Source organism: Arachis stenosperma, chromosome 3 (assembly GCF_014773155.1).
Source record: "Arachis stenosperma cultivar V10309 chromosome 3, arast.V10309.gnm1.PFL2, whole genome shotgun sequence".
Lineage (NCBI taxonomy): Eukaryota > Viridiplantae > Streptophyta > Magnoliopsida > Fabales > Fabaceae > Arachis > Arachis stenosperma.
In genome coordinates this window covers 107,843,384-107,987,562 of record NC_080379.1, presented here as the reverse complement: position 1 = coordinate 107,987,562, position 144,179 = coordinate 107,843,384, and the positions used below count along the sequence as shown (strand labels likewise).

General features: G+C 38.7%; 1 non-coding gene across 1 annotated transcript; it reads right to left on the bottom strand.

The window, feature by feature from the left end:
• Positions 1-58,234: 58,234 nt before the first annotated feature.
• LOC130971205 (small nucleolar RNA R71) lies at positions 58,235-58,341 on the bottom strand. The gene has a single exon (XR_009082437.1). It is a non-coding gene; the product is annotated as a small nucleolar RNA R71 (small nucleolar RNA).
• Between the last annotated feature and the right edge of the window lie 85,838 nt (positions 58,342-144,179).

The following is a 144,179-nucleotide window of genomic DNA, read 5'->3' as shown; positions in this document are numbered from 1 at the left end:
GCGAAAAAAAAAATAGAAAGAAAAAGAAAAAAAGCAAGCAGAAAAAGCCAATAGCCCTTAAAGCCAAAAGGCAAGGGTACAACGGATCCAAGGCTTTGAGCATCAATGGATAGGAGGGCCCAAGGAAATAAAATCCAGGCCTAAGCGGCTAAATCAAGCTGTCCCTAACCATGTGCTTGTGTCATGAAGGTCGAAGTAAAAAGCTTGAGACTGAGTGGTTAATGTCGTGATCCAAAGCAAAAAGAGTGTGCTTAAGAACTTTGGACACCTCTAACTGGGGACTTTAGCAAAGCTGAGTCACAATCTGAAAAGGTTCACCCAGTTATGTGTCTGTGGCATTTATGTATCCGGTGGTAATACTGGAAAACAAAGTGCTTAGGGCCACAGCCAAGACTCATAAGGAGCTGTGTTCAAGAATCAACATGCTTAACTAGGAAAGTCAATAACACCATCCGAAATTCTAAGTTCCTAGAGAAGCCAATCATTCTAAACTTCAAAGGAAAAAGTGAGATGCCAAAACTGTTCAGAAGCAAAAAGCTACAAGTCCCGCTCATCTAATTATAATTAATATTCATTGATATTTTGGAATTTATAGTATATTCTCTTCTTTTTATCCTATCTGATTTTCAGTTGCTTGGGGACAAGCAACAATTTAAGTTTGGTGTTGTGATGAGCGGATAATTTATACGCTTTTTGGCATTGTTTTTAGGTAGTTTTTAGTAAGTTCAAGCTACTTTTAGGGATGTTTTCATTAGTTTTTATGTTAAATTCACATTTCTGGACTTTACTATGAGTTTGTGTGTTTTTCTATAATTTCAGGTAATTTCTGGCTGAAATTGAGGGACTTGAGCAAAACTCTGAAAAAGGTTGACAAAAGGACTGCTGATGCTGTTGGAATCTGACCTCCCTGCACTCGAAATGGATTTTCTGGAGCTACAGAACTCCAAATAGCGCGCTCTTAACGGCGTTGGAAAGTAGACATCCAGAGCTTTCCAGCAATATATAACAGTCCATACTTTATTCGGAAATTGACGATGTAACGTGGCGTTGAACGCCAAGTACATGCTGCTGTCTGGAGTTAAACGCCAGAAAAACGTCATGATCCGGAGTTGAACGCCCAAAACACGTCATAACTCGGAGTTCAACTCCAAGAGAAGCCTCAGCTCGTGGATTGATCAAGCTCAGCCCAAGCATACACCAAGTGGGCCCTGGAAGAGGATTTATGCATCAATTACTTACTCATGTAAACCCTAGGAGCTAGTTTATTATAAATAGAACTTTTAGCTACTGTATTAGACATCTTTTGACAGTTTAATCTCTTGACTGTTTACCCTTTGATTATTCGGTCTCTTGATCACTCAAGGGGGCTGGCCATTCGGCCATGCCTGAACCTTTTACTTATGTATTTTCAACGGTGGAGTTTCTGCACACCATAGATTAAGGGTGTGGAGCTCTGCTGTACCTCAAGCTTCAATACAATTACTATTACTTTTTATTCAATTCTATCTTATTCTTATTCCAAGATATTCATTCGCACCCAAGAACATGATGAATGTGATGATTATGTGATGCTCATCATCATTCTCACCTATGAACGCGCGTGATTGACAACCACCTTCGTTCTATATGCAACCGAGCTTGAATGTGTATCTCTTAGATTCCCCAATAGAATCTTCGTGGTATAAGCTAGATAGATGACGGCATTCATGAGGATCCGGAAAGTCTCACCTTGTCTGTGGTATTCCGAGTAGGATCCTGGGAATCCGGAAAGTCTAACCTTGTCCGTGGTATTCCGAGTAGGATTCCAGTAATGAATGACTGTGACGTGCTTCAGACTTGCAAGTGCTGGGCGTTAGTGACAGACGCAAAAGAATCAAGGGATTCTATTCCAGTAGGAGCGGGAACCAACCAGTGATTGGCCGTGCTGTGATAGAGCGCGTGAGCGTAGTTTTCACTGCGAGGATGGGATGTAGCCTTCGGCCAGTGTGATGCCTCCAGACGATTAGCCATGCGAGTGACAGCGCAGAGGACCATTTTCCCGAGAGGATTCAAAGTAGCCATCGTCGAACGGTGAACCCCTATACACAGCTTGCCATGGAAAGGGAGTAAGAAGGATTGAGTTAAAGCAGTAGGAAAGTAGGCGTTCTTGAGCCATACAGTATCTCCATTCGCTTATCTGAAATTCCCACCAATGAATCTGCATAAGTATTCTATCCCTTTTTATTTTCTATTTTATTATTAATTTTCGAAACCATTAACCAATTTAATCTGCCTAACTGAGATTTACAAGGTGACCATAGCTTGCTTCATACCAACAATCTCTGTGGGATCGACCCTTACTCACGTAAGGTTTATTACTTGGACGACCCAGTACACTTGCTGGTTAGCTGAACGGAGTTGTGTTCACTCGTGCCAATTTCAAATTCCATAAAAGTACAAGGAGTACAACTTAAAGAATATAGATCACAATTTCGTCCACCAATATATAAATGCCATAGACACATAACTGGGTGAACCATTTCAGATTGTGACTCAGCTTTGCTAAAGTCCCCAGTTAGATGTGTCTAGAGCTCTTAAGCACACTCTTTTTGCTTTGTATCACGACTTTAACCACTCAGTCTCAAGCTTTTCACTTGGACCTGCATGCCACAAGCATATGGTTAGGGACAACTTAATTTAGCCGCTTAGGCCTGGATTTTATTTCCTTGGGCCCTCCTATCCATTGATGCTCAAAGCCTTCGATCCTTTCTACCCTTGCCTTTTGGTTTTAAGGGCGATTGGCTTTTTCTGCTTGCTTTTTCTTTTTCTTTCTATTTTTTTGCCACTTTTTTTTTCGCAAGCTTTGTTCTTCACTACTTTTTCTTGCCTCAAAAATCAATTTTATGATTTTTTAGATCATCAATAACATTTCTCTTGTTCATCATTCTTTCAAGAGCCAACAATTTTAACATTCATAAACAACAAGATAAAAAATATGCACTATTCAAGCATTCATTCAGAAAACAAAAAGTATTGTCACCACATCAATATAATTAAACTAATTTCAAGGATAAATTCGAAACTCATGTACTTCTTGTTCTTTTGTATTAGAAACATTTTTTATTTAAGAGAGGTGAAGGATTTATGAAATTATTCATAGCCTTAAGACATAGTTACTAATACTAATGATCATGTAGGAAAGACACAAACATAGATAAACATTAAGCATAAAAATCGAAAATCAGAGAAATAAGAACAAGGAATGAGTCCACCTTAGTGATGGTGGCGTCTTCTTCTTGAAGGACCAATGATGTCCTTGAGCTCTTCTTTGTCTCTTCCTTGCCTTTGTTGCTCCTCCCTCATTGCTCTTTGATCTTCTCTAATCTCATGGAGAATGATGGAGTGCTCTTAGTGTTCCACCCTTAGTTGGTCTATGTTATAACTCAAGTCTTCTAGGGAAGTGTTGAGTTGTTCTCAATAGTTATTGGGAGAAAAGTGCATCCCTTGAGGCATCTCCGGGATTCTTTGGTGATAAGCTTCCTCATGCGTCTCTTGGGATCCATGAGTGGGCTCTCTTGTTTGCTCCATCCTCTTCTTAGTGATGGGCTTGTCCATTTCAATGAGGATGTCTCTTTCTATGATAACTCCAGCTGAGTAGCATAGATGGCAAATGAGATGAGGAAAAGCTAGCTTTGCCAAGGTAGAGGGCTTTTCGGCTATTTTGTAGAATTCAAGAGAGATGACCTTATGAACTTCTACTTCCTCTCCAATCATGATGCTATGGATCATGATGGCTCGATCCACAGTAACTTCAGATCGGTTGCTAGTGGGGATGACAGAGCGTTGGATAAACTTTAAGCATCATCTAGCCACAAGCTTTAAGTCCAGTCTTCTTAATTAAACCGGCTTGCCTTTTGAGTCTCTTTTCCATTGAGCTCTTTCCACACATATGTCCATAAGGACTTGGTCCAACCTTTGATCAAAGTTGACCCTTCTAGTGTAAGGGCGTGCATCTTCTTGCATTATAGGCAAGTTGAATGCCAACTTCACATTTTCCGGACTGAAATCTAAGTATTTCCCCCGAACCATTGTAAGATAATTCTTTGGATTTGGGTTCACACTTTGATCATAGTTCCTAGTGATCCATGCATTGACATAGAACTCTTGAACCATTAATATTCTGACTTGTTGAATGGGGTTGGTAAGAACTTCCCAACCTCTTCTTTGAATCTCATGTCGGATTTCTGGATACTCATTTTTCTTGAGTTTGAAAGGGACCTCGGGGATCACCTTCTTCTTGGCCACAACTTCATAGAAGTGGTCTTGATGGGTTTTGGAGATGAATATCTCCATCTCCCATGACTCGGAGGTGGAAGCTTTTGTCTTCCCTTTCCCTTTTCTAGAGGTTTCTCCGGCCTTAGGTGCCATAGGTGGTTATCGAAAAGCAAAAAAGCTATGCTTTTGCCACACCAAACTTAGAATATTGCTCGCCCTCGAGCAAGAGAAGAAAGAAGAAGAAGGAGAAGAAGAAAATATGGAGGAAAGGGATAAGTGTTTGGTTTCGGCCAAGGTGAAAAAGAGAGGGTTGTGGTGTGTGAAAATGAAGAGGGATAGAGGTGTTTATATAGTGAATGGAGACAGAGTAGTTTCATCCATTTAGGGTGGGTTTGGGTGGGAAAGAGTGGATGGATGTGAGTGGTGAAGAGGTGATGGGGAAGAGAGATTGAGGTGATTGGTGAAGGGTTTTGGGAAGAGTGTTTATTGGATTGTGTGAAAGAGGGTGAGTTAAGGTAGGTAGGGATCCTGTGGGGTCCACAGATCCTGAGATGATCCTGTGGGGTCCACAGATCCTGAGGTGTCAAGGATTATCATCCCTGCACCAATGAGGCGTGTAAAATGCCCTCTGCATGCAATCCTGGCATTCAACGCTAGATTGATGCTTGTTTCTGGCATTGAACGCCAGCTTCATGATTGTTTTGGGCGTTCAACGCCCTTCTGCAGCATGTTTCTGGCGTTCAACGCCAGCTTTCCTCAGTGTGCAATTCTGGCATTTAAACGCCAGATTGCTACATGTTTCTGGTGTTCAACGCCAGATCCATGCTCTGTTCTGGCGTTGAACGCCAGCCAGATGCTCCTTACTGGTTTTTAAACGCCAGTAAGCCCTTCCTCCAGGGTGTGCTGTTTCTTTTGCTGTTTTTGATTCTGTTTTTAATTTTATTTATTTTGTGACTCCACGTGATCATGACCCTAATAAAACATAAAGGAACAATAAAATAAAAATAAAATTAGATAAATAAAAATTGGGTTACCTCCTAATAAGCGCTTCTTTAATGTCAATAGCTTGATAGTGGGCTCTCATGGAGTCTCACAGGTGATCAGGTCAATATTGTAGACTCCTAACACCAAACTTAGAGTTTGGATGTGGGGATTCAACACCAAACTTGGAGTTTGGTTGTGGCCTCCCAACACTAAACTTAGAGTTTGATTGTGGGGGCTTTGTTTGACTCTGTACTGAGAGAAGCTTTTCATGCTTCCTCTCCATGGTTGCAAAGAATTATCCTTGAGCTTTAAACACAAGGTAGTCCCCATTCAATTGAAGGACTAATTCTCCTCTATTAACATCTATCACAGCTCCTGCTGTGGCTAGGAAAGGTCTTCCAAGGATAATGCATTCATCCTCCTCCTTCCCAGTGTCTAAGATTATGAAATCAGCAGGGATGTAAAGGCATTTAACCTTCACTAACATGTCCTCTACTAATCTATAAGCTTGTCTTTGTGATCCATATGCCATCTGTAATGAGAATATGGCAGGTTGTACCTTAATGATCCCCAACTTCTCCATTACAGAGAGTGGCATAAGATTTATCTCTGACCCTAGGTCACACAGAGCCTTCTCAAAGGTCATGGTGCCTATGGTACAGGGTATTAAGAATTTGTCAAGATCTTATCTCTTTTGAGGTAAAGTTTGCTGAACCCATGTATCTAGTTCACTAATGAGCAAGGGAGGTTCACCTTCCCAAGTCTCATTACCAAACAACTTGGCATTCAACTTCATGATGGCTCCTAGATATTGAGCAACTTGCTCTCCAGTTACATCTTCATCCTTTTCAGAGGAAGAATAGTCTTCAGAGCTCATGAATGGCAGAAGGAGTTATAATGGGATCTCTATGGTTTCTATATGACCTTCAGATTCCTTTGGGTCCTCTATAGGGAACTCCTTCTTGATTGAGAGACGTCCCATGAGGTCTTCCTCATTGGGATTCACGTCCTCTCCTTCCTCTCTAAGTTCGGCCTTATTGATTATGTCAATGGCCTTGCACTCTCTTTTTGGATTCTCTTCAGTATTGCTTGGGAGAGTACTAGGAGGAGTTTCAGTGACTTTCTTACTCAGCTGGCCCACTTGTGCCTCCAAATTTCTGATGGAGGACCTTGTTTCACTCATGAAACTTAAAATGGCCTTAGACAGATTAGAGACTATGTTTGCTAAATTAGAGGTGCTCTGCTCAGAATTCTCTGTCTATTGCTGAGAAGATGATGGAAAAGGCTTGCTATTGCTGAGCCTATTTCTTCCACTTTTATTAAAGCTTTTTTGAGGCTTTTGTTGATCCTTCTATGAGAAATTTGGATGATTTCTCCATGAAGAATTATAGGTGTTTCCATAAGGTTCACCCATGTAATTTACCTCTGCTATTGCAGGGTTCTCAGGATCATAAGCTTCTTCTTTAGAAGATGCCTCTTTAGTACTGTTGGATGCATTTTGCCATCCATTCAGACTTTGAGAAATTATGTTGACTTGCTGAGTCAACATTTTGTTCTGAGCCAATATGGCATTCAGAGCATCAATCTTAAGAACTCCCTTCCTCTGAGGCGTCCCATTACTCACAGAATTTCTCTCAAAAGTGTACATGAACTGGTTATTTGCAACCATGTCAATGAGTTCTTGAGCTTCTCTAGGCGTTTTCTTCAGGTGAATGGATCCACCTGCAGAATGGTCCAGTGACATCTTGGAGAACTCAGATAGACCAGAATAGAATATATCCAGAATGGTCCACTCTAAAAGCATGTCAGAAAGACACCTTTTGGTCATCTGTTTGTATCTTTCCCAAGTTTCATAGAGGGATTCACCATCTTTTTGTTTGAAGGTCTGAACATCCACTCTAAGCTTGCTCAACTTTTGAGGAGGAAAGAACTTAGCCAAGAAGGCTGTGACCAGCTTATCCCGTGAGTCCAGGCTATCTTTATGTTGTGAATCCAACCATGTTCTAGCTTTGTCTCTTACAGCAAAAGGGAAAAGCATGAGCCTGTAGACTTCAGGATCTACTCCGTTAGTCTTAACAGTCTCACAGATCTACAAGAATTCAGTTAAAAACTGGTAGGGATCTTCTGATGGAAGTCCATGAAACTTGCAGTTCTGCTGCATTAGAGCGACTAGTTGAGGTTTCAGCTCAAAATTGTTTGCTCCAATGGCAGGGATTGAGATGCTTCTTCCATCAAACTTGGAAGTAGGTGTAGTATAGTTACCAAGCATCCTCCTTGCATTATTATTTTCGGCTGCCATCTCCTCTTCTTTTTCGAAAATTTATGTAAGGTTGTCTCTGGATTGTTGTAATTTAGATTCTCTTAGTTTCTTCTTCAGAGTCCTTTCAGGTTCATAATCTGCTTCAACAAGAATCTTCTTGTCCTTGCTCCTGCTCATATGAAAAAGAAGGGAACAGAAAATAATAATAGGGATCCTCTTTACCACAGTAGAGAGATTCCTTTATGTTAGTAGAAGAAGAAAAGAATAGAAGAAGGAAAAGGTAAGAATCCAAACAAAAAGGGGAAGATAGTGGGTTTGAATTCTTGAGTGGAAGAGAAGTGTTAGTAGATAAATAATGCGTGGAAACTTGTCTCTCAACAAATTTCCCTTCGGCAAGTATACCGAATTGTCGTCAAGTAAAACTCACAGTAAAGTGAGGTCGAATCCCACAGGGATTGATTGGTCAAGCAATTTTAGTTAGAAGAAAGTGGTAGTTGAGCTGAGCAGAAATTGGATTTGGAATTTGCAGAAAATTAAATGACTGGAAAGTAAATAGCAGGAATTAAAGTACAGAATCTTAAATGGGGAGTTGGGGTAATAAGCATGAAATTAAATGGCAGAAAGTAAAGAGAATGGGTAAGATAAGATATGGGGAAATCATTGGGTTCAGGAGATGTTGCATTCTCCGGATCAAGTTCATTCTCATCTCTTCCTCAATCAATGCATTCATTGATCTCCTTGGCAATCTTAAGTGATTGGATCCCAATTCCTTGGCAATCCAATTTCTCTAAGCTTGAACAATTGTCAAATTCCTTGATTTAATTGCTCATGGGAAGAGATGAGGAGTGGTCACTGATTAACCACATGTATTCCCAAATCAAAGTATTGGTAGGATTACATGCCACAATATCCATCCAAACCCCAATTTGGTCTAACATGAGAAAGCATTTCTAGCATGATCTCCTCATCCCTTTTCCAAGGCTTAAAGGAGATCCAATTATGGAGAGTTTCTTTTCCAAGACAACTAACCAATTGAATTAAGATTGAAAGCTTTCTAGTAAGATCAAGGGAAAAGAAAGAAGAAGAAGAATGAAAACTATAATTGATCCATCAAATTACAACAGAGCTCCCTAACCCAATGAAAGGGGTTTAGTTGTTCATAGCTCTAGAAATGAAAAATAGCAGAAAAGAAGAATCCATCCTAAAGTGCAGAAAAAGTAAATCTATAGAGAGTAGTGCCCAGAAGTGCCAAGCTTCTCTCTAGTTCAAAACTACTCCTATATATACTACTCCTCATGATCTTCTAGTGAGTTCTTCAAGTCTTGGATATGGGCTCTAGACCTTGAGTTGAAGCAGTTCCCATCTTTTAGTGGGCTCAGCTTGCAGAGAAATATGAGTTAGGCTTGGGCATTTAGTGAGATTAACATTGAGTCACATTTTTGGGTGCGAGAACGTTAGTGGCATTCACTTTTTCCACTAACGTTCCACCCTTATATACCCACGTTTACTCCAACGTTAGTAGTCTTAACGTGACTACTAACGTCTCCTATTCAATCCTTGGCTAACGTTAATGGGACTCACTTTTCCCATTAACGTTGGCTTGTGCCCCTTTTTGCAAACGTTAATGGGACTCACTTTTCCCATTAACGTTGGCTTGCCTCTTGCCCCTATGTTAAGTCTCACGTTAGCTTAGCTAACGTAGCTCTTAACGTAGGTGTTCTTCACCTTCGAGAGTGTTAGTGACACTCACCTTTGTCACTAACGCTCCAATTGCCTAAAGTTCCTACGTTAGGACTCACATTAACTAAGTTAACGTGGCTCTTAACGTAGTAAATGAAGCCATCTGTCACTAACGTTGGTTCTTTGAATTCAACTCCACGTTAACTTTCACATTAACAATCTTAACGTGAGAATTAACGTACGCAATGCTAATGATCCAACGTTAGTGACAAAAGTGAGTATCACTAACGTTGGCGTTGTTGCTCCTCTTCCATGTTAGAGTTCACGTTAACTAAGTTAACGTGACTATTAACGTGGGGCATTGCCTAGTTTCCCAACGTTAGTGGTGTTCACTTTTCTCGTTAACGTGGAGTTCCCCTTTTTCTTCTACGTTAACTACCACGTTAACTTAGTTAACGTGGCTATTAACGTGAGCTATGGATGGCTTCGCAGGCGTTATTGGTGATCACTTTTCTCATTAACGTTGCAAGCTCCTTGCCATTCCATGTTAGTGTTCTCGTTAACTAAGTTAACGTGAATGCTAACGTGGTTCTTCCATGCTTCATTTGTCCTAAAATCAAGCAATTAAAGTGCATCAAAGCTCTAGCCAAAGTCATGAGATTATGCATCATCAAGTTATCATGCAATTCTAGCAAAAATCTCATGAAATCATGCAAAATTCACAATAGTTGCTTGAATCAATATGTAAGTGTATTTTCACCCAAAACTTGCCTTATTCACTAAGAAAATGCATGAAACTACCCTAAAATAGTGAAGAAAAGGTCAGTAAAACTGGCCTAGATGCCTTGGCATGACAACCCCAAACTTAAAGCTTGCTTGTCCCTAAGCAAGTACTGAAGCATAAGAAAAATGAAATGAAAGAACAAGAAGATAAAATAGAAGTGGCATTCCTGGTTCATGGAGTTTCATGCATAGCAACTTAGGTTCTTTCCCTTTAGGTTTCAAGCCTTTATCAAATCCCTAGTCACTCTCTTGATTGCGTCCATGGAGGCTTCCTTCTTAGTGATCCTTCCTTCCTTTTCAAAGTTTATTTTTATTTTTGCTAAGTGCTTTGTAAGAAGGCGACTTTTTATGATAAGCTTTCAGCCAACACTCCCAAACCAGTTGGTTTTAGGGTGCTAGGTGTTAAGACTCCCCTAAGGACTTACTCCCTCAAGTCTCTTTCCCTCATACATACACACCACAGACACATGGTTTGTTATTCTTTCTTTCTTGAGACCTTGGTGTCCAGCACCTCTTTGGGTTACTAAGTGCTCTGTAGCAAAGGTTACTCTTGATAGTGGACTTTCAGCTGATAATCCCGGATTAGTTAACCCAAGTTACCATGTGATAAGGCACCTCTAAGAGCTTATTCATCCAAGTATATCCCTTGTACATAAACACCACAGACACATGCCTCAATTTTGAAACCCTTGGTGCCTAGCATTGTTTCTTATTGTGTTCCTTTTCTTATTTTCAATTGTATTGCTCTTTTTCTTTTCTTGTTGGGATCTTATTGTTTAGCTAGCCTCAAAGAATGTGTCTCAAACATAGGACTTAGGATGGATAGTTGCTTTCTTTCCTTTCTTGGTGAACCAACTTAGCTTACTAATTAACCTACCACAAACATTCAGAATGCACTTTACAAAATGACTCCACTCTTGTTCTTCCCATAACATTTTCTTTTAGATAAACTTAGAGAGAAAAGCATACAAGTAAGGAAGATGAAAGTGAGCATTCAAGACATTAGGCTCAATAACATAGACCTAAGCAATGAAACTTAAATGCATAATTGAAAATTCTAAACTACCATGGAAGCATGTTCTATTTCAGACATGATTTTCCTTATTTAAAGCTTTGAAAAAGAAAGTAAACTAAGGAGGAACTTCACCACCTTTCACTTGTTGGTATGCTCATTCTCTTATGCTCCCTTGGGATTCTCCTTGATTACTTGAGTCTCCATTTCCCTTGCGCTTCCCCATCAACTTTTTCCAGAAACTAGCATCCTCCATCTTCTTCTTTAATGTTCCTTTTGCTGTTTCACCTTCCCCTCTTCTTGTTCAGTTAAGTTCTTGCGCACTGCCTCATAACTTGGGATGTCAAGGTGCAGGTGATGCATATGCTCAGTCACATAGTTTAACCTTGCCTGAGTGTTGATGCTGAATTCTTCTCGATGCAGTTGCCTTCCTTCGTTGAGCATGCTGAATTCATTGAATGCTTTCATTTGATTTATCTGGCATTGATTGAGTTCCTGGAGGTGTTTATCTTGGCTTTCCTGCCTTTCAGACACCTGACTGATGGCTTGAGTGAGCTGAGAGTAGTGCTCTTGTTGCTGCTCCATTAGTTGTTGCTGCCATTCCCTTTGTTAGTTCATCCAGTTTGTTAGCGTTTCTTCTTGACGATCCATTCTCTGAGATTAAAGTTGCAATTGTTGTTCTTGCCCTTCCATGTATATTCTTGATAAATCGTCAATGGCTCCTCGGATGTGACCCAAATTGATGTTGGTTGGGTCATAATACCCTTCTTGATGCTGTTCTGTTTGTTGGGTTTCTTCATGGATAGGTTCTTCCTCTTGTGCTTCTTCTAATGTTCTCTTCCTTAAGTGGGGTCTTTTCTGCTGTTGAGCTGGAGTCACATGGGTTATGTGTTGGAGTGTGAGTGATCTCCCAAGACCTATCCAAGTTGGATTGCTGTATTCAAAGACTACCTTGGCCTTCATACATAATCTAAGGATGGTGCTAGGGTACCAAAGTCTAGCACCTGAATCCTTCTTCTCGGCTGATTCTTGGATTCCTTCAGCTATAATTTTGTGCACATTTATGCTTCCACCTCTTATTAAGCAATGTACCATGGTAGCTCAAGAAATGTTAACTTCAGAATTGTTTGCAGCTGGAAGGATAGATCGTCTCACAAGCTCAAACCATCCCTTGGCTTCTGGGATGAGGTCTCCTCTCCTGATGAAATGGGGTCTCTTATCCGAATACCTTTCCCAGTTAGACCCCACAATGCATATATCACCTACAATTTCCTCCAGTTCATCATTGTCGGGGCCATTGTTCATTCTTTCTTGGTACCCGAGCTCAACAAATTATGGTGATTTCAGATGAAGAACTCTAGTTATAGCACTTGGGCTGAAATCTACGTCCTTCCCTCTTACATAGCTTGTGAAGGTGGGGGTCATGGTCTTGTCTTCTCTAACCACATTTGCATAAAATTCCCTAATGAGATTTGCATTTACCCTTGCTTCCGGGTCAGTGAGCTTTTGCCAACCCCTTTTTTCGATCTTCTCCCGAATTTGTGGGCACTCATCTTCACCGAACTGGAAGGTTGATTCAGGCAGTATCTTCTTGTTCTTTATTCGCTCGAACTCGAGCTCATGGAAGGCTGTTTTGAACCTCCCAACATCGAAGGAAGGTTGCTCCATTGGTTCCTTTCTCTTTTGCCTTTTGGAGCTTGATGATGCCATGAGTGAGGATCAGTTTGCGAAGATGGTGAAAGCTATGAAGTTGAAGATGGAATTCGGTTGATGTGAGGCAGAATGTGTCTTAGAGGAATGTGTTTTGAGAGAAGGAAGAACGGTGAGGATATAAGGTGTACGTGAAGTACGTATAGCCGAGAGAAAGAAGTAAAAAAGATGGGGATATAGGGTGTCTACGGAAAGGTTGTGTGAAGGGGTTTATATAGAGAGATGGCAATTGTTGAAGGGTGTGGATTGATGGTGTTGTTTGATAGTGGACGGTTGGGGTTTTGAGATTGAATAATCACAAGGATCACCTCTTTTATGAGGGTCTTGGGTCAGTCTCCAAAGCCATCCACTCCCAATGTTGCATGGCAACACTTCCAAGGACATTCCCCATGAGTACAAGTGTGAAATTCCCTTGGTGTAGTGGCCGAATCCCTCTTCCTCATTTGTCCTATCAAGTACCATCAATGTCCTTTTTGATTCCCTATACACGAAAAAGAGAGAATGTGAAAATTAATTGAAAAATTGGTGGGAAAATTCAAGGGGTGAAATAACTAAACAAAAATCTCTTTTTTTTTGTGTGACTAATTTCTTTCCATGAATTCATGAATACACATCAATCAATCATTAAGCTGCCTATGCATGCAACGTTGGTACACCAAACTTGTTTGTGGTCATATGGTGCAACAAGTTTGGAGAATGAATTGCTTTTTTCAAAAAGTGTGTTCAAACCCACTTGGTGTGCTTTGAACACCAAACTTATCATGTACTATACTTTGCATGTAAAGGAGTCTTATATTGGTTGTCAAAATTGATCTGAAAATCCATGAACTTTGCATTATTACTATTATTAGAGATTTAAGAGAGAGAGTTATAGAACATGGGTTGCCTCCCATGAAGCGCTTCTTTAGCGTCACTAGCTTGACGTTTGGTTCTTGTCAAGGTGGCTTATAGTGCTTGAAGTCCTCCCCTCTTGTAGTGAACCTATGTCCATTAGCTTTGTTGATAAGCTCCATATGCTCTAAGGACATAATTTTGTTGATGGTATACACTGGGGGCAGCTGAGATGGAATAGTGGGAAGATGAGGTGGTATGGTTGGGAAATATGTAGAGATCACTTCATCACCCAGAGAGAAATCTTCCGTAGGAATTTTCTTGTTTCTCCATCTTCTGGTACTTTCTTCCTTGTTTCTCTTAGTGCTATCTTGCTTTCTATAGATTCTTCCTCTAAGGGATTTTTATTGCTAGCTTTGCATGGCTCTGGTGGTTCTTGTTTCTCTTAGATCCCCTTTTGATGTGGTTCTTCCTGAGCACATGGCTTTCCAACCAATGGGGCTTCTATTTGTATTGTTTCTGCTTCACTGCTTGTTTCTTGCATCAATGCTTCCTTGGTTGGCTCCTCCATCAACTCTCTGTTATCATGATCTGATTCTTGTGAGGGTTTAAAGACATTGAAGGTGAGCTGCTCATCATGTATCCTCAGTACCAGCTCTCCTCGCTCTACATCTATGAGTGCTCTGGCTGTGGCTAGGAATGGTCTTCCCAGAATGATGGGGTAGATAGGATTCTCATCCATTTCCTGAACAACAAAATCTGTGGGAAGGTAGTAGCTCCCAACCTTTATCAGCACATTTTCAACCACTCCTATTGCTTGTCTTTGAGTTTTGTCAGCCAATCTGATAATTACATCAGTGGGAGTTAGTTTATTGATTTGGAGCCTCTTCATGAGGGAGACAGGCATTACATTGATGCTTGCTCCCAAGTCACAAAGCCCTTTGTCAATCATTGTTTCTCCTATGGCACAAGGAATGTGGAAACTCCCTGGATCTTCCTTCTTTGTAGGTGCCCCTGGTTGAATGAGGGCACTGCAGTCCTTGTTCATCTTTATGGTTTGTCCACCTTTCAATGGACTATTTCTGGCTAGTAGCTCCTTTATATACTTGATGTAGAAAGGCATTTGCTGGAGGGCTCTAATGAATGGTATATTTCCATCAAGAGATGCAAACATATCAAGGAACCTTGAGTACATTCTCCCTGCTACACCACCTTTAAGCCTGTGGGGAAAAGGTGCATATGGGTTCAACACATCCTTCTTCCTTAGCTCTTCCTTGGATGTAGGTTGAGTTGTATAACTTCCTTCCTCCTGGCTTTCTTTGTGATTGTTTTGAAGGTGTTCTACTCCATTCATACTCTCTCCATCACTTGTGGTTATCATTTTACATTATTCCCATCTTACTTTCCTTGTTTCTCCTCTTGGATTCTTCTCTGTGTCACTGGGGAATTCATCAGTGGACTTGGGATGTTGTTGAGATAGGTACCCTACTTGGGACTCCAACCTCTTGATGTTCTCTCCTTGGTTTTTGATGTTGGCTCGTACCTCTTTCTTAAACACCTTGTTGTCTTGAACTTCTCTGCATAAACTTTCAAGTAGAGCTTTAATCTTTGAGAGTCTATCATCTGTCAATGATGGTAGGTTGAGATTAGGGGGTTGTGAAGATTGGTTGGATGGGTGTTGGTAATGTCTCTGTGGGGTGTTTTGATGAGTTGCATGGTTGTTGGAGTTAAGGTTGTGGCGTCTCTGATCTTGCCCTTGGTCTTGTTGATTTCCCTATCCAAAGTTGGGGTGATTTCTCCATCCAGAGTTGTAAGTTTTGGAGTATGGATCAAGGCTTTGTCTAGGTGAGTTTCCAACATAGTTGGCTTGCTCCCAGTCACCTTCTTCTCCTATATTTGCTCCTTCTTGAGCTGGTGATGAAGTGATGGCTGTTGCAATTTGGTTCTCCTCCACCTTCTTGGTAAGATCTGCTAGCTGCTTGGTGATCATCTTGTTTTGAGCTAGCAAGGCATCCATGTGGTTCAGCTCCATGACTCCTCTGGTGTTACTTCTTTTGGATGCATAGAAGTAGTCATTTTCAGCAACTGTTTCAATGACATCTATGGCTTCTTTAATGGTTTTCTTCTTGTTTAGAGAGCCTCCTGATGAATGATCCACAGCCTTCTTTGACTCATATGAAAGACCTTCATAGAAGATGTGAAGTTGGACCCACTCATTAAACATCTCTGGTGGGCATCTCCTTGTTAGATCCTTGAACCTTTCCCAAGCTTCATAAAGTGTCTCCCCATCTTGTTGTCTGAACGTCTGCACTTCAGTTCTCAGCCTATTGATCCTTTGAGGTGGGTAAAACCTTGCCAAAAACTTGTTCACTACCTCTTCCCAATTAGTCAAGCTCTCATTTGGAAAGGATTCAAGCCACTTGGATGCCTTGTCCCTGAGTGAAAAGGGGAACAAGAGCAACCTATAGACATCGGGGTGGACTCCATTGGACTTCACCGTGTCACAAATCCTCAAGAAGGTGGTCAAGTGTTGGTTAGGGTCTTCTTGAGCACCTCCTCCAAATGAGCAATTATTTTGCACCAAAGTGATGAACTGGGGTTTTAGCTCAAAATTGTTGGCATGTATGGTGGGTTTCTGAATACTGCTCCCACAGTTTCCAGGATTAGGATTGATATAGGATCCTAGGACCCTCCTTTCTTGCCCAGCACGGTTGGCATGGCCTTGATTATGAATCTCCTTTTCATGGTTGTTCTCCAAATTCTCTTCCATGTTGGGTTCAAAATACTCTTCCTCTGCTTCCTTAGCACCAGTAATCCTTTTTCCTCTTGTTTCCCTTCGTCGTCTCCAAAGGGTTCTTTCAGGTTCTGAATCAAAGGATGTTGAAGCTCCTTCTCTTCTCCCTGTCATACAACGGATTGCACAGCAGGAGATGAAATGTTGAAACTAGTTTTGTTAGAGTAATTGTTAGTGTGAGTGATGCAAATTATCAAATAGTTAGTGGGTTAGTGAGCAGAATTATAATAAACAAAGAAATGAAGAACGAAACAAAACTAAGGGGGTGCAAGGGGCAGGAAGAAATCAAAACAACTAACAGAAATTGACTGAATAAACTAAACAAAAAGGAAAAATGCTTAATCTAGTGATCTTCAAACTTAATCATTGTTGATTCAAAATCAATCCCCGGCAATGGCGTCATAAACTTGATGCGTGGAAACTTGTCTCTCAACAAATTTCTCTTTGGCAAGTATACCAAATTGTCGTCAAGTAAAACTCACAGTAGAGTGAGGTCGAATCCCACAGGGATTGATTGGTCAAGCAATTTTAGTTAGAAGAAAGTGCTAGTTGAGCTGAGCAGAAATTGGATTTGGAATTTGCAGAAAATTAAATGACTGGAAAGTAAATAGCAGGAATTAAAGTGCAGAATCTTAAATGGGGAGTCGGGGTAATAAGCATGAAATTAAATGGCAGAAAGTAAAGAGAATGGGTAAGATAAGATATGGGGAAATCATTGGGTTCAGGAGACGTTGCATTCTCCGAATCAAGTTCATTCTCATCTCTTCCTCAATCAATGCATTCATTGATCTCCTTGGAAATCTTAAGTGATTGGATCCCAATTCCTTGGCAATCCAATCTCTCTAAGCTTTAACAATTGCCCAATTCCTTGATTTAATTGCTCATAGGAAGAGATGAAGTGTGGTCACTGATTATACCACATGTATTCCCAAATCAAAGTATTGGTAGGATTACATGTCACAATATCCATCCAAATCCCAATTTGGTCCAACATGAGAAAGCATTTCTAGCATGATCTCCTCATCCCTTTTCCAAGGCTTAAAGGAGATCCAATTATGGAGAGTTTCTTTTCCAAGACAACTAACCAATTGAATTAAGATTGAAAGCTTTCTAGTAAGATCAAGGGAAAAGAAAGAAGAAGAAGAATGAAAACTATAATTGATCCATCAAATTACAACAGAGCCCCCTAACCCAATGAAAGGGGTTTAGTTGTTCATAGCTCTAGAAATGAAAAATAGCAGAAAAGAAGAATCCATCCTAAAGTGCAGAAAAAGTAAATCTATAGAGAGTAGTGCCCAGAAGTGCCAAGCTTCTCTCTAGTTCAAAACTACTCCTATATATACTACTCCTCATGATCTTCTAGTGAGTTCTTCAAGTCTTGGATGTGGGCTCTGGACCTTGAGTTGAAGCAGTTCTCATCTTTTAGTGGGCCCAGCTTGCAGAGAAATATGAGTTAGGCTTGGGCATTTAGTGAGATTAACATTGAGTCACATTTTTGGGTGCGAGAACGTTAGTGGCATTCACTTTTTCCCACCCTTATATACCCACGTTAACTCCAACGTTAGTAGTCTTAACGTGACTACTAACGTCTCCTATTCAATCCTTGGCTAACGTTAATGGGACTCGCTTTTCCCATTAACATTGGCTTGTGCCCCTTTTCACAAACGTTAATGGGACTCACTTTTCCCATTAACGTTGGCTTGCCTCTTGCCCCTATGTTAAGTCTCACGTTAGCTTAGCTAACGTGGCTCTTAACGTGGGTGTTCTTCACCTTCGAGAGCGTTAGTGACACTCACCTTTGTCACTAACGCTCCAATTATCTAAAGTTCCTACGTTAGGACTCACGTTAACTAAGTTAACGTGTCTCTTAACATAGTAAATGAAGCCATCTCCCAACGTTAGTGACAAAAGTGAGTGTCACTAATGTTGGTTCTTTGAATTCAACTCCACATTAATTTTCACGTTAAAAATCTTAACGTGAGAATTAACGTAGGCAATGCTAATGATCCAACGTTAGTGACATAAGTGAGTGTCACTAACGTTGGTGTTGTTGCTCTTCTTCCATGTTAGAGTTCACGTTAACTAAGTTAACGTGACTCTTAACGTGGGGCATTGCCTAGTTTCCCAGCGTTAGTGGTGTTCACTTTTCTCGTTAACGTGGAGTTTGCCTTTTTCTTCTACGTTAACTACCACGTTAACTTAGTTAACGTGGCTATTAACGTGAACTATGGATGGCTTCGCAGGCGTTATTGGTGATCACTTTTCTCATTAACGTTGCAAGCTCCTTGCCATTCCACGTTAGTGTTCTCATTGACTAAGTTAACGTGAATGCTAACGTGGTTCTTCCATGCTTCATTTGTCCTAAAATCAAGCAATTAAAGTGCATCAAAGCTCTAGACAAAGTCATGAGATTATGCATCATCAAGTTATAATGCAATTCTAGCAAAAATCTCATGAAATCATGCAAAATTCACAATAGTTGCTTGAATCAATGTGTAAGTGTATTTTCACCCAAAACTTGCCTTATTCACTAAGAAAATGCATGAAACTACCCTAAATCAGTGAAGAAAAGGTCAGTAAAACTGGCCTAGATGCCCTGGCATCGCAAAATAAATAAATAGAAGAAGATGAGAGGGAGAGAATTTCGAAAATTAATTTTGAAAAAGGGTTAGTGATTTTCGAAAATTAAGAGAAGAATTAAAATTAAAATTAAAATTTAAAACAATTAGTTAATTAAAAAGAATTTTGAAAAAGTGGGAAGTGATTTTTGAAAATTACAGAGAAGAAAGTAGTTAGGTGGTTTTGAAAAAGATAAGAAACAAACAAAAAGTCAATTAGATAGTTGAAAAAGATTTAAAAATCAATTTTAAAAAGATAAGAAGTTAGAAAAGATATCGAAATTAATTTTTGAAAAAGATATGTTTTAAAAAGATATGATTGAAAAGATATTTTGAAAAAGATTTGATTTTTAAAATTAAAATTTATTACTTGACTAATAAGAAACTAAAAGATATGATTCTAGAATTTAAAGATTGAACCTTTCTTAACAAGAAAGTAACAATCTTCAAATTTTTGAATCAATCACATTAATTATTAGTAAAGCCTTTGAAAATCATGAATTAAAGATAAGAAAAAGATTTTAAAATTTAAATTAAAAATTTTCGAAAAATAGTAAGAAAAATGAAAAAAATTTGATTTTTGAAAAGATAAGATTTTTAAAATTGAAAATTTGACTTGACTTATAAGAAATAGCTAAGTTTTTTTGACTAAGTCAACTCAAATTTTTGAAATTTTGAGAAAAATAAGGAAAAGATATATATATATATATATATATATATATATATATATATATATATATATATTATTTTTGAATTTTTAATGATGAGAGAGAAAAACATAAAAATGACCCAAAACATGAAAATTTTTGGATCAAAACCAATGATGCATGCAAGAACACTATGAATGTCAAGATGAACACCAAGAACACTTTGAAAATCAAGATGAACATCAAGATTTATTTTTGAAAAATTTTCAAGAAAAGAAAACATGCAAGACACCAAACTTAGAAATTTTTAATGCCTAGACACTATGAATGCAAAAATGCATATGAAAAACAACAAAAGACACAAAACAAGAAAACATACAAGAAGACTTACCAAGAACAACTTGAAGATCATGAAGAACACATGCATGAATTTTTGAAAAAATGCAAAATTTTTTAAAACATGGAATTGACACAAAACTTAAAAATTGACTCAAGACTCAAACAAGAAACACAAAATATTTTTGATTTTATGATTTTCTAATTTTTTTGGATTTTATTTTATATTTTTTGAAAACATATTTTGGAAAAAGGAAGTAATGAATCCAAAGTCCTCAATCAGAATTTCAGGAATCATGTGATGCTAGTCTAAAGCTCCGGTCCAGGAATTAGACATGGCTTTACAGCCAACCAGGCTTCAAAATGTTACATGAAACTTTAGGATTCATTCTTAAAAACTCTGAAAATTTTCGAAAACAGGTGATAAATTTTTGAAAGATTTTTTTTAAAAAAATTTTCGAAAATAAAACAAAAAGAAAATTACCTAATTTGAGCAACAAGATGAACCGTCAGTTGTCCAAACTCGAACAATCCCCAGCAACGGCGCCAAAAACTTGGTGCACGAAATTGTGATCTCTAACAATGGCATTCAACTTGGTATGTGCATCTGCTAACTCAGCACTTTCTTCACAACTCCGCACAACTAACCAGCAAGTGCACTGGGTCGTCCAAGTAATAAACCTTACGTGAGTAAGGGTCGATCCCACGGAGATTGTTGGTATGAATCAAGCTATGGTCATCTTGTAGATCTCAGTTAGGCTGATTCAAATGGTTATGGAGTTTTCAAATAGTAATAATAAATAAAACATAAAATAAAGATAGAAATACTTATGTAAATCATTGGTGAGAATTTCAAACAAGCGTATGGAGATGCTTTGTCCCTGTTGAATCTCTGCAACATACTGCTTTCTTACTTTCAATCCTTCATACTCCTTTCCATGGCAAGCTATATGTAGGGCATCACCATTGTCAATGGCTACATCCCATCCTCTCAATAAAAAAGGTCCAAATGCTATTGTCACAGCACAGCTAATCATATGTCGATTCTTGATCATGTCGGAATAGAATCCATTGATTCTTTTGCGTTTGTCATCACGCCCAACAATCGCAAGTTTGAAGCTCGTCACAGTCATTCAATCCCTGAATCCTACTCGGAATACCACATAAAAGGTTTAGACTTTCCGGATTCTCATGAATGCCGCCATCAATTCTAGCTTATACCACGAAGATCCTGATCCTGATTAGGGAATCCAAGAGATATGTGTTCGGTCTAAGGTAGAACGGAAGTGGTTGTCAGTCACGCATTCATAGGTGAGAATGATGATGAGTGTCACAGATCATCACATTCGTCATGGTGAAGTGCAACGAATATCTTAGAACAAGAATAAGATGAATTGAATAGAAAATAGTAGTAATTGCATTAAAACTCGAGGTACAGCAGAGCTCCACACCCTTAATCTATAGTGTTGAAAATATATAAGTGATGGTGGTCCAGGCATGGCTGAATGGCCAGCCCCCAAAATATGATATGAAATTCGGAATTAGGGAGAAGGACCAAAGATGCGGTCAAAGAGAGACATCTAAAACAATAATAAAAAGTTCTATTTATACTAAACTAGCTACTAGGGTTTACAGAAATAAGTAATTGATGCAGAAATCCACTTTCGGGGCCCACTTGGTGTGTGCTTGGGCTGAGCTTGAGCTTTACACGTGCAGAGGCTTCTTTTGGAGTTAAACGCCAAGTTGTAACGTATTTTTGGCGTTTAACTCTGGTTCGTGACGTGTTTCTGGCGTTTGACTCCATAATGTAGCATGGAACTAGCGTTGAGCACCAGTTTGCGTCGTCTAATCTCGAATAAAGTATGGACTATTATATATTGCTGGAAATCTCTGGATGTCTACTTTCCAATGCCATTAAGAGTGCGCCATTTGGAGTTTTGTAGGTCCGAAAAATCTATTTCGAGTGCAGGGACGTCAGAATCTAACAGCATCAGCAGTCCTTTGTCAGCCTTCTACCAGACTTTTGCTCAGGTCCCTCAATTTCAGCCATAAAATACCTGAAATCATAGAAAAACACACAAACTCATAGTAAAGTCCAGAAATATGAATTTTACATAAAAACTAATAAAAACATCCCTAAAAGTAGCTAGATCCTACTAAAAACTATCTAAAAATAATGTCAAAAAGCGTATAAATTATCCACTCATCAGTGGGCTTTAAGCTCTCAAAGGGGTGTGCTTTGACTGGTGTTCAACGCCAGCTCTATCAGCTTATTGGGCATTGAACGCCTTTGTTGTCCACCCTGACTGGCGTTAAACGCCAGTCCCTCTAGCATTATGGTGTTGAATGCCCAGCAGGGATGTCCTTGCTGGCGTTCAACGCTAGCATCTCTGGGTGAGTGGGTGTTGAACGCCCAGTAAGGGCTTTCACACTGGTGTTTAGCGCTAGAATGGCTGGGTGTTTGGGCATTGAACGCCCAGTGAGGGGTTCCTCACTAGCGTTAAGTGCCAGAAAGCCTTCTATTTGGGCATTGAACGCCTAGCTAGTGCTCTCTGGCTGGCGTTCAACGCTAGCTTTTCTATCAGGATGGGCCTTAAACACCCAGTGAGGGCTTCCTCACTGGCATTTAATGCCAGGCTTGCTGCCATTATGGGCGTTGAACGCCTAGTGAAGGCTTCTTCCCTGGCGTTCAATGCCTTCCCATTCTCCTCTAATTTGGCCTCTACCTCTATGGTTATGACCTTGCACTCTTCTATGGGGTTCACCTCAGTGTTACTGGGAAGAGTGTCTGGAGTAGTCTCAAGGATCCTCTTGCTCAGTTGACCAACCTGTACCTCCAAATTTCTAATGGAGGACATTGTTTCATTAATGAAACTATGGGTGGTTCTAGTGAGGCTGGAAACCATAATGACTAAGTAAGAAAGGTTCTGATTAGAGGTTTCCATGTTCCCTTGCTGCCTAGTCAGATGTTGAGAGATCATGTTGATCTGTTGGGTCAATATCTTATTCTAAGCTAATATGGCATTCAGAGTCTCAACTTTATGAACTCTTTTCTTTTGAGAGACTCCATGGCTTACAGAATTTCTTTCAAAAGTGTACTTAAACTGGTTGTTAGCAACCATTTCAATGAGTTCTCTTGCTTTTGCAGGTGTTTTCTTCAAGTGGAGGGATCCTCCTACAGAGCTATGCAATGAAATTTTGGACATCTCAGACAAGCCATCATAGAACACGCCTATAATAGACCATTCTGAGAGCATGTCAGCAGGACATCTCCTGATCAGTTACTTGTATCTTTTCCAATTTTCATAGAGGGATTCACCTTCTTTTTGTCTGAAAGTTTGAATATCCACTCTAATCTTGCTCATCCTCTGAGGGGGAAAGAACTTAGCCAGAAAAGCATTAACCAGCTTTTCCCAAGAGTCAAGACTCTCTCTAGGTTGGGCTTCCAACCATATCTTAGCTCTGTCTTTTACTGCAAGGGGAAAGAGCATCAGCTTGTAGACTTCAGGATTAACTCCATTAGTCTTTACAGTATCACAGATTAGAAAAAACTTAGCTAAAAACTGATGTGGATCTTCGATTGGAAGTCCATGGAACTTGCAATTCTGCTGTAGAATAGAGACTAACTGAGGCTTAAGTTCAAAATTGTTAGCTTCAATGGTAGGTACAGCAAAATCTGAATTTTTATTGTTAATTTTCGAAAATTATGGTTAAGATAAGATAGAAACGATATTTTTTATTTTTTAATTTTATGATGAAAGAGAAAAACACAAAAAAAAGACACAAACCTTAAAATTTTTAGATCTAGTGCACCCAAATTTTAAAAAATTTGGAGGAAAAACCAAGGGACACCAAACTTAAAAATTTTAAGATCAAGACACATACAAGACTTAAGAACTCTTTGAAGACTCACAAGAACACGAAGAACAAAATTTAAAGACTCAAACAACTCAAGAACATAAAAAGAACACCAAACTTAAAATTTTCAGAAAACCAAAAGTAAATTTTCAAAAATTAAAGAAAAATAACAAGAAAATACCAAACTTAAAAAGTTGAAACAAAATTTAACCAATGAAAAATTATTTTTAAAAATTTTTAGAAAGAATGACTCAAAGGAACAACAATTACCAAGAACATAAGCCAAGACTATAACTAATTGAGCAAAGAAAATAAAAATATATATTTTTTTGAAAAGCTTTTTTATTTTTCGGAAATTTGAAGAAGAAGAAAATAAAATTAAAAGACTCAAAGACTCAAACCAAGAACACAAAAATTAAACAATGAAAAGAAAAATATTTTTGAAAAAGGTTTTGAAATTTTCGAAAAATAGTGAAGAAGAAAATAAAAATCAAAGACTCAATAGGAACACAAACAAAGAGACTCAAATAAAAATAAAGATCAAACAAAGAAAAGAAAAATATTTTTGAAAAAGGTTTTTGATTTTTCAAAAATTAAAGAAAAAAAAAATAAAAATAAAAGACTCAAATCAAAGTTACACTCTTGCAAAAATCAAAGACTCAACAAGAACATAAATTGAACAAAGAAAAGAAAAATATTTTTGAGAAGGTTTAAATTTTTTTTTCAAAAATTTTGAAGAAGAAAACAAAAATTAAGAGACTCAAATAAAATAAAATAAAATAAATTACCTAATCTAGGGAGCAAGACAATCCGTCAGTTTGTTCAAACTCAACAATCTCCGGCAACGACGCCAAAAACTTGGTAGCACAAAACCCCACACCTTTGTATTGTTGCACCAGCAAGTGCACCGGGTCGTCCAAGTAATACCTGAGCGAGTCAAGGTTGATCCCACGAGGATTGTGGTTTGAAGCAAGCTATGGTTATCTTGCAGCTCTTAGTCAGGCAGATCAAAAGGTTGTTGATTATGAAAGGAATACCGAATTGTAATAAAGTTAAAGAATACGAATAGGAATAGGGTTAAGGATTGGAGTTGCTTTGGCTTTCTGAATTAACTCCGATATTACTATCTTCTTTGTTTGTGAATGATCTTCTTCTATGGTAGGCTGTATGTGATCAAAGCCATTGCCCGTGATCATTGATCTCCTCTGCTACAGATCAAATTCCATTGCCCGTGGTCATTCAATCTGACGAAGGGTGAAGCTCGAGCAGTTCATTCTCTTGGCGATCCTACTTAATACGCTACAGACAAGGTCGAATCTTCCGAATCAGAGAATGCTGCTTCTATGGATTCTAGCCTATACTATGGAGACCCTAATCTCCCCAGAAATTGGCTGAACTGGTATCTTGAGAAGTCCCCAACCAAGTCGTGTATTAACCATCTGAGAGATGTATAAACATAGCTGTTGGCTCGTGCTTTCCTTTCAAGTATTCACACGAACCCAAGTAGATGCGGGTGTTTGTCAGGCACGTTCGTCTTAATGTGATGAACAGAGCTAATTTGTCAGATCATCTTATTCACCTTGATGAAGATCGGATATACATCTTACAAGTAAATCAAACACGGATCGAGGAAGAAACAATAATACTTTTATTAATTCATAGGACTCAGCAGGGCTCCTCCCTTCAACCTAAGAAGTTTAGAAACTCATACTGAAGTAAAATACAAAGATGAAACGAAAATAGGGCTGAATAGTGTGCGCAGATGTATAATGATTATGTAAAATACACTTTAAATACTAAACAGATGACTAGTAAGGGTAAAATAGTCTGTATAGTGCTAAAATCCAATTCTGAGGCCCACCTGGTGAGTGTTTCGGCTGAGCTTTCATGAGATCCATGTGCTATGAGGTCTCTTGGGCGTGGAACGCTAGCAAGGGGGTCCTCTTTGGGCATTTGTACATTGGTCTCTGCTTTTTGGGCGCTGGACGCATGGAAGGGGGGCAGGAAGCTGGCGTTGGATGCCAGTTTTGGGCCTTCTAATCCAAAGCAAAGTATGAACTATTATATATTGATGGAAAGCTCTAGAGGTCAGATTTCCATAGCTGTTAAAGGTGCTCCATTTGGACTTGTATAGCTCTAGAAAAGACTTTTTGAGTGGAGGCAGGTCAGATCCGGACAGCATCTGCAGTGCTTTCTCCATCTGTAAATCAGACTTCTACTCCAGCTCCTCAATTTCAGCTAGAAAATACCTGAAATTGTACAAAAACACAAAAAATCATAGTAGAATCCAAAAATGTGAATTTACCACTAAAACCTATAAAAACTTAATAAAACTAAATAAAAACTACTAAAAATTATATGAAAATGATGTCAAAAAGTGTATAAAATATCCGCTCATCATAATGTCACCCTATATATGTTGTTCTCACTTTTGCTTACATTATGCAATGCCAGAATATTCAATCTCAATGATACTAAAAATAATGAGCATGAGAAATGATGGAGGACCAAACGTGGTTTCAGAATTTCACAAAATAGGTTTTCGTTGTAAGTATAGCTGTGAACCAACAATTGATCCTAATCAAAATTTAATCCAAGATATTGTCACAATTCAAATCAAATTAACCGAGAGTATTTTGACTCCTAGGTCTTTCTCCCTAGGAACTAGTGCCAACAAGTGCATACAATTTTTGTTGTGAGAAGCAAGGGGTGTTTTCAACAATAAGGAAGCAAGCAATAAAGAGATAAAAGAATAAGACAAAATTGCAATTAATAAAGTAATAAAGGAATAAAAGAACTATGTATGTAATATAAATAAATAAGACTCAAAATTGGTGGAAAAGTGGTTTAAAACATAAATGAAACCTTGGCTTGGGATGAGTTATGGAATCCCTTCATTGCCATAACCACAACTATGATAATTATGATGGATTAATCTCACTAAGTCAATCCTTAACATCGAAGGATAAGTCAAGTGAGCATAATTGTTATTAATCCACAAATCCAAGTAAATTTACCAAATTAATTAGTAAAAAGCTAGCGTCAGTGGAAACAATAACAACTAACAACCCAAGAATTATATCTAAATATTGGATATTATAGCTCTAGTAATCCATAAACTCATTTTTCCCAAGCCAAGGGGTAGAAATTACCCCATAATCAAAATTGGCATTTCATTAAACACATAGTGGGCATAAACATAAAACATGACAAAATTGGAAAGATGGTAAAAATTGTGAACAACCAAATAATCTAAAGCAGCTCAAACAAATATGTAATAATCATCAAACATCAAATTAACAACTAGAAATCCAAAATTCCAAAACTAAAATTATAAAACTATATAAATTGGCAAGGGAAATGAAAATATGAGAAAATGTAGAACAATTGTAGTAATTAAAAAAGAAATTAAAGAAATACTTACAAAGAGATAGCAAAATCTAAGACAAAATTGAAATATAAAATGCTACAACTGGTGCACGAATTTGTGATCCGCACAACTAACCAGCAAGTGCACTGGGTCGTCCAAGTAATACCTTACGTGAGTAAGGGTCGATCCCACGGAGATTATTTGTTTGAATCAAGCTATGTCTATCTTATTATTCTTAGTCAGGATATTAATTAAAATTATCAGTTGGAATTATTAGATTGGAAAAATAAAAGAGAATAAAAGCGTTACTTGTTGTGCAGTAATGAGAAATATGTTGGAGTTTTGGAGATGCTTTGTCCTCTGAACTTCAACTCTTCCTTGAAATCCTTTTCCACATGCAAAGTCCCTTTCATGGCAAGCTCTATGTAGGGTGTCACCGTTGTCAATGGCTACTTTCCATCCTCTCAGTGAAAACGTTCCTATGCTCTGTCACTGTGATGACAAGTCATCATATACCCATTTTTCAAGCTAATTTTACTTGTTTTGTTAGTCTTTATGCACTTTCTTGCATCCTAAGTAATTGATTTGGAGTGAAAATGCATAACTTCTTTAAATCAAACAACCACCGTGAAATTAATGTTAACTCATGAGGTTTAAGCTAAATTTAATTGATTTTTAATTGATTTATAAGCCTTGTGAATTTAGTGATACTTGGAGTGGTTGTTTTGGTTTATTGTAGGTGAAGAAAAGAAGAAAAGAGGAAGCGTGGCTTAAGAAAGCATGGCCCAAGAGAGAAGAAGTGTGGCGCATAAAAGGAGGAATGCAAGCATTGCCCTCCACAAGGGCACACTGCCCTCTAGGAGGGCAACATAAGGGAACAAAGCTTGCTAGGCAACTCTGCCCTGCCCACGACAAGGGCAGAGCACAAAATGGTGCCTTGGATTAAAGGAAGGAAAAAACCTTGCCCTGCCCTCCACAAGGGCAGTATCGGGCCTTCATGGAAAATAAATCAAAGGAAAAAGTTCACCCATGCATGCCACAAGAGTCGAACACGGGACAATGAAGAAGCAAGGAACTAGGCTTGATTATGGTACCAAGAAAGCCAAGGAAAATAAGTAGCGTGTGTTTCAGCCATGTCTCGAACGCGGGACTTCGGTTTGGAAACACTGCCCTGCCCTCCACGAGGGCAGGGCAGCATTTTGTTGTGGCACGGGCAGCGCACCAGCAGCGCACCAAGGCACCAATCTGGCGCACCAAATTTTTCTGCCCTGCCCTCCGCGAGGGCAGGGCAGCATCCTGCGCACCAAGCTCACATGCCACGCCTGCACCATGGCCGCATGCATCAAATCCTGCCCTGCCCTCCGCAAGGGCAGGGCAGCCTCCTGGAAGCAATTGATCTTAGGCCAAAAATTGAATTAAAAATCCAATTTAATTCATTTCTTCACCAAATCAAAAGCCCATCCAAATCCTAAGATCCAAGAATAAAAAGTGTGTAAATAGGAGTTAGTTTGATGTAATTAGGACTTTTGACATTTAACTTTTACTTGACTTTTGAATTTTGCACTTTCTTTGGAGCTTTGAATTTTTCAACTTCTCTTGGTGACTTCACTGAGATTTCAGAGAATTGGGGAGGAGAATTGATCTCTCTTCTTCCTCGTTCTTGCTTAGGCACTTTTACTTTTCTTGTTTTGAGTTTTGGGTGTGAAGAATTGAGGAAGTTCTGTCTCAATCTCCATTCAAAATCTCTTTAATTCCTTTCTGCACAATTGAGTTCAATTTCAATCTCCTTTACTACTTCTTCTTCTATTTCTTGTCAATTGCTTTGTGAACTTGGATCTGGGAAGACAATTGAGATCTAGACTTTGCTTTCTAGTCTCTTGAGACCTGAGATCCCATTTTCCTGGTTGGTTCTTCTCTGAACCTCTGCAATTTAAATTCATTTTCTTTTTGAAATTTAGTTTATCCCAATTCATCTTCTACTTTATTAATTGTTACAATTTACTTTCTCTCCCTGGAATTTTAAATTCCCAATCCTTAATTCCCCTTTTATATTCAAGCACTTTACATTTCTTGCACTTTAAGTTACTGCAATTTACATTTCTTGCACTTTAAGTTTCAGTCATTTAATTTCTTGTTCTTTAAGATTCAGCACTTTTACTTTCCTGCTCTTTAATTTACTGCAATTTTCCCTCCCCATTTACATTCCAAGCAATTTAGCTTCTGTTAAATACAAACCACTCAACCAAAACTTAATTCGCTTGACTAAATCAACCACTAAACTAAAATTGCTCAATCCTTCAATCCCTGTGGGATCGACCTCACTCATATGAGTTATTATTACTTGATGCGACCCGGTACACTTGCCGGTGAGTTTTGTGTCGGATCATTTTCCGCACATCAAGTTTTTGGCGCCGTTGCCGGGGATTGAAATAGATTGACAATGATTAAGTGAAGTGGAGGTCTAGATTAAGCACTTTTTCTTTTCTGTTTCTCTAACACACTAACTGTTTGAATTTTTGCTTAAACTAACTGAAATTTCATTCTAGCAATAGATTGAAGTTTTATTGATTTTCTGGATCTGTGTGTTCATTGTTGTGTGTTTGTATGTCAGGTACAGGAAGATCTTCCCCTATTCTCTCTGAAATTGACCAAAGAACTCTTCGAAGAATAAGAAGAGCTGAAAGAGGGAAAAACGTTATTGGAGAGGAAGAATCTGAGGAGGAATTCCAAGAGATGGAAGGAGATCCATCAAATCCCAATCAACCAGAAGGAGGAGCCAATAATAACCAACAACAAAGAAGAGTACTGGCTTCCTACACATTTGCAAATGCTAGACACTGTGGGAGTAGCATTCTCCCCCCCCCCCCAATGTCAATGCAAACAACTTTGAACTAAAGCCATAACTCATCACTTTGGTTCAAAACAACTGTTCTTTTGGAGGAGGCCCATTGGAGGATCCGAATCAACATCTATCTACCTTCTTGAAGATTTCTGATACTGTCAAAACCAATGGTGTGCCTCCTGACAGTTACAAGTTGTTGCTCTTTCCATTCTCTCTCAGGGACAAAGCCACTCAATGGCTAGAAACGTTCCCAAAGGAAAGCATCAACACTTGGGATGACTTGGTGAGCAAGTTCCTTGCCAAATTTTACACCCCTCAAAGAATCATAAGATTGAAGACTGAGGTGCAGACATTCACTCAAATGGAGGCTGAGAATTTATATGAAGCATGGGAAAGATATAAAGCTCTATTGAGAAAATGTCCACCCGAGATGTTTACTGAATAGGATAAGTTGCAGAACTTCTATGAAGGACTTACTCTGAAGGCTCAAGAAGCACTTGATCACTCAGCTGGAGGCTCATTACAACTCATGAAAACTCCAGAGGAAGCTCAAAACCTCATTGATATGGTGGCCAACAACCAATATTTCTTTGCTCATCAAAGACAACGCCAACCATCACAGAGAAGAGGAGTAATGGAGTTAGAAGGAGTGGATTCAATTCTAGCTCAGAACAAGATGATGCAGCAGCAGATTCAACAACAGTTTGAGCAAATGGCCAAAAGAATTGATGGCCTGCAAGTAGCAGCAGTGAGCACCACAAGCCAACCATCAACCACATGGGTGCAAAGTGAAGAAACCCAAGAGGAGCAACAGCAAGAGCAAGTCCAATACATGCACAACCAAAATCCTGGAACAAATGAAGTTTATGGTGATACTTACAATCCATCTTGGAAGAATCATCCCAACCTCAGATGGGGAGACAACCACAATCAAAGCCAACAACCATGGCAAAGAAACTCAAGTCAGAACAATTGGAAAAACACAAACCACAACCCCCAACCAAGCACTAACCAAAACACATACAGAAAACCACAAAATAACTACCCCAATTCTAACCATCACCTACCCAATAACCACCCAACTAACCAAAGCACTTACCATCATTCATCAATACCCCAAAACCAACCAATCTCATAAGACTCTCAGAGGATAACTAATCTAGAGCTGCTCATGGAGAAAATGATGAAGAACCAAGAATTGACAACAAAGAACCAAGAAGCTTCCATGAAGAACCTAGAAAGGCAGATTAGGCAAATCTCCAAACAAATTTCTGTTGAAAAACCATCAAGCTCACTACCAAGTGACACCATTCCTAACCCAAAGGAAGAATGCAAGGTTGTGCAACTAAGAAGTGGAAAGATGTTAATGGATGGTAACCAAGGAGCAACCAAGAAACTTATGGAGAATGACAATGAGCCAACAAAGAATGCTGAAGCCATCAACAAGGATATGACAACCAAGAATGTCTCAGAAAAACTCACAGAGGAAAATAACCAACCACAGAATCTGAAGAAGGGAAAGCAGATCATGGAAGAACCGATTCCAATACAACTTCAAGGGGAGAAAAGCTTGACACCCCTAATACCTTATCCACAGAGATTCCACAAAGAGACAAAGGATCAGCATTTCCACAAGTTTCTGGAGACTTTCAAGAAGTTGGAAATCAACATACCTTTGACTGAGGCATTAGAGCAAATGCCTCTGTATGCCAAGTTCTTAAAGGAGCTCATCAACAAGAAGAGAAGTTGGAATGAGAAGGAGACTGTAATGCTTAGTGAAGAATGCAGTGCACTCATCAAAAAGGGACTCCCTCCCAAGCTTGAAGATCCTGGAGGTTTCTTCTTACCCTGCACTATTGGAAACTTATTCATCAACAAGGGGATGTGTGACTTAGGAGCAAGCATAAATCTAATCCCATCTTCTTTAGTAAAGAAGCTTGGCATAAAGGAGGTGAAACCAATACAGATGTCCTTGGAGTTGGTGGACCAATCAGTAGTATACCCTAAAGGGCTGATTAAGAACCTTTTAGTTAAGGTCGACAAGTTCATCTATCCAGCAGATTTTGTGATCCTGGATTCTTCAGAAAATGGAAATGACTCCATAATACTTGGTCGACCATTTTTGGCCACTGCTAGAGCCATTGTGGATATAGAGCAGGGAGAGCTAACCCTCAGGATGCATGAGGAGAGCATCACCTTGAAAGTCTTTCCAGAATTACAAAGGAATGAAGAAACAAGCAAGACAAGTGGTGACTTCCTTCCAAAGCAAGCAACCGACAAGGCAGTAGAACAGGAAAACAAGCATGTACAAGAAGAAAAAGGAATTCAAAAAGAAGCTGGGATGATAAACAAAAAGGAAGGTATCACAACTCAAGTCACTGTCAAAGGAACCATATCAACAAGGAAGAAAAAGAAGAAAAACAAGAAAAAGGCCTACAAAGGGTGGAAGAATAAGAAAATCCCAACTGAAGGATTTGCCAAAGGTGATAAGGTACAACTAGTGTATCAACAGCTGGGAACAAAAGATTATTACACTGTCAACCAAGTACTCTCTCTTGAGCACATTGAAATTGAGCATCAAGGCACACAGAGAAAGCTTACAGTGAGAGGTGACAAGTTGAGACATCACCAACATCAACCACCCTAAAGGGAGTCCAATGTCAAGCTAGTGACAATAAAAGAGCGCTTCATGGGAGGCAACCCATGATTTAAGATTTCTGTCTTCTCTTTAATAAGCTATGATTTCCTGAGTATGATTTTGAACTTTCATATTTGATAAATGCATATTTTATTTTAGAGCATAAGTCAGACTTCTAAGTTTGGTGTCCCTTAAGGCACACTTAATTTTTGCTTTTCAAAAAGAAAGGGAGCTATTCTTAGAACATATGCGTAATTCTTTTGATGGAGCATATGACCAAGCACTAAGTTTGGTGTCTGCATGTGTAACAATGTTCAGAAGATCATTTCCCAATCATGGAGTCAAAACCATACAGAAAGGGATCATGCATCAAATTTTTTTTTTTAAAAATACATCAATTGTGAAGAATGGCTTGCATTGCTAAGCCGTCCCCTCAATAAAAGATAAGTTTGGTGTTCACCAACTTTTAGCATCTTTAATTAAGGGACACAATTGACCAAAAAAAAAATTTAAATAATAAATAATAATAAACAAAACAAAACAATTTTTTTCCTTTAGTACAAATCAATTGCTACGACTACATTAATGTCCTAAGGCTAGTTGTTTTGGTTCATGCAGAAAAAAAAATTAAAACAAACACAAGGAGGGGCCACGGCTAGGATCAGCTATGTGAGGATGGTCACATGTGCTTAGAAGAATGCGCTCATGGGGAAACAGAATTTGCATGCATGCATCATCGAACACCTAAATGCATGCAGCCAATGGGAGGAGGATCCTCGTCAAAGCCTCAACAATGCATGCAGACTCAACAAGAGCATAATCAGGGGCGCCAAGAGAAATATCCAGAGCCCCATCCAGAGTTTAGGGAACAATATCTGAAAGATAAAGAGGAGAGAGAAGCTTGGCAGCGTCAAATGAAGGAGAAGCAAGAGAGATGGCAACATCAAATTATGACTCAATAGCAAGAATTTCAAGCACAGATTCTTGAAGGACAAAAAGAGCAATACAAAGAATTCAAAGAATCATATGATAAGCTGTATTTTAGTCAAGCTAAAGCAGGGGAATACAGTCACAACTTGTATCAATGGAAGAATATTCATCACACCATGGGAGAAGTGAGATATGCACAAAGAATGGAGAATGATGAAAACATGCAAGCAAGGTTGGAGTACTTGACCCATAATTTGCCAACACTCAATCCTCAGATCAAGCCATTTGAGCAATGCCCTGAATTTGAAGCCAAGCAACAAGCAAGGTCTCGTCACTATATGGAGGCAACCTTTAAAAGATTGGAAGATGTTGGGCTCTCAGGACTCTTAGATTCTGTCTGGGGTAGAAGATGTCCTGGTGAAGAGATCCGAGATTATTCCAAGCTAGGGAAGAGAAAGAAGAAAAAAGGAGAATCAAGCAGCAGCCAAGACCAATAGAAGGTGGCAAAGTTCTTTCATTCCCCTTCTTTCACTCTTCTAATAAGGAGAAGCATGTCTGAAACATGATATGCCTCCACTGTTTATTTCCTTTTTATTTCTTTTTCTTGTACTTTCTGTTATTCAATAAGTAGCTAGAGAAATGATTTGCATAATGCTTGTCATTCATCACTTAGCTTTAATTTTGTTTTGTTTCCCATATGATTGAATAAAAGAGATTTGGTTTGAATTGAAAAGTGAAATATCCAATGTTGCATAAGTAGAATGGAAGTTAATGGTGGTATATATGTTTGACTTAATGCATAACTCATGAAATAATTGTTGCATAATATCATTCTCATTCAAGTGTGAGTTAGCTTGCTGTTATAAAGACCCTTATCAATAAATAAAAAGCCCTTGAGAACAAAAACAGAAAGAAAAGGGAGAAGAAAAAGCCAAAGTGGCAAGAAAAGCAAAAAAATAAAGGTTGGACACCAATAGCTTGGACCCTAGGACATATGCCTGTGGTGTTCTTGTACTAAGATATGCTTGGATGAGTAAATTCTAAGGGGTATTTTAAAACCCGGTCACTTAGATCAACTGATTTGGGATGGCCAATTGAAAGTCCACAATAAAGAGCAACTTAGCTACAGAACATTTAGTTATCCAAAGAGATGCTGGGCATCAATGATCCTAGGAAGAATTAGTGAGCCATGTGTCTGTGGTGGAAAGATGTTGAGTAAAAAAAAGAAAAAAATAAAGCCAAAGGCTATTATTGCAACATTAGATACCAAACCTCCAAAAAAATAAGCTTGTTAAGCATTATAAGAAAGAAAAGTTAGCAAGGGAGTGATTAAAGAGTAAGTCTTATAATAGCAAGTTTAGCAAACCTTTGATGAAAAATGTATACTATGTAACAGCAAACAATAACTTGAGTTATCATTGTCTGCATGAAAACCCCAAAAATCAAGTTCTGCTATATGCCTAATAAGGATATGTGTTCTTTTCTTGTTCATTTCAATTTTTCTTAGTTTTGATGCTTGCTTGGGGACAAGCAAGATTTAAGTTTGGTGTTGTGATGACAAGTCATCATATACCCATTTTTCAAGCTAATTTTACTTGTTTTGTTAGTCTTTATGCACTTTCTTGCATCCTAAGTAATTGATTTGGAGTGAAAATGCATAACTTATTTAAATCAAACAACCACCATGAAATTAATGTTAACTCATGAGGTTTAAGCTAAATTTAATTGATTTTTAATTGATTTATAAGCCTTGTGAATTTAGTGATACTTGGAGTGGTTGTTTTGGTTTATTGTAGGTGAAGAAAAGAAGAAAAGAGGAAGCGTGGCTTAAGAAAGCGTGGCCCAAGAGAGAAGAAGTGTGGCGCATAAAAGGAGGAATGCAAGCATTGTCCTCCACAAGGGCACACTGCCCTCTAGGAGGGCAACATAAGGGAACAAAGCTTGCTAGGCAACTCTGCCCTGCCCACGACAAGGGCAGAGCACAAAATGGTGCCTTGGATTAAAGGAAGGAAAAAACCTTGCCCTGCCCTCCACAAGGACAGTATCGGGCCTTCATGGAAAATAAATCAAAGGAAAAAGTTCACCCATGCATGCCACAAGAGTCGAACACGGGACAATGAAGAAGCAAGGAACTAGGCTTGATTATGGTGCCAAGAAAGCCAAGGAAAATAAGTAGCGTGTGTTTCAGCCATGTCTCGAACGCGGGACTTCAGTTTGGAAACACTGCCCTGCCCTCTACGAGGGCAGGGCAGCATCCTGCGCACCAAGCTCACACGCCACGCCTGCACCATGGCCGCATGCATCAAATCCTGCCCTGCCCTCCGCAAGGGCAGGGCAGCCTCCTGGAAGCAATTGATCTTGGGCCAAAAATTGAATTAAAAATCCAATTTAATTCATTTCTTCACCAAATCAAAAGCCTATCCAAATCCTAAGATCCAAGAATAGAAAGTGTATAAATAGGAGTTAGTTTGATGTAATTAGGACTTTTGACATTTAACTTTTACTTGACTTTTGAATTTTGCACTTTCTTTGGAGCTTTGAATTTTTCAACTTCTCTTGGTGACTTCACTGAGATTTCAGAGAATTGGGGAGGAGAATTGATCTCTCTTCTTCCTCGTTCTTGCTTGGGCACTTTTACATTTCTTGTTTTGAGTTTTGGGTGTGAAGAATTGAGGAAGTTCTGTCTCAATCTCCATTCAAAATCTCTTTAATTCCTTTCTGCACAATTGAGTTCAATTTCAATCTCCTTTACTGCTTCTTCTTCTATTTCTTGTCAATTGCTTTTTGAACTTGGATCTGGGAAGGCAATTGAGATCTAGACTTTGCTTTCTAGTCTCTTGAGACCTGAGATCCCATTTTCCTGGTTGGTTCTTCTGTGAACCTCTGCAATTTAAATTCATTTTCTGTTTGAAATTTAGTTTATCCCAATTCATCTTCTACTTTATTAATTGTTGCAATTTACTTTCTCTCGCTGGAATTTTAAATTCCCAATCCTTAATTCCCCTTTTATATTCAAGCACTTTACATTTCTTGCACTTTAAGTTACTGCAATTTACATTTCTTGCACTTTAAGTTTTAGTCATTTAATTTCTTGTTCTTTAAGATTCAGCACTTTTACTTTCCTGCTCTTTAATTTACTGCAATTTTCCCTCCCCATTTACATTCCAAGCAATTTAGCTTCTGTTAAATACAAACCACTCAACCAAAACTTAATTCACTTGACTAAATCAACCACTAAACTAAAATTGCTCAATCCTTCAATCCCTGTGGGATCGACCTCACTCATGTGAGTTATTATTACTTGATGCGACCCGGTACACTTGTCGGTGAGTTTTGTGTCGGATCGTTTTCCGCACATCACACAGCACGACTAATCATCTGTCGGTTCTCAATCAGGTTGGAATAGAATCCATTGATTCTTTTGCGTTTGTCACTAACGCCCAGCCTTCAGGAATTTGAAGCTCGTCACAGTCATTCAATCCCAGAATCCTACTCAGAATACCACAGACAAGGTTTAGACTTTCCGGATTCTCATGAATGCCGCCATCAATCCGGCTTATACCACGAAGATTCTGAGTAATGAATCTAAGAGATACTTATTCAATCTGATGTAGAACAGAGGTGGTTGTCAGGCACACGTTCATGGATTGAGGAAGGTGATGAGTGTCACGGATCATCACCTTCTCCATAATTAAGCGCGAATGAACATCTTAGATAAGAACAAGCGTGTTTGAATGGAAAATAAAGGAATTGTATTAATTCATCGAGACGCTGCAGAGCTCCTCACCCCCAACAATGGAGTTTAGAGACTTATGCCGTCAAAAAGTATGTAATTCAGATCTGAAAATGTCATGAGATACAAAATAATTCTCTAAAAGTTGTTTAAATAGTAAACTAGTAACCTAGGTTTACAGAATATGAGTAAACTAAGATAATTGGTGCAGAAATCCACTTCTGGGGCCCACTTGGTGTGTGTTGGGGCTGAGATTAAAGCTATCCACGAGTAGAGGCTTTTCTTGGAGTTAAACTCCAAGTTATGACGTGTTTTGGGCGTTCAACTCCGGATCATGACGTGTTTCTGGCGTTTAACTCCAGACAGCAGCATGTACTTGGCGTTCAACGCCAAGTTACGTCATCTATCTTCGCGCAAAGTATGGACTATTATATATTGCTGGAAAGCCCTGGATGTCTACTTTCCAACGCCGTTGAGAGCGCGCCAATTGGATTCCTGTAGCTCCAGAAAATCCATTTCGAGTGCAGGGAGGTCAGGATCCAACAACATCAGCAGTCCTTTTTCAGCCTAAGTCAGATTTTTGCTCAGCTTCCTCAATTTCAGCCAGAAAAAACCTGAAATCACAGAAAAATACACACACTCATAGTAAAGTCCAGAAATATGATTTTTGCCTAAAACCAATAATATTTAACTAAAAACTAATTAAAACATGCTAAAATCTACATGAAATTACCCCCAAAAAGCGTATAAAATATCCGCTCATCAACAACCCTAATTAATCCTAAGGAAATTTGAGAGAAAAACCTAAGCTAAACTACCCTAAAACTACTCCTAAAACTATTCTATGAAGTATGGTAGTGTATGGTATGATATATGGTCGCTTGACCCTCCTTTATAAGCTCCAAGCCATCAGAAATGGGCCAAAAAGCCCCCAAAATGCGAGTCCACGTGACTTTTTAATGGAGGCACGTGCTGGTACCTATGCCTATGCACAAGTCTGTGCATATGCACACATGCTGATTTTTCTCCTATGCGTACGCACAGAAGTTGTGCATGGGCACACTTGCTGATTTTCCTCCTATGTGTGGGCACAGACCTGTGCGTGGGCACAGGTGTTGATTTCCATTCTGCCTTGTGCGTGGGCACAGCCTATGCATGGGCACAGGTACTGATTTTGACTGCCTTGTGCATGGGCACAGACCTGTGCGTGGGCACAGGTGCTGATTTTGACATTTGTGCGTGGGCACATGCTGAAATGCTTCTCTCCTTTGTTTTCTTCATGTTTTCTCCTTTTTTGCATGCTTTCTTCCACTTCTACCAAACCATTCTTACCTCTAGGACCTGAAATCATTCAACAAACATATCACGGTATTGAATGGAATAAAAGTGGGATTGAATTGCTCAATTTAAGCACAAAAATGCATGTTTTCACAATTAAGCTCAATTTAGAGAGAAAACACAAAAGTATGCTATATAGGTGAATAAATGTGGGTTTATATGAAGAAATCTACTCAAATCAATCCAAAATTTATCATCAAATATGGATTCATAAAGAAATAATACTAATGATAATATTAATGTTGCAGAAAGTGTTGGAGAGAAATGATGGTGGAGAACATTTTCCATTATATGCCATCTGTTTAGGTTTCGAACTCATAACAATGATTGTAAATTGTGTAAGTAATGCAATCTTTGTGCTTCTGACTCATTATAAAATCATTCTTTCAAAAGAGGTAGACTGTCTAGGCAAGACACTAGGAAATTCTAGAAGGATTTTCAGAGAATTTAGTTTATAAACTTTATTTTTTATGATATCTTATGAACATTTGCTGTTTAATCCTTGTAGTTTTTCTTCGACTAGATTTCAAATTCACAACACAGCATGATATTCGGAAAATTAGGCCCCTGCTTCAACCTGGTGAACCTTGTTCATGACATGTTCAGAACATTTTGAAAGTTCTACATAACATTTCAATCATTTATGTTTTTGGCTATTTCTTAAATATTTCTCAAATGAACTAATTAATGCATTTCATAGTGTTTTCTTAATTGATGCTCTACTTCTGATTATTGCACCTGTTGTGTTTGTCATAGGAAGCAAATGAAAACTTGGATGAAGTGGTAGCTCTTGCTAAAGACCATCAAACTGAGTTCAGGTTGCACTTTAGGAACCAGACAAGGAGGCATGGAAGAGCCTTAGTTTTTGATGAATCCATATTTGATGATTATTTTTGGATGAAATTTAATGGATTTCATCATATAAATCTGCACTTATTCCCTCAAATAGCATGCTTTTGAGTTTTCCTCCAAATTTGTGCTTGATTATCAAAACATGCTCTTTTGTGCCTAAATTAGCCTATTTTATTCCATTTACCTTCCATTCGATACCTTGATGTTGTTTGTGAGTGATTTCATATGTATAAGGTAGGAATGGCTTGGTGAGAATGGAAGAGGAGCATGCAAGGAGGAGGAAGCATGAAAAATCAAAGGAGAAGAGCAAAGTGATGTGTGCATACGCATAGATATGCATGCGTACGCACAGGCATCAAAGCAGAGCGAAGCATGCGCGTGAGCTGCATCTTACGCGTCGCGCGACCATCCAGAGCATCGCTTAGTGTGTGTGCGCACAACCTGAATTTTTGGCCGAGTGTGCGTGCGCACACGTCTGTGCGTACACACAAGTCCCCACACATGCCTTTATTAAAAATGCACGTGACTCGCAATTTGGTGGATTGGAGGCCCAATTTTGAAGCCAATAGCTCATATTGGAGGGGAAAACCATACCATACGATAAGATATCATTAGGATAGTTTTAGGAGGAGTAGTAGGTAGTATTTAGTTAGTTTTTCTCTAAGTTTTCCATCATCTCCATTAGGGTTTATATTAGGGTTTTATATTCAAGTGCCATTTCCATTTTTTATTTTGGATTTTGCTAGCTTCCATTGTAAGTATCTCTTTATTACTACTCTTTGTAGTTATATTTTCCACACTCTTTCTTGTAATTGAAGTCGTAGTTCAATTAAATGTACTTTTTTGCAATTTTGATTTCTATTTGATGGTTTTGATGATTGATGATTGTTATATGCTTTTTTGAGTTAGTGTTGTTGATTTTGATCATTTGTTGCTCATGGTTTTAAGCATTTTCTCATTTTTCCCATGTTTAGTGCCTTTGCCCACTAGGTGTTTGACAAAAGGTCAATTATAATTATGGGCTAATTCTCTATCTCTTGGCTTAGAGAAAATGAGCAATTGGGTTCCTAGAGTTGGAATGTCCAATATTCAGTTATAATTCTTGGATTGTTAATTGTTCTTGTTTCCACTAACGCTAATTTGTTGCTAAGGTAATTAGCAAGCGAGTTAGGATTTGTGGGTTAGGAACAATTATGCCCATTTGACTTACCCTCCGATGTGAGGATTAACTAAGTGGGATTAATCCATTATAATTGTCATAGTTATGGTTTTAACAAGGAAAGGACCCTTGGCTCATTCCAAGCCAAGATCCCATTTATGCTTTAAATCACAGACGCACACATACATCAATCATTTTCATAGCTTTCTTGTTTATATTACATAGTTAATTCTTCAATTCCTTTATTATTTCATTACTTGCAATTTTGAGTTCTTTTATTTCTTATTTTCTTATCTCTTCATTGAAAATCCATTGTTGCCTTCACAACCAAAATCATGCAGTCATTAGTCACTAGGTCCTTGGGAGATGACCCGGGAGTCTAAATACTCTCGGTTTATAATTGCTTTTAAATTGTGACATGTCTTGATTTTCCAAACTTTGGTTGCGAGTTGTTCGTCAGTTAGGACTATAATATTAACGAAGTGATTCCTGTTTTGTTAAATTCCTAACCAACATTCGAGCTCGCACCAAGTTTTTGGCACCGTTGCCGGGGACCATCCTAAGTGCAATGTGTGCCATTGTTTTGGTTGTTGTAAATATGTGAATAGTGTGAATACTTGAATTTTTGTTTTCTATTTGACACTAATTGTAGATGGCACCTTGGTACACGGAATTGTGATCTCACACACTTTCTTCACAACTCCGCTTAGCTGACCAGCAAGTGCACTGGGTCGTCCAAGTAATACCTTACGTGAGTAAGGGTCGATCCCACGGAGATTGTCAGCTTGAAGCAAGCTATGGTCATCTTGTAAATCTCAGTCTGGCAGATTCAAATGGTTATGGGGTTTTGATAATTAAAAGATAAATAAGACATAAAATAAGATAGAAATACTTATGTAATTTATTGGTGGGAATTTCAGATAAGTGTATGGAGGTGCTTTGCTCCTTCTAAATCTCTGCTTTCCTACTGCCTTCATCCAGTCATGCGTACTTACTTCCATGGCAAGCTGTATGTTGGGGGATCACCGTTGTCAATGGTTACCATTCGTCCTCTCAGTGAAAATGGTCCTGCTACGGGTTACGTAGGGCTAATCATCTGTTGGTTCTCGATCGTGTCGGAATAAGATCCAATGATCCTTTTGTGCACTGTCACTGCGCCCAGCACTCGCGAGTTTGAAGCTCGTCACAGTCATCTCTTCCCAGATCCTACTCGAAATATCACAGACAAGGTTTAGACTTTTCGGATCTCAAAAATGCTGCCAATTGATTCTAGCTTATACCACGAAGACTCTAATCTCACAGAATGGAAGGCTCTGTTGTCAGGAGAGGCAACCATGCATCGTGGACCAGGAGGCCAAGAGATACACACTCAAGCTATTGCAAATAGAACAGAAGTTGTTGTCAGGCACGCGTTCATAAGTGAGAATGATGATGAGTGTCACGGATCATCATATTCATCAGGTTGAAGTACGAGTGAATATCTTAGAACAAGAATAAACTTGAATGAATAGAAGAACAATAGTACTTTGCATTAATTCATGAGGAGCAGCAGAGCTCCACACCTTAATCTATGAGATGTAGAAACTCCACCGTTGAAAATACATAAATGATAATGGTGTTAATTGGTTTTGGCCCCAGAGGGGGAACCAGTATAACCAAGAGGTCTAATACAATGAGAAGAAGTAATATTTATACTAAAACTAGTAGCTAGGGTTTACAGAAAATGAGTAACTAAGGTAGATAGTGCAGAAATCCACTTCCGGGGCCCACTTGGTGTGTGCTTGGGCTGAGCATTAAAGCTTTCACGTGCATAGGTTTCTCTTGGAGTTAAACACAAACTTTGGTGCCAGTTTGGGCGTTTAACTCCAGCTTTTATGCCAGTTCTGGTGTTTAACGCCAGAAAAAGGTCTTTGACCGGCGTTTTGACGCCAATTGGGACCATCAAATCTCGGGCAAAGTATGGACTATTATTCATTGCTGGAAAGCGCATGATGTATACTTTTTAACGCAATTGAGAGCGCACCAATTGGGCTTTTGTAGCTCTAGAAAATCCATTTCGAGTGTAGGGAGGTCAGAATCCAACAACATATGCAGTCCTTTTTAAGCCTCTGAATCAGATTTTTGCTCAGGTCCCTCAATTTCAGCCAGAAAATACCTGAAATCACAGAAAAACACACAAACTAATAGTAAAGTCCAGAAATGTGATTTTTGCATAAAAACTAATAATTATATACTAAAAACTGACAAAATCATACTAAAAACTACCTAAAAGCAATGCTAAAAAGCGTATAAATTATCCGCTCATCACAACACCAAACTTAAATTGTTGCTTGTCCCCAAGCAACTGAAAACAAAATAGAATAAAAAGAAGAGAATATACAATGAATCTCACAATATGAATGATACTTAGTCCCAATTAGATGAGCGGGGCTAGTAGTTTTTTGCTTCTGAACAGTTTTGGCATCTCACTTTATCCTTTGAAATTCAGAATGATTGGCATCTATAGGAACTCAGAATTTAGATAGTGTTATTAATTCTCCTAGTTCAGTATGTTGATTCTTGAACACAGCTACTTTATGAGTCTTGGCCGTGACTCTAACCACTTTGTTTTCCAGTATTACCACTGGATACATAAATGCCACAGACACATAACTGGGTGAATCTTTTCAGATTGTGACTCAGCTTTGCTAAAGTTGCCAGTTAGAGGTGTCTAGAGTTCTTAAGCACACTCTTTCTACTTTAGATCACGACTTTAACTACTCAGTCTCAAGCTTTTCACTTGGACCTTCATGACACAAGCACATGGTTAGGGACAACTTGATTTAGCTACTTAAGCCAGGATTTTATTCCTTTGGGCCCTCTTATCTACTGATGCTCAAAGCCTTGGATCCTCTTTACCCTTACCTTTTGGTTTAAAGGGCTATTGGCTTTTTCTGCTTGCTTTTTCTTTCTTCTCTCTTTTTTTTCTTTTTTCGCCACTTTTTCTTTTTCACTGCTTTTTCTTGCTTCAAGAATCAATTTCATGATTTTTCAGATTATCAATAACATTCCTCTTTATTCATCATTCTTTCAAGAGCCAACAATTTTAACATTCATAAACTTCACTATAAAAAATATGCACTGTTCAAGCATTCATTCAGAAAACAAAAAGTATTGCCACCACATCAAAATAATTAAACTAATTTCAAGATAAAATTTGAAATTTATGTACTTCTTATTCTTTTGTAATTAAGAACATTTTTCATTTAAGAAAGGTGAAGGATTCAGGAATTATTCATAGCTTTAAGACATAGACTCTAAATACTAATGATCATGTAATGAAGACACAAACATAGATAAAACATGAAGCATAAAAATCGAAAAACAGAAAAATAAGAACAAAAAAATCAAAGAATGGGTCCACCTTAGTGATGGCGGCTAGTTCTCCTTCTTGAAAATCCAATGGAATGCTTGAGCTTCTCTCTGTCTATTTCTTGCCTTTGTTGCTCTTCCCTCATGGCTATTTTATCCTCTCTAATTTCATGGAGAATAATGGAGTGCTCTTGGTGCTCCACTCTTAGTTGCTCTATATTAGAACTCAAATCTCCTATAGAAGTGCTGAGTTGTTCCCAATAGTTGTGTGGAGGAAAATGCATCCCTTGAGGTATCTCAGGGATTTCTTGATGAGGGATTTCCTCATGCTCTTGTTGAGGTCCATGAGTGGGCTCTCTTGTTTGCTCCATCCTCTTTTTAGTGATGGGCTTGTCCTCTTCAATGAGGATATCTTCCTCTATGACAATTCCAGCTAAACTGCATAGGTGACAAATGAGATAAAGGAAGGCTAACCTTGCCAAAGTGAAAGGTTTGTCAGCAACCTTGTATAGTTCTAGAGGTATGATCTCCTGAACTTCCACTTCCTCTCCAATCATGATGCTATGGATCATGATAGCCTGATCAACAGTCACTTTGGACCGGTTGCTAGTAGGAATAATAGAGCGTTGGATGAATTCCAACCATCCTCTAGCCACGGGTTTAAGGTCATGCCTTTTCAATTGAACAGGATTGCCTTTAGAGTCTCTTTTCCACTGAGCTCCTTCCACGCATATGTCCACGAGGACTTGGTCCAACCTTTGATCAAAGTTGACCCTTCTAGTGTAGGGGCGTGCATCTCCTTACATCATTGGCAAGTTGATTGCCAACCTTACATTTTCCGGACTAAAATCTAAGTATTTTCCCCGAACCATTGTAAGCCAATTCTTTGGATTCGGCTTCACACTTTAATCATGGTTCTTGGTGATCCATGCATTAGCATATAACTCTTGAACCATTAAGATTCAGACTTGTTGAATGGGGTTGGTGAGAACTTCACAACCTCTTCTTCAAATCTCATGTTGGATCTCCGGATACTCATTCCTTTTGAGCATGAAAAGGACCTCAGGGATCACTTTCTTCTTGGCCACAACTTCATAGAAGTGGTCTTGATGGACCTTTGAGATGAATCTCTCCATCTCCCATGACTCGGTGATGGAAGCTTTAGCCTTCCCTTTCCTCTTTCTAGAGTTTTCTCCGGCCTTAGGTGCCATAAATGGTTATGGAAAAACAAAAAGCAACACTTTTACCACATCAAACTTAAAAGGTTTGCTCATCCTCGAGCAAAAGAAGAAAGATGGGACAGAGAAGAAGAAGGAATGTAGGAGATAGAGGGTGAAGAAAGGTTCGGCCAAGGAGGGGAAAAGTGTATATGGGGTGTGAAAATGAAGGAGTGAATAGGGGTTTATATAGGAGTGGAAGAGAGGGGTTTCCGTGTTTGAGGGTTGGGTTTGGAAGGGAAAGCTTTTGAATTTTGAAGGGTTGGGTAAGTGGGGTATTTGGGGAATAGTGGATAGAGGTGATTAGTGAAGGGTATTGGGGAAGAGAAATGGAGGTGATTGGTGATAGGTATTTGGGGAAGGATGTTATTGGAACGTGTAAAGAAGAGAGAGAGAGTGAGTTGAGGTAGGTGGGGATCCTGTCGGGTCCACAGATCCTGAGGTGTCAAGAATTTCTCATCCCTACACCATTCTAGCGTATAAATGCCCTCTGAGTGCTAATCCTGGCGTTAAACGCCAGGTTGCTGCCCATTCCTGGCGTTAAACATCAGTTTTTCTTCCCTTTCTGACGTTTAACGCCAGCTTAGTGCCCTTTTCTGGCGTTAAACGCCAGTCTGGTGCCCTTTTCTGGCGTTAAACGCCCAGAATAGTGCTAGACTGGGCGTTTAACACCCATTCTGCTACCCTTACTGCCGTTTAAACGCCAGTAAGCTCATCTTCTAGTGTGTGCTATTTTTAATGCTATTTTTGAATTTGCTTTTGATTTTTGCAGTTGTTTTTATGACTCCACGTGATCATCAACCTAAAGAAAACATAAAATAACAATGGAAAATGGAAATTTAACATGGATAAATAAAAATTGGGTTGCCTCCTAATAAGCGCTTCTTTAATATCAATAGCTTGACAGTGAGCTCTCACGGAGCCTCACAGATACTCAGATCATGGTTGGGGCCTCCCAACACCAAACTAAGAGTTTGAACATGGGGGCTTTGTTTGACTATGTATTGAGAGAAGCTTTTCATGCTTCTTCTCCATGTGTACAGAAGGAGATCTTTGAGCCTTAAACACAAGGTAGTCCTCATTCACTTGAAGGAATAACTCTCTTCTGTCAACATCAATTATAGCTTTTGCTGTGGCTAGGAAGGGTCTGCCAAGGATGATGGATTCATCCTTATTCTTCCCAATGTCCAGGATTATGAAGTCAGCAGGGATGTAAAGGTCCTCAACCTTCACAAAAAATCCTCTACAAGTCCATAAGTCTGTTTCATGGATTTGTCTGCCATCTCTAGTGAGATTTTTGCAGCTTGTACCTCCAGGATTTCCAGTTTCTCCATTACAGAGAGTGGCATGAGGTTTATGCCTGACCTCAGGTCACACAGATCCTTCTCAAAGGTCATGGTACTTATGGTACAAGGTATCAAGAATTTTTCGGGATCCGATTTCTTCTGAGGTAATGTCTGCCTAATCAAGTCATTCAGTTCATTGGTGAGCAAGGGGGGTTCATCCTCCCAAGTCTCATTACCAAATAACTTGGCATTCAGCTTCATGATTGCTCTAAGGTACTTAGCAACTTGCTCTTCAGTAATATCTTCATCATCTTCAGAGGAAGAATACTCATCAGAGCTCATGAATGGCAGAAGGAGGTTCAATGAAATCTCTATGGTCTCTGTATGAGCCTCAGATTCCTTTGGTTCCTCAATAGGGAACTCCTTTTTGTCCAGAGGACGTCCCATGCGGTTTTTCTCACTGGGAATCACGTCCTCTTCACTCTCTCCAGGTTCGGCCATGTTGGTCATGGTTATGGCCTTGCACTCTCTCTTGGGATTTTCTTTTGTATTGCTTGGGAGAGTGCTAGGAGGAGTTTCAGTAACCTGTTTACTCAGCTGACCCACATATGCCTCCCAATTTCTAATGGAGGATCTTGTTTCATTCATGAAACATAGTATGGTCTTAGATAGATCAGAGACTATGGTTGCTAAGCCAGGATGGCTCTGCTCAGAATTCTCTGTCTATTGCTGAGAAGATGATGGAAAAGGCTTGCTATTGCTAAACCTATTTCTTCCACCATTATTATTGTTGAAGCTTTGTTGAGGCTTCTGTTGGTCCTTTCATGAGAGGTTTGGATGATTTCTCCATGAAGGATTATAGGTGTTTCCATAGGGTTCTCCCATGTAATTCACCTCTTCCATTGCAGGGTTCTCAGATCATAAGCTTCTTCTTCAGAAGATGCTTCTTTAGTACTGCCGGATGCAGCTTACAATCCAGTCAGACTCTGAGAAATCATATTGACTTGCTGAGTCAATAATTTGTTTTGAGCTAATATGGCATTCAGAGTATCAATCTCAGAACTCCTTTCTTCTGAGTTGTCCCATTGTTCACATAATTTCTTTCAGAAGTGTACATGAACTGGTTATTTACAACCAGTTCAATGAGTTCCTGGGCTTCTGCAGGCATTTTCTTCAGATGAATAGATCCTCCTGTAGAATGGTCCAATGACATCTTGGATAACTCAGATAGACCATCATAGAAGATACCTATGATGCTCCATTCTGAAAGCATGTCAGAAGGACACCTTCTGATCATTTGCTTATATCTTTCCCAAACTTCACAGAGGGATTCACCTTGCTTCTATGTGAAGGTTTGAACTTCCACTCTAAGCTTACTCATCTTTTGAGGTGGAAAGAATTTAGCTAAAAAGGCATTGACCAGCTATTCCCAATAGTTTAGGCTATCTCTAGGTTGTGAGTTCAACCATATACTAGCTCTATCTCTTACAGTAAAAGGGAAAAGCATAAGTCTGTAGACCTCGGGATCAACTCCATTGGTCTTAATAATGTCACAGATTTGCGAAAATTCAGCCAAGAACTGATGAGGATCTTCCAATGGAAGTCCATGAAACTTGCAATTCTGTTGCAGCAGAGAAACTAATTGAGGCTTAAGCTCAAAGTTGTTTGCTTCAATGGCAGGAATAGAGATGCTTCTCCCATAGAAGTCGGGAGTTGGTGCAGTAAAGTCACCAAGCACCTTCCTTGCATTGATGTTGTTGGGTTCGGCCATGTCTATTTTGTCTGCTTCCTTTTCGAAAATTTCAGTCAGGTCCTCTTCAGAGTTTTGTGCTTTAGCTGCTCTTAGCTTCCTCTTCAGAGTCCTTTCAGGTTCCGAATCAGCTTCAACAAGAATGACTTTATCTTTGTTTCTGCTCATATGAAAGAGAAGAAAACAAAGAAAGTATGGAATCTTCTATGTCACAGTATAGAGATTCCTTTATGTGTTAGAGGAAAAGAAGAATAGAAGGATGAGGTAGAGAGAATAATTCGAACTTATAGAGAGGGAGGGGGTGAATTTTCGAAAATTTTTAAATAAAATAAAATTAGAGTTTAAAACAATTAGTTAATTAGAAAGAATTTTGAAAAAGTTGTTAGTGGTTTTCGAAAATTAGAGAGAGAAAAGTAGTAAAGTGGTTTTGAAAAAGATAAGAAATAGTAAGTTTTTGAAAAGATAAGAAGTTAGAAAAAAATTTTGAAATTAAAATTTAAAAAGATGTGATTGAGAAAAAAATTTGATTTAAAATGATATGATTGAAAAGATATGATTGAAAAACAATTTAAAAAAAAAAGATTTGATTTTTAAAATTGATGACTTGACTAACAAGAAATTAAAAGATATGATTCTAAAATTCAAATATTGAACCTTTCTTAACAAGAAAGTAACAAACTTGAAATTTTTGAATCACAACATTAATTGTTAGCAAGGATTTCTGAAAATATTAAAAGAAAAAAAGAAAAAGATTTGATTTTGAAAAAGATATGATTGATAAGAGAGGGTATGAAAAAGATAAGATTTTGAAAATTTAGTTTTAAAACTTGAAAAATTGAAAAAGATTTGAATTAAAAACAAAATTACTTCCCTTGTGTCATCTTGGCATTAAACACCCAGGATGCTATCCATTCTGGCGTTTAACGCTCAGAATGCTACCTTTTTGGGTGTTAAACGCCCATCCAGGTACCCTGGCTAGCATTTAAACGCCAGAAATCCTTCCTTACTGGTGTTTTGAATGCCCAGCTTTTTCTCTGTGGTTCCTTTGTCGTATGTTCTGAATCTTCAATTCTCTGTATTATTGACATGAAAAGATATGATTTTAAATTTTTTTTAATTTTTAATGATGAGAGAGAAAAATAACAGAATGAATTTAACCTAGTGAAGGGCAAGAAGAAGACAAGGCATGCCAAGGAGTTGGAGATTTTCCTCCTTGGAGGGGCCCTAAATGATCAATGAAGTCATGCAAGTCCAACTTAGGACTTTAAACCAAAGTGCTCGGTGGGAGACACCCCACCATGGTGACATTATTCTAACTTTCTCTTTTGGTTATACTTCTTTGACTTGATTACCTTCTTGTGTTATGTTGATTAGCTTAGGCTTAGTTTAATGTTTTTGAGTTAGATAAGTAAAATTGCTTGTGGGTTATGAATGATTGAATGCTTGTATGATTTGAGGTGAAATGTTGATTGTACTAAGGCTTGGTACCTTAGTTTTTGAAAAGAAAAATTTTTGAAACAATGCATCTGTGCGTACGCACGCTGCTGTGCGAACACAACTGTGAGATTCGTGATCTGTGCTCGCGCACAAGCCAGTGCGCCCGCACACTCTTTGTATCACCCTCTGGTCGCAGCGCCAGCACACCCTGTGCGTGGGCCTTCCCTGTTTTCCTTGATCTGTGCATGCGCACCACCCTGTGCGTACGTACACATATCCCTTTTCGCACTCTCTGTGCGGCCACACGCCAACTTGCATCCCTTTTGGTAGGAGCGTTGGCATGGCCTGTGCGCGTAAACCCCTTCAGTTTTTGTTCCTGTGCGTGCGGATGGACCTGTGTGCGCATGCACACATGACTTTTTCTTAAGCATTTAATTAAAAAAAACAGCCATCTGTGCGGCCGCACAATCCTATGCGCCCGCACACTCTGATGCAACCCCTCTGTTTGCAGTGATCGCACGTTGTGTGCGTTCGCACCTTTCTCTTTATTTTCGTCTTTGTGCGCATGCACAAGTCTATACCTGGGCATTATATAGGGCAACTCCCCTCTTGAGCCAGTAGCATCTTCTCTCCTTTTCTCCATTGCTGCTGCTCACCCCACAGTCCAGCTTCCTTAGGCGACACTGCCGCAGGCCAGCGCTGCCGTCAGCCACCACCACCACTCTCTCTCTTACTTCTCTTTTCTTTCTTCATCACCGGTGAGTTTTTCATACTCCGGTGCATCTCTGACGAAGCTAACCGCCGTGAGCTCGCAGTGGCTATAAGGAGTGCCATTGTTTCCTCTCCAATTCTTGTTTTCCTTAACCTTTAAGTTTCAGGTTCTTATTTTCTTTTTATATTGATTTTTGAAGTTGTTTTTATTTTTTTTCATGATTAGTTAGATTAAGTTTATTGCTTCCTTTATTTTCCTTTGTATTGCAATTATTGACACTTGATTGTTGGGTTGATTAACATTGTATTTGAGCTTAATTGTGATAAGTTTGCACATTGCATACCACATGTTTAATGAAATGCCTCAATGAAACTCTTGTTTGACATGGCCATCATATGTTTTCAATTTATCTCATTTTGGCATATTGTATGAATTGTGCAACTTTAATTATGACTTTTGGTGGACGAAATTGTGATCATCAATAATCGCTCCAAAGACTTGGTCCTCTCAAACATAAATCACACTTTGTCACAACTCCGCACAACTAACCAGCAAGTGTACTGGGTCCTCCAAGTAATACCTTACGTGAGTAAGGGTCGATCGCATGGAGATTGTTGGTATGAAGCAAGCTATGGTCATCTTGTAAATCTCAGTTAGGCGGATAATAAATGTTATGGAGTTATCGAATAATAAATAAAACGGAAAATAAAGATAGAGTTACTCATGTAATTCAATGGTGGGAATTTCAGATAAGTGTGTGGAAGTGCTTGTCCCTGTTGGATCTCTGCTTTCCTACTGTCTTCCTTCAATCCTTCTTATTCCTTTTCATGGCAAGATGTATGTAGGGCATCACCGTTGTCAACGGCTACATCCCATCCTCTCAGTGAAAAAGGTCTAAATGCTTTGTCACGGCACGGCTAATCATCTGTCGGTTCTCGATCATGTTGGAATAGAATCCCTTGATTCTTTTGCGTTTGTCATCACGCCCAGCAATCGCAAGTTTGAAGCTCGTCACAGTCATTCAATCCCGAAATCCTACTCAGAATACCACAGAAAAGGTTTAGACTTTCCGGATTCTCATGAATGCCGCCATCAATCTAGCTTATACCACGAAGATTCTGATTAAGGAATCCAAGATATATGCGCCCGGTCTAAGGTAGAACGGAAGTGGATGTCAGTCACGTGTTTATAGGTGAGAATGATGATGAGTGTCACGGATCATCACATTCATCATGTTGAAGTGCAACGAATATCTTAGAATAAGAACAAGTGGAATTGAATAGAAAATAGTAGTAATTGCATTGAAACTTGAGGTACAGCAGAGCTCCACACCCTTAATCTATGGTGTGTAGAAACTCCACCATTGAAAATACATAAGTGATGAAGGTTCAAGCATGGCCGAATGGCCAGCCCTCAATGTCTAAGATCGCATAAACTGATCAAAGATCAAAATACAATAGTAAAAAGTTCTATTTATACTAAACTAGTTACTAGGGTTTACAGAAATAAGTCTAAGTGCAGAAATCCACTTCCGGGGCCCACTTTGGTGTGTGCTTGGGATGAGCTTGAACTTTACATGAGCTGAGGCTTCTTTTGGAGTTGAACGCCAAGTTGTAACGTGTTTATGGCGTTCAACTCTGGTTCGTGACGTGTTTCTGGCGTTTGACTCCAGAATGCAGCATAGAACTGGCGTTGAGCGCCAGTTTACGTCATCTAATTACGGATAAAGTATGGAGTATTATATATTGCTGGAAATCTTTGGATGTCTACTTTCCAACTCCATTGAGAGTGCGCCATTTAGAGTTCTATAGCTCCAGAAAATCCATTTCGAGTGCAGGGAGGTCATAATCCAACAGCATCAGCAGTCCTCTGTCAGCCTTGTATCAGAGTTTTGCTCAGGTCCCTCAATTTCAGCCAAAAATTACTTGAAATCACAGAAAAACACACAAACTCATAGTAAAGTCCAGAAATGTGAATTTAGCATAAAAACTAATGAAAACATCCCTAAAAGTAGCTAGATCCTACTAAAAACTACCTAAAAACAATGCCAAAAAGCATATAAATTATCCGCTCATCAACTTTTAATGATGACCACATTGAATTTACCAATGCATTTCCTTATTATTAAGTTTGAAGCTCCAAACACCAACATCTTTCATGACTATTGATAGTTTGTTAATGGGTGATTTATTCATAAATGCATTGTTTTGGATGGAATTCAATTTTCATTGTTCATCATAGAAATTTAACTAAGTAATCACTTTACAAGAGTTCAATTTTTATAATGTCTTGATCACACATCTTTTGGCTTTAACTCAAGGACATTGCACATGTGATTACCAACTCTTGAAGATGAACAACTGACAATTCGCTTTAAGTGAATGGTTATTGTTGTTATGCAACCCTCTTATTTAGGAACTTTCATGCCCACAACCTCATTAACCATTTCATTCAAAGAATTCAAATAAGTCATATGGTGCTTGTTTGAAGTTGCTTTCATGTTGATACTTTGGATTTACAACTTAAGCACTTGATTGAAAATCATTGAGCATTGATTACTCAAGAGTGTGATTGCCATTGGATCCGGCCGGTGTGTGTGTTCTAATCCGCGCGCACCCTTGGAATACACACATTGTCTTCTTGTAAATCACACTATGTTAAAAGCTTCCAATTAAAACTTTCAATTTTTCTTAGCTTTAATTATGCTTCCTCATTGATCTCATTTTTTTATTTCCCTATAATCTTAAAATCTCTTTTGTTCTCATTTTATTAGGATGCAGAAAAAAGGTAAAGCCCTAGTTACATCATCAGTTGCACAACCAACACCTAATACTTGGTTGATGAATCGCCAAATGAAAAGCCAACTGTCTTGGTTAACCAAAGAGCCGACTTCCAATATGAAAGAATTAAGAAAAGAACAATCCATTGGGAGAGGACACTAAAGGTTCCAAGCAAATACAAGGCGGTCATCCATGATCGGATTGCCTTGCTTCATTGGAAATTTCTTGTGCCTTGCTTCATTGGAAATTTCTTGAGCAAGACCCAATTGAGGATCCATGGTGCGGGAATTCAACGCCAACTACCGAGCTTGAGAAGTGGAGTCGGTATTCCTCTGGGGGAAGATGTTGGACACTTCCAACAAGGCTCTAGAAGCCCTTCTAAAGATCCCACACATTCTGCCTGTGAAGGACAATTATTTGAGGATCAAAGCAGATGTGTTCAAGAGGAGGGTGTCTTTGGCTCCTATTCTTAAGAGAATTGGCCGTCCCGGTGCATCTTGGGAGTATAGCAAAGGGAGAAAATCTATTCCCACTAGTATTGCAAAGGGGCGGGCCCCCTCGATAGCACGAACTTTAAAGAAGTAATTCTTGAAGTCCTTGAAGGAAACCCAAGAAGCTTTCTTTTTTGAAGAACCGCCAGGCTTGGCGGAAACAAACAAATAAAGGAAAAGAGTCTGGGAAGGTGTTACATCTAATTCACGGCAAAGAAGTTGAAAAATTTTAATAAAACCCTAGGAATTGGGGTGAAGCTGGGATGGAGCAATATTACACGACCACAACAAGTCGGTCTCAAAAGCAGTAAAAGGAAAGGTAACGTTCAACTGGCTGAAGAAGTATTCATAGGCATAGAAGAAGGGACGCTGCCTCTCAATGGAAGTCGGAAAACAAACTCTCTCATCAGAATCAGGAGCAATAAGCTCGTAATCCTCTTCACGGGCATTGATACCGCAAATCCTATGGCGCTTCCTTAGCTCTGTGCAAAACTCAGCATCCACAACAAAAACACACAACAAAACAAGGGAGTCCAGCCAATCGGACATCCCCTCGGAAACTCTGGAAGACATATCTATAATGTTATTGCGAGAAGACATGAGGCCAACTAATCCTACAAGTAAGAAAAAAAGATGGGGTTACTAAAAACATCTCGGACAAGGGAGAAAACAACTCAATACGATACAGGCGAAACAAACAAAAAAGGAAAACCCCAAGACTCAAACCAAAAGCCTTGGGGCATCCTTTGGAGGCAATAATCAAGCAAGGTTTCTAGGAAAATCTACAGCTCCCACCCCAGCATTTCTCAAACAAGAAAAAGACTTCAAACAAGCAAGCATTTTCAGAAGCATAAGTCATCACAGTTTACCAAGCAAAAAGCATTCCCAAACGTCAAAACGCGCCAAGTAGAAATCATTAAAGGTACAAACTTTCTCAAAATTAGAAACAAAAAAGCAACCAAGCAAAGCGAGGAACAGATGCAGATTCTCTATCAGAAGCAACAACAAAACCCTAGAAAGCCTCGACAGAAATGCCAAAAGAGCGCACAAAAGAAAGCCAAGGAAAACACATTTACAGCGACAAACAAACGCAAGATCACGAAAAGGTTCAAAGTTTCAAACATGCAAAATCAAAGCTTCACCAAAAAACTAAAAGTGGAGCCGCGAAAGAAACAAGAAAGTTAGTACCAACCTGGAAAAAGCAGCAAGCTTCAAAAACTGAAGATGGAAGACGGAATCTGGGAATGCCTCCTCACAAGCAAAGGAAAGAACGCGAACAAAGAGCAATGTCGCAGGGAGAAACGTGAAACTCCAGGCAAAAATAGAAGCTCCAGAAACGCCAAACGACGCCGCAAACACAGAAAAAGGAGAAGCACAAAACAAAAAACAAAAAGAGCGGAGAGAGCGGAGAAAAGAAGTTATGAAAAAGGCAAAAGAAGAGAAACCGTTTCTGGGCTTTCAAAATCAAAATAAAGAGCCAAAGGGAAACGGGGCAATTAATGCTAAAATTAAGGAAAGAATTAAACCCTCGCACGTTTCCAAAGCCCCGATATAAAAGCGCGCACTTTTTAGAGAAAACGTTCTACATTCAAAAGATGCTACAAAGGAATCGACAAAATGCTTGAGTTCGGCTTCACCAAAAAAGGACCGAAGTTAAGGACTCGACCTCAAAAAGAAGACCGAGCTCAAGCAGGGGCACTGTTCTTACCCTGGGTCGAGCTGTCCGATCCGGGATGTTCGACAGACAAAGCGACCGACCTCTTCAGGTCAGGATAACCCGTCCTCTTCCCAAAGAGCTCGGTCAAGTCCCCAGAAAGCCCAAAGAAGGGCCCAAATAGAGGAACACGCCCCAAATCCTAAGGCGGCCCAAGCCTACAGAGAGAAGGGCGATTCCCTAAAAGATAAAGATGACCTCCCTTAAAGATAAGATGAGATAACTAACTTATCTTATCCACAAAAGGCCACATCTCACCATTATAAATACACTGGAGCACCCAGGTATAACTCATACTCTGATTCTACTAGATGCCTGTTTAATACCCTTGCTAACTTAAGCATCGGAGTCCCTTCCAGGTACCCCCCACCCTCCGGGGACGAAGGATCAGCAGCACTTTCAGTCCCACAAGTCGGACACACCAGCTCCGGCAGCTATACACCTGCCGGACACATCGGCTCCGACCAACACAGCAGATCTCAATCGAGATCGACCTACAGTTTCAGGTGACACTCGGAACACTCACCTTTGTCACTAACGTTGGAGATGGCATTCAGTACCACGTTAGTGGCCACGTTAACTTAGTTAACGTGAGATCTAACATGGAGAGTAGGGGCACTTGGAGCGTTAGTGACAAAGGTGAGTGCCACTAACGCTCTTGAAGATGAGGCATACCCACGTTAAGAGCCACGTTTGTTACACTAACGTGAACTCTAACGTAGGGACAAGGGGCACAAGGCAATGTTATTGGAAAAGGTGAGTCCCAATAACGCTTGCAAAGGTTTATAAGGCAACGTTAGTGGTCACGTTAGTGCCACTAACGTTGGAGTTAACGTGGGTTATATGGGGTTGGAACGTTAGTAAAAAAGGTGATTGCCACTAACGTTCTCGAACCCACAATGTCACTTAACGCTAACTTCACTAACGCCCATGCCTAATTCATACTTTTCTGCAAGCTGAGCCCATTAAAGATTGTAACGGCTTCAACTCAAGATCTAAGGCCCACATCCAAGACTTGAAGAACTCACTAGAAGATCAAGAGAAGTAGTATATATAGGAGTAGTTTTGAACTATAGAGAAGCTTGGCACTTTGGAGAACTACCCTCGATATATTTACTTTTCTGCACTTTTAGCTAAGGATGTATTCTTTTTTGCCATTTTCCATTTCTAGAGCTATGAACAACTAAACCCCTTTCATTGGGTTAGGGAGCTCTGTTGTAATTTGATGGATTAATTATAGTTTTCATTCTCTTCTTCTTTCTTCTCTTTTGATTTACTAGAAAGCTTTCGATCTTAATTCAATTGGTTAGTTGTCTTGGAAAAGAAACTCTCCATAATTGGATCTCCTCTGAGCCTTGGAAAAGGGATGAGGAGATCATGCTAGAAATGCTTTCTCATGTTGGACCAAATTAGAGTCTTGGCAGATATAGTGACATGTAATCCTCCAAAAACTTTGATTTGGAAATGCATGTGGTATAATCAGTGACCACACTTCATCTCTTCCCATGAGCAATTAAATCAAGGAATTGGGCAATTGTTCAAGCTTAGAAAGATTGGGTTGCCAAGGAATTGGAACCAAATCACTTAAGATTGCCAAGGAGATCAATAGATGCTTTGATTGAGGAAGAGATGAAAATGAATTTGATCCGGAGAATACAACATCTCTTGAGCCTAATGAATTCCCCATTTCTGATCTTACCCATTCTCTTTACTTTCTGCCATTTATTTACATGCTCATTTCTCCAAATCCCCATCTAAGATTCTACACTTTATTTTCTGCTATTTACTTTCCCGCCATTTAATTTTCTGCAATTCTTAAACTACATTCTGTTTAGCTCAACTAGTATACTCTCCCGACTAAAGTTGCTTGACCAATCAATCCCTGTGGGAGTCGACCTCACTCTATTGTGAGTTTTTACTTGACAATAATTCGGTATACCTGCTGAAGGGAAATTTGTTGAGAGACAAGTTTTCGTGCATCAAGTTTATGGCACCGTTGCCGGGGATTGATTTTGTATCAACAATGATTAAGTTGGAAGTTCACTAGATTGAGCATTTTTTCTTTTGTTTGTTTACTTTATTCAGTTGTTTACCTTCAATTTGTTTCGTTTCTTCCTCACCCCCTATACCCCCTCTATTTTCTTTCTTTCTTTATTATTATTTACAATTCTGCTCACTAACCCACTAACTATTTGATAATTTGCACCACTCACACTAACAATCACTCTAACAAGACTAACCTCTTCATTTCATCTCTTGCTGTGTGTTTTGTTAGTTGTATGATAGAGAGAAGAGGGGGAGCTTCAACTTCCTTTGATTCAGAACCTGAAAGAACCCTCCGGTGACTAAGGAGGGAAGCAAGAGGGAAAGGAGTTGTTGGTGCTGAGAAAGAGGAAGAGTATTTTGAAACCAACATGGAGCAGAACTTGGAAAACAATCTTGAAGGAGAAGCTCACAACCATGCTAGAGAAGGCCCTGCAAACCATGCTGGGTAAGAAAGGAGAGTTCTAGGGTCCTACATCAATCTAAATCCAGGAAACTGTAGAAATAGCATCCAAAAGCCCACCACACATGCCAACAACTTTGAATTAAAACCCCAGCTAATCACCCTTGTTCAGAACAATTGTTCATTTAGAGGAAGTGCTCAAGAAGACCCCAATCAACATCTAACCACCTTCTTGGGAATTTGTGACACTGCGAAGTCTAATGGAGTCCACCCGGTTGTCTATAGGCTACTTTTGTTCCCTTTTTCACTCAGGGACAAAGCATCTAAGTGGCTTGAATCCTTCCCAAAGGAGATCTTGACAAATTGGAAAGATGTGGTGAACAAGTTTTTGGCAAGATTCTACCCTCCTCAAAGAATTAACAGGCTGAGAGCTGAGGTGCAAACCTTCAGGCAATAAGATGGTGAGACTCTCTATGAGGCATGGGAGAGGTTCAAGGACTTAACAAGAAGATGCCCACCAGATATGTTCAATGAATGGGTTTACCTTCACATTTTCTATGAAGGTCTTTCTTATGAGTCAAAGAAGGCTGTAGACCATTCATCAGGGGGCTCTCTAAACAAGAAGAAAACCATTGAAGAAGCCATAGATGTCATTGAAACAGTAGCTGAGAATGACTACCTCTATGCCTCTGAAAGAAGCAATACTCGAGGAGTAATGGAGCTGAACCACATGGATGCATTGCTAGCTCAAAATAAGATGATCACCAAGCAGCTAGTAGATCTTACCAAGAAGGTGGAGACAAATCAAGTTGCAGCAGTCATCACTTCATCACCAGCTCATGAAGGAGTGAATATAGGAGAAGAAGGTGACTGGGAATAAGCCAACTATGTTGGAAACTCACCTAGACAAATCCATGATCCATACTCCAAAACTTATAACTCTGGATGGAGAAATCACCCCAACTTTGGGTGGGGAAATCAACAAGATCAAGGCTAAGACCAGAGACGCCATAACCACAACCCCAACAACAATGCAACTCACCAACATCCCTCATAGAGGTCCTATCAACAACCACCTAATCCCAACCCACCATCACTAACTGAGGATATACTTTCAAAGATTCTGAATTTACTTGAAGACATATGTAGAGAAATCCAAGACAATAAGGTGTTTAAGGAGGAAGTGCGAGCCAATATCAAAAACCAAGGGGAAAACATGAAGAGACTGGAGTCTCAAGTAGGGTATCTAGCTCAACAAATTCCCAGACCGACTGATGGTTTTCTAAGTGACACAGAGAAGAACCCAAGAGGAGAAACAAAGAAAGTAAGGTGGGAAGAATGTAAGATGATCATCACAAGTGATGAGAGGAGTATGGAGGAAGTAGAACTCCTCTAAGACAGTCCAAAGGAAAATCATGAAGAAAGAAACTCTACACCTCAACTCACACTCAAGGAAGAGCTGAAGGAGAGGGAGATACTGAACCCATATGCACCCTTCCCCCAAAGGCTTAAGGGTGCTGTAGCAGGGAGAATGTATTCAAGGTTCCTCGACATGTTTGCATCTCTTGATGTAAATATACCATTCATTAAGGCCCTCCAGCAAATGCCTTCCTATATCAAGTATATAAAGGAGCTAATAGCCAGAAAGAGTTCATTGAAGGGTGGACAAACAATAAAGATGAACAGGGATTGCAGTGCTCTCATTCAAACAGAGCCACCCACAAAGAAGAAGGACCCAGGGAGTTTTCACATTCCCTGTGCTATAGAAGAAATAATGATTGATAAGGGACTCTGTGACTTGGGAGCAAGTATCAACCTAATGCCTCTATCTCTCATGATAAAGCTTCAAGTCAATGAGCTAACACCCACAGATGTAATCATCAAATTAGCTGACAAAACTAAAAAATAGGCAATAGGAGTGGTTGAGAATGTGTTAGTGAAGGTTGGGAACTACTTCCTCCCCATAGACTTTGTCATCCTAGAAATGGATGAGAATCCTATTCACTCTATCATTCTAGGAAGGCCATTCTTAGCCACAGCCAGAGCACTTATAGATGTGGAGCGAGGAGAGCTAGTATTGAGAATACATGATGAGCTGCTCACCTTCAATGTTTTTAAAATCTCACAAGAAGCAGATCATGATAACAAAGAGCTGAAGGAAGAATCAAACAAGGGAGCTCAAGCACTACCCCTAAGAACTCCTGTGGCTAACAACCAATGTAATCAGAAGGAGCAACAGCCAAGTGTAGTCCAAAAGGAACCAGACCCACCAGAGTCATATGAGATAGGCAACAAAACCACTCTTAAAGAGGAAACCACAAGGAACAAATTGACATCAACGGACACATGAAAAAAAGTCCCAAGGGGATGGAAAAACAAGAAAATCCCTACAGAAGATTTCTCTCCAGGAGATGAAGTGGTCTCTACATACTTTCCATCTATACCACCTCACCTCCCCACTATTCCATCTCAGCTGCCTCCAGTGTACACCATCAACAAAATCTTGTCTTTAGAGCATGTGGAACTTGTTAACAAGGCCAATGGAAACAGATTCACTGCAAGGGGAGAAGATTTTAAGTACTACCAACCACCTTGACAAGGACCAAACGTCAAGCTAATGACGCTAAAGAAGCACTTCATGGGAGGCAACCCATGTTCTATACCCTCTCTCTTTAATCTCTAATAGTAGTAATATAGCAAATTTCATGGATTTTTAAATCAATTTTGACAACTGATGATCGGATAATTTATACGCTTTTTGGCTTTGTTTTTAGGTAGTTTTTAGTAGGATCTAGCTACTTTTAGGGATGTTTTCATTAGTTTTTATGATAAATTCACATTTCTGGACTTTACTATGAGTTTGTATGTTTTCATGTGATTTCAGATATTTTTTGGCTGAAATTGAGGGACCTGAGCAAAACTCTGATAAGAAGGCTGACAAAGAACTGTTGATGCTGTTGGATTCTGACCTCCCTGCACTCGAAATGGATTTTCTGGAGCTACAGAACTCCAAATGGCGCGTTCTTAATGGCGTTGAAAAGCAGACATCCAGAACTTTCCAGCAACATATAATAGTTCATACTGTATTCGAGATTAGATGACATAAACTGGCGCTCAACGCCAGTTTCATGCTGCATTCTGGAGTCAAACGCCAGAAACACGACACGAACCAGAGTTGAATGCCAAAAACACGTTACAACTTGGCGTTCAACTCCAAAAGAAGCCTCTACACATTTAAAGCTCAAGCTCAGCCCAAACACACACTAAGTGGTCCCCGGAAGTGGATTTATGCATCAATTACTTATCTCTGTAACCCTAGTGGCTAGTTTTAGTATAAATAGAACATTTTACTATTGTATTAGGGGCCCTTCTCCCTATCTTTCGAATTCATATCACATTTTGGGGGCTGGCCATTCGGCCATGCCTAGACCATCACTTATGTATTTTCAACGGTGGAGTTTCTACACACCATAGATTAAGGGTGTGGAGCTCTACTGTACCTCGAGTTTTAATGCAACTACTATTATTCTCTATTCAATTCAGATTATTCCTATTCTAAGATATTCGTTAAACTTCAACATGATGAATGTGATGATCCGTGACACTCATCATCATTCTCACCTATGAACGCGTGATTGACAACCACTTCCGTTCTACCTTAGGCCGGGCGCATATCTCTTGGATTCTTTAATCAGAATCTTCGTGGTATAAGCTAGGATTGATGGCGGCATTCATAAGGATCCGGAAGGTCTAAACCTTGTCTATGGTATTCTGAGTAGGGTTCTAGGGTTGAATGACTGTGACGAGCTTCAAACTCGCGATTGTTGGGCGTGATGACAAGCGCAAAAGAATCAATGGATTCTATTCCGACATGATCGAGAACCGACAGATGATTAGCCGTGCCGTGACAGAGCATTTGGACCTTTTTCACTGAGAGGATGGGATGTAGCCATTAACAACGGTGATGACCTACATACATCTTGCCATGGAAAGGAGTAAGAAGGAATTGATGAAAGCAGTAGGAAAGCAGAGATTCAGAAGGAACACAGCATCTCCATACACTTATCTGAGATTCCCACCATTGAATTACATGAGTAACTCTATCTTTATTTTCTATTATTTATTATTGTTATTCGAAAATTCCATAACCATTTATTATCCGCCTGACTGAGATTTACAAGGTGACCATAGCTTGCTTCATACCAACAATCTCCGTGGGATCGACCCTTACTCACGTAAGGTATTACTTGGACGACCCAGTGCACTTGCTGGTTAGTTGTGCGGAGTTGTGACAAAGTGTAATTCATGTTTGAGAGCGCTACCAAGTCTTTGGCACCATTGTTGATGACCATAAAGTGTCCTTCTATGAAGCTTGGGAAAGATACAAGCAGATGACCAAAAAGTGTCCTTTTGACATGTTTTCAGAGTGGACCATGATAGATATATTCTATTATGGTCTATCTGAGTTTTCTAAGATGTCACTGGACTATTCTGCAGGTGGATCCATTCAACTAAGGAAAACTCCTGCAGAAGCTCAGGAACTTATTGAAATGGTTGCAAATAACCAATTTATGTACACTTCTGAGAGGAATTCCGTGAATAATGGGATGCCTCAGAGGAAGGGAGTTCTTGAAATTGATGCTCTGAATGCCATGTTGGCTCAAAACAAATTGTTGACTCAACAAGTCAACATGATTTCTCAAAGTCTGAATGAATGGCAAAATGCATCCAACAGTACTAAAGAGGCATCTTTTGAAGAAGAAGCTTATGATCCTGACAACCCTGTAATGGCAGAGGTAAATTACATGGGTGAACCTTATGAAAACACCTATAATTCATCATGGAGAAATCATCCAAATTTCTCATGGAATGATCAACAAAAGCCACAACAAGGCTTTAATAATGGTGGAAGAAATAGGTTTAGCAATAGCAAGCCTTTTCCATCATCTTCTCAGCAACAGACAGAGAATTCTGAGCAGAGCACCTCTAAATTAGCAAACATAGTCACTGATCTGTCTAAGGCCATTTTAAGTTTCATGAGTGAGACAAGGTCCTCCATCAAAAATTTGGAGGCACAAGTGGGCCAGCTGAGTAAGAAAGTCACTGAAACTCCTCCTAGTACTCTCCCAAGCAATACTGAAGAGAGTCCAAAGAGAGAGTGCAAGGCCATTGACATAATCAATATGGCCGAACCTAGAGAGGAAGGAGAGGACGTGAATCCCAATGAGGAAGACATCATAGGACGTCTCTCAAGCAAGAAAGAGTTCCCTATTGAGGACCTAAAGGAATCTGAGGCTCATATAGAGACCATAGAGATTCTATTAAGCCTCCTTCTGCCAGTCATGAGCTTTGAAGACTATTCTTCCTCTGAAGAGGATGAATATGTAATTGGAGAGCAAGTTGCTCAATATCTAGGAGCTATCATGAAGCTAAATGCCAAGTTGTTTGGTAATGAGACTTGGGAAGGTGAACCTCCCTTGCTCATTAGTGAACTAGATACATAGGTTCAGCAAACTTTACCTCAAAAGAGACAAGATCCTGGCAAATTCTTAATACCCTGTACCATAGGCACCATGACCTTTGAAAAGGCTCTGTGTGACCTAGGGTCAGGCATAAATCTTATGCCACTCTCTGTAATGGAGAAGCTGGGGATCATTGAGGTACAGCCTGCCATATTCTCATTACAAATGGCAGACAAGTCAGTAAGACAAGCTTATAGATTGGTAGAGGATGTGTTAGTAAAGGTTGAAGGCCTTTACATCCCTGCTGATTTCATAATCTTAGCCACTAGGAAGGAGGAGGATGAATGCATCATCCTTGGAAGACCCTTCCTAGCCATAGCATGAGCTGTGATTGATGTTGACAGAGGAGAACTAGTCCTTCAATTAAATGGGGACTACCTTGTGTTTAAAGCTCAAGGATCTTCTTCTGCAACCATAGAGAGGAAGCATGAAAAGCTTCTCTGAGTACAGAGTCAAACAAAGCCCCCACAATCAAGCTCTAAGTTTGGTGTTGGGAGGCCACAGCCAAAACTCTAAGCTTGGTGTTGAATCCCCACATTCAAACTCTAAGTTTGGTGTTGGGAGGTCCCAACAATGCTCTGATTACCTGTGAGGCTCCATAAGAGCCCACTGTCAAGCTATTGACATTAAAGAAGCGCTTATTGGGAGGCAACTCAATTTTTATTTATCTAATTCTATTTTTATTTTATTGTTCTTTTAGGTTTTATTAGGTTCATGATCATGGGAAGTCACAAAACAAATACTAAAACGCCAGTAAGGAGCATCTGGCTGGCGTTCAACGCCAGAACAGAGCATGGATCTAGCGTTGAACGCCATAAACATGCAGTAATCTGGCGTTTAAACGCCAGGATTGCACACTGAGGAAAGCTGGCGTTCAACGCCAGAAACATGCTGCAGATGGGCGTTGAACGCCCAGAACAAGCATAAAGCTGGCGTTTAACGCCAGAAACAATCATCAATCTGGCGTTAAACGCAACATCCTTGACACCTCAGGATCTGTGGATCCCATAGGATCCCCACCTACCTCAACTCACCTTCTCTCTTCTTCACCAATTACCTCAATCTCTCTTCCCCATCACTTCTTCACCACTCACATCCATCCATCTCTTCCCCACCCAATCCCACCCATATGGCCGAAACATACACATCTATCCCTCTCCTCCATATCTTCTTCTTCTTCTATTCTTTCTTCCTTTGCTCGAGGGCGAGCAACATTCTACGTTTGGTGTGGTAAAAGTATAGCTTTTTTGTTTTTCCATAACCATTGATGGCACCTAAGGCCAGAAAAACCTCAAGAAAGAGGAAAGGGAAGGCAATTGCTTCCACTTCTGAGTCATGGGAGATAGAGAGATCCATCTCAAGGGTCCATAGCTCAGTAATAGAGCATTTGACTGCACATCAAGAGAGCCCACTCATAGACCTCATCAAGAAATCCCTGAGATACCTCAGGGGATAAATTTTCCTCCACACAACTATTGGGAGCAACTAAGGATAGAAGCACCGAAATCACTAGGGATCATGCAACAGAAGCAAGGAAGAGACATAGAGGAGCTCTAAGAGTACTATTGGTTCTTCAAGAGGAAGACGCCACCCTCACTAAGGTGGACTCATTCCTTGTTCTTATTTCTCTGTTTTTTTATTTTTATGCTTCATGTTTATCTATATTTTGTATCTTTATTACATGATCATTAGTATTTAGTAACTATGTCTTATGGCTTTGAATAATTTCATTAATCCTTCACCTCTCTTAAATGAAAAATGTTTTTTAATACAAAAGAACAAGAAGTACATGAGTTTCGAATTCATCCTTGAATTTAGCTTAATTATATTGATGTAGTGACAATACTTTTTGTTTTCTGAATGAATGCTTGAACAGTGCATATTTTTTATCTTGTTGTTTATGAATGTTAAAATTGTTGGCTCTTGAAAGAATGATGAAAAAGAGAAATGTTATTGATGATCTGAAAAATCATAAAATTGATTCTTGAAGCAAGAAAAAGCAGTGAAAGAGCAAAGGCTTGCGAAAAAAAAAGTGGCAAAAAAAAAGCAAGCAGAAAAAGCCAATAGCCCTTAAAACCAAAAGGCAAGGGTAAAACGGATCCAAGGCTTTGAGCATCAATCGATAGGAGGGACCAAGGAAATAAAATCCAGGCCTAAGCGGCTAAATCAAGCTGTCCCTAACCATGTGCTTTTGGCATGCAGGTCCAAGTGAAAAGCTTGAGACTGAGTGGTTAAAGTCATGATCCAAAGCAAAAAGAGTGTGCTTAAGAGCTCTGGACACCTCTAACTAGGGACTTTAGCAAAGCTGAGTCACAATCTGAAAAGGTTCACCCAGTCATGTGTCTATGGCATTTATGTATCCGGTGGTAATACTGGAAAACAAAGTGCTTAGGGCCACGGCCAAGACTCATAAAAGTAGCTGTGTTCAAGAATCAACATACTTAACTAGGAGAATCAATAACACTATCTGAAATTCTAAGTTCCCATAGATGCCAATTATTCTAAACTTCAAAGGAAAAAGTGAGATGCCAAAACTATTCAGAAGCAAAAAGCTACAAGTCCCGCTCATCTAATTAGAACTAATATTCATTGATATTTTGGGATTCATAGTATATTCTTTTCTTTTTATCCTAATTGATTCTCAGTTGCTTGGGGACAAGCAACAATTTAAGTTTGGTGTTGTGATGAACGGATAATTTATACGCTTTTTGGCATTGTTTTTAGGTAGTTTTTAGTAGGATCTAGCTACTTTTAGGGATGTTTTCATTAGTTTTTATGCTAAATTCACATTTCTGGACTTTACTATGAGTTTTTGTGTTTTTCTGTGATTTCAAGTATTTTTTGGCTGAAATTGAGGGACCTGAGCAAAACTCTGATAAGAAGGCTGACAAAGGACTGCTGATGCTGTTGGATTCTGACCTCCCTGCACACGACATGAAAAGTAGACATCCAGAGCTTTCCAGCAATATATAACAGTCAATACTTTATTCAATATTAGACAACGCAAACTGGCGCTCAACACCAGTTCCATGCTGCATTCTGGAGTCAAACGCCAGAAATACGTCACGAACCAGAGTTGAACGCTAAAAACACGTTACAACTTGGCGTTCAACTCCAAAAGAAGCCTCTGCACGTGTAAAGCTCAAGCTCAGCCTAAACACACACCAAGTGGGCCCCAGAAGTGGATTTATGCATCAATTACTTATCTCTATAACCCTAGTTGCTAGTTTTAGTATAAATAGAACATTTTACTGTTGTATTAGGGGTCCTTCTCCCTATTTTTCGAATTCATATCACATTTTGGGGGCTTGCCATTTAGCCATGCCTGGACCATCACTTATGTATTTTCAACGGTGGAGTTTCTACACACCATAGATTAAGGGTGTGGAGCTCTGCGTACCTCGAGTTTTAATGCAACTACTACTATTCTCAATTCAATTTAGATTATTCCTGTTCTAAGATATTCGTTGCAATTCAACATGATGAATGTGATGATCCGTGACACTCATCATCATTCTCACCTATGAACGCGTGATTGACAACCACTTCCGTTCTACCTTAGGCCAGGCGCATATCTCTTGGATTCTTTAATCAGAATGTTCGTGGTATAAGCTAGGATTGATGGCGGCATTCATGAGGATCCGGAAGGTCTAAACCTTGTCAGTGGTATTCCGAGTAGGATTCTGGGATTGAATGACTGTGACGAGCTTCAAACTCGCAATTGTTGGGCGTGATGACAAGCGCAAAAGAATCAATGGATTCTATTCCGACATGATCGAGAACCGACAGATGATTAGCCGTGCCGTGACAGAGCATTTGGACCTTTTTCACTGAGAGGATGGGATGTAGCCATTAACAACGGTGATGACCTACATACATCTTGCCATGGAAAGGAGTAAGAAGGAATTGATGAAAGCAGTAGGAAAGCAGAGATTCAGAAGGAACACAGCATCTCCATACACTTATCTGAGATTCCCACCATTGAATTACATGAGTAACTCTATCTTTATTTTCTATTATTTATTATTGTTATTCGAAAATTCCATAACCATTTATTATCCGCCTGACTGAGATTTACAAGGTGACCATAGCTTGCTTCATACCAACAATCTCCGTGGGATCGACCCTTACTCACATAAGGTATTACTTGGACGACCCAGTGCACTTGCTGGTTAGTTGTGCGGAGTTGTGACAAAGTGTGATTCACGTTTGAGAGCGCTACCATGTCTTTGGCGCCATTGTTGATGATCACAATTTCGTGCACCAACAACCAATATAAGACCCCTTACATGCAGCATATAATACATGCTAAGTTTGGTGTTCAAGGCACACTAAGAGGGTTTGAACACACTTCATGATGAGAGATTATTTCCAAATCTTGTTGCACCATATGATCACACACAAGTTTGGTGTACCAATGTTGCATGCATGGACAATTTAGTGGTTGATTGATTTACATTCATAAAAAGCATTTAGTATTTTAAAAACAAAAGAAAAAGATTTTTTTTCTAGTAGCTAGTTCACACCTTTAGTATTCCCACCAAAATTCTCAATTAACCGTTTGCATTCCTTTTTGTCTTGTATAGGAAATCAAAAAGGACATTAATGGTACTTGATAGGACAATCAAGGAAGGGAGATTCAGCCAGTATACCAAAGAACTTATACACTTGTCTCCAAGTGGAATATCTTGGAAAGTGGTGCCATGCAACATTGGAAAGTGGATAGCCTTGGAGACCAAACCAAAACCCTCATAAAAGGGGTGATCCTCGTGCTCATCCAAGGTCAAGCCGCAGCCACCTTAGGCATGCACCAATTACAAGAGGCTATTGATACCTTATCTAGGCAATACATGGAGAATCAAGGTGCACAAAAGGAGCTTCAAATGCAAATAATGGACCGTCAAGAAGAATCACTCTCTAGATGGATGAATCAGTAAGGGGAATGGCAAAAACAATTGATGGAACAACAATTGTAACAAGGGAGAAAATGGAGTGAGTCCTTCCATAACCTGAACCAAAAGCAAGATCAACAACAAGAAGCAATCCAAAAGCTGATCAACATCCAAGCACATCAAGGTGCACTGACGTTAGGATTTTTGCTAGTAAAGAATTCTATAAAAATAGTCGAGTTGTAGATATAGATTCTAAACCAACAGAAATCCCTTCGTGCAAATGTTTTGGTTGTCACAAGTAAAAAACCCCTAAATAAATTGATAACCGAAGTATTTAAACCTCGGGTCGTCTTCTCAAGGAATTGTAGGGAGGTATGTTCTTATTATTGGTTATGAGTTTGTAAATTGGGGATTTTAAGAATGAGAAACAATTATGATGAATGACAAGTAAAATAAATAATTGACTGTAAAATAAACTCTTGGCAAGGTATGAGAACTGGAAGTCCTATCCTAGTTATCCTTATCAATTGTGATGAGAATTGGATTTTTCTTCCACTTTGTTAACCTCTAACTATGAAGGTAAGTCAAGTGAATGAATTAATTCGAATCCTTAAGTCCCAGTCTTTCCTTGGGAAAAGTTAGAATTATTGGATCTCGAATCAATTCTTGAAGAATTCCAATTTTCAATCAACAATGAGTTTGATAACTCAAGAGTTACCAATTAATCAACCAGAGCCAAAAGGTAGAAAATCTAAATTAAAATCATTTATCTGTAAACATCTCAGTAATGTATATTAAATAAGAAAATCAATCCTAACATGGAAAGTTCATAAGCCAATTGGGCAACATAAATCAAATACCAATAAAAGCATTAAAGTATCTAAGATAAGAGATAAATATAAAGTAAAGGAAATATTGAACCTGATGAAGAGTCGAATTAAATCCTATTTTCTAAAAATCCTACCTAAATCCTAAGAGAGAGGAGAGAACCTCTCTCTCTAAAGACTACATCTAAAACTAAAATTATGAATTATGAGAGCATAATGAGTTTCTGCAAGTTCCCTGACTTTAATCTGTGTTTCTGGGCCGAAAACTGGGTTGAAATGCGGCCCAGAATCTCTGCCAGCGACTTTTGTAATTTTGCAGATCGCGCACGTCACATGATCGCGTCATCCATGCGGACGCGTCATTCGCATTTTTCCCAGCCACGCGTTCACATCGTTTACGCTTCCGCGTCACTTGTGTTTTTCCAATCCACGCGGTCGCGTGAGCCATGCGGCCGCGTCACTGCGAATTCCTTTCTTCGGCGCGGTCGCGTCGCTGACGCGTACGCGTCACTTCTCGCTAGTCATCTCCTCAATTTCTTGTGTTCCTTCCATTTTTGCAAGCTTCCTTCCCAATCTCTCACTCATTCATGCCCTATAAAGCTTGAAACACTTAACACACAGATCAAGGCATCGAATGGTAATAAGAGAGGATTAAGATTAGTGATGAGCGGATATTTTATACGCTTTTTGGGGGTAATTTCATGTAGATTTTAGTATGTTTTAATTAGTTTTTAGTAGAATATCATTAGTTTTTAGGCAAAAATCATATTTCTGGACTTTACTATGAGTTTGTGTATTTTTCTGTGATTTCAGGTATTTTCTGGATGAAATTGAGGGAGCTGAGCAAAAATCTGAGTTAGGCTAAAAAAGGACTGCTGATGCTATTAGATCCTGACCTCCCTGCACTCGAAATGGATTTTTTGGAGCTACAGGAGTCCAATTGACGCGCTCTCAATCGGGTTGAAAAGTGGACATCCAGGGCTTTCCAGAAATATATAATAGTTCATACTTTGCGCAAAGATAGACGACGTAAACTGGCGTTCAACGCCAGTTCCATGTTGCAGTCTGGCGTCCAGCACCAGAAATAGGTTACAAGTTGGAGTTCAACGCCCAATACACGTTACAACCTGGCGTTCAACTCCAGAAATAGCCCAAGCACGTGAGAGGCTTAAGTCTCAGCCTCAGCACACACCAAGTGGGCCCCAGAAGTGGATTTCTTCACCAATTATCTTAGTTTACTTATATTCTGTAAACCTAGGTTACTAGTTTACTATTTAAACAACTTTTAGAGGCTTATTTTGTACATACTCTTTGACGGCATGAGTCTCTAAACTCCATTGTTGGGGGTGAGGAGCTCTGCAGCGTCTCGATGAATTAATGCAATTACTTATATTTTTCCATTCACATATGCGTGTTCCTATCTAAGATGTTCATTCGCGCTTAATTATGGAGAAGGTGATGATCCGTGACACTCATCACCTTCCTCAACCCATGAACATGTGTCTAACAACCACCTCCGTTCTACATCAGATTGAATGAATATCTCTTAGATTCCTTAATCAGAATCTTCGTGGTATAAGCCGGATTGATGGCGGCATTCATGAGAATCCGGAAAGTCTAACCATGTCTGTGGTATTCCGAGTAGGATTCCGGGATTGAATGACTGTGATGAGCTTCAAACTCCTGAAGGCTGGGCGTTAGTGACAGACGCAAAAGAATCATTGGATTCTATTCCAACCTGATTGAGAATCGACAGATGATTAGCCGTGCTGTGACAGAGCATCTGGACCATTTTCACTGAGAGGATGGGAAGTAGCCATTGACAACGGTGACACCCTACATAGAGCTTGCCATGGAAGGAACTTTGCAATTATGTTATTGAGTTGAATATTATATTACAGGGATTCAGAGGACAAAGCATCTCCAAAACCCCAACATATTCTCCATTATTGCATTACAAGTAATTAATTCACGCTCTTTTATTTTTCTAATAATTCAAACTGATAATTTTAATTGAAATCCTGACTAAGAATAATAAAATAAACATAGCTTGCTTCAAACCAATAATCTCCGTGGGATCGACCCTTACTCACGTAAGGTATTACTTGGACGACCCAGTGCACTTGCTGGTTAGTTGTGCGGATTGCAAAAGTGTGATTGCAATTTCGTGCACCAAGTTTTTGGCGCCGTTGCCGGGGATTATTCGAGTTTGAACAACCAAAGGTTTATTTTGTTGCTTAGATTAGGAATAATTTATTTTTGTTGTTATAGAGTCATTAAATTTTGAGTCCTTTATTCCCTTTTCAAAAATTTTTCAAAAATATTATTTTTCTTTATCAATTTCGAATTTTTTTTCGTGAGTTTAGTGTCTTGTTATAAGTTTAGTGTCAATTGCATGTTTTTCCTTGTCTCTTAATTTTTCGAATTGCATGTTCTTGTTCTTCCTTGATCTTCAAATTGTTCTTGTCAATTTCTCTTGTTTGATCTTTGGTTTGTTTTATTTTATGTATTTTTCGTGTTTTTATGGTGCAATTTCAAATTATTAGTTTTCAAAAATAAATCTTTTTATATACAATATTAAAACACGTTACATTTGTAAATCAGTTGGCTAGAGCGTTGGCTTATGTTCTTGGCAATTGGGTATCTTCCCTTTTTAAAACCTTTTTCAAAAAAATTTTTCTTTGATTAAATCTTATACCAAACTTAAAGTTTGGTGTTTTCCTATTAATCTCTCTTTAATTTTCGAAAATTTCATTGTAGTTTTCTAAAAATTTTAAGTTTGGTGTTCTTTCTTTTGTTCTTGGTGTTCTTGTGAATCTTCAAAGTGTTCTTGAGTCTTCTTTGTGTTTTGATCTTAAAATTTTTAAGTTTGATGTTCCTTGGTGTTTTCCCTCCAAAATTTTTTAAAACAAGGAGCATTAGATCTAAAAATTTTAAGTCTTGTGTTTTTTATGTGTTTTTCTCTTTCATCATAAAATTCAAAATTCAAAAAAATATCTTTTCTAACAATTTTTAAGCCATATTTTCGAATTTTTTTATAAAAATTCAGATTTCAATTTCAAAATTTTTCAAATCTTATCCTTTTAAGATTTAAAAAAAAAAGAAAAAAATTTATATTTTCCTTCTTAAAATCTTTTCAACTCATAAATATCTTTTTCAAATCTTCACAATATCTTTTTCAAAACAAATTTATCTTTTTCAAATACCTTTTATATCTTTTCAATCTTCAATTACATCTGTTTCTTATCATATTTATCTTTTACAAATCATATCTTCTATCTTATATTTTCTCAAAATTTTCGAAAATATCCTAACCAATTTCTCTCTCCTCATTTTTTTCGAAAATCTTCATAAAATATTTTCAAATTTTTATTTTTATTTTTATTTCTTTTTTTATTTATTTTATTTTATTTTATTTTATTTTATTATTTCAAAAATATATATAAATTTTTTTTTTAAATAAAATAAATAATATCAACATCTATATCATCTCCCTTGCTCCATCATGGAACTAAGTAAAAATGAACAGTCCAGAAGGACACCCCACTACTGCTTCATATGGGAGTAGTATCTGTATACCCTCCATCGGAGTCAGTAGCTTTGAGTTGAATCCTCAACTCATTATCATGGTGCAGCAAAGTTGCCAGTATTTCGGTCTTCCACAGAAAGAACCTACAGAGTTTCTGGCACAATTTTTACAAATTGCTGACACAGTACATGATAAGGAAGTAGATCAGGATGTCTACAGATTATTACTGTTTTCATTTGCTGTAAAGGACCAAGCTAAGAGGTGGTTAAATAACCAACCTAAGGACAGCATAAAGACATGGAAACAGCTGTCAAAAAAATTCCTGAATCACTATTTTCCTCCAAAACGGATGACACAGCTAAGGCTAAGCATCCAAGGCTTTAAACAAGGAGATAATGAATCCTTTTATGATTCTTGGGAGAGATACAGAGAGATGCTAAGAAAATGCCCCTCTGAAATATTTTCAGAGTGGGTGCAATTAGACATCTTCTACTATGGGCTTACAAAAAGAGCTCAGATTTCTCTAGACCACTCAGCTGGTGGATCTATACACATGAGGAAGACAATAGAAGAAGCTCAAGAGCTCATTGATACAGTTGCCAAAAATCAGCATCTGTACCTAAGCAGGGAATCTTCCATCAACAAAGAGGCTAAAACAGTAACTGCTGAACTCAGTCCTGCAGATCAAGCTGCTGAATTCAATCAGCAATTAGATTTTCTAACAAAACAGTTAGCCGAATTCAAGGAGATACTACTAGAAACAAGAATGGCTAATATGAATATGGAAATACAGTTGAAGTAGACAGAACAGCAATTATCAAAACAAATAACAGAAGAATGCCAAGCAGTTCAATTAAGGAGTAGGAAAACATTAAGTACCTCACTTTAAGGTAGCAGGAAGCCAAGAAATGAGCAAACCACCCAAAATCCATCTGAGGACTATCAGAGCCCAGAAAGGAATGACTCTGGCACCCAAACGCCAGAGAATGGGGGGAAAGCTGGCGCTGAACGCCCAGACCATGCTCAGTCCTGGCGTTCAACGCCAGAAACAAGCAATGAATTGGGGTTGAACACCCAAAGGAAGCACAGTTCTGGCGTTCAAACGCCAGAAATAGGTAAGGAGCTGGCGTCTAACACCACTCCAGCTTCCACCCCTGGCATTCGAACACCAGTGGGAGATCAGACACATACAAGTGCTGATAACAAGCCCTCTAAAATGGCTTCTCAGCCCACACCTGTAGGCAATAAACCTACAGCAACTAAGGTTGAGGAATATAAAGCCAAAATGCCTTATCCTCAGAAACTCCGCCAAGCGGAACAGGATAAGCAATTTGCCCACTTTGCAGACTATCTCAGGACTCTTGAAATAAAGATTCCGTTTGCAGAGGCACTTGAGCAAATACCCTCTTATGCAAAGTTCACAAAAGAGATCTTAAGTCATAAGAAGGATTGGAGGGAAACTGAGAAAGTTTACCTCACTGAAGAATGCAGTGCAGTCATTCTGAAAAGCTTACCTGAGAAGCTTAAAGATCCGGGAAGCTTTATGATACCATGCACATTAGAAGGTACTTGTACCAAGCAAGCTCTATGTGATCTTGGGGCAAGTATTAATCTAATACCTGTAGCTACTATCAGAAAGCTTGGGTTGACTGATGAAGTTAAACCAACTTGGATATGTCTCCAACTTGCTGATGGCTCCATTAAATACCCATCAGGCGTGATTGAAGACATGATTGTCAAGGTTGGGCCATTTGCCTTTCCCATTGACTTTGTGGTGCTGGAAATGGAGGAGCACAAGAGTGCAACTCTCATTCTGGGAAGACCTTTCCTAGCAACTGGCTAAACCCTCATTGATGTTCAAAAGGGGAAGTAACCCTGAGAGTCAATGAGGATGAGTTCAAGTTGAATGTAGTCAAAGCCATGCAGCATCCAGACACCCAAAATGACTGCATGAGCGTTGATATTATTGACTCTCTGGTAAAAGAGGTCAATATGGCTGAGAGTCTCGAATCAGAGCTAGAGGATATCTTTAAAGATGTTTAGCCTGATCTGGAAGAACCAGAGAGAATAGTAGAACCTCTGAAAATCCCTCAGGAAGAGGAGAAACCTCCCAAACTCGAGCTCAAACCATTACCACCATCCCTGAAATATGCATTTCTAGGAGAAGGTGATACCTTTCCTGTAATCATAAGCTCTACCTTAGAGCCACAGGAAGAGGAAGCACTAATTCAATTGCTAAGGACACACAAGACAGCTCTTGGGTGGTCCATCAGTGATCTCAATGGCATTAGCCCAGCCAGATGCATGCACAAGATCTTACTGGAGGGTGACGCCAAGCCAGTGGTTCAACCACAAAGGCGGCTGAATCCAGCCATGAAGGAGGTGGTGCAGAAAGAGGTCACTAAATTACTAGAGGCTGGGATTATTTATCCTATTTCTGATAGCCCCTGGGTAAGCCCTGTCCAAGTCGTCCCTAAGAAAGGTGGCATGACAGTGGTTCATAATGAAAAAATGAACTGGTTCCTACAAGAACAGTTATAGGGTGGCGTATGTGTATTGATTATAGAAGGCTCAATACAGCTACCAGAAAGGATCATTTTCCTTTACCATTCATAGACCAGATGCTAGAAAGACTAGCATGTCATGAATACTACTGCTTCCTGGATGGATATTCAAGTTATAATCAAATTGCAGTAGATCCAAAAGATCAAGAGAAAACGGCATTCACATGTCCATCCGGAGTATTTGCATATAGAAGGATGCCATTTGGCTTGTGCAATGCACCTGCAACCTTTCAGAGGTGCATGCTCTCAATTTTCTCTGATATGGTGGAAAATTTTCTAGAAGTCTTCATGGATGACTTTTCAGTATTTGGAGACTCATTCAGCTCCTGTCTTGACCATCTAGCACTTGTTCTAAAGAGATGCCAAGAGACCAACCTAGTTTTAAACTGGGAGAAATGTCACTTTATGGTGACTGAAGGAATTGTCCTTGGGCACAAAATCTCGAACAGGGGAATAGAGGTGGATCAAGCTAAGGTAGAGGTAATTGAAAAATTACCACCACCAGCCAATGTTAAGGCAATCAGAAGCTATCTGGGGCATGCAGGATTCTATAGGAGGTTTATAAAGGATTTTTCAAAAATTGCCAAACCTCTAAGTAATCTGCTTGTTGCTGACACACCATTTATCTTTGATAAGGAGTGTCTGTGGGCGTTTGAGACTCTGAAAGCTAAGCTGGTCACAGCACCAGTCATCTTTGCACCAGACTGGACATTACCATTTGAATTAATGTGTGATGCCAGCGACCATGCCATTGGTGCAGTGTTGGGACAGAGACATGACAAGCTTCTGCACGTCATTTACTATGCCAGTCGTGTTTTAAATGATGCACATAAGAATTACACAACCACAGAAAAAGAGCTGCTTGCAGTGGTTTACGCTATTGACAAGTTTAGATCCTATTTAGTAGGATCAAAAGTGATTGTGTACACTGATCATGCTGCTCTTAAATATCTACTCACAAAGCAGGATTCAAAATCCAGACTTATCAGATGGGTGTTGCTTCTGCAAGAGTTTGATATAGAAATAAGAGACAGAAAAGGGACAGAAAACCAAGTAGCAGATCACCTGTCCCGAATAGAACCAGTAGAAGGGGCGTCCCTCCCTCTTACTGAGATCTTTAAAACCTTTCCGGATGAGCAACTCTTTGCCATCCAGGAAGTGCTATGGTTTGCAGACATTGCAAACTACAAGGCAGTAAGGTTCATACCCAAAGAGTACAGTAGGCAGCAATCAAAGAAGTTGATCACGGATGCAAAGTACTATCTTTGGGATGAACCATATCTCTTCAAGAGATGTGCAGACGGAATAATCCGTAGATGTGTGCCTAAAGAAGAAGCGCAGAGGATCCTATGGCACTGCTATGGATCACAGTAAAGAGGACATTTTTGAAGTGAGCAAACAGCCACAAGAGTCCTCCAATGTGGCTTCTACTGGCCTACTCTCTATAAAGATTCCCGAGTGTTTGTGCTTAATTGTGATAGTTGTCAAAGATCTGGCAATCTGCCTCACAGTTATGCCATGCCTCAACAAGGGATATTGGAGATTGAGTTGTTTGATGTATGGGGTATTGATTTCATGGGGCCTTTCCCACCATCATACTCAAACACTTACATTCTGGTGGCAGTGGATTATGTATCCAAATGGGTGGAAGCTATTGCTACACCCACTAATGACACTAAGACAGTGTTAAAATTCCTCCAGAAACACATCTTCAGCAGATTTGGCACCCCTAGAGTACTAATCAGTGATGGGGGCACTCATTTCTGCAATAAACAGCTCTACTCTGCTTTGGTTCGTTATGGAGTTAGCCACAGGGTGGCTGATGAGCGGATAATTTATACGCTTTTTGGCATTGTTTTTAGGTAGTTTTTAGTAAATTCAAGCTACTTTTAGGGATGTTTTCATTAGTTTTTATGTTAAATTCACATTTCTGGACTTTACTATGAGTTTGTGTGTTTTTCTGTGATTTCAGGTAATTTCTGGCTGAAATTGAGGGACTTGAGCAAAACTCTTATAGGAGGCTGACAAAGGACTGCTGATGCTGTTGGAATCTGACCTCCCTGCACTCGAAATAGATTTTCTGGAGCTACAGAACTCCAAATGGCGTTCTCTCAACTGCGATGGAAAGTAGACATCTAGAGCTTTCCAGCAATATATAATAGTTCATACTTTATTCGGGAATTGACGACGTAAACTGGCGCTTAATGCCAGTTCCATGCTGCTGTCTGGAGTAAAACGCCAGAAACACGTCACGACCCGGAGTTGAACGGCCAAAACACGTTGCAACTTGGCGTTCAACTCCAAAAGAAGCCTCAGCTCGTGGATAGATCAAGCTCAGCCCAAACATACATCAAGTGGGCCCCGAAAGTGGATTTATGCATCAATTACTTACTCATGTAAATCCTATTAGCTAGTCTAATATAAATAGGATAAATTACTATTGTATTAGACATCTTTGGTCTCAGTTTTGTTTTATTCTTCATCTTAGGAGGCTATTGATCACGTTTTGGGGGGCTGGCCATTTGGCCATGCCTGAACCTTTCACTTATGTATTTTCAACGGTGGAGTTTCTACACACCATAGATTAAGGGTGTGGAGCTCTGCTGTACCTCAAGTATTCAATGCAATTACTACTCTTTTCCTATAAATTTCATTTATTCCTGTTCTAAGATATTCGTTGCACTTCAACTTGATGAATGTGATGATTCGTGACACTCATCATCATTCTCACCTATGAACGCGCGTGACTGACAACCACTTCCGTTCTACCTTAGGCCGAGTGCATATCTCTTGGATTCCTTAATCAGAATCTTCGTGGTATAAGCTAGAATTGATGGCGGCATTCATGAGAATCCGGAAAGTCTAAACCTTGTCTAAGGTATTCCGAGTAGGATTCTAGGATTGAATGACTGTGACGAGCTTCAAATTCCTGAAGGCTGGGCATTAGTGACAGATGCAAAAGAATCAAGGGATTCTATTCCAACCTGATTGAGAACCGATAGATGATTAGCCGTGCTGTGATAGAGCATTTGGACCTTTTTCACTGAGAAGATGGGATGTAGCCATTGACAACAGTGATGCCCTATATACAGCTTGCCATAGAAAGGAGTGATGAAAGATTAGAAGGAAGAAGTAGGAAAGCAGAGATTCAGGAGGAGCACAGCATCTCCAAACGCCTATCTGAAGTCCCCATCATTGGATTACATGAGTAACTTTATCTTTATTTTATGTTTATTATTTATTATTAATTTTCGAAAATCCATAATCAATTGATATCCGCCTGACTAAGATTTACAAGATGACCATAGCTTGCTTCATACCAACAATCTCTGTGGAATCGACCCTCACTCACGTAAGGTTTATTACTTGGACGACCCAGTACACTTGCTGGTTAGTTGAATGGAGTTGTGTCCACACATAGCAAAAAGCCATTATAATTATTTCATATAAGTACAAAAAGTACGGATCACAATTTCGTCCACCAGTGGCCCCTCCATATCACCCACAGACAAATGGGCAAGCTGAAGTCTCAAATAGAGAACTCAAAAGAATCCTAGAACGGACTGTAATTAATCGTAGAAGGGATTGGGCAAGAAGCTTGGATGATGCTCTGTGGGCATACAAAACAGCATTCAAGACCCCTATAGGGACCTCTCCATACCAGCTTGTGTATGGAAAGGCATGTCACTTGCCAGTGGAACTGGAACATAAGGCCTCCTGGGCAACCAGATTCCTGAACCTTGATGCCAAGTTAGCTGGAGAAAAATGATTGCTCCAGTTAAATGAGCTAGAGGAATTTAGACTCAATGCTTTTGAGAATGCAAAAATATACAAAGAGAAAGCAAAAAGATGGCATGATAAGAAATTGTCATCCAGAGTCTTTGATCCAGGGCAAAAAATTCTGCTATTTAATTCTAGGCTCAGATTATTCCCCGGGAAATTGAAGTCCCGGTGGAGAGGTCCATATGTGATTACAAGCGTGTCACCATATGGATACGTAGAGCTTCAGGATAATGATTCTAATAAAAGGTTCATTGTTAATGGACAGAGAGTCAAACATTATCTTGAAGGCAATTTTGAGCAAGAATGCTCAAAACTGAGGCTTGATTAAAGCTCAGTAATAGTCCAGCTAATGACAATAAAGAAGCATTTGCTGGGAGGCAACCCAGCCATTTACAAAGTATTTGTTAATTAATTGATTTTTTTTACAGGTATATGTCAGGTATCTTCAAGGTAAAATAGCAATTGCTTGAATTCACAAAGTTACAAGGGAATTTGGAAGCTCACTGGCGTGAAAAAGCCAGTAAGAAATATTTTGGGCGTTGAACACCCAAAAGAAGCACCCACTGGGCGTTCAACGCCAATGAGGGTAGCCATCTGGGCGTTAAACGCCAGAAAGGAGCATCTTCTGGGCGTTAAACGCCAGAAAGAAGTACCTTCTAGGCGTTTAACGCCAGATTGACAGTGTCCTGGGCATTCAGAAAAATGCCCAGTGACAAAGGACTTCCTGGCGTTCAACGCCAAAAAGAAGCAACAGCTGGGCGTTGAACGCCCAGGAGAAGCAGCAATTGGGCGTTAAACGCCCAAAACATGCAGCGTTTGGGCGTTTAACGCCAGGATTGTGGGGAGGAGGTAATTTCATTTTCAATTCAAATTTTTTCCAATTTTCACATTTCAATTCATGATTTCTTGCATAAACATGTTACAAACTCTCATCTTTCAACTTCAATTTCAAAAAGTTTTTAATCCTAAACATATTTCTTGATTTTTCTTTAATTTCTTTTCAAATCTTTTTAATCTCTTCTCATATCTTTTTCAACTCATCATATCTTTTGAATTTCGAATTTGCCTCTCCTACTATTCCTCTCCTTTCCTTTCTTTTGCTTGAGGACAAGCAAACCTCTAAGTTTGGTGTGATTCGCCATGATCACTGAGCTAAAACTCATTAAGATCATGGCACCTAAGGGAACAGAAAGAGCAAGGATGTGACTTAAAGGAACTGAAGTGTCAAATATTATCTCTTGAAGGACCAAGCACCCCACAGACTAGAGGAACATCCACTTCCCAAAATAAAGGTCGTTGAGTTCTAATCTTTGCCTTAACTCTGTGATAACTGTTCTTATTAGGAATTTACCTTAGAAGTTATATATTAGTAGTAGTAATTAGTATCTCTACTTTGATTTTAATTCCAATTAAGTTATAATTTATTTTTCTCATCATCATCAAACATGAATAAAATAGTAGATTTTTAGAATAAAGAGGCAATATTTTTTTTGAGTTCTTAATAACAAAAATTCTAATTATTTATATGTGGTGGCAATACTTTTTGTCTTCTGAATGAATGCTTGAACAGTGCATATTTTTGATCTTGTTGTTTATGAATGTTAAAATTGTTGGCTCTTGAAAGAATGATGAAAAAAAGAAATGTTATTGATGATCTGAAAAATCAAAAAAATTGATTCTTGAAGTAAGAAAAAGCAGTGAAAAAGCAAAAGCTTGTGTAAAAAAAAATAGAAAGAAAAAGAAAAAGCAAGCAGAAAAAGCCAATAGCCCTTAAAACTAAAAGGCAGGGGTAAAAAGGATCCAAGGCTTTGAGCATCAATGGATAGGAGGGCCCAAGGAAATAAATCCAGGCCTAAGCGGCTAAATCAAGCTGTCCCTAACCTTGTGCTTGTGGCATGCGGGTCCAAGTGAAAAGCTTGAGACTGAGTGGTTAAAGTCGTGATCCAAAGCAAAAAGAGTGTGCTTAAGAGCTCTGGACACCTCTAACTGGGGACTTTAGCAAAGCTGAGTCACAATCTGAAAATGTTCACCCAGTCATGTGTCTGTGGCATTTTTGTATCCGGTGGTAATACTGGAAAATAAAATGCTTAGGGTCACGGCCAAGACTCATAAAAGTAGCTGTGTTCAAGAATCAACATGCTAAACTAGGAGAATCAATCACACCATCTGAATTCTAAGTTCCTATGGATGCCAACCATTCTGAATTTCAAAGGATAAAGTGAGATGCTAAAACTGTTCAGACGCAAAAGGCTACTAGTCCCGCTCATCTAATTAGAATCTGGGCTTCACTTAAAACTCTGAGATATTATTGCTTCTTGACTTCTTTTTATCCTCTTTTATTTATCTAGTTGCTTCGGGACAAGCAACGGTTTAAGTTTGGTGTTGTGATGAGCGGATATTTTATACGCTTTTTAGGGGTGATTTCATGTAGATTTTAGTATGTTTTAATTAGTTTTTAGTAGAATATCATTAGTTTTTAGGCAAAAATCATATTTCTGGACTGTACTATGAGTTTGTGTATTTTTCTGTGATTTCAGGTATTTTCTGGCTGAAATTGAGGGAGGTGAGCAAAAATCTGAGTTAGGCTGAAAAAGGACTGCTGATGCTATTGGATCCTGACCTCCCTGCACTCGGAATGGATTTTTTGGAGCTACAGGAGTCCAATTGATGCGCTCTCAATTGGGTTGAAACTGGCGTAAAGATAGACGACGTAAACTGGCGTTCAAGGCCAGTTCCATGTTGCAGTCTGGCGTCCAGCGCCAGAAACAGGTTACAAGTTGGAGTTCAACACCCAAAACACGTTACAACCTGGCGTTCAACTCCAGAAACAGCCCAAGCACGTGAGAGGCTTAAGTCTCAGCCCCAGCACACACCAAGTGGGCCCCAGAAGTGGATTTCTGCACCAATTATCTTAGTTTACTCATATTCTGTAAACCTAGGTTACTAGTTTACTATTTAAACAACTTTTAGAGACTTATTTTGTACCTCATGACATTTTCAGATCTGAACTACATACTCTTTAACGGCATGAGTCTCTAAACTCCATTATTGGGGGTGAGGAGCTCTGCAGCGTCTCGATGAATTAATGCAATAACTTATATTTTTCCATTCACATATGCGTGTTCCTATCTAAGATGTTCATTCGCGCTTAATTATGGAGAAGGTGATGATCCGTGACACTCATCACCTTCCTCAACCCATGAACGTGTGTCTGACAACCACCTCCATTCTACATCAGATTGAATGAATATCTCTTAGATTCCTTAATCAGAATCTTCGTGGTATAAGCCGGATTGATGGCGGCATTCATGAGAATCCGGAAAGTCTAACCTTGTCTGTGGTATTCCGAGTAGGATTCCGGGATTGAATGACTGTGACGAGCTTCAAACTCCTGAAGGCTGGGCGTTAGTGACAGACGCAAAAGAATCATTGGATTCTATTCCAACCTGATTGAGAACCGACAGATGATTAGCCGTGCTGTGACAGAGCATCTGGACCATTTTCACTGAGAGGATGGGAAGTAGCCATTGACAATGGTGACACCCTACGTAGAGCTTGCCATGGAAGGAACTTTGCAATTATGTTATTGAGTTGAATATTATATTGCAGGGATTCAGAGGACAAAGCATCTCCAAAACCCCAACATATTCTCCATTACTACATTACAAGTAATTAATTCATGCTCTTTTATTTTTCTAATAATTCAAACTGATAATTTTAATTGAAATCCTGACTAAGAATAATAAAATAAACATAGCTTGCTTCAAACCAATAATCTCCGTGGGATCGACCCTTACTCACGTAAGTTATTACTTGGACGACCCAGTGCACCTGCTGGTTAGTTGTGCGGATTGCAAAAGTGTGACTGCAATTTCGTGCACCAATTAGCTAAATTAAGACCAAAGAAGCATGTTTTTAATCATGTAATAATTTTAGGAAGGAAATATAAATGCATGCTAATTATATGAATAAGTGGGTAAAGACCATGATAAAACCACATAATTAAACACATTGTAAACCTTAAAATAGTGGTTTATCAACCTCCCCACACTTAAACATTAGCATGTCCTCAGGCTAAACTCAAAGAGACCAAATAAATGAGTAGGGAAAGGCAAGACTCATGCAATGCAACCTATGAATGTGAATGCAACTACATGCTAAAATGATTCTACCTACTTGGTGAAAAAGTAAATAAATCTTTCAAGAATAAATATGAACTGGATTTCACTAATTCAAATCACAAAATACAATATAAATAACTTGCAAGAAGAAGATAGCTCATAAAAGCAGGGAACATAGAATTAAGCACTGAACCCTTACTAGTAGTATATATCATTCTAACTCTCAAGTGTCTAGGGTCAATTCTCTCAATTCTCTACTAATCTTGCTTTCTATAGCTTGCTCTTCATCTAACAATCAACAAAAATTTAATGCACCAATACACAAATCAAGAGGTCTTTTAAGGGTTGTAATGGAGTTAGGGTCAAGGTAGGATTGTATTTGGCCAAGTGGACTAAAATTTGAATCCTTAACTAACATAAACTTTCCACCTAACTTAAGACAATCTATTTAATTAAAATACAAAATATAACTTCCCATTAACTGTGCTTACTACATATTTATGCATTCTAAGTTTTGAGTACAACTCATATGCATTGATTTCACTTATTTATTTTGGGGCATTTTGTCCCCTTTTATTAATTGCTCTTTTCTTTTTCTTTTTCACTTTTTTTTTTTCAACGCATATAATTAAAGTATTGAATGCAATAACATGTGCTCAACCATTATTTTGCACATTTTCACTAAAGTATACAACACCCAATTATTCAAACCAAATATTTTCAAACCCAACTTCCCCACACTTAAATCATAAGCACTTTTACTAGTCTAAGCTAACCAAGGATTCAAATTAAGGACATTATTGTTTTCCGCTTAGAGTCAGTAATGAGCTAGAGTAAAGAACAAATGGGTATATTAGGCTCAAATTGGTTTGCAAAGGATGATGAAAGGGTAAGGCCATATGGGTATGTAAGCTTAGTGAAAGAAAAGCCTCAATCATATCAGTGCATGCATATATCAAACAACGGAAATATAGAATTAAGCAAGACAAAGATCACAATTTTAGAGAGAAAAACACACATCAAAAATAAAATATTGGTTGATAAAATGCAACCAATCAAATAGGCTCAAAATCTCACTGGTTTTGTGTGTTCGAGCTCTAAACTATGTTCCAAAATAATATTTCTTCAAACAAGTTTTTCAAAAAGTTTTATTCAAATTAGTGAAATACTATAAAAATTTCTTGGAAAGAAAATATTACTTTAACAAAGTGGTAAAATATGCACAAAAAACAAACATGCAATCAAACATGCAAATGCAACAATGAAAAACAAAAATTGGTGTTGAGAAGGGACTAACTAACCCGTGGAGATCGGTATCGACCTCCCCACACTTAAAGATTGCACCGTCCTCGGTGCATGCTGAGATGTACAGGTGGGCGGGTGTTGTGGTTCCTCAGCTGTTGCTCGTTGTAGAAGCTTTCTCTTTACCCGTTCTAGTGGCCAGCCTGAAAAAGGGAGAAGAGAAAAGGACATGAAGTCAAAGGGACAGAGCAAAGAGGAGGGCGATACGAGTGATAATCATGCCAAGTAAAAAAAATAGTGAATGAAAGACATGGTCGCGACTCCATGTGATCAGTTCATCAATGGATATATAGCAAGGCATGGGGAGTATTGGATGCAAGATGTTTATTAGCATGCCGGCAAGGGCATGAGTAGCATAGATCAAGCATAAAAAGCTTTAATGTATTCTTAGTCGTGAGAAACTAACAATAATGTTTGTATTAACAATTATATTTAATTAATAAAATAGTAAAGGAAATTTGTGAAAAGCAAGCATTGAATAGTAGAAGAGAATAATTTAAAATAATGTACAATGCCATACGGGCTTTTTCACAAACACTTGGCATGCATGGTGAATATGTTATTGAAAATATTAATTAGAACATGCAAGCAATCCTTTAAAAAGTAATATATAATTGTCAAATAATCCACAAAAATATAGAAAAAGACAATGACCCAAATAAAATTCCAACACCAATGAAAATAATGCAATGAATGAAAGTATACAATTAAGTAAAAGAAAATGAAAGATAAGAAGAATGAGAAGGGAAAGAAGGGAAGAAGAAGTAAGTAAGAAAGGAAGGAGGAAAAATTAGGATTGGAGAAGAAAAGATAAAATATTTTGGCATATTTGGTTAAGGTATGCGACGCTGGCGACGCGGTCGCGTGGGTGATGCGGCCGCGTGGTGCGCAATAAGGTCAGGCGATGCGGACGCGTGGGTCACGCGATCGCGTCAATTGATTTGTGCTCGTGGCGCGAGTGCAGCCTCGCATTCGCACAACTCTCTGTTGGAATTGCATTTTGCCAAAAATTTGGGTGACACGGTCGCGAGGGTGACGCGATCGCGTGGATGGCCGTTTTTGAAAGATGACGCAGCCGCGTGGGGTACGCGTTCGCATGGGAGGGCTTGGGCTTCTAGCACGAGTCCAGCCCAATTCCAGCACAACTTTCGGCCATGCACCTTTTTGACATCGATTTTCATGGCACGCGGCCGCGTGGGTGACGCGGTCACGTGGGAGGCCAAAGTTCCACATGACGCGGTCGCGTGGGGTCAAATTATGCGAATGGCGCGCCTCCAGCCACGCTCTCGCATGACTTTCTGTTCAATTCTTTTCTTCCCACCTAGCACTTTTAGTTAAAGTCCTTAAGTTGGACCTTTGGTGAGCTCCCTGTTATGGTGGTTTATGCTTGTGCTAATCCAGGAATCCCCACCGATGTTTGTACTTCCAGTAGCCTCCGGGGTCCCAAACTAAGCATGTAAAGCCCTTAAGAAGTTTCGAACAGATTCTTAGGCTCCCGGGGTGACAAATGTCAGAACAAATTCCAAGATCCCAAACCTTACTTTTACACCCTTTTTTGTCTCGATCTGCATTTTTCCAACTGGGTGAAAGGTGATCTGAATTCTCACTGCAGTGACCAAACAGCTTCCTAGACCCATTCAGTTGAGATTTACACCAACCTTTGCGTTTAAACTTAAAGCTTCCAACCATAATGAACCTTGCAGGATAATTCTTACCACTGACCATCTTCTTCTTACTTTTAATGCCACAAAGAGCTCTAAGTTGACCATCCGTCTCTAGTAGCCCATATTCAAGTGGAATTAGAAAGCTAAGGGATATGAATTTTACCCACTTGAATGTTGTGTGAAGGATGATGGCAGCTTAGGGGGAGGTGTTTTTAATGAACGTGCAAGCTCTACTCCCTTGTGCTCTCCTCTGACATCTTCCACCTCTTTGCAAGCTTCTTCAATTTCAACCTCTTCCTCTTGGTAGCTTTCTTCCAATTTAATCTCTTCTTTATTGCTCACCAAGGGTATGGGAGGTTGTGCTTTTTCTTTTTGAATCTCCATCTCTTGATCAGCCTCTTCCAAGTCTTCAACCATGATATGCCTTGGAGGTTGTACACCCTCCTCAACAACAAATTCAAACTCCTTAGAAGAGGGTTCTGTGAGTTGAGGTTCCCGTTGAGGTTCTGCATCTCCTAAATCTTCAACCACTTCTTCCTCTACAACTATTATGGCTTTCTCCACTTGTTCCAGTGCAAAGTCATGCTCCTTATTGTCCACTGGAGTCTCTAGTGTCTCCTTCATGTTACGTTCTTCATTAGATTCTCCACATGAAGCCTTGGGGGTTCCTTGAGTGTCCGAACGTCTGGAAGGTAATTGATTTATTGCTTGCTCCAATTGATGAAGGGTTGCATGAATTTGATCTACTGTTTTCTTGAGATGATCCCTTGACTCTTGTTCCATTTCAATAGCATAACTGGGATCATCTTGCTCTTGGATTGATGGATGTGGGTGCTCTTTCATAGATGGTGGTGATGGGATGGGTGATGATGGAATGGGTGGATCATTATATGGTTGAAAAGGAAGTGCACTAGAGCTTGAGGGTTGATTGTTGAAGGTATTCGGTGGTCCGATTTGGGTGACAAGAGCTTGTATAGTAGAGTTTAGATTGGTAAATGCTTTCTCCATGGAGGTTTGGGGTGGATAGGAGGGTTAATTTTGATAATGATAAGGAGATGGTGTATATTGAGGTGGTGGTTCTATGTATGGTTCATTTGGCTCATAAGGTGGTTGGTATGGTGGATATGGATTAGGGTCATACGGAGGTGTTTGGTGGAAAGGAGCTTGTGAGTATGGTGCTTCAAAGTTATGTCGAGAGGATGGTCTCCGAGCACAAGGTGAGGCTTGTTGGTAGCTACTAGGCGGTCCACCAAATCTTTTAGCTGGGTATGCGTTGTAGAATGGTCGTTATCCATGATATCTTGGAGGGTGTTGTTGCCTAAAGGGTTGATTAGATCCTCTTGGCTCCATCCATCCTTGATTGGTCTGACCTTGATGCATATTCCTGCTGTGGTTTCTATTTCCTTCAACAAAGTTAGAACAAAACTCAAAGCGAGAGGGGTGAGAATTCATAGTAGTTATCAGAAATAAGGGGGAAAAAGGAGAAACAAATAAATAAGTAAAAGAAAAATATTTTTTTTTGAAAAATATTTACAATAACCAATAATAAGGCACACGTTTGCAATTCTCTGACAACAGCGCCATTTTTTGACGTTAGGATTTTTGGTAGTAAATAATTTTATAAAAATAGTCGAGTTCTAGATATAGATTCTAAACCAACAGAAATCCCTTCGTGCAAACGTTTTGGTTGTCACAAGTAACAAACCCCTAAATAAATTGATAACCGAAGTATTTAAACCTCGGGTCGTCTTCTCAAGGAATTGTAGGGAGGTATGTTCTTATTATTGGTTATGAGTTTGTAAATTGGGGGTTTTAAGAATGAGGAACAATTATGATGAATGACAAGTAAAATAAATAATTGATTGTAAAATAAACTCTTGGCAAGGTATGAGAACTGGAAGTCCTATCCTAGTTATCCTTATCAATTGTGATGAGAATTGGATTTTTCTCCCACTTTGTTAACCTCTAACTATGAAGGTAAGTCAAGTGAATGAATTAATTCGAATCCTCAAGTCCCAGTCTTTCCTTGGGGAAAGTTAGAGTTATTGGATCTCGAATCAATTCTTGAAGAATTCCAATTTTCAATCAACAATGAGTTTGATAACTCAAGAGTTACCAATTAATCAACCAGAGCCAAAAGGTAGAAAATCTAAATTAAAATCATTTATCTGTAAACATCTCAGTAATGTATATTAAATAAGAAAATCAATTCTAACATGGAAAGTTCATAAGCCAATTGGGCAACACAAATCAAATACCAATAAAAGCATTAAAGTATCTAAGATAAGAGATAAATATAAAGTAAAGGAAATATTGAACCTGATGAAGAGTCAAATTAAATCCTAATTTCTAAAAATTCTACCTAAATCCTAAGAGAGAGGAGAGAACCTCTCTCTCTAAAGACTACATCTAAAACTAAAATTATGAATTATGAGAGCATAATGAGTCTCTGCAAGTTTCCTGACTTTAATCTGTGTTTCTGGGCCAAAAACTGGGTTGAAATGCGGCCCAGAATCTCTGCCAGTGACTTTTGTAATTCTGCAGCTCACGTACATCACGCGATCGCGTCATCCATGCGGACGCGTCATTCGCGTTTTTCCCAGCCACGCGTTCGCGTCGTCCACGCTTCCGCGTCACTTATGCTTTTCCAATCCGCACGGTCGCGTGAGCCATGCGACCGCGTCATTGCAAATTCCTTTCTTCCGCGCGGTCGCATTGCTGACGCGTACGCGTCACTTCTCGCTGGTCATCTCCTCAATTTCTTGTGTTCCTTCCATTTTTGCAAGCTTCCTTCCCAATCTCTCACTCATTCATGCCCTATAAAGCTTGAAACCCTTAACACACAGATCAAGGCATCGAATGGTAATAAGAGAGGATTAAGATTAGCTAAATTAAGACTAAAGAAGCATGTTTTCAAGCATGTAATAATTTTAGGAAGGAAATATAAATGCATGCTAATTATATGAATAAGTGGGTAAAGACCATGATAAAACCACACAATTAAACACATTGTAAACCATAAAATAGTGGTTTATCATGCACACATTCATGATATGCATAGGAAACAAAGAGAATAGGTAGATCTTTTCGATGAATATAGAGCATTTTCGGAAGGGGTTTACATGAGTGAAACTGGATATCATGTAAATACCCAAGCCAGGCTTGTGTACTTGGTCGGACAACTACCTGTGTTGCATCCTGGGATCACAAAATATCAGGATGTAAAGGATGAATTAGCACGAGTGGAACGCGAAAGAGCCGAAAAGAGTCATGAGTCAGTAAGGAAGGCACTGGAAGATTGGGAAATAGCCAGAATGAATCAGATGAGAGGAAGCACAAGTTGACAAAGTGGACACAAAGAAGACAAAGAAGCAGAAGAACATAGGCATCCCCATGAATAAAAGGTGGTGGAGTTCCTTCTTATTTCTATCTCTTTCAAACTTTAAATAAGGAAAATCATGTATGAAATAGAACATGCTTCCATGAGTAGCTTAGGATTTTCAATTCTGCATTTAAGGTTTTCATTGTTTAGGTCCATGTTATTGAGCTTAATGTCCCTAGTGTTCATCTTCATCTTTCTTAATTGTATGCATGTCCTTTAAGTTAATCAAAAAGAAAATGTTATGATAAGAACAAGAGTGGAGTTATTTTGTGAAGTGAATCCTGAATGTTTGTAGTAGGGTGATTAGTTACCTAAGTTGGTTCACCAACAAGGAAAGAAGGCAACTATCTATTCTGAATCCTATGCTTGAAACACATCCTATGAGACTAACTAAATAATAAGATCCCAGTAAGAAAAGAGAAAGAGCAATAAAAGTGAAAAGGAAAGAAACACAATAAGAAACAATGCTAGGCACCAAGGGTTTTATGATTGAGGCATGTGTCTGTGGTGTTCATGTGCAAGGGATATGCTTGGATGAAAAAGCTCTTAGGGGGTGCCTCATCACTTGGTAACTTGAATTAACTAATCCGGGATTATCAGCTGAAAGTCCACTATCAAGAGTGACCCTTGCTACAGAATACTTAGTAACCCAAAGCGGTACTGGACACCAAGGTCTCAAGAAAGAAAAATAACAAATCATGTGCCTGTGGTGTGTATGTATGAGGGAAAGAGACTTGAGGGAGCAAGTCCTTAGGGGTGTCTTAACACCTAGCACCTTGAACCAACTGGTTCGGGAGTGTTGATTGAAAGCTTATCATAAAGAGTCGCCCTCTTACAGAGCACTTAGCCAAAAGAAGAATGCAATAAATCTTGAGAAAACAAAAGAAGGAAGGATCAACAACTAGGAAGTCTCAAGGGATGTAAGTTAAGCAAGTGTTCAAGGGCATGATAAAGGCCTGAAACCTGGTAAAGGAATGAACCTAAGTTGATATGCATGAAACCCCATAAATCAGGATTTTTACTTTTATATTGGTCATTTTGTTATTTCATTCATTATTCATATGTTCCAGTACTTGCTTAGGGACAAGCAAGCTTTAAGTTTGGTGTTGTGATGCCAGGGCATCTAGGCCAATTTCACTGACCTTTTCTTCACTATTTTAAGGTAGTTTCATGCATTTTCTTAGAGAATAAGGCAAGTTTTGGATGAAAATACACTCACACCTTGATTCAAGCAACTATTGTGAATTTCACATGATTTCATGAGGATTTTGCAAGAATTGAATGACAAATTGATGATGCATAATCTCATAACTTTGACTAGAGCTTTGATGCACTTTGTTTGCTTGATTTCAGGACAAAGGAAGCAAGGAAGAACCACGTTAGTAGCCACGTTAACCTAGTTAACGTGACCACTAACGTGGAATGGGAAGGAGCTTGCAACGTTAATGAGAAAAGTGATCACCAATAACGCCTGCGAAGCCATCATAAGCCCACGTTAATTGCCACGTTAACTAGATTAACGTGGTAGTTAACGTGGAGACAAAGAAAGCTCCAACGTTAGTGGTAAATGTGAACACCACTAACGCTCCAAAATGTGGCAATGAACCACATTAAGAGTCACGTTAACTTAGTTAACGTGAACTCTAACGTGGAAGAGAGGAACAATGCCAACATTAGTGATACTCACCTTTGTCACTAACATTGGATCAAACTAGCATTGCCCACATTAGTGGTCACGTTAAGACAACTAACGTGAAAGTTAACATAGAGCTAAGATTGATGAGCCAACGTTAGTGACACTCACCTTTGTCACTAACGTTGGAGATGGCATTCACTACCACGTTAGTGGCCACGTTAACTTAGTTAACGTGAGCTCTAACGTGGAGAGTAGGGGCACTTGGAGCGTTAGTGACAAAGGTGAGTGCCACTAATGCTCTCGAAGATGAGGCATACCCACGTTAAGAGCCACGTTAGTTACACTAACGTGAACTCTAACGTAGGGACAAGGGGCACAAGGCAACATTATTGGGAAAGGTGAGTCCTAATAACACTTGCGAAGGTTTATAAGGCAACGTTAGTGGTCACGTTAGTCCCACTAACGTTGAAGTTAACGTGGGTTATATGGGGTTGGAACGTTAGTAAAAAAGGTGATTGCCACTAACGTTCTCGAACCCACAATGTCACTTAACGTTAACTTCACTAACGCCCATGCCTAATTCATACTTTTCTGCAAGCTGAGCCCACTAAAGATTGTAACTACTTCAACTCAAGATATAAGGCCCACATCCAAGACTTGAAGAACTCACTAGAAGATTAAGAGAAGTAGTATATATAGGAGTAGTTTTGAACTATAGAGAAGCTTAGCACTTTGGAGAACTACCCTCGATATATTTACTTTTCTGCACTTTTAGCTAAGGATGTATTCTTTTCTGCCATTTTCCATTTCTAGAGTTGTGATCAACTAAACCCCTTTCATTGGGTTAGGAAGCTCTGTTGTAATTTGATGGATCAATTATAGTTTTCATTCTCTTCTTCTTTCTTCTTTTTTGATTTACTAGAAAGCTTTTGATCTTAATTCAATTAGTTAGTTGTCTTGGAAAAGAAACTCTCCATAATTGGATCTCCTCTGAGCCTTGGAAAAGGGATGAGGAGATCATGCTAGAAATGCTTTCTCATGTTGGACCAAATTGGGGTCTGGGCGGATATAGTGACATGTAATCCTCCCAACACTTTAATTTGGAAATATATGTGGTATAATCAGTGACCACACTTCATCTCTTCCCATGAGCAATTAAATCAAGGAATTGTGCAATTGTTCAAGCTTAGAGAGATTGGGTTGCCAAGGAATTGGAACCCAATCACTTAAGATTGCCAAGGAGATCAATAGATGCTTTGATTGAGGAAGAGATGAAAATGAATTTGATCTGGAGAATACAACATCTCCTAAGCCCAATGAATTCCCCATTTTTGATCTTACCCATTCTCTTTACTTTCTTCCATTTATTTACATGCTCATTTCCCCAAATCCCGATCTAAGATTCTGCACTTTATTTTCTGCTATTTACTTTCCCGCCATTTAATTTTCTGCAATTCTCAAACTACATTCTATTTAGCTCAATTAGCATACTCTCCCAACTAAAGTTGCTTAACCAATCAATCCCTGTGGGATTCGACTTCACTCTATTGTGAGTTTTTACTTGACGATAATTCGGTATACTTGCCGAAGGAAAATTTGTTGAGAGACAAGTTTTCGTGCATCATTTTGCTGTTTGTTTAATCCGGGAACGCTCAATTTACTGTCGGCATGCTGCCAAATTTTTCTGAAAATTGTTATGTTTTTAACTTCCAACTTATGAATTGAGTTTGGTACATTTTAACTTGGGTTTCATTTAGTTTTTACCAAACTAAATTCTTGGGTTGATTGGTTGGCATTTCCGCCCTTCCTTTGGTTCCCTTTATTTGAATTACATCATTGATGACATCAAGGAACTATTTGACAGATTTCTGTGTCAAATAGGACCTTGTTAACCAAGTCAATGTGAACCTATTTTATGTTTTCAATCTTTCAAGTTTATGTCAAAACCTTTTCGTCTTCTTGGTTCAAGTTCAATTTCCATTTTCCTGAACCAATGAAGCTATTTTCGTAACTTTGCCATTTGACTTGAAATTGTTTCCTTATAATTGAGGTTCTTTTTATTTGTAATAATTGGTGCATTTCACTGGTGAAAGCCCTTTTGAATGGAGGTTGACTTCAATACTCTTTTTGTTACACCAAGTGCATATTTCAATTCCATCACACCAATTTTTACAAATTTAGTCATCAAACGCATTGATGACGATTTCAATCCTCTTTGTGCATCTTGCATTACATATTTCATCATCAATGACTTGCATTGTATGCATGGATGTGAGGTTGCTTGTTCTTAAACTTTGTGAACTTCTTTTGGTTAAGAACTACATTACCAAGCTACTAATTTCTAACCCACTTTTCTAACTTTTGACTTAATTGACTTTCTAACCTTCCTTTTTAGGTTTTCAAACTAACTCTTTTATATTCTTTTGGGCATGATAGTTGTTGTTTCTTAACAAACAAGCATCTTTACTATCATTGAATAAATTCTTAGATTGTGTTTCTGATTGATGTCTGAATTCTGTCTTTCTTCCATTCCAAGAATTTATTTCTTTAGCTCACTTTATGAATGTATCTCAGTACCCTTCTATTTCCTGTTTTCTATCTGTTGTTTGTATACTTGCTTCCTGTTTCTCTGCTTTGCATAATATCCTATATCCTGTTATTTCTGTTTCTCAGGATGTCTGACAAAGGTAAGGGGAAAGCCAAGGCCACTTCCAGCAAAAGGAAAAGGTCACGGCCATCTACTGAGCCAGCAATCTTTGGTCTATCTGAGAAGCGTCTCTCTGAGAAGGAAAAGGCGGATCAAGCCAGGCCTCCTACCAACTCATAGAAGTTTACCAATCTATATTGTGAGCTCCGATTTTAGCACTTTGGGCAGTGGAAGCTCATTCTAGAGAAGAGGCTAGTTGTCTAGTGAGGAGAGGGGCTAGGCCTTCCTGGACAGAGAGCTAGTGAGAGTGAATAAGTCCTGGGTCCGAGAGTTCTATCGCAATTTTTTCAGAGCAACCCTTGACTCGGTTCACCTTAAAGACAGGCAGGTCATGGTCACAGAGGTGGACATTAAGGAGATCCTTCACTATCAGCCTAAAATCAGTGATAAGGTTGCTTTCCATAGGGCTGAGAAGGAGTTGCAGAGCATGACCTTTGATTATGATGCACTACATAGTGTGTTTGCCCAGCCTATACCCCTTGGGAGATGGGTTCCTCTAAAGTGAATCCCAAGGGCATGAAGTTTGACTACCTGACGAAGGAGGCTAAGGTGTGGTATTAGATCCTATCCCATTATGTCATTCCTAGCACTCACTTCACAGAGATTTTGGTTGATATGCTTGTCCTAATCTGGTGCATCCTTGAGGGGAAGGAGCTATACCTTCCCCGACTCATTAGACGATTCATGTGGTGAGCCAATATTAGGGGTGACCTTCCATTTCTGTGTTTGGTCACGCAACTCGCTCACCGGGCTGGGGTACCTTGGCTACCAGAAGATGAGACACCACCAGCAGTCCACGACAAGGAGAAAGTTATTCTTTGGGGGACTTGGGTTAGTGACTGATGAACGAATTTTTGCGTGGTTTAGAATTTTCCAAATGAAATCTCGTTGCAAGTATAGTTTCTAAGTCAACTAATATTCTTTCATACAAAAATTTTTTTGTCACAAGTAACAAATCCCTTAAAAATAATAACCGAAGTATTCAAACCTCGGGTCGTCTCTCAAAGGAATTGCAGGAAAGTGTATTTATTATTGGTTATGAGATTGTATATTTTTTAGGGTTTTTGATAAGAGAACAACAAAAAGTAAATGGTAATGAAAATCAAATGATAAAGAGGTCTTGGCAAGGTTTGGTGGTCAAGGATCTCTATCCTTATCACTAACCACAATATGAGAATTGGCAAGGATCAATCCTATTAAATCATCCTCTAACTAGTAAAGGAAAGTCAAATGAGCTATATCAATCCAAGTCCATAAGTCCTAAATCTCCACCAATTCAATTAGTGAGAACTAGAGTCAATGGCTACCAATCATCAATTACTTGGATATTGGTAACTCAAAAGTTGCTAAGTTACCATCCCAAGCCAAGAACATAAAATCCTACTCTAACATCCTTCCAAGCATTTTATCAAAAACTTGGAAGGCATAAAATAAAAGCATAGAAAATTAATAATAGAATATAAAACCTAAAACCAACAATTACAAAATCAATGATAATAAATAATAGAAGAAGCGATAAATATGAAATACTTCAAATTGTATTAAAAGGAAATTGAATCTAACATGGAGTTCATAAACCAAATTGAGGAAATAAACAACTCAACAAGAGAAATAAATAAACTAAAGTACTAGAATAAACAAAAGTAGAAAAAGAACTAAATTAAAGCATAATAAAAATCTGAAATTGAGAAAGACTAAACCTAAGAACCCTAAAAGCTAGAGTGAGGAGAAAGCCTCTCTCTCTAGAAACAACATATAAAACCTAAAATGTGAATGATAATTGAATTCTTCCCATTCTGCTCCATTCTGCAGCCTCTAATTAGTGTTTTTGAGCTTGAAACTGTGCAAAAAATAGCCCAAAAATCGCTCCCAGTGATTTTTAATACATCCATCACATAGCTCTGTCACGTGTACGCGTCGCCCACGCGTACGTGTTGTTGAACTTTTACATTATCCATGCATACACGTGATACACGTGTGCACGTCCTTTAACTGCGTGTCCTTGAAGCTCCAGATGTTAGATTTCCAACGCAACTGAAACCGTCTCATTTGGACCTCTGTAGCTCAAGTTATGATTGATTGAGTGCGAAGAGGTCAGGACTGATAGCTTAGCAATTCCTTCAACTTCTTGTATTTCTTACACTTTTGCATGCTTCCTTTCCACCCTCTAAGCCATTCATGCCCTATAAACCCTGAAATCAGTTAACACACATATCCAAGCATCGAATGGCAATAAGAGAGGATTAAAATGAGCAAATTTAGGGCCAAAGAAGCATGTTTTCAATCATAGCACAAAATTAGGAAGCAAAATGTAAAACCATGCGAATTATATGAATAAGTGTGAGATCAGTGGGTAAAATCCACTTGATTCGGTACAAAATAAACCGTAAAATAGCAGTTTATCAATCTTCCCACACTTAAACATTAGCATGTCCTCATGCTAAGCTCAAGAGAAACTATACGAGAGTGAAGAGGAATGGTAGAATTTATGAAATGCAAACTATCTATATGAATGCAACTAAATGCAAAATGCTTTTACCTACTTGGTTAAAAGTAAATAAATCTTTTAAGAACAAATATGAACTGGATTTCACTAATTCGAATCACAAAAATGAAGTACAAATACACTTGCAAGAAGAAGATAGAGCATGAAAGCCGGGAACAAAGAATCGAGCATCAAACCCTCACCGGAAGTATATACACTCTAATCACTCAGGTATTTAAGGTTCGATTCTCTTGATTCTCTACTAAGCTTGCTTTCTAAGACTTGCTCTTCATCCAACAATCAACAAAAATTTAATGCACAAAGACACAAATCAAGAGGTCTTTTGAGGGTTGTAATGGGGTTAGGGTTAAGGTAAGATTTTATTTGGTCAAGTGGACTAAAATCTGAATCCTTAATTAACCTAAACTTTACACCTAACTTAGGACAATCCATGTGATTAAAATGCAAAATCTAACAACCCATAAACTATGTTTTCCACATATTCATGCATCTGAATTTGAGTACAACTCATATGCATTGCTATCATTTACTTTGGGGCATTTTGTCCCCCTTTTTTATTTGTTTGCTTTTTCTTTTCTTTTATTTTTCTCTTTTTTTCCCCTTTTTCGTTTCTTTTCTTTTCTTTTGTTTTTCTCAATGCATATGATTAAAGTATTGAATGCATAAGCATGTCCTCAACATTCTTTTTCACATTTTTTCAATAATATACAACACCCAATTCTCAAACCAAATCTTGGCAAACCCAACTTCCCCACATTTAAATCATGAGCACTCTCACTAGTCTAAGCTAACCAAGGATTCAAATTAAAGACATTATTGTTTTCCGCTTAGAGTTAATGGTGTGCTACAGTAAAGAACCAAGAGGGTAAAATAGGCTCAACTTTGATTTGCAAAGGATAATGAAAAGGTTAAGGCCATATGGGTATGTGAGGTATAGTGAACAAAGGCCTCAATCATGTAAGTTTATGCATACATCAAATAATGGAAATATAGAATTAAGCAAGACAAAGATCACAATTATAGAGAGAACAACACACATCAAAAATAAAATATTGGTTGATAGAATGCAACCAATCGAATAGGTTTAAAAATCTCACTGGTTTTGTGTGTTCGAGCTCTAAACCATGTTCCAAAATAAAATTTCTTCAAACAAGTTTAACAAAAAATTTAATTCAAATTAATGAAATGCTATAAAAAAATTTCTTGAAAAAGAGTTCATCACTTCAACCAAGCAGTGGTAGAATATGCACGAAATCAAACAAGCATGTAATCAAACATGCGAATGCACCAACTAATTCAACAAAGAAAATTTAAACATTGGTGTTAAGAAAAAAGTAACTAACCTATGGAGATCGGTATTGAACCCCCCTACACTTAAAGATTGCACCGTCCTCGGTGCATGCTGAGATGTGCAAGTGGACGGGTAGCTAGTGCACGAAATTACAATCACACTTTTGCAATTCCACACAACTAACCAGCAACTGCACTGGGTCATCCAAGTAATACCTTACGTGAGTAAGGGTCGATCCCATGGAGATTGTTGGCTTGAAGCAATCTATGGTTATCTTGTAAACCTTAGTCAGGAGATTAATAATGAAAAGAGTTTTGTTTGTAAAAAGTAAAAGAACATGAAATGAACAATACTTGTTATGCAGTAATGGAGATCAGGTTGAGGTTTTGGAGATGCTCTATCTTCTGAATCTCTACTTTCCTACTGTTGTCTTCTTCATGCACACAAGGCTCCTTCCATGGCAAGCTGTGTGTTGGTGGATCACCGTTGTCAATGGCTACCATCCGTTCTCTCACTGAAAATGGTCCAACTACAGGTTTCGTAGAGCTAATCATCTGTCGGTTCTCACTCGTCCTGGAATAGGATCCATTGATCCTTTTATACACTGTCACTGCGCCCAACATTTGTGAGTTTTAAGCTCGTTACAGTCACCCCTTCCCAGATCCTACTTGGAATACCACAGACAAAGTTTAGACTTTCCAGATCTCAAGAGTGCTGCCAATTGATTCTATCTTATACCACGAAGACTCTGGTTTCACGGATTTGAACCTCTGTTGTCAGGAGAGGCAATCAAACTCGTGAACCAGGAATGCAAGAGATACACACTCAATCTAAGGTAAAACAGAAGTGGTTATCAGGCACGCATTCATAAGTTGAGAATGGTGATGAGTGTCACGGATCATCACATTCATCATGTTGTAGTGCGAATGAATATCTTAGAATAGAAACAAGCGTGATTGAATAGAAAACAGAAATAATTGCATTAATCCATCAAGACACAGCAGAGCTTCTCACCCCCAACCATGGGGTTTAGAGACTTATGCCATAGAAGATACAAATTCAGATGTAAAATGTCATGAGGTACAAAATGAATCTCTAAACGTAGTTTTTATACTAAAGTAGTAACCTAGGTTTACAGAAAATGAGTAAACTAAGATAGATAGTGCAGAAATCCACTTTTGGGGCCCACTTGGTGTGTGTTTGGGCTGAGCATTGAAGCTTTCACGTGCATAGGCTATTCCTGTAGTTAAACGCCAGCTTTGGTGCCAGTTTGGACGTTTAACTCTAACTTTTACGCCAGTTCTAGCGTTTAACGCCAGAAAAGGGTAAAAAGCTAGCGCTCAAATGCCAGTTTGCGCTATCAAATCTCGAGCAAAGTATGGACTATTAAACATTGCTGAAAAGCCCAAGATGTCGAATTACCAACGCAATTGAGAGTGCACCAATTTGTCTTCTGTAGCTCCAGAAAATCCCTTTCGCAAAGGTTGTGCAGATTGACTTGTCAATTGCCCCATTGAGAAGCTTTTTCTTTCCCTTCTCGGTAGCTGTTCATATCCTGGGTCGAGCTGTCCGACCCGGGATGTTCTACCGACAAAGCGACCGACCTCTTCAGGTCAGGACAAATCTGACCTCTTCTCAAAGAGCTCGGCCAAACTACCAGGAAAGCCCAATAAAGGGCCCAAACTGAGGAACACGACCTGAATCCAAGGGCGGCCCAAGCCTATAGGAGATAAAGGCGGTTCCCTAGAAGATAGGATGACCTCGCTCAAAGATAAGATATGATAAGATAAGATAACTAACTTATCCTATCTAAAAAGGTCACTCCACACCATTATAAATACACTGGAGCACCCAGGTATAACTCATACTCTGATTCTACTCAATACCTGCTTAATACCATTGCTATCTTAAGCATCGGAGTCCCTTGCAGGTACCCCCCACCCTCTGGGGTCGAAGGATCAGCACCACCACCAAGTCCAAGAAGTCGGACACAACAGCTCTGACCAGCACCGAATATCTCATTCGTGGTCGACCTACAATTTTAGGTAATCCACGGAACATTGGCGTCGTTGCCGGGGACCTGAAAGTCATCCCATCACAATGGCAGACAACCATGACAATGACCACACTTCAGATCTAGAGGAAAGAATGCCGCACAAAAATGCGGACACCACACCAAAAGATACTTCCCAAATTAACAACAAGAAGAACTCCCCAAACGAGGGAGCCATGGATGTACTTCAAGACCAGTTAAAATAACTTGAAGAAGAGGCCTTATGTCAACGAAAGGCCGAGAAAGACCTACAAAGGGAAATAAGGCGACACCGGGAACTGGCGAACAAATTCCTAAAACTTGAAGCCGATGTCAAGACTAAAACCAGCCGATCCCCTCCCGAAGATAGCTCCCGCAAGGAGCAAGACCCATTCACCAAGGAGATTATGAAGACGAAAATCCCAAAGGACTTTAAACTCCCATACATGACTTTATACGACGGCACTACAGATCCTGACCATCATCTCAGTAATTTCAGAAGCAGAATATACCTCACCGAAGCCTCAGATGTAGTTCGTTGCAAAGCCTTTCCAACTACTTTGACAAAAACAGTAATTAGATGGTTCGACAACCTCCCTCCTAGGTCCATCTCAAGTTTCGACGACATGGCCAAGAAATTCCTAGCCAGATTCTCCATCCAAAAAGACAAAGCTAAACATGCCCCAAGTTTATTAGGAATCAGGCAGGGAGAACGAGAGACCCTTCGCAACTACATGGAAAGATTCAACAAGACATACCTGGACATACAGAACCTACCAACAGAAGCCGCTATTATGGTCCACATTAACGGCTTGCGAGAAAGGCCCTTTAGTCAATCTATATCAAAGAAATACTCCACATCTCTGAACGAAGTGCAGGAACGAGTGGAAAAGTACATCAACATGAAGGAAAACTCCCGATTAGGAGAGACCTCGAAGGCCGGATTCACCCCCCGGGATAAAGACAAAGATTCTCGAAAGAAGGAAGATCGACACGGAGAGAAAATCAAAAAATACCACAATTACACCCCTCTTCGGGTATCTCTTGTGGATGTATACAGAGAGGTTTACAACACAGAAAAGATACCACCAGCTCGGCCACTCAAAGGCAAAAAAGGAGGAGGAAATCGGGCCGAATATTATGAATACCATCGGATCCGTGGGCACTCCACCAATGAGTGTTTCGACTTAAAAAATGTCATAGAAAAGCTCGTAAGAAAAGGAAAGTGATACGTAAAAACTTAATTTCACGTAATTACCGGCAAGTATACCGGGTCGTATCAAGTAGTAAAACTCACTTAGAGTGAGGTCGATCCCACGAGGATTAATGGATTAAGCAAGCAATAGTTAATTAATTGTTCTAGTTAGACGATTCATGTTTGAGTGATAAGCAACAAGAAATGTAAATGACTTGAAATTAAATAAAAGCAATAAAGTGCAAGGAAAGTAAATGACAAGAAATTAAAGTGCTAAAAATTAAAGTGCAAGAATGTAAATTGCAAGGAATAGAAAGTACAAGAAAGTAAAGTGCAAGAAAGTAAATGACTAGAAAGTAAAACCAAGTGAAGTATTTCTACAAACACTTGGAAGGCATAAATGTGCCAAAGTAAAGAAAGCCATAAATGTGCATAAGTAAATGACAAGAATTTAAAGAGAACAATTAAATGACAAGAATTAAAGACAAGAAGTAAATAACAAGAATTAAGAATGAAATTAACATTGGGATCAAGAGATATTGCATTCTCAAGATCAACAATTCTCATCTCCACTTCAATCATGCAATCATTGATCTCTTGGCAAATCATAAGTAATCAAACCCCAATCTCTTGGTGATTTGATTTCTCTTAACTTGATCAATTGCCAATCTCTTGATCTAATTGCTCATGAGAAGAGATAAAGAATGGTCTCTAATTTAGAGCCACACAACCCTCAAGGTTTCAATTCAAAGTGATTACATCTCACATATCAAGCTAAGAATTATCAATCAAGAGAGTTGTGAGAGAAGAGCCTCAAACTAAATTCTATGACTCCTTTCTCAAGTTCATCATAGAATTTAAATAGATCTAATCCCTCTCTCGATAGTAATTAGATCTTTGAAGCACAAAGACTCTCTCTAAAGAAACAATGAAAGAAGAATTGAAGATGAAGAATGAAAATAAATCAACCCATTAAATTGCAATAGAGCTCTCTTTCCCAAATGTTGGAAATTAGAAACTCATCATAACAAAAATATTTACAAAAGTGTGAATGAATGAAAATGGAAGAAGAGAAGAGAATGAGAGTGAAAGGGGAGTGGAGTCACCTCCACCCCTCCATGGTGTCTCCCAAATGATGAATCTAAGGCCCTATTTATAAGCTACCTAAATTACAAATTCAAATGAAATTACAATCAAATGCAAATTTCCTAATTACTTCTAGATGATTCTTGTGGCCTTGATTGATTGTTACTTGTGGCTTGACTTGGGCTTGTGAACTTTTAACTCCCTTCATAGAAGCTTGAAACATTGAAGAATAAATGAAGGGATTGGAGTATTTGGAAGTGGCCCAATGTGGAGTGTCATTGAAGTGGCATTTTGGGCTTTTGAAGGTTTGGAAAAACCTTACACGCTGAAGTATTGGTCTGTTTGGGTCTCCAAATTGAATGTCCACTATAGACTATTATATATCTTTGGAAAGCCCTAGATCTCAGCTTTCCAACGCCGCTGGAAGCATGTCAATTGGACTTCTCTAGCCCAAGTTATGATCTTTTGAAGGTGAAGAGGTCAGTCTGGCGAACTGCAGGGACTTGTTTTACGCTGAAATTGTGAAGCTAAACGAATAGCAATTTTTCCCCTCAAATCAGTGTCAACTATAAAGTGTTATATATGGTTGGAAAGCTCTAGAAGTCTACTTTCTAATGACACTGAGATCACTTCATTTGGAGCTTTGTAGCTCGAGTTATTCTTGTTGGAGTGTGAAGAGGTCAGGGTTGCAAATCCTCTTTGCTTCTCTTTGAGTTTGTTTCCAACTTTTTGCCACCTTGGGAGTGTGCTTCCTCTATTAGTGCTTTTATTGCTTCATTTTCCATAATTTCCTACAAAATTTATTAACTCAAGCGATCAAAGCAATATTCAATTTAATCACCAAAACACTCCCATAATTAAGCATTATGAATTGATTTTTATATGAAAAAGCATAGAAAAACATAACATGATGCGTAGTCATCACAACACCAAACTTAAACTTTGCTTGTCCTCAAGCAAACAAAGAATCATTCAATAAAGATTGACAATCCAAGGTGAGAAGAATAGCAATTAAATGTTCATGGTTGGCTAGTTTATTATGCATGCTACAATCTCAAAAGAAATTCAAATGATTGATGCTTCTATCTAGCTCATTTTATGAAATATTTTTCTTTATGTTCCTTACTTGAAACAAGCTTTTCATCTTTTTCTTAGCTTAGCTTCTTGGGTGCTTTGCACCATTAGTTAAAAGCTTTGACTCTAAATGCTTTGTTTTCAAGTATTACCACTTGATACATAAGCACCACAAGCATTTAATTAGAGGACTTTTTAAGCTCTTTTATTCCTTTTCTTTACTTTCCTTCTAATCATTGGTGCTTAGAGCCTTGAGCTTTGAGGGAGTGCTTTGCACTTGAGCCTAGTCTTGACTCTAAGTGTTTTGTTTTCAAGCTTTTTGCTTGATACATAAACACCACAAGTACTTGACTAATGAAATGTCATTGGTACTCAGAGTCTTCAACTTTCTCATTTTTCCCTTTTTCTTTCTTAATCTTTTAATTGATTTGCTTGTTCAAGGTTTTCAATATTTCAAACATTTCATAAAATGTCCTAGATGAAAACTTCAATTAAACAAATTCAAATGTAATTGAACAACAATAGTCATGCTAGCCTTCCAATACTTATATGCTCATGCTAGATTCTTCTATAATTACCTTGTTTGTTTATGATCATGATACTTAATTACTTTGACTCACAAAATTCAAAATGGTAGTTATGATGTAAAAGCAACATGTTGCAATTCAAATATCAAGCTATGCTTTTCCAAAAAGAAGAACACGCATGCATATAAAAGAAATGGAAGACAATCATGCAATTGAAAGTATAGAAGATAAATAAGAGGAAAAAGAACTTAACCACCTTGTAGATCTTCATCTTTGTTATTGTCATTTTCCTCCTACTCCTTCCTTCCCCAACACCAAACTTAGAATGATTGCTTGTCCTCAAGCAACAAATAAAATAATGGTGGTGGAATTTATGATTAATCATGAATGTCTTCAAGAAAGAGATGTAAGTAATGCATGTGTTTAAGCAAGCAAAAATTAAAGATGACAATCAAGGCACAAAGAAAAGAGACAATATGATTAAATCAATAAGTGAGTTGTGCATGGTACTATGCATGAAAGGTAAGTGGCAACACCAAACTTAGTGTGACACTTTCATTTTAGAATGATGCAAGTACCCACTAAAGATTGAAGATCAAATTGTTGCATGCAACACCAAACTTAGAATGCAATCATATGCCAAATTATTGAAAGTAAACTAAGCAAGGAAAGAAAATGTTACCAACAGTTGGGTTGCCTCCCAACAAGCGCTCTTTTAATGTCATTAGCTTGACATGTGGTTCTTAATTTTCTTCCTCTTCTTCCAATTGGTTAAAAGAAATGACTTCAAGGGAGAAGAAGAGAAAATTGATGCCCCTTGATTTGATTGTCTCCTAACAAGCCTTCTTTTGTTGTTATTAGCTTGATTCCTCTTGCTTGTTGGGGTGGGGGTTGGATTGCTTTTTGTTGACCTTCTCTTTTTCATGGATGTTGTCTTTTGTTTCTTGGTCACAATCCTTCTTTGAATGTTTTTATTGATTGCCTTCACTTCCTTGATTTCAAGACTTAGGTATTGTGTGATGGTTGGAGTGTCCTCTTCATCAAGAACCTCTTGGATTGATGGTTCAATTAAATCATCTTCCATACAACTTTCTACTTCATTGGAGTGTGGACCCCCTTGGTTGTTTTCCTCCCTTACAACCTCATTCTTCATTGGGATTTTACTTGGTATAGGGGCCTCTTTTTCTTGCTCTTCCAATTCCTCTTTTACACTAAACATTTGCTTTAATAGCTCTTCTATGGAGGAGGTTTGTTGATCTTCCCAAGATTTCTTCATCTCCTCTTCATATTTTTCGATCACAAATTCAAGGGAAGTTTGTGAGGGTTGTGAATGTTCATGTTCCTTTATCACCTCAAGTTCAATTTCATTCTCAATCACCTCATTCTTCATTGAAATTTCACTTGACACATGGACCTTTTGTTCTTCTTTTTCCACTTCCTCACCCACAAATTGGTCTTCATCCTCACTGCTTGGCAACCCGAAGTGTTTCCTTATTTGCTCTAAGTGCCCATCTATTTTCTTGCAGAGGATTTCTTGTTCTTTCCAAGATTCTAATATTTCTCTAGACCATTGAAGGTGATCCTCAACTATTAGCTCCAAAGATGAAGGTTGGAAGTAATTTTGTGGATATGGATGTGTTGTGGTGAAGTCATTTTGGGGAGTATGAAAGGAGTTTTGTGAGTTGTGAAATGAATTTTGTGAATTTTGAAATGAGTTTTCTGTATAGTGAAATAAATTTTGTGGTTGATGAATTGAATTGTATGGATTTTGGAAAGAATTTTGTGTTGAGGCAAACTCAAGTGGTGAAGAATTTTGATATGAAAAATTTGGAGATGAGGTTGGATAATTAAGAGGTGAGGGCTCTTGATGGATGGGATAGGACATATTGAATTCTCTTTGGTTTTGTCCTTCCCAATCACAATTTGGATAGTTGTCCCATTCATAGGAGTATGAATCATTTTGTGTTCTTGGAAAGTATCCCATTTGGTTTGATTGCTCAAACCCCATCATTCCTTGATCTTGATTTTCCCAACCACAATTAGTATAGTAACTTGAATCATTTTGTGGTGGTGAAAAATACCCCATGTAACTTGCTTGATCATTGTGTGACCTAGGGGCATGTCCCATTTGGGTTGATTGCTCATGATCCATCATTTCTTGTTGATATTCCCATCTACCATGAGGATAATGACATGAATCATTTTGTGGTGGTGGGCAATATCCCATGTAATATGATTGATCAACATGTGAGGTAAACTCCATTTTAATTAAAAAAATGTTGTATCAAACACAACCACCAAGAAAAATTGAAATTCCTTGTGTCACAACTAAAGAATTCTTAGTGAGGCAATAACACAAACACTTAACTTGCAATAAGAAAAGAGAAATAAAAATAAAAAAATAAAGTAAAAACGAAAAAAAAATGTCTAATCTAGAAAATTAATCAACCGGTAGTTTGTTAATCACAATTAATCCCCGGCAACGGCACCAAAAACTTGATACGTAGAAATTAGATTTCACGTAATTACCGGCAAGTATACCGGATCGTATCAAGTAGTAAAACTCACTAAGAGTGAGGTCGATCCCACGAGGATTAATGGATTAAGCAAGCAATAGTTAATTAATTGTTCTAGTTAGACGATTCATGTTTGAGTGATAAGCAACAAGAAATGTAAATGACTTGAAATTAAATAAAAGCAATAAAGTGCAAGGAAAGTAAATGACACGAAATTAAAGTGCTAAAAATTAAAGTGCAAGAATGTAAATTGCAAGGAATAGAAAGTACAAGAAAGTAAAGTGCAAGAAAGTAAATGACTAGAAAGTAAAACCAAGTGAAGTATTTCTACAAACACTTGGAAGGCATAAATGTGCCAAAGTAAAGAAAGCCATAAATGTGCATAAGTAAATGACAAGAATTTAAAGAGAACAATTAAATGACAAGAATTAAAGACAAGAAGTAAATAACAAGAATTAAGAATGAAATTAACATTGGGATCAAGAGATATTGCATTCTCAAGATCAACAATTCTCATCTCCACTTCAATCATGCAATCATTGATCTCTTGGCAAATCATAAGTAATCAAACCCCAATCTCTTGGTGATTTGATTTCTCTTAACTTGATCAATTGCCAATCTCTTGATCTAATTGCTCATGAGAAGAGATGAAGAATGGTCTCTAATTTAGAGCCACACAACCCTCAAGGTTTCAATTCAAAGTGATTACATCTCACATATCAAGCTAAGAATTATCAATCAAGAGAGTTGTGAGAGAAGAGCCTCAAACTAAATTCTATGACTCCTTTCTCAAGTTCATCATAGAATTTAAATAGATCTAATCCCTCTCTCGATAGTAATTAGATCTTTGAAGCACAAAGACTCTCTCTAAAGAAACAATGAAAGAAGAATTGAAGATGAAGAATGAAAATAAATCAACCCATTAAATTGCAATAGAGCTCTCTTTCCCAAATGTTGGAAATTAGAAACTCATCATAACAAAAATATTTACAAAAGTGTGAATGAAAGAAAATGGAAGAAGAGAAGAGAATGAGAGTGAAAGGGGAGTGGAGTCACCTCCACCCCTCCATGGTGTCTCCCAAATGATGAATCTAAGGCCCTATTTATAAGCTACCTAAATTACAAATTCAAATGAAATTACAATCAAATGCAAATTTCCTAATTACTTCTAGATGATTCTTGTGGCCTTGATTGATTGTTACTTGTGGCTTGACTTGGGCTTGTGAACTTTTAACTCCCTTCATAGAAGCTTGAAACATTGAAGAATAAATGAAGGGATTGGAGTATTTGGAAGTGGCCCAATGTGGAGTGTCATTGAAGTGGCATTTTGGGCTTTTGAAGGTTTGGAAAAACCTTACACGCTGAAGTATTGGTCTGTTTGGGTCTCCAAATTGAATGTCCACTATAGACTATTATATATCTTTGGAAAGCCCTAGATCTCAGCTTTCCAACGCCGCTGGAAGCATGTCAATTGGACTTCTCTAGCCCAAGTTATGATCTTTTGAAGGTGAAGAGGTCAGTCTGGCGAACTGCAGGGACTTGTTTTACGCTGAAATTGTGAAGCTAAACGAATAGCAATTTGTCCCCTCAAATCAGTGTCAACTATAAAGTGTTATATATGGTTGGAAAGCTCTAGAAGTCTACCTTCTAATGACACTGAGATCACTTCATTTGGAGCTTTGTAGCTCGAGGTATTCTTGTTGGAGTGTGAAGAGGTCAGGGTTGCAAATCCTCTTTGCTTCTCTTTGAGTTTGTTTCCAACTTTTTGCCACCTTGGGAGTGTGCTTCCTCTATTAGTGCTTTTATTGCTTCATTTTCCATAATTTCCTACAAAATTTATTAACTCAAGCGATCAAAGCAATATTCAATTTAATCACCAAAACACTCCCATAATTAAGCATTATGAATTGATTTTTATATGAAAAAGCATAGAAAAACATAACATGATGCGTAGTCATCAGAAAGCTGCATCGATATCTGGCCACCCATGACGATGAGCAAAGAAAAAGAAGAAGAGCAGTCAGACAAACTGCGCGATCATCACGTACACCCGAAAGACATGTCCACATGATACACCGTGGATTTGCCGGGGGAGGAATCTCCAAATCATCTCGCAAAAGACATCTCAAAGACGTATATCACGTCGCAAGAAAAGAGGAAACACCCGACATCACGGCGATTACTTTTACCAAGGAAGATGCATCCGGCATCACATCAGGACATGACGATCCCATGGTCATCACTATTTTACTGGCAAACGTAAATCTCCACTGCACGTTGATAGACCAGGGCAGCTCTACCGATATCTTATTCAAAACGGCCTTCGACAAACTCGGCTTGGAAGAAAAAGAACTTAGACGATATTCGGACAGCCTGTTCGGACTAGGAGATACCCCGGTTCAACCGATGGGATACATCTCGCTCCACACAACTTTCGAAAAAGAAAGTCAGTCAAGAACACTCAAAATAGGTTACATCATAGTTGATGTAAGTTCAGCTTACAATGCCCTAATAGGTTGGACAATGTTAAATCAGCTCGGTGCAATAGTCTCGACTCCACATCTATGCATGAAGTTCCCAACTATAGGATGGTTAGCTACAATAAAAGCATATCAGAAGATGGCACGCCGTTGTTACAACGAAAGTCTAAGTCTTAGAGGCAAAGGAGAAGAATTCCACACAATTGAGCTTGGTGGAGTTCAGAGGCGGGAAGAGCTCCGCCCACAACCTGAAGGTGAAATAGAGACAATCTAGATCGGGGATACCCCGGACCAAACGACCAATATCGGCACACTCCTGAAAGGAGACATTAAAGAATCACTCATACAGTTTCTACGAGACAACGTCGACCTCTTTGCGTGGAAGGCCGCAGACATGCCAGGCATAGATCCTAAACTAATGTGCCACAAGCTAGCAGTCTATCCAGAATCTCGACCGGTACAACAGAGGCATAGAAAGCTAGGACAAGAGCGCTCTCTAGCTGTGGAGGAACAGGTACAAGCTCTACTGGAGGCAGGTTTCATAAGAGAAGTCAAATACCCACTATAGCATGCTAACATCGTATTGGTAAAAAAGTCAAATGGGAAGTGGCGAATGTGCACCGACTATACCGATCTCAACAAAGCCTGCCCAAAAGATCCTTATCCACTCCTAAGCATCGACGCACTGGTAGATGCCTCCTCTGGATATAAATACCTCTCCTTTATGGATGCATACTCAGGATATAACCAAATCCCAATGTACCCACCCGACCAAGAAAAAACCTCATTCTTAACCCCAAAAGCAAATTACTGCTACATTGTCATGCCCTTCGGTCTCAAAAATGCGGGAGCCACTTATCAAAGATTAATAAACAAGGTTTTTTCGGATCACATCGAAAAAATCATGGAAGTTTACATGGACGACATGCTAGTAAAGACACAAAATGAAGAGATGTTATTATCCGACCTGACCCAAGTATTCGACACTATAAGACGACATGGCATGCGACTCAATCCCGCAAAATCCACATTTGCAATAGAAGCTGGTAAATTCTTGGGTTTTATGATCACACAGAGAGGAATCGAGGCAAACCCGGATAAATGCTGGGCTATACTCGACATGAAAAGTCCGACTTGTGTCAAAGAGATACAACAACTCAACGGGAGGTTAGCAGCCTTGTCCAGATTCCTGGGCAGATCAGCAATAAGATCTCTCCCCTTCTACGCCACTCTAAGGAAGGGAAAGGAGTTTGAATGGACAGCGGAATGCGAGCAAGCCTTTCAAGACTTCAAAGTATTCCTGGGACAGCCACCTATACTAACTCAGCCATGGGAAGGAGAACCACTCATGTTGTACTTCGCGGTAGGAAATCGGGTAGTAGCATCAGCACTAGTCCGAGAAGACGACAGTGGGCAGTAGCCCATATACTTCATCAGTAAAGCGTTACAAGGATCCGAGCTGAACTACTAGAAAATAGAAAAGATTGCCTACGCTTTCATACTAACATCTCGACAACTCCGCCCATACTTCCAGGCCCACACTATTAAAGTTCGGACCAACCAGCCCATAAAAGGGATCTTACAGAAAACAGACCTGGCGGGCAGAATCTTACAATGGGCAGTCGAGCTATCCGAATTTGATCTTCAATACGAAGCTCGGACGGCCATCAAATCACAATACCTGGCCGACTTTGTCACGGAATTCACAGACACAACAGAAATCCCCACAGAATAGAATCTCTACGTGGACGGTTGCTCAAATAAAACAGGAAGCGGTGCGGGTGTGATAATTGAAAGCAACCAGGGAACCCAAATCGAACTCTCCCTCAGATTTGGGTTCCCTGCCTCAAACAATCAAGCGGAATACGAGGTATTACTAGCTGGTTTGAGGCTGGCTAGGGAGGTAGGAGCCCAAAAGCTTATCATCTTCAGCGACTTACAGGTAGTTACTTCACAAATAGCAGGAAGCTACCAAGCCAAGGACCCCATCTTGAAAAGGTACTTAGACAAAGCCAGAGAACAGCTCGGACACTTCAGAAAATATCAGGTCCATCACATACCTCGAGAATAGAATGCCCGAGCCAACGCACTTTCAAAACTAGCCAGCACCAAACCGGAGGCAATAATAGAAGCCTCATCCAAGAAATTCTACAGAATCCATCAATCTCAGAAGAAGAAAAAATCCTGGCCATAACAGGCCACGATCAAGGATCGATGACTCCCATAATTGACTACCTCAAATCAGAAGCACTCCCCACAGAAAAAAAAGGAGGCAAAGAGGTTGAAACGGGAGGCGCAATATTACACTATCATAAATAATACTCTATACAAAAGAGGAATTTCAATACCACTACTAAAATGCGTGCCGACTTCTAACACAAAGGAAGTCCTAGAAGAAGTACACAGTGGCATCTGTGGCAATCACTTCGGAGCACAGGCACTCACCAAAAAAGTACTTCGGGCATGATTTTATTGTCCAACTCTACAAAAGGAAGCCACAAAAATTGTGAAGACATGCTCATCATGTCAGAAACATTCCAACTTTCACGTCGCCCCACCAGAGGAACTCATCAGCGTGACCTCACCTTGGCCATTCGCAAAATGGGGACTCGACCTTCTCGGACCCTTTCCTCAAGGATCGGGACAAGTCAAATTCCTCATAGTAGAAATAGACTACTTCACAAAGTGGATTGAGGCAAAACCCCTAGCTAACGCCACTGCTCAAAGAAGTTGAAAGTTCCTATATAGAAACATCGTAACAAGGTTTGGGGTTCCATACTCCATCATCACAGACAATGGTACTCTGTTCATAGATGCAGGCTTCAGAAAACTAGCGGCTGACTTGAATATAAAACAACAATTCACCTCCGTTGAACATCCCTAAGCCAATAGACAAGCCGAAGCGGCCAATAAAGTCATATTGGCTGGGCTGAAGTGGAGGTTACAGGATGCAAAGGGAGCTTGGGCCGAGGAGCTTCCACAGGTCTTATGGGCATATCGAACAACGCCACATTCCATTACAAAGGAATCACCCTTCCGATTAGCATACAGAATGGAGGCAGTGATCCCAGTAGAGATTGAAGAAAGGTCCCCTAAAGTGATCCACTATAGCGAAGAAGCTAATTTTCCAACTTCAACTGGAAGAGCTCGAACTACTTCCAGAAGTCCGAGAAAGAGCTTGGATAAGGGAAGAAGCATTAAAGCGATAAATGGCTTCCAGATACAATGAAAAAGTAATATAGCAGACCTTCATTGAGAATGACCTCATTCTAATCTGAAACGACATCGGAACAACTCGACCTGGAGAAGGAAATCTGGCAGCAAACTGGAAAGGACCCTACCGAGTCATAGAAGTGCTAGGGAGGGGCTACTACAGGCTTTCCGAACTCAACGGGCGAGAGCTTCCTATGTCATGGCATGCCTACAACCTAAGAAGGTACTATAGTTAGGGATGATAAAGGATCTTGGGACAAGGCGCACTCTTTTTTCTAAAAAGGTTTTTTAATGAGGCGCCAAGCCAAGACCTACAAATCACTAGACTTAGGGAATTAACCCCCCGCATGTATATATTTGCATTCTTTTTTAAATAAACTCTGTTTTAGATCTTCTACGAACGCTCAAGCCGCATTATTCTGAAACATTCATCGCCCGATTATAAAGCTACAGATTGACAGAAAGTGAAAACCAAATTCACTGAGCGATCACGATAAAGACCAAAAATGAAAACTAAATTCATTAAAAGGTCTACCAAACGAGGGTTAAAACCCAAACTCTACAAAATCGGGAAAGGTGAAAATAGAATAATGCAAGAAGTTATACAAAGTGATCCATAGAAAGGACTTGACGAGGTCCTAATAAAATGGATTGCTATGAAATAACTTGAAGACTAGCCAACACAAAGAAGTCGGACCAGCCACAACAACCCAAGTTATAAGTAAAGCCCTGGAAAGAGGTCTGGCCAACCCTATAAAAGAGGATTACTATAACTTAGAAGAGCCCGACATGACGAAGTTGTACTCCTACAAAAAGTTACAAAGGTAATCCCTGAAAGAGACCTGAACAAGGTCCAAGAAAGAGGATTACTAAGTAACTCGACGGGGCCCGACATGACGAAGTCGGCCCAAAAATATAAAGTTACAGAGGTAATCCCTGAAAGAGTGACGTGGCGGAAATTGGCGAGTTAAGAATTTATTATTAGAAATACGTTGCAAGTACAGTCCTCAACCAGCTAAAAATCCACGTATCAATTTAAAAGGGTTGTCACAATGTTGAAATTAAAAGACTGGGAGTATGAATCCCAGGTCGTCTCCCAATGAGTTGCAGAAAAAGGTGCTATTTTATCAATCAGGTGTTTTCAAAAATGGTTGAATTGATAAACAGGAAATCAAATTAGAGAATTTAATTAATCTTAAATAAAAGCCTTGACTGGGAGTAGATTAGTTGGAAGCCCTATTCTTGTTGAAGTACTCTCAAGATTAATTAATAATTGGAAGTTGCTCAGCTTAGTTATCCCTTACTAGGTAAAGGAAAGTCAAGCAAATTGGAAAGCTGTTTCTAGTCACACGTCCTAATCCTCTCTCTTGGGAAGGACTAGTGTCAATGATTAGAGGGTGATCCAACAAATAACCCAATTATAATTTCTCTCTTGAGTAATTCAACTCAAGGGTTCCTTTCAATCATCTTCCAATCAAGTTATGGAACTACTCACTCATCATAATTATAAATTTCACAGAATTAATGGGGAAAATAAAAGAAGACATGATGAATAATAATGAAAGGGATTAATTGAAAATAAAAATAGTCTATATTAATAACTCATGAAAATAATCCAATGTCAACTCTAGGGGAATTAAGAATATGGAAGAATAAATGAAAAGTAAATAACAGACTATAGTAACTGGTATCGGAGGTAGACTCTTCTCAAAAGCTAAAGCCAAAACCTTCAAATTCCTAACTATGAATGTTCAAGTGAGTAAAACCTAGGGGAGGAGCAATTTCAGATCTAGAAACTAAAAATTATGCGGAATGAATCTCCTCTGTTTCTGCATGTTCCCTGGCTATAATCTATGTTTCTGGGCCGAAAACAGGGTTGAAATCCGGCCCAGAAACTCTGCCAGCGACTTCTGAAATTCTGTAGATCGCGCACGTCACGCGATCGCGTCAATCATGTGGACGCGTCATTCCGGGTTTGCTTTTCCATGCGGGGGCGTCGTCCATGCCTCCGCGTCACTTATGCTTTTCCAATCCGTGCGGTTGCGTAAGCCTTGCGGCCGCGTCACTGCGATTTCCTCTCTTTCGCGCGGTCGCGTGAGCCATGCGGCCGTGCCACTGCGATTTCCTCTCTTTCGCGCGGTCGCGTGAGCCATGCGGCCGCGCCACTTCTCGCTGGTCATCTCCTCAATTTCTTGTGTTCCTTCCATTTTTGCAAGCTTCCTTTCCAATCTCCAACTCATTCATGCCCTATAAAGCCTGAAACACTTAACACACATATCACGGCATCGAATGGAATAAAGGAGAATTAAAATACCTAATTAAAAGTCTCTAGGAAGTAAGTTTTCAATCATGTAATAATTTTAGGAAGAAAATATAAATGCATGCTAATTATATGAATAAGTGGGTAAAGATCATGATAAAACCACACAATTAAACACATTATAAACCATAAAATAGTGGTTTATCAAAGAGACCTGAACAAGGTCCAAGAAAGAGGATTACCAAGTAACTCGACAAGACCTGACATGACGAAGTCGGCCCAAAAAAATAAAGTTACAAAGGTAATCCCTGAATGAGACCTGAACAAGGTCCAAGAAAGAGGATTACCAAGTAACTCGACAGGGCCCAACAAGACAAAGTCGGCCCAAAAATATAAAGTTACAAAGGTAATCCCTGAAAGAGACCTGAACAAGGTCCAAGAAAGAGGATTACTAAGTAACTCGACAGGGCCCGACAAGACGAAGTCGGCCCAAAAATATAAAGTTACAAAGGTAATCCCTGAAAGAGACCTGAACAAGGTCCAAGAAAGAGGATTACTAAGTAACTCGACAGGGCCCGACATGACAAAGTTGGCCCAAAAATATAAAGTTACCAAGGTAATCCCTGAAAGAGACCGGAACAAGGTCCAAGAAAGAAGATTACCGAGTAACTCGATAATTTCAGAATGATAAAGCTTCCCCTGAAAGAGACCTAAATAAAGTCCAAAAAGACAAACAACTCAACCCGAGATAAAGAAATCGGCAATCTCAACATTTTAATCCCTAATGAAGATCAAAGTTGCTAAAAAAGGAATTAAGTCGATTATATCAGACAAAGTTCCAACACTCTCAAAACCTGAGGAGATACCAAGACAAGCGTATACAGACATGAGATAAAAACAAAAAGTTATAATAATAGCCAGCTACAGAGGCCACCAAGTTCAGCCCACCAGCCTGGAAAATACATTGTTTATCAAAATAAATGTTGCTAAACCAGCAACTAGGAAAAGTGTCAAAGTTAGCAAAATAAAGAGTTCAAAAGCCCACAAGCCGGGCTGCCTATACAAAGTAATTACAGAAATCAATCAAGCACCCGAAGGCTTCTTGGCAGCATCAGCACGGGGTGAAGGAGGGTGAATCTGGAGAGGCACGGCGTCCACAGTCCCGTGATGAGCGGATATTTTATACGCTTTTTGGGGGTAATTTCATGTAGATTTTAGTGTGTTTTAGTTAGTTTTTAGTATATTTTTATTAGTTTTTAGGAAAAATTCATATTTCGGGACTTTACTATGATTTTGTGTGTTTTTCTGTGATTTTAGGTATTTTCTGGCTGAAATTGAGGGAGCTGAGCAAAAATCTAATTTACGCTGAAAAAGGACTGCTGATGTTGTTGGATTCTGACCTTCCTGCACTCGGAATGGATTTTTTGGAGCTACAGAAGTCCAATTGGCGCGCTCTCAATTGTGTTGGAAAGTAGACATCTAGGGCTTTCCAGCAATATATAATAGTCCATACTTTGCGCGAAGATAAATGACGTAAACAGGCATTTAACGCCAGTTCCATGTTGCATTCTAGTGTTTAGCGCCAGAAACAGGTTGCAAGTTGGAATTCAGCGCCAGAAACAGCCCAGGCTCGTGAAAAGCTTAAGTCTCGGCCCCAGCACACACCAAGTGGGCCCCAGAAGTAGATTTCTGCACTATCCATCTTAGTTTACTCATTTTCTGTAAACCTAGGTTACTAGTTTAGTATTTAAACAACTTTGAGAGACTTATTTTGTATCTCATTACATTTTTAGATCTGAACTTTGTACCTTTTGACGGCATGAGTCTCTAAACTCCATTGTTGGGGGTGAGGAGCTCTGCAGCATCTGGATGAATTAATGCAATTATTTCTGTTTTCCATTCAAACACGCTTGTTCCTATCTAAGATGTTTATTCACGTTTCACTATGAAGAAGGTGATGATCCATGACACTCATCACCTTCCTCAATCCATGAACGTATACCTGACAACCACCTCCGTTCTACATTATATTGAATGAGTATCTCTTAGATTCCTTAATCAAAATTTTTGTGGTATAAGCTAGAATCCATTGGCAGCATCCTTGAGAATCCGGAAAGTCTAAACCTTGCCTGTGGTATTTGGAGTAGGATTCTGGGATTGGATGACTGCGATGAGCTTCAAACTTGCGAGTGTTGGGCGTAGTGACAGATGCAAAAGGATCAATGGATCTTATTCGGACATGATCGAGAACCGACAGATGATTAGCCGTGCTGTGATAGAACATTTGGACCATTTTCACTGAGAGGATGGGAAGTAGCCATTGACAACGGTGATGCCCTACATACAGCTTGCCATGGAAGGAGCCTTGCATGTATGAAAGTGAGAAAGCATTATGTTGTAGGAATTCAGAGGACAAAGCATCTCCAAAAGTCCAACATATTCTCCATTATTGCGTAACAATTATTTATTTTATGCCCATTCATTCTTTTTACAATTGAAATTAAAGAACCCTATTGGTATCCTGACTAAGAATAATAAGATAACCAAAGCTTGCTTCAAGCCAACAATCTCCGTGGGATTCGACCCTTACTCACGTAAGGTATTACTTGGACGACCCAGTGCACTTGCTGGTTAGTTGTGCGGAATTACATAGTGTGAAGTAATTTCCGTGCACCAAGTTTTTGGCGCCGTTGCCGGGGATCGTTTGAGGTTGAACAACTGACGGTGAATCTTGTTGCTTAGATTAGGAAAAATTTGTCTTTTTTTTTTCACTAGAATTGCATCTTTTATTATCCCTTCAAAAATTTTTTTTTTCAAAAAAATATTATTTTTCTTTATTAATTTTTAGTTTTTCTGTGAGTTTAGTGTCATGTTTTAAGTTTAGTGCCAATTGCATGCTTTTCTTTGTCTTTCAATTTTCAAATTGCATGTTCTTTATTTTTCCTTGATCTTCAAATTGTTCTTGTCAACTTTTTTTGTTTGATCTTTGGTTTTTCCTATTCTGTGTGTTTTCGTGTTTTCCTTGTGCATTTTTTAAATATTAGTTTTCAAAAAATTTATTTTTATTTATTAAAAATACCTCTTTAAAACACGTTACATTTATAGCTCAATTGGCTAGAGCGTTGGTTTGTGTTCTTGGTAATTGGGTATCTTTTTTTTAAATCTTTTACAAAAATAATTTTTCTTTAATTGAATCTTGTGCCAAACTTTAAGTTTGGTGTTTTCTTGTTGATCTTTCTTTAATTTTCGAAAATTTTATTGTGGTTTTCTAAAAATTTTAAGTTTGGTGTTCTTTCTTTTGTTCTTGTTGTTCTTGTGAATCTTCAAAGTGTTCTTGAGTCTTCTTTGTGTTTTGATCTTAAAATTTTTAAGTTTGGTGTCCCTTGGTGTTTTCCCTACAAAATTTTCGAAAAACAAGGAGCATTAGATCTAAAAAATTTTAAGTCTTGTGTCTTTTGTGTGTTTTTCTCTTTCATCATAAAATTCAAAAATAAAAAATATATTTTCCTTTAATTTCTCATAATTTTCGAATTACTTGGGTTGACTTGGTCAAAATTTTTCAAATCATATATTTTTCAAAATTACCCTAACCACTTTCTCTCTCTTCACTTTTTCGAAGATCTTCATAAAATATTTTCAAAATTTTATTTTTTATTTTTATTTTTTTTCGTTTTTTGTTTTGGTTTTTATTTTATTCTATTTTATTATTTCAAAAATAATTTTTTTAATATAATAAAATAAAGAAAATAAATTCACATCATTTCCCTTTCTCCATTATGGACTTAAGTGGAAATGAACAGTCCAGAAGGACTCCAGGGTCATATGCTAATCCCACTACTACTTCATATGGGAGTAGTATCTGTATACCCTCCATTGGAGTTAGTAGTTTTGAGTTGAATCCTCAGCTCATTATTATGGTGTAGCAAAATTGCCAATATTATGATCTTCCACAGGAAGAACCTACAGAGTTTCTGGCACAATTTTTACAAATTACTGACACAGTACATGATAAAGAAGTAGATCAGGATAGCTACAGATTATTACTATTTCCATTTGCTGTAAAAGATCAAGCTAAAAGGTGGTTAAATAACCAACCTAAGGCTAGCATAAAGACATGGAAACAACTGTCAGAAAAATTCCTGAATCACTATTTTCCTCCAAAACGGATGACACAGCTAAGGCTGAGCATCCAAGGCTTCAAACAAGGAGATAATGAATCCCTTTATGATGCCTGGGAGAGATACAGAGAGATGCTAAGAAAATGCCCCTCTGAAATGTTTTCAGAGTGGGTGTAGTTAGACATCTTTTATTATGGGCTTACTGAGAAAGCTCAGATTTATCTAGACCACTCATCTGGTGGATCTATACACATGAGAAAGACAATTGAAGAAGCTCAAGAGCTCATTGATATAGTTGCCAGAAATCAGCATCTGTACCTAAGCAGTGAACCTTCCATGAAAGAAGAGGCTGAAACAGTAACTGCTAAACTAAGTCCTACAGAACAAGTTACTGAATTCAATCAGTAATTAGATTTTCTAACAAAACAGCTAGCCGAATTCAAGGAGATATTACAAGAGACAAGAATGGCTAATACGAATATGGAAGTGCAGCTAAAGAAAACAGAACAGCAGCTATCAAAACAAATAACAGAAGAGTGCCAAGTAGTTCAATTAAGAAGTGGGAAAACATTTAATACCTCACTTCAAGGCAGCAAGAAGCCAAGAAATAAACAAATTGCTTCCCAAAATCCCTCTGAGGATAGTGAGAGACCAGAGAGGAATGATTCTGGCACTCAAACGCTAGAAAAGGGGTGGAGAGCTGGCGTTGAACGCCCAACCCATGCTCAGTCCTGGCGTTCAACGCCAGAAACAGGCAAGGAATTGGCATTGAACGCCCAAAAGAAGCACAGTTCTGGCGTTCAAACGCCAGAAACAGGTAAGGATTTGGCGTCTAACGCCACTCCAGCTTCCACCACTGGCATTCAAACGCCAGTGGATCAGACACATACAAGTGCTGATAGCAACCCATCTAAAAAGGCTTCTCAACCCACATCTGTAGGTAATAAACCTGCAACAACTAAGGTTGAGGAATACAAAGCCAAAATGCCTTATCCTCAGAAACTCTGCCAAGCGAAACAGGATAAGCAATTTGCCCGCTTTGTAGACTATCTCAAGACTCTTGAAATAAAGATTCCGTTTGTAGAGGCACTTGAGCAAATACCCTATTATGCTAAGTTCATGAAAGAAATCTTAAGTCATAAGAAGGATTGGAGGGAAACTGAAAAAGTTTACCTCACTGAAGAATGCAGTGCAGTCATTCTGAAAAGCTTACCTGAGACTTGGGAAGGTGAACCTCCCTTGCTCATTAGTGAACTAAATACATGGGTTCAGCAAACTTTACCTCAAAAGAAACAAGATCCTGGTAAATTCTTAATACCCTGTACCATAGGCACCATGACCTTTGAGAAGGCTTTGTGTGACCTGGGGTCAGGTATAAATCTTATGCCACTCTCTGTAATGGAGAAACTAGGGATCTTTGAGGTACAAGCTGCAAGAATCTCATTAGAAATGGCAGACAAGTCAATAAAACAAGCTTATGGATTGGTAGAGGACGTGTTAGTGAAGGTTAAAGGCCTTTACATCCCTGCTGATTTCATAATCCTAGACACTGGGAAGGATGAGGATAAATGCATCATCCGTGGAAGACATTTCCTAGCCACAGCAGGAGCTGTGATTGATGTTGACAGAGGAGAGCTAGTCCTTCAATTGAATGGGGACTACCTTGTGTTTAAAGCTCAAGGATCTTCCTCTGCAACCATGGAGAGGAAGCATGAAAAGCTTCTCTCAATACATAGTCAAACAAAGCCCCCACAATCAAACTCTAAGTTTGGTGTTGGGAGGCCCTCATCATGCTCTGATCATCTGTGAAGCTCCATGAGAGCTCACTGTCAAGCTATTGACATTAAAGAAGCACTTATTGGGAGGCAACACAATTTTTATTTATCTATATTTCCATTGTTCTTTTATGTTTTATTAGGTTTATGATCATGTGGAGTCACAAAACAATTGCAAAAATTAAAAATAGAATAAAAAATAGCAGAAAAAAAGCACACCCTGGAGGAAGAGCTGTCTGGCGTTTAAACGCCAGAAACAAGCATCTGTCTGGCGTTTAACGCCAGAAACAAGCACCAAGCTGGTGTTTAACACCAGAAACAAGCATCAGGCCGGCGTTAAACACCAGAAACAGGCTACATTTGGGCGTTTAACGCCAGAGACAAGCATCAGTCTGGTGTTAAACGCCAGGATTGCATACAAAGGGCGTTTTACACGCCTAAAAGGTGCTGGGATGAGAAATCCTTGACACCTCAAGATATATGGATCCCACAGGATCACCTCAGGATCTGTGGACCCCACAGGATCCCCACCTATCCCACTTATCTCTTCTTCACACAATCCAATAACACTATACCCTTCACCAATCACATCCATCCACTCTTCCCCATAAACCCCACCTACCTTCAAATTTAAAATCCCTTTCCTACCCAAACCCACCCTAAATGACCAAACCCAAACCCCTCTCCCTCCACTTTATAAACCCCTCCATCCTTCTTCATTCTCACACAATACTACCCTCTCTTCTTCCCCTTGGTCGAAACCCACACCTCTCTCCCTCTCCTCCATATCGTCTTCTTCTTCTTCTATTCTTTCTTCTTTTGCTTGAGGGTGAGCAACATTCTAAGTTTGGTGTGGTAAAAGCATAGCTTTTTTGTTTTTCCATAACCATTGATGGCACCTAAGGCCAGAGAAACCTCAAGAAAGAGGAAAGAGAAGGCAATTGTTTCCACCTTTGAGTCATGGGAGATGGAGAGATTCATCTCAAAAGCCGATCAAGACCACTTCTATGAAGTTGTGGCCAAGAAAAAGGTGATCCCTGAGGTCCCTTTTAAGCTCAAAAAGGGTAAATATCCGGAGATCCTACAAGAGATTAGAAGAAGAAGATGGGAAGTTCTCTCCAATCCCATTCAATAAGTCAAAAACTTAACGGTTCAAGAGTTCTATGCAAACGCATGGATCACTAGGAACCATGATCAAAGCATGAACCCAAACCCAAGAAATTGGCTTATAATGGTTCGGGGAAAATGCTTAGATTTCAGTTCAGAGAACATAAGGTTGGCGTTCAACTTGCCTATGATACAAGAAGACGCACGCCCCTACACTAGAAGGGTCAAATTTGATCAAAGGTTGGACCAAGTACTCATGGACATATGTGTGGAAGGAGCTCAATGGAAAAGAGACTCAAAAGGCAAGCCGATTCAATTGAGAAGACTGGACCTTAAGCCTGTGGCTAGAGGATGGTTGGAGTTCATCCAACGCTCCATCATCCCCACTAGCAACCAATCCGAAGTAACTGTGGATCGGGCCATTATGATCCATAGCATCATGATTAGAGAGGAAGTAAAAGTTCATGAAGTCATCTCTCTAGAACTCTACAAAGTAGCCGAAAATCCCTCCACCTTGGCAAGGCTAGCTTTCTCTCATCTCATTTGCCATCTATGCAACTTAGTTGGAGTTGTCATAGAAGGATACATCCTCAATGAAGAGGACAAGCCCATTACTAAGAAGGGGATGGAGCAAACAAGAGAGCCCATTCATGGATCTCAAGGGACGCATGAGGAAGCTCATCATCAAGAAATCCCTGAGATGCCTCAAGGGATGCATTTTCCTCCAGACAACTATTGGGAATAACTCAACACTTCTATAGAAGGATTGAGTCATAACATGAACCAATTAAAGGTGGAACACCAAGAGCACTCCATCATTCTCAATGAGATTAGAGAAGATCAAAGAGCTATGAGGGAGGAGCAACAAAGGCAAGGAAGAGACATAGAGGAGCTCAAGAACACCATTGGTCCTTCAAGATGAAGGCGCCACCCTCACTAAGGTGGACTCATTCCTTAACTTCCTTGTTCTTATCTCTCTGTTTTTCAGTTTTATGCTATATGTTTGTCTATGTTTTGAGTCTGTACTACATGATCATTAGTACTTAGTAACTATGTCTTAAAGCTATGAATAATTCCATGAATCCTTTACCTTTCTTAAATGAAAAATGTTTCTAATACAAAAGAACAAGAAGTACATGAGTTTCGAATTCATCCTTGAAATTAGTTTAATTATATTGATGTGGTGACAATACCTTTTGTTTTCTGAATGAATGCTTAAACAGTGCATATTTTTTATCTTGTTGTTTATGAATGTTAAAATTGTTGGCTCTTGAAAGAATGATGAACAAAGAGAAATGTTATTGATAATCTGAAAAATCATGAAATTGATTCTTGAAGCAAGAAAAAGTAGTGAAAAAGAAGAAGCTTGCGAAAAGAAAGAGAAAGAGAAAAAACGTAAGCAGAAAAAGCCAATAGCCCTTAAAACCAAAAGGTAAGGGTAAAAAGGATCCAAGGCTTTGAGCATCAATGGATAGGAAGGCCCAAGGAAATAAAATCCAGGCCTAAGCGGCTAAATCAAGCTGTCCCTAACCATGTGCTTGTGTCATGAAGGTCCAAGTGAAAAGCTTGAGACTGAGTGGTTAAAGTCGTGATCCAAAGCAAAAAGAGTGTGCTTAATAGCTCTGGACACCTCTAACTGGGGACTTTAGCAAAGCTGAGTCACAATCTGAAAAGGTTCACCCAGTCATGTGTCTGTGGCATTTATGTATCCGGTGGTAATACTGGAAAACAAAGTGCTTAGGGCCATGGCCAAGACTCATAAAAGTAGCTGTGTTCAAGAATCAACATACTTAACTAGGAGAATCAATAACACTATCTGAACTCTGAGTTCCTATGGATGCCAATCATTCTAAACTTCTAAGGATAAAGTGAGATGCCAAAACTATTCAGAAGCAAAAAGCTACAAGTCCCGCTCATCTAATTAGAATAAATATTCATTGATATTTTGGGATTTATAGTATATTCTCTTCTTTTTATCGTATTTGATTTTTAGTTGATTGGGGACAAGCAACAATTTAAGTTTGGTGTTGTGATGAGCGGATAATTTATACGCTTTTTGGCATTGTTTTTACGTAGTTTTTAGTAGGATCTAGATACTTTTAGGGATGTTTTTATTAATTTTTATGCAAAATTCATATTTCTGGACTTTACTATGAGTTTGTGTGTTTTTCTGTGATTTCAGGTAATTTATAGCTGAAATTAAGGGACCTGAGCAAAAATTTGATCAGAGGCTGAAAAAGGACTATAGATGAAAAATTGGCACGCTCTCAATTGCGTTAGAAAGTAGACATCCAGGGCTTTCTTGCAATATATAATAGTCTATACTTTATTCGAGTTTAGATGACGCAAACTGGCGTTCAACTCCAGTTCCATGCTGCATTCTGGAGTAAAACGCCAGAAACACGTCACAAACCAGAGTTAAACGCCAAAAACACGTTACAACTTGGCATTTAACTCCAAAAGAAGTCTCTACACGTGAAAGCTCAAGGCTCAGCCCAAGCACACACCAAAGTGGGCCTTGGAAGTGGATTTCTGCACTTAAACTTATTTTTGTAAACCCTAGTAACTAGTTTAGTATAAATAAAACTTTTTACTATTGTGTTTTCATCTTGGAATTAGTCTTTTGATTAATCTCTTGATCACGTTTGGGGACTGGCCATTCAGCCATGCCTGGACCTTTATCACTTATGTATTTTCAATGGTGGAGTTTCTACACACCATAGATTAAGGGTGTGGAGCTCTGCTGTTCCTCGAGTATTAATGCAATTACTACGGTTTTCTATTCAATTCATGCTTATTCTTATTCTTATTCAAAAATCATATTTCTGGACTTTACTATGAGTTGGTGTGTTTTTCTGTAATTTCAGGTATTTTTTGGCTGAAATTGAGGGACCTGAGCAAAAATCTGATTCAGAGACTGAAAAAGGACTACAGATGTTGTTGAATTCTGACCCTCCTGCACTCAAAGTAGATTTTCTGGAGCTACAGAAACCCAATTAGTGTGCTCTCAATTGCTTTGGAAAGTAGACATCTTGGGCTTTCTAGAAATATATGATAGTCCATACTTTGCCCGAGATTTGATGGGCCAAACTGGCGTTTAAACGCCCACCAGAGACCCCTTTTTTTGGCGTTTAACGCCAGAACTGGCACCAAAGCTGGAGTTAAATGCCCAAACTAGTATCCAAGCTGGCGTTTAACTCCAGAAACGGAATATGCACGTGAAAGCTAGGAAGCTCATCCAAAACACTCACTAAGTGGGCCCCAGAAGTGGATTTTTGCACTCTCTGCATCTAGTTACTCATTCTCTGTAAACATAGGTTACTAGTTTTGTATAAAAACTACTTTAGAAATTTATTTTGCAACTTATGACATTTTGGACAAATCCTATTGTATCTTCTACAGTATGAAGCTCTAAACCCCATAGGTGGGGGTGAGGAGCTCTGCTGTGTTTCCATGGATTAATGCAATTACTACTATTTTCTATTCAATCACGTTTGTTTCTATTCTAAGATACCCACTCTTGTTTCAACATGGAGATTGTGATGATCCATGACACTCATCATCATTCCCTAACTTATGAACGTGTGCCTGACAACCACTTCCGTTCTACATGAGCTCAACGTAGTCATTGGGCGACAGCTTGAGTGCGTATCTCTTGGGTTTCTAATCCATGAGTTTGACCTGCATTTCTTGACAACAGAGCACTCAAACTCGTGAGATCAGAACCTTCGTGGTAAAGGCTAGAACCAATTGGCAGCATTCCTAAGATCCAGAAAGTCTAAACCTTATCTGTGGAATTCCGAGTAGAATCTGGGATGGGATGACTGTGACGAGCTTCAAACTCGCGAATGTTGGGCGTAGTGACAGTGTGCAAAAGGATAAATGTATCCTATTCCGACACAAGTGAGAACCGACATATGATTAGCCATGCGGAAAACCGTAGAGGACATGTTTTCACTGAGAAGACGGATGGTAGCCATTGACAATGGTGATCCACCAACATACAGCCTGCCATGGAAGGGACATGCGTTTCTGGAAGAAGAAGATAGTAGGAAAGCAAAAATTCAGAAGACATAGCAACTTTGAAACCTTAACCTGCTCTCTATTATTGAATAACAAGTACCATTCTTTTCATGCCCTTTTACTTTTCACAAACAAACTCCTTTTTATTATTAATCTTCTGACTAAGAGTTACAAGATAACCATAGCTTGATTCAAGTTGGCAATCTCCGTGTGATCGACCCTTACTCACGTAAGGTATTACTTGGACGACCCAGTGCACTTGCTGGTTAGTTGTACGGAGTTGTGAAAAGTGTGATTTATAATTCCGTGCACCACTTATCACTAATCTTGTTTGTGTCAATTCTTGTTTGAACTTGATGCTCAACATGCTCTTCATTGCATTTTCTTATGCTTTGATTTTACTCTTGCATCAAGTATTAATTGATATGCCCTTTGCCTATATTGCTCTCTCACTTACATGCGTAACTAACATGTAGCGAGAACCTTACTCTTATTTGGCATTAGCCCCCGCCTATGTTCTATTTACTTTGATATCTTTGTTATAGGCTTAATTCTCTCTCTTTTTATTTCCTTTTAGGTTGGCCACCAAAGAGGAAAAAGGAAAAGCTTCTAAATGGGGCGACAAACAAGTCATCCGCACAATCTTTTGAAGAAGCTCATCAATTATAGCAACCCGTCCACCTAGCTCTTCTTTGCATGCACCGAGGACGGTGCAATCTTTAAGTATGGAGAGGTCGTCTAACCGACTTACATGGGAAACAATTTCCTTTTTCAACACCAATGTTAGCTAGTTGTTGCATTTTATGATAGGTTGCATGTTAGTTAGCATTTGTACATATTTTTACCACTTCTTTCTTATTAGGACTACTTGGTTAGGGTGATGATTTCTTTTCCAAGAAACTGTTTTAGGGCACCCTACCAATTTGAAAAATTTTATTGAACTTGCTTGAAAGAATTTATTTGGGAACATGGTTTTTGAGCTAAGAACACAAGCTTGTGAGATTTGAGCCTAATGACGTGGTTACATCTTAGAGGATGACTTAATGGGATTGATCCTTGCCAATTTTCATGTTGTGGTTAGTGATAGGGATAGAGATCCTTGACCACCAACCCTTGCCAAGACCTTTTTAGCTATTAGTTTACTTTCTTGCCATTTATCCTTCATGTCTCTTATCAAAATCCCAAACATAACACATAACCAATAACAAGACACTTTATTGCAATTCCTAGGGAGAACGACCCAAGGTTTGAATACTTCGGTTATTAATTTTAGGAGTATGTACTTGTGACAAACAAATGTTTGTATGAAAGGATTATTGTTGGTTTAGAAACTATACTTTCAACGAGAATTCATTTGTGAAATTCTATACCATCAATATTTCGTTCACCAACCCTCTCACCCAGCCTGAGTTGTAGCATCAGGGACGATGCTGTCATTTAAGTGTGGGGAGGTCACCGTCATCGGTAAAGTCTATATTTGGGTGAACTACTCTAGACACTTTTGCTTTTATTTTTGTTTTACTTTTCAGTATTTGCATTTTTACTTTGTTTCACTTTGGATTTTGTATATATTAGTTATTTTGAGTATTTTTTAGTTTTTTTGCATTTCGCACTTTTGCTTGTACATACCTTTGTATTTTAATTTATTCGTTGTGATTGGAAAAAAATGTTCATAATTGAGCTTAGTTTATTCCGTTGCATATGAGAAATTGATTTGGTTGAAAATAGGATTAAACTAAGAATTTTTAACTTTTCACAATCACATCATATCATTTAGGATATATATAATAAATGTTGGTCAATTTGATAAAATTTTCAAGGAAGGTTTCTTTTTCTTAAAAAGGGGCATTAAGATTCACATTGATTTGAGTTGAAATTTTTTCTCAAACTTGCATGATGTATATATATAGTTTGGAATATGGTTTTTGAGCTAAGAACACAAAACCTGTGAGTTTTTTAGCCTAATTATATAGTTACATTATTTAACCATGATTTTGATTCTTGTGTGTTTTCTTCTCTATGCTTGCAATTTTTGGTTTGTTCCATTCTATATGTCCATTATTTAGTGTATATTCGTGCAATTATGCGATTGAGGCCATCATTTAATTATAGCTCACTTATCCTAAATAGCCTACCATTTCATTTACCTTTGTTTGCCACTGTGAGACTTTTTAACACCTTTTGTTCTTTATATTACCACATCACTAGCCTTAAGTGGAAAAACAATTAATTGTCTTATTTGAATCTTTGGTTAGCTTAAGATAGTGAGTGTGTGTCAACTAAGTATAGGAAAATGTGAGAACTCTGGTTCATAAGAATATGTTTTATTTTTTATTGACAAATATTGAGAATTTGGGTGTATACTCGTGTGAAATTATAGAAACCATATGCAATGATGTATTATGCTTTCATATGCTTAAAAAAAGAAAAAGAGAAATGGATAAATAGGGGACAAAATTACGCCAATATTAAGTTCAATAAAAATATCAATGCATATGTGATGGAATTGGAATTGATACATGAGTGTGTGAAAATATGCAAAAGTGAGATTTTGTGTGGCTAAGTGATGAGCGGATAATTTATACGCTTTTTGGCATTATTTTTAGGTAGTTTTTAGTAGGATCTAGCTACTTTTAGGGATGTTTTCATTAGTTTTTTTGCTAAAATTGACATTTCTGGACTTCACTATGAGTTTGTGTGTTTTTTCTATGATTTCAGGTATTTTCTGGCTGAAATTGAGGGACCTGAGCAAAACTCTGATAAGGAGGCTGACAAAGGGACTGCTGATGCTGTTGGATTCTGACCTTCCTGTACTCGAAATAGAGTTTCCAGAGCTACAGAACTTCAAATGGCGTGCTCTCAACGGCGTTGGAAATTAGACATCAAGAGCTTTCCAGAAATATATAATAGTTTATATTTTGTTTGATATTAGATGACGCAAACTGGCGTTCAACGCCAGTCCCATGCTGCATTCTGGAGTAAAACGCCAGAAACACGTCACAAACCAGAGTTAAATGCCAAAAACACGTTACAACTTTGCGTTTAACTCCAAAAGAAGCCTCTGCACGTGTAAAGCTCAAGCTCAGCCCAAGCACACATCAAGTGGGCCTCGGAAGTGGATTTCTGCATCAATTACTTACTTCTGTAAACCCTAGTAACTAGTTTAATATAAATAGAACTTTTTACTATTGTACTAGCGTCCGGTCTTGGATTGTCTAGTCCTTTTCCCCTATTTTCGAATTTATATCACATTTTGGGGGTTGGCCATTTGGCCATGCCTGGATCTTCATCACTTATGTATTTTCAACGATAGAGTTTCTACACACCATAGATTAAGGGTGTGGAGCTCTACTGTACCTCAAGTTTCAATGTAATTACTACTATTTTCTATTCAATTCAGCTTATTCCTGTTCTAAGATATTTGTTGCACTTCAAACATGATGAATGTGATGATCCGTGACACTCATCATCATTCTCACCTATGAACGCGTGCCTGACAACCACTTCCGTTCTACCTCAGAACGAACGAATATCTCTTGGATTCCTTAATCAGAATCTTTGTGGTATAAGCTAGAATTATTGGTGGCCATTCTTGAGAATCTGGAAAGTCTAAACCTTGTCTGTGGTATTCCGAGTAGGATTCAGGGATTGAATGACTATGACGAGCTTCAAACTCGCGATTGTTGGGCGTGGTGACAAACGCAAAAGAATCAATGGATTCTATTTCGACATGATCGAGAACCGACAGATGATTAGCCGTGCTGTGACAAGAGCATTTAGACCATTTTCACTGAGAGGATGGGAAGTAGCCATTGACAACGGTGATTCCCTACATAGAGCTTGCCATGGAAAGGAGTAAGAAGGATTGGATGAAGCAGTAAGAAAGCAGAGATTCAGAAGAAGCACAGCATCTTCATACGCTTATCTGAAATTCCCACCAATGAATTACATAAGTATTTCCGTCTCTATTTTATGTTTTATTTATTTTTATATTCGAAAACCTTTATAACCATTATAATCCGCCTAACTGAGATTTACAAGATGACCATAGCTTGCTTCATACCAACAATCTCCGTGGGATCAACCCTTACTCACGTAAGGTATTACTTGGACGACCCAGTGCACTTGCTGGTTAGTTGTGCGAAGTTGTGACAAAGTGTGATTCACATTTGAGAGTGCTACATTATAAGCCTTTGGTGCCATTGTTGATGGTCACAATTTCGTGCACCACTAAGCTTGATTCTAGAATTGTATAGAGTGTGTGTATGTGTTGGGTGAGATCTTAGGTTAGTCAAAGATTCAAATGATAGCTCACTTGGCCATACATATATCCTCACCCTTACCTTAACCCCATTACAACCTTGAAAAGCCCTCATCATATGTGCATTTGTAAACTAAATATTTGTTGATTGGTTAGATGAAGAACAAAGTTTTAGAAAGCATGATTAAAGGAGATTTGACTGGTTTAACCCTAAACACTTGAGCGATTAGAGCGCATATATACATCCGGTGAGGGTTCAATTGCTCAATTCCATATGTCCATATTTGATCATTGCTTATCTTGCAAGTTTGCGAGCTCTTTTGAATAACTCAATTCAACTGTGAATGTGTTTTGATATGATTGATTCAGCCCTTGATTGTGCATATATGATTTCTTGGAAATTTGATTCACTTTGACCACGTATATGCTTATATATATATATATATATATATATATATATATATATATATATATATATATATATATATATATATATATATATAGTAATTAGAATAGCTCGACGCATGTAGGTAGCTTGCATTTAGATAGGTTGCATTGCATCAGTCCTACCATTTTTCCCTCACTCTTTTAGTTCTCTTGAGTTTAGCATGAGGACATGCTAATGTTTAAGTGTGGGGAGATTTGATGAGCCACTATTTTATGGTTTATTTTGTACTGAATTGAGTGGATTTTGTCAACTATTCTCACACTTATTCATGTAAATTGCATGTTTTTAAGTTTCCTTCCTAATTTTGTGCTATGATTGAAAACATGCTTCTTAAGCCTTAAAATCTCTAATTCTTAATACTCTCTTATTACCATTCAATACCGTGATATATTTGTTAAGTATTTTCAAGGTTTATAGGGCAAGAATTGCTTAGAGGATGGAAATGAAGCATACAAAAGTGGAAGAAAAACAAGAAATAGAAGTTTTGGGAAGCTAGCCTCGACGCGCACGCATGAACGATGCGTACGCATGACCGGTTCAGCAAGCAAGCGACGCGCACGCGTGAATGACGCGTATGCGCGGATGACGCGTACGTGTGACCAGAAATTCGTTCAACAATGCGTACGCGTGGCTGACGCGGACGTGTGACAAGTGTCACGTGCCTCAATTACGAGAAAACGCTGGGGGTGATTTCGGGGATGCTTTTGGCCCAGTTTCAAGCACAAGAATGAAGATTAGAAGCTGCAGAGTGGGATGAATGATAAACCACTATTTTATGGTTTACAATGTGTTTAATTGTGTGGTTTTATCATGGTCTTTACCCACTTATTCATATAATTAGCATGCATTTATATTTCCTTCTTAAAATTATTACATGATTGAAAACATGCTTCTTTGGTCTTAATTTAGCTAATCTTAATCCTCTCTTATTACCATTCGATGCCTTGATCTGTGTGTTAAGTGTTTCGGGCTTTATAGGGCATGAATGAGTGAGAAATTGGGAAGGAAGCTTGCAAAAATGAAAGGAACAAAAGAAATTGAGGAGATATCCAGCGAGAAGTGACGCGTACGGGTTAGCGACGGGACCGTGCGGAAGAAAGGAATTCGCAGTGACGCGGCCCCATAGCTCACATGACCGCGCGGATTGGAAAAGCACAAGTGATGCGGAAGCATGGACGACGCGAACGCGTGGCTGGGAAAAACGCGAATAACGCATCCGCATAGATGACGCGATCGCGTGACGTGCGCGATCTGCAGAATAACAAAAGTCACTGGCAGAGATTCTGGGCCGCATTTCAACCCAGTTTTCGGCCCAGAAACACAGATTAAAGTCAGGGAACTTGCAGAGACCCATTATGCTCTGATAATTTATAATTTTAGGATTAGATGTAGTTTTTAGAGAGAGAGGTTCTCTCCTCTCTCTTAGGATTAGGATTAGGATTTTTATTAGGATTATGAATATTTCTTCTGCATCTCAGGTTCAATATTCTTTGCATTTATTTATTTTCAATGTTCCATGTTTGGATTGATTTTCTTACTTAAATATAATTTGAGATATTTTCAGATCTATGATTTGTTTCTTTTGTTTATGATATAAATAATTTAGATTTTTCTACCTTTTGGCTTTGGTTGATTAATTGGTGACTCTTAAGTTATCAAACTCATTGTTGATTGAAAATTGGAATTCTTCAAGAATTGATTCGAGATCCAATAACTCTGACTTTTCCCAAGGAAAGACTGGGACTTGAGGATTCGAATTAATTCATTCACTTGAGTTACCTTCATAGTTAGAGGTTAACAAAGTGGGAGAAAAATCCAATTCTCATCACAATTGATAAGGATAACTAGGATAGGACTTCCAGTTCTCATACCTTGCCAAGAGTTTATTTTACAGTCAATTATTTATTTTACTTGTCATTCATCATAATTGTTCCTCATTCTTAAAACCCCCAATTTACAAACTCATAACCAATAATAAGAACATACCTCCCTGCAATTCCTTGAGAAGACGACCTGAGGTTTAAATACTTCGGTTATCAATTTATTTAGGGTTTGTTACTTGTGACAACTAAAACTTTAATTTTGTACGAAGGGATTTCTGTTAGTTTAGAATCTATGTCTACAACGCGAATATTTTTATAAATTCTTTACTAGCAAAAATCCTAACGTCAACATGGCACCGTTGCCAGGGAATTGCAAACATGTGCCTTATTATTGGTTATTGTAAATATTTTTCAAAAAAAATATTTTTCTTTTACTTGTTTATTTGTTTCTCCTTTTTCCCCCTTATTTCTGATAACTACTATAAATTCTCACCCCTCTCGCTTTGAGTTTGGTTCTAACTTTGTTGAAGGAAATAGAAACCACAGCAGGAATATGCATCAAGGTCAGACCAATCAAGAATGGATGGAGCCAAGAGGATCTAATCAACCCTTTAGGCAACAACACCCTCCAAGATATCATGGACAACGACCATTCTACAATGCATACCCAGCTGAAAGATTTGGTGGACCGCCTAGTAGCTACCAACAAGCCCCACCCTGTGCTCAAAGACCATCCTCTCGACATAACTTTGAACCACCATACTCACAAGCTCCTTTCCACCAAACACCTCCGTATGACCCTAATCCATATCCACCATACCAACCACCTTATGAGCCAAATGAACCATACATAGAACCACCACCTCAATATACACCATCTCCTTATCATTATCAAAACGAACCCTCCTATCCACCCCAAACCTCCATGGAGAAAGCATTTACCGATCTAAACTCTACTATACAAGCTCTTGTCACCCAAATCGGACCACCGAATACCTTCAACAATCAACTCTCAAGATCTAGTGCACTTCCTTTTCAACCATATAATGATCCACCCATTCCATCACCACCCATCCCATCACCACCATCCGTGGAAGAGCACCCACATCCATCAATCCAAGAGCAAGATGATCCCAGTTATGCTATTGAAATGGAACAAGAGTCAAGGGATCGTCTCAAGGAAACAGTAGATCAATTTCATGCAACCCTTTATTAATTGGAGCAAGCAATAAATCAATTACCTTCTAGACGTTCGGACACGCAAGGAACCCCCATGGCTTCATGTGGAGAATCTAATGAAGAACGTAGCATGAAGGAGACACTAGAAACTCCAGTGGACAGTAAGGAGCATGACTTTGTACTGGAACAAGTGCAAGAAGCCATATTTATTGAAGAGGAAGAAGCGGTTGAAGATTTAGGAGATGCAGAACCTCCATGGGAAATTCAAGTCATAAAGCCTCCTTCCAAGATATTTGAAATTGATGTTGAAGAGGGTGTACAACCTCCAAGGCATGTCATAATAGAAGACTTGGAAGAGGTTAATCAAGAGATAAAGATTCAAGAAGAAGAGGCACAACCTCCCATGCCCTTAGTGCACAATAAAGAAGAGATTAAATTGGAAGAAAGCTACCAAGAGGAAGAGGTTGAAATTGAAAAAGCTTGCAAAGAGGTGGAAGATGTCAGAGGAGAGCACAAGGGATTAGAGCTTGCACGTTCATTAAAAACACCTCCCCCTAAGTTGCCATCATCCTTCACAACATTCAAGTGGGTAAAATTCATATCCCTTAGCTTTCTAATTCCACTTGAATACGGGCTACTAGAGACGGATGGTCAACTTAGAGCTCTTTGTGGCATTAAAAGTAAGAAGAAGATGGTCAGTGGTAAGAATTGTCCTGCAAGGTTCATTATGGTTGGAAGCTTTAAGTTTAAACGCAAAGGTTGGTGTAAAGCTCAATTGAATGGGTCTAGGAAGCTGTTTGGTCGCTGCAGTGAGAATTCAGATCACCTTTCACCCGGCTGGAAAAATGCAGATCGAGACAAAAACGGGTGTAAAAGTAAGGTTTGGGATCCTGGAATCTGTTCTGACATTTGTCACCCCGGGAGCCCAAGAATCTGTTCGAAACTTCTTAAGGGCTTTACATGCTTAGTTTGGGACCCCGGAGGCTACTGGAAGTACAAACATTGGTGGGGATTTCTGGATCAGTACAAGCATAAACCACCATAACAGGGAGCTCACCAAAGGTCCAACTTAAGGACTTTAACTAAAAGTGCTAGGTGGGAGACAACCCACCATGGTATGATCGTTCTTTTTCAATTTTATTTCGTGTTGTTTATTTTTTTTATTTTATTTTATTTTCATTGAACCTGGAAGTTTTCATAGCATCTACATTAACACTGCATATTGCATACTGCATAATTGCATAATAAAAAAAAGGGAAAACATGCACGCGATGCGATAGCGTCGCTGACGCGTCCGCGTCACTAGTGCGTTGGGAAGAAAAGAATTGAAAAGAGAGTCACGTGAGAGCGTCACTGGAGGCACGCCTTTAGCATAATTTGACCCCACGCGACCGCATCATGTGGAACTTTGGCCTCCCACGCGACCGCGTCACCCATGCGGCCGCGTGCCATGAAAATCGACGTAAAAATGGTGCATGGCCAAAAGTTGTGCTGGAAGCCCAAGCCCTCCCACGTGAATGCGTGCCCCACGCGGCTGCGTCGTCTTTCAAAAATGGCCATCCACGCGATCGCGTCACCCACGCGACCGCGTCACCCAGATTTTTGGCAAATGCAATTCAAATAGCGAGTTGTGCGAATGCAAGGCTGCACTCGCGCCACTAGCACAAATCAAGTGACGCGATCGCGTGACCCACGCGTCCGCATCGCCTGACCTTATTGCGCACCACACGACCGCGTCACCCACGCGACCGCGTCGCCAGCGTCGCACACCTTAACCTAATATGCCAAAATATTTTATCTTTTCTTCCCCAATCCTAATTTTTCCTCCCTCCTTTCTTACTTACTTCTTCTTCCCTTCTTTCCCTTCTCATTCTTCTTATCTTTCATTTTCTTTTACTTAATTGCATACTTTCATTCATTGCATTATTTTCATTGGTGTTGGAATTTTATATGGGTCATTGTCTTTTTCTATATTTTTGTGGATTATTTGACAATTATATATTACTTTTAAAGGGTTGCTTGCATGTTCTAATTAATATTTTCAATAACATATTCAGCATGCATGCCAAGTGTTTATGAAAAAGCCCGTATGGCATTGTGCATTATTTTAAATTATTCACTTCTACTATTCAATGCTTGCTTTTCACAAATTTCCTTTACTATTTTATTAATTAAATATAATTGTTAATACAAACGTTATTGTTAGTTTCTCATGACTAACAATACATTAAAGCTTTTGATGCTTGATCTATGCTACTCATGCCCTTGCCGGCAAGCTAATAAACATCTTGCATCCAATACTCCCCATGCCTTGCTATATTTCCATTGATGAACTGATCACATGGAGTCGCGACCATGTCTTTCATTCACTATTTTTTTTACTTGGCATGATTATCACTCGTACCGCCCTCCTCTTTGCTCTGTTCCTTTGACTTCATGTCCCTTTCTCTTATCCCTTTTTCAGGCTGGCCACCAGAACGGGTAAAGAGAAAGCTTCTACAACGAGCAATAGCTGAGGAACCACAACACCCGCCCACCTGTACATCTCAGCATGCACCGAGGACGGTGCAATCTATAAGTGTGGGGAGGTCAATACCGATCTCCACGGGTTAGTTAGTCCCTTCTCAACACCAATTTTTTGTTTTTCATTGTTGCATTTGCATGTTTGATTGCATGTTTGTTTTTTGTGCATATTTTACCACTTGGTTAAAGTAATATTTTCTTTTTCAAGAAATTTTTTATAGTATTTCACTAATTTGAATAAAAATTTTTGAAAAACTTGTTTGAAGAAATATTATTTTGGAACATAGTTTAGAGCTCGAACACACAAAACCAGTGAGATTTTGAGCCTATTTGATTGGTTGCATTTTATCAACCAATATTTTATTTTAGGTATGTGTTTCTCTCTCTAAAATTGTGATCTTTGTCTTGCTTAATTCTATATTTCCATTATTTGATGTATGCATGCACTTATATGATTGAGGCCTTGTTTCACTGAGCTTACATACCCTTATGGCCTTACCTTTTATTATCCTTTGCAAACCCATGTTGAGCCTATTTTACCCCTTGTTCTTTACTTTAGCTCATCACTAACTCTAAGTGGAAAACAATAATGTCCCTAATTTGAATCCTTGATTAGCTTAGACTAGTGAGAATGCTCATGAATTAAGTGTGGGGAAAAGTGGGTATGGAAACGTTTGGTTTGGGAATTGAGTATGTTAGACTTTGTGTGAAAATATGAAAAATGTTAAGAACATGTTTATGCATTCAAAACCTTAATCATATGCATTGAGAAGAATAAAAAAAAAGCAAGTAATAAAAGGGGACAAAATACCCCAAAATAAATAAGTGAAATCAATGCATATGAGCTGTACTCAAAACTTAGAATGCATAAATATGTAGTAAACACAGTTGATGGAAAGTTAGATTTTGTATTTTAATTAAATGGATTGTCTTGAGTTAGGTGGAAAGTTTATGTTAATTAAGGATTCAGATTTTAGTCCACTTGGCCAAATACAATCCTACCTTGACCCTAACCCCATTACAACCCTTAAAAGACCTCTTGATTTGTGTATTGGTGCATTAAATTTTTGTTGATTATTAGATGAAGAGCAAGCTATAGAAAGCAAGATTAGTAGAGAATTAAGAGAATTGACCCTAGACACTTGAGAGTTAGAATGATATACACTACTAATAAGGATTCAGTGCTTAATTCTATGTTCCCTGCTTTTATGAGCTATCTTCTTCTTGCAAGTTATTTATATTGTATTTTGTGATTTGAATTAGTGAAATCCAGTTCATATTTATTCTTGAAAGATTTATTTACTTTTTCACCAAGTAGGTAGAATCATTTTAGCATGTAGTTGTATTCACATTCTTAGGTTGCATTGCATGAGTCTTGCCCTTCCCTACTCATTTATTTGGTCTCTTTGAGTTTAGCATGAGGACATGCTAATGTTTAAGTTCTTTTCTTCATTTTTAGTTTTTTTACTTAATAACTCTTCTCTTTATCAGCATATTTTGAGCATCTGCATTTGCATACTTTTTCAAAAAAAAAAGCAAGTAATAAAAGGGGACAAAATGCCCCAAAATAAATAAGTGAAATCAATGCATATGAGCTGTACTCAAAACTTAGAATGCATAAATATGTAGTAAACACAGTTGATGGAAAGTTAGATTTTGTATTTTAATTAAATGGATTGTCTTGAATTAGGTGGAAAGTTTATGTTAATTAAGGATTCAGATTTTAGTCCACTTGGCCAAATACAATCCTACCTTGACCCTAACCCCATTACAACCCTTAAAAGACCTCTTGATTTGTGTATTGGTGCATTAAATTTTTGTTGATTGTTAGATGAATAGCAAGCTATAGAAAGCAAGATTAGTAGAGAATTAAGAGAATTGACCCTAGACACTTGAGAGTTAGAATGATATACACTACTAATAAGGGTTCAGTGCTTAATTCTATGTTCCCTGCTTTTATGAGCTATCTTCTTCTTACAAGTTATTTATATTGTATTTTGTGATTTGAATTAGTGAAATCCAGTTCATATTTATTCTTGAAAGATTTATTTACTTTTTCACCAAGTAGGTAGAATCATTTTAGCATGTAGTTGCATTCACATTCATAGGTTGCATTGCATGAGTCTTGCCCTTCCCTACTCATTTATTTGGTCTCTTTGAGTTTAGCATGAGAACATGCTAATGTTTAAGTGTGGGGAGGTTGATAAACCACTATTTTATGGTTTACAATGTGTTTAATTGTGTGGTTTTATCATGGTCTTTATCCACTTATTCATATAATTAGCATGCATTTATATGTCCTTCCTAAAATTATTACATGATTGAAAACATGCTTCTTTGGTCTTAATTTAGCTAATCTTAATCCTCTCTTATTACCATTCGATGCCTTGATCTGTCTGTTAAGTGTTTCAGGCTTTATAGGGCATGAATGAGTGAGATATTGGAAGGGAAGCTAGCAAAAATGGAAGGAACACAAGAAATTGAGGAGATAACCAGTGAGAAGTGTCTCTTTGAGTTTAGCATGAGGACATGCTAATGTTAAAGTGTGGGGAGGTTGATAAACCACTATTTTATGGTTTACAATGTGTTTAATTATGTGATTTTATCATGGTCTTTACCCACTTATTCATATAATTAGCATGCATTTATATTTCCTTCCTAAAATTATTACATGATTGAAAACATGCTTCTTTAGTCTTAATTTAGCTAATCTTAATCCTCTCTTATTACCATTCGATGCCGTAATTTGTATGTTAAGTGTTTCAGGCTTTATAGGGCATGGATGAGTTGGAGAATGGAAGGGAAGCTAGCAAAAATGGAAGGAACACAAGAAATTGAGGAGATAACCAGCGAGAAGTGACACGGACGCATGGCTCACGCGTTCGCGCAAAAGAGGAGAAATCGCAGTGACGCGGCCGCATGGCTCACGCGACCGCGCGGAATGGAAAAGCACAATTGACGCAGAGGCGTGGACGACGCGAACATGTGGTAGGAAAAACGCGAATGACACGTCCGCATGGATGACGCGATCGCATGACGTGCGCGATCTACATAATCTGCAGGATTCGCTGGGGGCGATTTTGGGCCCTATTTTGACCCAGTTTTCGGCCCAGAACCGCAGACTAGATCCAGAGAACATGCAAAAACCAGAGACAACAATTCATTCTACACAGTTTTTAGTTTTAGATCTAGTTTTTACTCCTCCTCTAGGTTTTTCTCTCTACACATTCATAGTTCTTAGGATTTTATTTTTCTATCACTTTTTTTTTTTTGCATTGGGATATTGAGAAGAGTTATTACCTCATCAAGATTTCGTCATTCTAGTTTGTTTTCTTTACTTGGCTTTACTCTTCCATGTCCTTTGCTTTGTTAATTTTACCATTGGAATATTTTTAGGATTATTTAATACAAAGATTACTTTTATTTTTAATTGATTATTTTGATCTTATTTACAATGTCTTTCTTCAATTCCCTTTCATATGTTATAAATTTTACATTCACTATGAGTGAGTAGTTCGCTAACTTGATGGGGAGTTGATTGAAAGGAACCCTTGAGTTGGAAGGCTTAAAAGAAAGATTGTAATTGGGTTTATTGTTGGATTGCCCTCTAGTCACTAACACCAATCCCTTTTAATTAAGTGGGTTGCAACTTGTGAACGGACATAGCATTCTAACTTGTTTGACTTTCCCTTACCTAGTAAGAGATAACTAAACAGGATAACCTTTAATTATCAATTAATCTAGAGAGTAATTCAACAATAATGGGGCTTCCAACTAATCAACTCCCAATCAAGGCTTTTATTTACATTATTCAAATTCTCCAATTTTATTTCCTGTTTACTCAACTCAAACCTTTTTGAAAACATCTGATTAATAAAATAGCACACTTTTCTGCAACTCGTTGGGAGACGACCTGGGATTCATACTCCCAGTATTTTAATTTTAAATTCCTGTGACACCTTTCTAAATTGATAAGTGGATTTCTGGTGAGTTAAGAACTATACTTGCAACGTATATATTTTAATAATTTTTAATTCACCAATTTCTGTCTCATCAATGAATCAGGAGGGGAATGTTCCATCATTCACTTTTCATTCATACACACATTATGTTTTAGATGTAGAATTCTAGGTTTAGGGATTCTTCTTCCAATTTCTCCTTAGGTTTAGGTTTCAGTCTTATTTTAATTTAGTTTTCTCTTACTTTTATTTGTTCTAGCACTTTAGTTATGTACTTCTCTTATTGATTCTTTTATTTTGCTAACTTAGTTTATGAGTTCATGTGTTACTCTCAATTTTCATTATTGCAATTTATGTTTCATGTTTCTTATTGTTCAATTGCTTTGCTATTGTTACTTCTTTGCTTTGGTTAGTCTAAGAATTTCCTATGTCTTGTCAATTTTCTATGTTTTTATTCTATGCCTTCCAAGTGTTTGATAAAATGCTTGGGTGGATTTTAATTTAGATTTTTGCGTTCTTGACTTGGATTGATTAATTAGAGACTCTTGAGTTATCAAAATTCTTTTGTTGATTGGTGATTGGAAGTTGTTAGTTGGCTTGAGCCTCACTAAATCTAGTCTTTGATTAGGACTTGTGAACTTAAGTCGATTTTGCTAGCTTGACTTTCCTTCATTTGTTAGAGGATAACTAAGTAAAAGCAATTTACATTTACCATCACAATTGACGATGATAATGAGAATAGGACTTCTAGTTCTCTTTCCTTGCTAAGAGCTTTCTTAGTTATTAGTTTATTTTCTTGCCATTTTACTTTCTTGTTTCTTATTACAAAACCAAAAAATATACTTTTCCATAGCCAATAATAAACTACACTTCCCTGTAATTCCTTGAGAGACGACCCAATTTTTAAGTACTTCTGTTAATTTTATTGGGTTTGCTTAAGTGACAACAATCTAAATGTATATTGAGGTTGAATTGTTGGTTTAGAACTATACTTGAAACGTAATATTTTTGTGAAAATCTTACCGACATTTTTCCTTCGTCAATAGTGCGCTTCATTCTCTCTCCAACTCCATTATGTTAAGGAGTTTTAGGAACTGTCTTCTCAAGCTTAGTCCCATATCATTTGCAATACTCTTCAAACGAACCCCTATATTCACTATCATTATCTGGTCGAACACATTTCAATTTTCTTCCTATTTCTCTTTTAACACTTGCATGAAAATTATACTTTAAAGACTAGTTTTGGTGGTATTGAATTGAAGACCATATATAAGGTCATGTACATTAGATATAAGTGATATTAGTCATGTTAATTAATGTTGAAAAATTCTTTACATTATTATATTTTGATGTCCTATATATGTATATTTTTATAGACCTATTTAATTTTAAACAATTTTTAAAAATAATAATACAAAAGGAGACAAGGATATGGAATTAACATTCACAATTTCCCCTTTGAATTGCTGCATTTTAGAGACTGTTGCCTCATCACAGTAAACATTCCTATAGCTTTATGTATGAAGATAGATTGGTAGAACTATTTGTATTTTGTTCTTAGAATACTATATATTGTCACTATTCTTAAATGCAAACAACTCTTTGTGTTTAATGCCATTGGTCCATAGAGCTGACTAAATTTAGAATACTATATATTGTCACGATATGTTTTTGAATCCTCAATTTAATAATAATAGTAATACAATAGAGCATCAGTATTTTAATAGAAACAACAACTACACTAAAGATGTGTTTCTTGGTGTTTAGAGCAAACCTATTTCCTAATTTTACCAAAAAAAGAATAAGAAGAAACCTAGCGGATTTTGCAAAAGGCAAGGCTGCGCAAGAGAATGTATGTTAATGCTGTAATCATCAACTGATAGTAAACTTTTCTTCTGACTCTTATTCTTTGAGTTCCATAATATGTCTACCAAGGTTTAAATACCAAAAGTTCATAGTATAAAAGTTCAATTATTCTTTCAAGTGCTGCGTTAAATTTAAGAATGTGAATTCCATTTCTACAATTAATACTTTTGCTTCAAGATGTGGAAGGAAACTCCCATATACATATACCATTTCTTGGTTCTTCTATTTATCATGTAGTGTGCCTTATAGTAACATGATTTATCAGTTATTAAATTCTCTTTATATTGTTAACTTAAAATATGTTTTGATCAGTCACACACTCACAGGTAGAACTCACGTAAAGTAGACTAGTGGCACTAAACATGCGTGTGTGTGTGTGTATATACATATCACTATATATGCACATACTCATATCTGCACAAAATTTTCTTTTAGGATAAGGTTGAAAATGAAATTTGTAACACCCTACCACACAGATACTTATGCTTAAATCATAAGACAAGGGTGATGAGGTATTACGACTTCTAAAAGTAAAATTATTTATATAATAATAATAATAAAAAAGAGTTTTAACTATGAGCCTTTGAAGAAAAAGGTAAAGCAAAGTCGATAAATTGAAAAGCACAACATTCCCAAATGCGACAATGTTAGCAAAAAAGATAAAGATAAGCTGACACGTATATAGATACAGAGAAGTGCCAAAATACAGATAACAATACTCAAGATTCAGTTCGCGAAGATAACCGGTCCGAGCACATAAGTAAACATACATATATAAAATAGGAGAACCCAAAAGAAACTCAAAAGACAAGTTACAAAACATTTTTCTCCAAAATAACCTCTAAGAGGAGTTAATACATATATATATATATATATATATATATATATATATATATATATATATATATATATATATAAACAGTGGAGAGAATAAGTATCTATGCAAATACATATAACCAAAATAAAATCCCAAGAGTTAAGGATCTTTGCTAATCAAAAGCTTCCAACATGCCTCCGCGAGCAGCCTCACGTCCTACATCTAAAAATCACAAAATCCGCATGGGGTGAGAATAAGAGGTTCTCAGCATGGTAACATTACCTACATATCTAACATATAATGTCCTGAAAAAGCCGAAGGCAATCTTAGAACTTCTGATATATATAATTAAAGCTTATAAACATACCTAAACCATGAGAAATGAAAATACGCAGCTACCTAAGGATCTTCAGTCTAACTAAAAATCTCCTTTGCAACTCCTCCAAACTTCCCAACTGCCACTGGTAATTTGATATTGCAGACACAATTATATCAAGCAAGGAAATCACAAATAGGAAGCAGATACAGCAGTTAAACAAGTAACAAGTATTTGTGCAGTCAATTAGGCATTCCGAACAAATCACACCAAACAAACATATAAATGCATATGATGTATGCCTGTCCTAGTGGGGCTGATGAGTCTCATCTTTCGATTATCAAGCCAACCCGACATGTTCGATAGCTAACCCAGGCACAGTCTCTCTGTTGTGCCTTAGAGAGAATCCGTGCCCTGTCACCATTAGAGGGTATCTGTGTCCTGTCACCATTAGAGGGTATTAGTGTCCTGTCACCCTTACAACCAGAGAGAAAACACAAGCATACTGGTGTGCGGAATTACACTTCACACAACCGAACCAGCAAGTGCACTGGTTCTTCCAAGTAATACGTGAGTGAGTCAGGGTCGATCCCATGAGGATTGTTGGCTTGAATCAAGCTGTAGTTATCTTGTAGATCTTAGTCAGGTGGATAGAAAAGTTGTTTGTTTGTTTAAAGCGCATAAAAGTAAAATAAAGATAATGTTACTCAATTGAAGGTGAATGCAATGATAAGAAGATGGTTAAGGCTTCAGAGATACTTTATTCTTCTGAATTAATTCGGTCTCACTGTCTACACCAACTGTGAATGATTTCTTCTATGGCAGGTTGTATGTGATCAACGCCTTTCTTGAGAGGTTGCCAATTTTCCTCCAGGATGAACACCAGGGTTAGTGTGCATCCAGTCTGATTGAGGGTGAAACTCCTGCAATCCATTCCCCTTGATAATCCAACTCAAAATGCCACAGACATGGTCAAATCTTCTGGAATAGGGAATATTGCACCTTTCGTGCTAGCCTTTACCACAAAGACCCTAATCTCCCCATACCTCGGCTGAACTAGTGTCTCGAGAAGTTTCCAAGGAAGTCATGGATTCGTTGTCTAAGAGATGTATAATTAAGCTAGTGGTTCATTGATATCCAATGAAAGACGCTCGTTGAACCCATGTAGGAGAAAGAAAACGTTGTGCCAGTTCAACTCATTCATAAGGTTGAAGAACGAAGATACATCTTAGAATAAAGAATCAGACACGAATTGAGATAGAATAGTAATACTTTTATTAATCCATAAAACTCAACAGAGCTCCTCCCCTTAACCTAGGAGGTTTAGAGACTCATACTGATAGAAAATATAATGAAAGGTTCGAAAAATGCCAGGAAATATCTTAGACAAGGGTGATATTCTCCTTTTAATTCTAAATTAATGTTTAAGGATTACATAAAAAGGGTAAAATAGTCTTTTAGTGCAAAAATCCAATTTTTGGGGCCCACTTGGTGAGTGTTTGGGCTGAGCTTTAGTGTCTCCCACGTGCTAAGACTCCCTAGGGGCATTAAACGCTGGCTAGGAGCCCCATTTTAGGCGTTGGACGCTGGTCTCCTCCTTGTGGGCGTTGGACGCCTGGACTAGGGTAGATGGCTGATGTTGAACGCCAGTTTTTGGCCTTTAATTCTGAAGCAAAGTATGGACTATTATATATGTCACTGGAAAGCCCTTGATGTTAGCTTTCCAAGGCCATTGAGAAAGCTCCATTTAGACTTTTGTAGCTCCAGAAAAGCTCTTTCGAGTGCAAGGAGGTCAGATCCTGACACCATCTGCAGTGCTTTCTCTGCCTCTAAATCAAACTTTCGCTCCAGCTCCTCAATTTCAGCCAGAAAATACCTAAAATTGCATAAAAACACACAAACTCAAAGTAAAATCCTAAAATGTGAATTTTCCACTAAAACCTATGAAAACTTAAAAAAACCTAAATAAAACATACTAAAAATATATGAAAATGATGGCAAAAAGCGTATAAAATATTCGCTCATCACATACTAACATCCAA